This window comes from Theropithecus gelada, chromosome 19 (genome assembly GCF_003255815.1).
Source record: "Theropithecus gelada isolate Dixy chromosome 19, Tgel_1.0, whole genome shotgun sequence".
Classification (NCBI taxonomy): Eukaryota; Metazoa; Chordata; class Mammalia; order Primates; family Cercopithecidae; genus Theropithecus; species Theropithecus gelada.
Genome location: NC_037687.1, coordinates 35,886,690 through 36,017,223, shown reverse-complemented (window position 1 = coordinate 36,017,223; position 130,534 = coordinate 35,886,690). Strand labels below are relative to the sequence as shown.

Genomic DNA, 130,534 nt, shown 5'->3' with positions numbered 1-130,534 from the left:
ATTTTTTACCAGAACACTTCATAGATGGTGATGTGTACTTCATCTTGCAGTACATCAGAAGCAGATAGGATCCATTTCCCCCACTAGCACCAGTGCCAAGTTTGATCACTTCCGATAACTACTAGAGTTGTCCGTTGTAAAGATCTATTATATACCTAATAGGATTGGTCAACCTTGATCAATGATCTTTGGAAATGTGTGATCATATGGTATGTATTTTACTTTTTTTTTTTTTTTTTTTGAGACAGGATCTCTCTCTCTGTCACCAAGGCTGGAGTGCGGTGATGTGATTTTGGCTCACTGCAACCTCCACCTCTTGGGTTCAAGTGATTCTTGTGCCTCAGCCTCCCAAGTAACTGGGTCCACAGGTGTGCACCTGTGTGCTAATTATATTTTTAGTAGAGATGGGGTTTTGCCATGTTGGTCCAGGCTGATCTTGAACTCCTGGTCTTAAGCAATCCACCTGCCTCAGCCTCCCGAAGCGTTGGGATTACAGGTGTGAGACACTGCGCCTGGCTGTATTTTACTATTTGGAAATCACAGTGCATCTTAAAATTGATGGCTTCTTGTAACCACTTTCAACCAGGTGGCTGTCATGATTTAGTGTTAGCATCAAGGCAGGTTAGTTATGATGAAATAGAGTGTGTGTTTATATACTCACACAGTTAGAAATCGACCCTTTTAAAAATTACGTCTTTTAAAAAATGTTAGTTCCATCAGAACTAATGCATTGATAACTAAATGTCTGTGGTTCATTGTCATAAGTCTACACCTGACCTCTCTATTTTGTGCACATAGGGAATTCGTAATATCACTGTTCAATCAGTCATTCACCCTCTAGTGATCATCATTCTACATGATTGCACTTTTTCAAAGGCATAAAAAGCCAACAGTTGCACTTTTAATAATCAACTGTAACACAAAGCAGAGTACTTTGGGAGTTTTAACAGGATATATTATTGGTAATTGGCTACTATGCCACTCCCTCTGGGTGCCACATTTGCCTGTTAACTAAGAAATGTAGACACGGTGCCTTATCCCAACATTTCTGAAATTATATCTCAAGGAATCACCAGTGCTTACTAGTCTTGAAAATGAAGGAGGATTTTATAGTTAAAGAAGCTAAAGAAGCTTATAAAGTAGCATCTACTAAATCCCCTCTTAAGGAACAAGCAAAAGCACTTCACCAGCTTATCAAAAGACTAAAGAGAAGAGAAAAAAAGAGACTATTCCAGTGAAGAAAATGGTTGAACTTTGTTTAAACTGGTGTATGGCAAACTTCACTGTTGAAATACTGATTCCCATGACCTATTATCTTTGTAGGTGGGTGAAATTGCATTGGGAAATGCTGCTATAACCAAAAGATAATTTCACTCACCATGTCTGGTTGTTAGCTATGATGGAATAGCAGCATCATGCTCTCAGTTACAAGTGAACATCTTTGTTGTAGCTAAGTAGGGGTGACTCCTGAGTTTAATTAAATGCCATTTCACTATCTCTTTCTACAGTTGTATGGTATTTAATTTGTTAATGTGATGATTTATTCTGACAGATTCACTGACTTTTTCCCCTTTCCTGGATATTCCAGTTAGTCCCGGTATCCTTCTGATGCATTGCTTGATTTCATTTTGCCATTTTATTTAGTATTTTTGCATCTCATGAGTGACATTATATAGTAGTTTTCTTTGTTATTGTATTTTTGTTTGTTTTGGTATTGCAGTAGCCTGTTCTTTAATATTGTATGATCCTGTTAGGTTATTTTGTTTGATCCTTGACTACTTTTCTAGTTCCATCTGTTGCATTTTTTCTTGTCTTTTAATTCCTACTTCAGACATAACAGATTTATTGAGTGTTCAGCACAGTTCCTTTAAGGAGCCTTTATAGCCATGTAGTACTAGCCAAGATCCACATAAAAGAAGCATCCCAACATGGCCCCTTGTTGAAAATCCTTCATTATGTGTTCTTAAGAATAATGTGTTGGGAAGTCAGAACTTCCTTATAGGGCTGTTATGTTCATACTTGTACGTGTCTTTTGGAGCACACGTGTACACATTTCTTTCTGTATACACGGGGAGTGGAATTGCTGGGGTGTGGTCATGGATACATATCTGTTCAACTTTTTAGTAAGTTTAAGTTCTTCTAAACAGTTTTCCAAACAAATGAACCGACTTATACTCTCACTAGCAGTATATCAATGTTCTGCTTTCTCCACATCTTTGATTAATACTTGACATCATCAGTTTAAAGAATATTTTCATTACTCTCACAGGTAATAGAGTGGCATTTGATTGTTGATAATTGTGGTTTAATTTTCCATTTTCTGATTGTTGCCTATTTGTATATTCTTGCAACTTTGCTCCTTGCTCCGGGCATTGGATACATTTGATGTGTCTGTTTTTTACAGAGCCTCTGTTCAGTTTGGAGGACAACAGTTAATACCTAGGCCATGACATTCTCTCTCTCTCTGTGTGTGTGTGTGTGTGTGTGTGTGTGTGTGTGTGTGTGTGTATTCCCCACCAGACAGTGAGCTGGTTTTGATGGCTGTGATGGAATCAGCTTTATCTTTGCATCTCCAGTTCCCAGTATGAACCATGACCCTTAGATGTTTGATTCAGTTAGGATACACTCAGTAGAAATTAAAATACCACACTGGGGCCGGGCGTGGTGGCTCATGCCTATAATCACAGCACTTTGGGAGGCCGAGGCAGGCAGATCATGAGGTCAGGAGTTCAAGACCATCCTGGCTAACACGGTGAAACCCATCTCTATTACAAATACAAAAAAAAAAAAAAAAAAAATAGCTGGGCATGGTGATGTACACCTTTAGTTGCAGCTACTTGGGAGGCTGAGGCAGGAGAATGGCGTGAACCCGGGAGGCAGAGCTTGCAGTGAGCTGAGATAGTGCCCTGCACACCAGCCTGGTGACAGAGCGAGACTCTGTCTCAAAAAAAAAACCAAAAAAAACAAAAACCCACACTGGCTAGAACAATGAGGAAGTATATTGAATGATATAACATGCTTTCAGAGGGACAGTGGGCTCCAGATATTTTTGATTCATCAGCAAAATTAAATTTTCAGAGGCTCAGTTTCTCTTCCATTTTCCACTCTGCACTCCCCACTGTTGGCTGGCACCATGATGGCTGGCAGGCTTCCAGATATTACAAACAGACATGACAACATCCACAGAAAATAATAAGGGAGAGCATCTCCTGTGACAGGAACAAGGAAACATTTCCCATTAGCCAGCAGTGTACATCTGCTTTTAGTTGCTAAAATGGGTTATATGTAATTCCTGAAATAATCATTGGTATTACTTTAAATTAACCATAGACTCTGAAAGGTTTTATTTAAATAAAAAATCAGACTCTTAAGTTTCATTAGCTTTTTATATATATGTGAGACATAACAAGTGATCCTTTATTTTAAAAAGTAAAATTACAAATATGTATAAATTTCATAAGACAATTTAAATTAAATGTATATATTAAGACCACCAAATATAATTTCAGCTTTTTAGAGATTAATGTTAATTTTTTTTTTTTTTGAGACAGAGTTTCGCTCTTGTTGCCCAGGCTAGAGTGCAATGGCGCAATCTCAGCTCACTGCAACCTCCACCTCCCAGGTTCAAGCAATTCTCCTGCCTCAGCCTCCCTAGTAGCTGGGATTACAAACATGTGCCACCACGCCCGGCTAATTTTGTATTTTTAGTAGAGACGGGTTTCTCCATGTTGATCAGGCTGGTCTCGAACTCCCGACCTCAGGTGATCTGCCCGCCTCGGCCTCCCAAAGTACTGGGATTACAGGTATGAGCCACTGCGCCCCCCTTAATGTTAATTTTTAAAAGCAAAAATCCTGAAATATAAAGTCTATATTGTTAGAACATTTACTAGGAATTTTTTGTGATGTAGAATATTATCTGATTGTAGATGTAGGGGACAGGGAAAATATTTTTGGTCTAACCTTGTTAAGTATTTTTTCTTCCAGACTCAGAGGAGTCTATGCTTAATTTCTGGAATTCTGTTAGTTAACCTGACTGAGAAGGCCAAGATTTACAATGTGGAAATGAAACCAAGGTGTAATTGGAATTCGGGTGTGAAGGGGGCCAGCCCCTCCACAACCTGTGGGTGTTTCTCGTCAGGTGGGATGAGAGACTGAGAAAAGAAATAAGACACAGACAAAATACAGAGAAAGAACAGTGAGCTCAGGGGACCGGTGCTCAGCATACGGGAGGACCCGCGCGCCGGCTCTGGTCTCTGAGTTCCCTCAGTATTTATTGATTACTATCTCTACCATCTCGGAGAGGGGGATGTGGCAGGACAACAGGGTAATAGTGAGGAGAGGGTCAGCAGGAAAACATGTGAACAAAGGTCTCTGTGTCATAAATAAGTTTAAGGAAAGGTGCTGTGCCTTGATGTGCACACACACAAACATCTTGGTGCAATAAAGAGCAGTATTGCCGCCAGCATGTCTCACCTCCAGCCCTAAGGCGATTTTCTCCTATCTCAGTAAATAGAACATACTATCGGATTTTACACTGAGACATTCTATTCCCAGGGATGAGTAGGAGACAGATGCCTTCCTCTTAACTGCAGAGAGGCCTTCCTCTTTCACTAATCCTCCTCAGCACAGACCCTTTACGCGTGTCGGGCTGGGGGACAGTCAGGTCTTTCCCTTCCCATGAGGGCATATCTCAGGCTATCACATGGGGAGAAACCTTGGACAATACCTGGCTTTCCTAGGCAAAGGTCCCTGCGGACTTCCGCAGTGTATTGTGTCCCTGGGTACTTGAGATTAGAGAATGGTGATGACTTTTACCAAGCATACTGCCTTCAAGCACTTTTTTAACAAAGCACATCCTGCACAGCTCTAAATCCATTAAACCTTGAGTCAACACAGCACATGTCTCTGCAAGTACAGGGTTGGGGCTAGGGTTACAGATTAACAGCATCTCAAGGCAGAAGAATTTCTCTTAGTACAGAACAAAATGGAGTCTCTTAAGTCTACTTCTTTCTATATAGACGCAGTAACAGTCTGATCTCTCTTTCTTTTCCCCACAGGGTGAACATATTTACTCATTTTTTTTTTTTTTTTTTGAGACGGAGTCTCTCTCTGTCACCCAGGCTGGAGTGCAGTGGCATGATCTCACTGCAACCTCTGCCTCCCGGGTTCAAGCGATTCTCCTGCCTCAGCCTCCCGAGTAGCTGGGACTACAAGTGTGCACCACCGTGCCCAGCTAATTTTTGCATTTTTAGTAGAGACAGGGTTTCGCCATGTAGGCCAGGCTGGTCTTGAACTCCTGGCCTCAAGTGATCCACCTGCCTCCACCTCCCAAAGTGCTGGGATTACAGGTGTGAGCCACCACACCCAGCCTCAGTTCATTTTTACAGCACACATACATAGCACTAAATTCAAAAGAAACAAAAATCTTATCTCTCACCTTTTCTGAAGCTATAAAATCATCCATTTCAGAGACAACTACACTTTCCAGCCTCTTCTGTGTTCTTGAGCAGATAGTCCATGTAAATAGCAGAGTACATTGCCTTAGAGTAGACATTCAAGATTTGCAAGTATTCCTTTAATATCTCATAATTCAGTGTTAGTCATATACCAGTGTCATTATGGATTTCATCAATAAAAATTTTGGTTCAATTTATTTTCACTGTACCCAAGTGTTTACTGTGGAGGAAGGGTCTGCAGTGCCCTTGGCCACATTTTAAAAATACGGTTCATTCTGAACTGTTTGCCCAGATCTCTGCCTGGTGCACAAGAGATATTGTGGCCTCCACCACCATCACCACTGGGATTCTCTTCACCTCTCTCCTCTACTGAATTTCTTGTTTTCTACTCATTCATTTTGGTGGAAAACCCCTTCCACTTGCTTTCTTTGAAGAGGTGACTTGGAAATAATTCACGTGGTTGAAAGGATTTTATTCTACCTTTCAGTTTTTGGTATCTCCCTATTATTGGCCAGCAGGTTCCTAGGCATGTTCTTTTCATAGTAGATGGCAGAAACACAAGAGACTGAGCCAAAGCATGTTTAAAGTATCTATATCCATTGTAATCCACCCAAATTCTGTGGACTAGACACATGGCCAAGCCCAACACCAATGGGGCAGGGATGAGCTCTGCCAAGGGCGGAGAGTAAGGGAAGAATTGTGGGCAAATACTCTAAGCTACCAGATTCATACCAACATTACTGGCATCACTGTGAGTCAACACATTCCACTGTGGGGGGCAACTGAGAAATAGTTAATGGTTTCATTGAGAATAGTTTATTCCCATGACTTCAGTCAACTGGAAAATATAAACCTTTACTATAAAAATGTTCCCGGTTGGGCCGGGCGCGGTAGCTTACGCCTGTAATTCCAGCACATTGGGAGGCCGAGGAGGGCGGATCACAAAGGTCAGGAGATGGAGACCTTCCTGGCTAACATGGTGAAACCCCCTCTCTACTAAAAATACAAAACATTAGCCGGGCGTGGTGGTGGGAGCCTGTAGTCCCAGTTACTCGGGAGGCTGAGGCAGGAGAATGGTGTGAACCTGGGAGGCGGTGCTTGCAGTGAGCCGAGATCGCGCCACACTGCACTCCAGCCTGGGCGACAGAGCGAGACTCTATCTCAAAAAAAAAAAAAAAAAAAAAAAAGGTTCCTGGTTGTTACATGAATATATAAAATTTATATCTATTTTGTACACGTTTAACAATAGCAAAACAGTTGAGTAAATGATTCTATATTAATATTGCTTAAAATGAGTCTTATGGCTTGTAGCAGAATGATTAAAGTCACGAACTATGTCTGTTCATGAATAATTGTGGGGATAAAAACAGGAAGAAAGGAGAAAATCTGACCATTTTGGTTTGAGTGAGAAGGAGAAAGATTTTAGGAGAACATGTCTTGTCTGTGCGTGTTAGTTTTGGAATTATTTCTACAGCTGCAGACTTCTAGAGATAATTTACAGTGAATGTTGGGGTGGTCATTCAACAGTGGAAAATCTGTGCGTCACTGCCCCATCTCCATAGTACAGCTTATTAAACTAAAAGCAAAGCAGTGTGCTCAAAGCAAAGCTAATTTTCTGTCTGTGCAAACTTGGGCACGATGCCTATGTATTCTTTCTACATTTCCTCTTGGGATGTTACTAAAAGTTTCCAGTCTGCATCAGGGACTCATATTACAAAAACCACATCCTCAATTTCTGTAATTTGTAGGTTAATGTTTTGGGTGGGGACATTTATCCTGCACACAGTCCTGTGCCAGGACAGAAACAGTCAAAAGTCAAGAACTCTACTATGAGTGGAGATTCAGGATCAACTAGAGGCTTTTTCTAGGGGGAAAATGCCCCCCAGTCTCTGGGGGGCATAAATGGTAAAGGAATCAGACTCTTTTCTAAAAGAAGTGCAGTGATGTGTGTACCAGGGAATAGTGTGCTTTTAAACTGCAGTTGTGCTTAAAAATTACTTTGCAAAACTGCAAATTGGCATTTAGCAGGAATGGGAATCTATCTTCCTTATAGAGGCTCTCTGAGATGCCTTCTGTGTGTATACACTTGCATTCCGGTATCCAACTGAAAAACAGAATTTTAAAGGGATTTGAAATATCCTTCTTTCTGTCCTTGATCCCTTATTATCTTTACAGAGCAATGGGATGAGGATGAGAGTTGGGAGTAATGATGACTCTCTGCCCCTGGGATTCAGGAAACGAAGAATGGGGAGGTTTAGCGAGATAAGGATAAATAGGTATATAGAGGTGAAATTATTTTTCCACATAATTTCCCATAGCAACAGTGGCTCCAGGCCTTGTGTTCTAGAGAGAATGTCAGTGGGTTTTTTTTGGGGGGGGGGCACAAACTTGGGGGTTTCAAATTTCATGATGAGATGGAAGCAAGATTAACAAGCTAATTTTATATTGGTGCATTATTTCTTTTGTTAGTTATTTAAGTGTCTCTAGTGCTAAGCCCCTCCAAATTGGGCTTCCAATCACAGTTGGAATCAAATTTAAACTCATCATTAATTCCTACAGGTCATACATGGTCTTGAGTACAGGATTCTGGCATTATTTCTGACTCCCCTCCCCTCACTGCCTGCCATGGTCTACTATACTCCATCCAGGATGAAGCATTTCTGTTCCTTAAAAAATAGCAAGCTATCTATCACTTGCCGGCCACTCTGTTGGAATGCACCTCCTCGGTTCTTCACAGGCTTCTTGTAATTCAGGTCTCTGCCCAAATGCCACCTGATTGAACAGGTCTTTCTTGACCACCCACTTGACTAGCCCCACCCTTCTGTCAGTTACACTCTTTCGGATTATTTAAAAAATTTTCCTCATTGCACCAAACACTAAGTGACATTCTTTTATTTTATGTATTTATTTAATTTTTTGAGATGGAGTCTTGCTCTGTTGCCTGTGTTGGAGTGTAGTCGCACGATCTCAGCTCACTGCAACCTCTGTTTCCTGAGTTCAGCAGTTTTCCTGCCTTAGCCTCCCGAGTAGCTGAGATTACAAGCATGTGCCACCACGTCCCGCTAATTTTTGTATTTTTAGTAGAAACGGGGTTTCACCGTGTTGGTCAGGCTGGTCTTGAACTCCTGACCTCAAGTGATCACCTACCTTAGCCTCCCAAAGTGCTGGGATTACAGGCTTGAGCTACCGTGCCCGGCCAGGCATTCTTTGATTTTAAATAATGTGTCAGAGAAAGTGACATTATTTGTCCCCATGCTGATTGTCTACATTCTTGGTTATAAGTTCCACAGGATCAGGGAATATGCTTCTCTTGCTATCATTGTATCTCCAGTATCTAGAGAAATGTATGGCTCAAAGAAGATGCTCAAATATTTGTTAAAGGAATAAAAGAGAAAATGGATTGATTCATATTTAGACTCTAAATAGAGGTGGAGTACTGCTACCTCCTTTAGAGAATAAAACTCAAGGCTCTGAATAGTATGAGTTTCTCATATTTAGGGAAGGAAAATACGTGAGGACCAAAGTGGAGTTAAATGCACTGAGGAACCTAATATTTATAAGGATGCAATTTGGAATAATATTACTTCCTGGATTTAATTAACTTCTGGTAATTTGAATGTAGTGTGAAGGAATCAACCCTTATTCTTTGGTTCTGGAACTCACGCCACACAAAATAGTGCAGTGGTTGAGGGCATTGTCTTAGCGACTAAACCTCCACCACTTACTAGTAGTTTAATGTCTTAATCTCAAGTCACTTAATCTTTAGTATCTATAATAGAGATATAACAATAGTATAACTATGTCATAGCACTGTGGAGGGTATTATATGAGTGAAAACATGTAGCATGGTTAATGCACTGCCTGTAAGTTCTGTATAAAGGCTTCCCACAAACCTCTAGATCTGGCTTGCCAAGACTGTAAGTGGCATCCAAAAGGCATGGGCAAAAGCCCTGAATCCATACCTTTTCTGAAGTCTCATATTAGTTCTAATAATTTATCTGATGATTTTTTGGTGTGTTCTTAGTTTATTATATTATCTAAAATATTAATTTTATCGTGTTCTTTTTATGTATTTTCTTTCTCTGGCTTTATATATTTTTTTGAGACAGGGTCTTGCTCTGTTGCCCAGGCTGGAGTGCAGTGGTATGATCATAGCTCACTGCAGCCTCAAACTCTGGGCTCCATTGGTCTTTCCACCTCAGCCTCCCGAGTAGCTGGGACTACAGGCACAGGCCACCATGCCTGGCTGGTTTTTAAACTTTTTGTAGAGACAGGGTCTCCCTATGTTGCCTGGACTAGTCTCAAACTCCTAAGTTCAAGATATCCTCCTGCCTCAGCCTCCCAAAGTGTTGGGATTACACGCATGAGCTGCCATGTCTGGCCCTCTTTTTATTGCTTTAAAGCAGAGGTCCCCAAGACTGTTAGGAAGTGGGGCACACAGCAGGAGGTAAGCAGTAGGAGAGCAAGCAAAGTTCATCTGTAGTTATAGCCACTCCCCATCACTCACATGACTAAGGTCCCCCTTCTGTCAGATCAGTGGAGGCATTAAATTGTCATAGTAGCATGAACCCTATCATGAAATGTGCATGCAAAAGTTCTAGGTTGTGTGTTCTTTATGAAAATCTAATGCCTGATGATCTGTCAGTGTCTCCCATCACCCCCAGATGGGACTGTCTATTTGCAGGAAATCAAGCTCAGGGCTCCCACTGATTCTACATTATGGTGAGTTATATAATTATTTCATTATATATTATAACGCAACAGTAATAGAAACAAAGTGCACAATAAATGTAATGTGCTTGAGTCATCCCAAAACTATCCCTTCCCTGGCCCCAGAGCACAGAAAAATTGTCTTCCAGGAAATCGGTCCCTGGTGCCTTTAAAAAGGTTGGGAACCACTGCTTTAAAGTGTTGGACAGGAGCTCTACTACTAATTTAAAAGAAGCAGTAATGAAGGACATTCTTGCTTTTTTTCCTGGTATGAAGTGAAATGAAATAGATTTCCCCAGTATTAATTTTTGCTAAAGGTTTTCTGACTATAACCTTGAATAACTCTTGTGAATGACAGAATTTCATTCTTTTTATGGCTTAGTACTCCACTGTGTATATATATACCACATTTTCTTTATCCATTCATTTGTTGTTGGACACCCAGGTTGATTTCATGTCTTAGCTATTATAAATAGTGTTGCAATAAATATGGGGATGTAGATATCTCTTGGATATATGGATATCCTGTCCTTTGATAAATGTCTGGGTGTGATTGCTGGACCGTGTGGTTACTTCTCTTCATAGGTTTTTTTGAGGAGCCTTCATACTGTTCTCCATAGTGGCCATACAAGGTTACATTCCAATCTGTCAAAGAAAAATTTCTGTTAGGTATGAAAAAATATTTCTATCACAATAGATGATACACCAGCTGTATTAGGTTAAAAATCTGAATTCCTTGAAATTTTAATGCAAGAGACTGATGTCTCCCTAACTGCTTTGCTCTACTGTATAAAGAGTATACCTATGAAGTATATACATGTAAATATTATGAATCATTCATGGAACTGTTAAAAGACATAGAGGCCAGGCGTGGTGGCTGACGCCTGTAATCCCAGCATTTTGGAAGGCTGAGGTGGGTGATCATGAGGTCAGGAGATCGAGGCCATCCTGGCTAACACGGTGAAACCCTGTGTCTACTAAAAATACAAAATATTAGCCAGGTGTGGCGGTGGGCACCTGTAGTCCCAGCTACTTGGGAGGCTGAGGCAGGAGAATGGAATGAACCCGGGAGGTGGAGCTTGCAGTGAGCTGAGATCGCGCCACTGCACTCTAGCCTGGGTGATAGAGCAAGACTCTATCTCAAAAAACATAACAAAACAAAACAGAAATAGAGAACAATTTATCTTATGTTCTTTCCCAATGCTCACCTGTTTAATGGTGTAAGAGATTTACAAAGATTTCTTGTACTTTGAACTCCAGTTCAAGACTTCCTTTAAGGAAAGTTTCCCAAACATTTAATAATCAAGGAAAAAAAGACAGTGATTTTTTTCTCACCAGTATCACATTGCGTATGAATAAACAAAATCTGAAACTCCAAGGAAAGGAAAAGCTTTTTTTGTGACCTAGTCAAAATAATAGGAACATTCATTGAAATGAAAACTTTTCACAGTGTAAGTTCATAAAAATGATTTTATATATTTTTCTAGTATGAATCAATATATAGAGGATTTTAACAGGACTCAAAAGCCTTGTGAAAAGATGCATGCAATGAAGAAATAGGTAATCTTAGTAAAGAAATAGGAACTATAAAAGTACTAAAGGAAAATTCTAGAACTGAAAAATGCAATATCTGAAATTAAACAATTTGATAGATAGGCTTGGCAGCAGAACTGAAATGATAGAAAAAAAGAATAAGTGAACTTGAAAATAGAGTAACAGAAGTTGTCCAAGCTGAAGAACAGGAAAAAATTACTGAAGATAAATAACAAAGACAGTGACCTGTGGGACAGTACCAAAAGACTTAATGTATGAGTAGAGTAAATGCAGAAAAAATATTTGAAGATATAATGGCCAAGAATTTCTGGAATTTGGTGAAAGGCACATGTGTACAAGTTTCAGAGGCTCAGAGTATCCCAAGCAGAATTAACACAAAGAAAACCATACCTAGGCACATCATACTCAAACAGCTGAAAACCAAAGGTAATAAGAAAATCTGGAAAGCACCCAGAGAAAAAGGACACATTACATACAGAGAAAAAACAATTCAAATGACTTCTTCTTGCAATCTATGGAGACCTGAAGACCGGAAGTCAGTGATTTATATATATATGAAACAATATATATCTCTTTACCTTTATAAGTATATATATGTGTGTGTATTCTTTGTGTGTGTGCGTATACACACATATATATTCATGTATCTCCAAAAAACTGCCAACCTAGAATTCTATAGCTAGAAAAAATCCTTAAAAAATAAGGGCATTTAGGGCCGGGCGCGGTGGCTCAAGCCTGTAATCCCAGCACTTTGGGAGGCCGAGACGGGCGGATCACGAGGTCAGGAGATCGAGACCATCCTGGCTAACAGGGTGAAACCCCGTCTCTACTAAAAATACAAAAAACTAGCCGGGCGAGGTGACGGGCGCCTGTAGTCCCAGCTACTCGGGAGGCTGAGGCAGGAGAATGGTGGGAACCCGGGAGGCGGAGCTTGCAGTGAGCTGAGATCCGGCCACTGCACTCCAGCCTGGGTGACAGAGCCAGACTCTGTCTCAAAAAAAAAAAAAAAAAAAAAAAAGGGCATTTCAATAAAAGAAACTATGAAAATTCATCACCAGCAGATATTCACTCCAAGAAATGCTAAGTTAAGTTCCTCAAACTGTAGGGAAATGACACCAGAGAAAAAGTCAGATCTCTGGAAAGAAATAAAGAGCATGGGAAATAGTAAATATATGGGTAAATATAAAAGATGAGGATTTTCATCTTAATTTCTTTAAGCAACTGGATGTAGCACTGTGTGCCTATAGTCCCAGCTACTCCAGAGGTTGAGGCAGGAGGATTGCCTTAGCCCAGGAGTTCAAGGCTATAGTGTGCTATATCACATCTGTGAATAGCCACTGAATTCTAGCCTGGGCAACATAGCAATACCCCATCTCTAAAAATAGAATACAGAAGACTGTTTAAATTTCCAACATGACTTTCCATGGATTACTTATTTAATTGCAAAGAAAAAATTCACCCATACAATGGAAGGAGCTGGTGGTCAATACATGAATCAAGGGATAAAACATAGTTTCACTTGTAGGCCACCTGACATTTTACAATATTAAGTACACAATACTATCTATGAAGTAGTCTTTTAAAAATATTTAATCTGAAACCCAATCAAGCCTCTAATCATAACCTCCAGGTCACAGTAAATATAGAGGACAAAGAAACAAGTTAATCACACCTTCGGAAACAATAAGACAAACACAGGATGTGCAACACTATTTAGGTCAAATCTAAAGTCTTTAAAAAGTCTATGTCACAAAATGATGAAGGGTAGGCTCTTGACTAAAACAGACTTAATAAGTCATAATCATATAAAATATATGAGATTAGTTTAGTTCTTGGCTTGTAAAAAAGCCAGTCTAAAAGCCATTATTTTAAAAATTGAAGAAATTTGCAAATGGAGTAAATATTTTAAGACATTATAGGGTTACTTAATTTTTTTTTTTTTTTTTTGAGACGGAGTCTCGCTCTGTCGCCCAGGCTGGAGTGCAGTGGCCAGATCTCAGCTCACTACAAGCTCCGCCTCCCGGGTTCACGCCATTCTCCAGCCTCAGCCTCCCGAGTAGCTGGGACTACAGGCGCCCGCCACCTCGCCCGGCTAGTTTTTTGTATTTCTTAATAGAGACGGGGTTTCACCCTGTTAGCCAGGATGGTCTCGATCTCCTGACCTCGTGATCCGCCCGTCTCGGCCTCCCAAAGTGCTGGGATTACAGGCTTGAGCCACCGCGCCCGGCGGGTTACTTAATTTTTTATGACAATAGTTAAGTAGACATCTAGAAGATTAATTTTGATCCTAGCAGTTGTACGTTGCTTTTTAGAGGTGAATGATACCTAAAACATTCGCTCAAAAAACAGGAAAAATTATGTATGTAATATATATATTCATGTGTAATAAGTATGATATATATGTCTATGTATATACATAGATATGAGACATGTATGGGTATATATGTATTTGTGTGTATATATGTGTTAGTATATACATATAAAAAAGAGAGACATCAGATGTACTAAAACTAGATGAAGGGCAAACAAGCCTTCATTGCACCACTGTAAACTGTTACCTTTTCTCTAAGTATGTAAATCTTAACATTTTCATAAACTTGGGGAAACTTTTCCAAGTTAATATCCGTCTTTTGGCTACCTAACTGCTCATTTCTAATTTATTTTAATTGTAGAGGATGTCAAATGTATGTTATCTGTATTACAAAATTTGTGAAAAAATTTCTTTAAACCACTCTCTAATTTTCAACAGCTATACTTTCATTATTCAATAAATACACAGTATTTATTCCAGCATTAATCTTCAGGGGTATGAATTTTGAATTTAAAAATTTCTCATTTAATATATTCTACAGGATTTTGTCCAGAAAAAATTATATGAAGTGATGATAGAACATTTTCAAAATATCACGCTCATAGGTCTTCCTTCTATAAAATTTATTTTTAGTAATTCTAACAATTATCATAAAAATAATATATTTAGTAAGCAAATACTATGTGCCAGATGCCTTTCCAAGTGTTTATATCCTATATTAACTAGTTTAATCTTCTCTATAGGCTGGGCGTGGTGGCTTACACCTGTAATCCCAGCACTTTGGGAGGCCAAGGCAGGTGGATCATGAGGTCAGGAGATCAAGACCATCCTGGCTACATGGCAAAACCGCATCTCTACTAAAAAAAATACAAAAAATTAGCCAGGCATGGTGGCGGGTGCCTGTAGTCCTAGCTGCTCTGGAGGCTGAGGCAGGAGGATGGCGTGAACCTGGGGGGCGGAGCTTGCAGTGAGCCGAGATAGTGCCGCTGCACTCCAGCCTGGGCAACAGAGTGAGAATCCGTCTCAAAAAAAAAAAAAAATCTTCACTATAGCATCATAATAGTGACAACGGTAAAAGATGTGCCATGGCTAAAGGCTTTCCCTCTTATTACATTAAGAATCTCTCACCACGGTGAAATCTTTGATGTTGACTAAGTTGATAGCAATGACTAAAGGCCTTACCAGATTCTTTGCATTTGTGTGGTTTCACACCAGTATGAATTCTCTGATGTTGAGTAAGTCGATCACTACGATTAAATGCCTTACCACATTCTTTACATTCATAGGGTTTTTCACCAGTATGAATTCTTATGTTGAGAAAGATCTGAGATAGAACGAAAGGCCTTCTTACATTCTTTACATATATAGGGTTTCAAACCAGTATGAATTGTCTGATGATAAATTAGTTGAGAATTAAGTCTAAAGGTTTTTCCACATTCCTTACATTCATAGGGTTTCTCCCCAGCATGAATTGACTGATGTGTCTTAAGGTCTCTAACATGACTGAAGGCCTTCCCACATTGCTTACGTTCATATGGCTTCAAATCAGTATGAATTATCTGATATTGAATAAGATATGAATGAAGCTTAAAAGTCTTCCCACATTCTTTACATTCATATGGCTTCTCACCAGTATGAATTCTCTGATGCTGTGTAAGTTGAGAGCCTCTACAAAAGGCCTTTCCGCAATCCTTACAATCATAGAGTTTCTCACTACTATGAATTCTCTTATGTTTAAGAAGGCTTGAGCCCCTACTAAAAGCCTTTCCACATTCCATGCATTCATGAGGTTTCTCACCAGTATGATTTCTTTGATGTTCAACAAGTAGATAGCTGCGAACAAAGGCCTTTTCACATTGTTCACATTTATATGGTTTCTCACCAGAATGAATTTTCTTATGTTGGTAAAGACCTGAACGATGACCAAAAGCCCTTCCACATTCTTTACATTTATAGGGTTTCACACCACGATGAATTTTCTGATGCAGACACATATGTCGATATAATCTAAATGTTTCCCCACATTCCTTACATTCAAAGGGTTTCCAGCCAATATGAATTTTCTGATGTTCTGTAAGGTGAGAATAAAGTCTAAAAGACTTCCCACATTGCCTACATTCATAGGGTTTCATACCAGTATGAATTATCTGATGCTGAATAAGCTGTGAATAAAACCTAAAGGCCTTCTCACATCCATTGCATTCATAGGGTTTCAAATCAGTGTGGATTTTTCAATGTCTAATAAAATGCTGGGAAACTACAAATGCTTTTCCACATTCATTACATTCATAGGGTCTCACACCAGTATGGTCTCTCAGGTGTTCAGTAAGGTGTGACTATTTTCTAAAGCCCTTCTTATATTCCTTACACGCATATGATTTCTCTTTTGTGTTATTTCTCTGATGTAGGGGAAGGGATTTATGTTTTTTGAATATCACTTGACTAAAACATCCCACTTTAGGTCCCTATTGTCTCCCAAATTCAATTGTGTACTGTGGGTCATTTCTGAAAATAAACCTCATAAGGTTGAAGGTTTTCTTTCTTTTCAGTGTCTCCTGATGGTATGCATTTACCTCATAATTTCTTTTTTCTGAAGACAACTTGTCACTTTCAGTTGTGAAATCAAGGTCTGGAAGAAAATGAAAAAATAAATGCTATTTTCCAATAATAGGGGTAGGGAGAGGACATCTATATTAAAAATAGTGATAAACTAAAAGTATATCTGTTAGTAGTAAAAGAGTTTAGAAAATTCTAAAATACTGCCATGCAATTTTTAAAAGGCAAGAAGGGCTCAGAAAATTATGAAAGTGCACAGGAGGATGCAAGATTTATGAGTAGGCAAAGAAAAAGTCACTAGTTCACTGCTCTTGAGAGAAGACTGAACATACAGAAGATTGTGAAAATCAGTTCAAAAAAGGAGGGCAAATGAGGAGGAATGTGAAATAGGTTCCAAGAGACAGCTTTCTGAGATAGGAGGTTTCAGGATAAAAAAATGAAAATATTACATGAATTAAAAAATCACAATATGTCAGAAAAGCAAAAGAGACATCCACTCACCTGGGCCATGGTTTTAGAAATGCTAGATCTCTTCAGGTATCCTCTACCAGAGAAGCAGAGTTCAGAGAAGCCAAAGCTAGGTAATCAAGGCATCACCTGCCAAAAGATACGTAACTTTACTGAAGAGATGATGTTTATAAGCAATAAGATACTGTCATTTTGCAGGCATTTAGTTGTCAGATTTAAAAGGTTGATGATGTACCACATATTAGTGGGGTTGTAGGGCAAAGTGCATTCTTATGGTGTCCTGTAGACTTGTGAAAATCAAGGGCATTAATACATGTAAGCAAATCTCCGCATAAGAAGAACTTAACCATGTAAGGTCATTTCTGAGACTCTGTCCAAAGGAAATAATTATAAAATGTGCTTGAAGATGTATAAAGGAATGTGATGATACATATTAGTTGTAATGAAAAAAGCTGGAGAAAAATCTAAAGACACATAGATGGGTAGTTAATTAAATAAACGACTGTGTATTCACATAATGGAAAATAAGGTAGATATTAAAAACCATTGTGTAGATCACTGGTTCTGAACAGGCAGTGAATTTGTTCTTAAGAGAACATTTGGCAATGCCTGGAGACACATTTGGTTGTCATAATGTAGGCAGAGGTGTTAAGGTATCTAGTGGGAAGAGACCAGGGATGCTGCTAAACAATGTACAATGCATGGGAAAGTCCCTAAAACAAAGAATTAGGTAGCCAAATATGTCAGCAGTGTCAAGGGTGAAAAACCCTGACGTAGACTCATTAAAGGAAGATAACATAATCCAGAGTCTCTATAACATATAATAGATTATGCCAACACATGATAACTGCTAAACATGAAAAAAAACAGGAAAAAGTTACTAATGAGCAGGAGAAAACAAAATATCAACAGAAACAGACTCACAAAGAATCCAGATATGGGAGCTAGCAGACAAGGGCTTGAAAATGTGATTAACATGCTAAAGAAAAGAAAGGACAAGATAAGCAAAATGGAGTAAATCAATAGAGTATCAGATCTGAAAAGACAATCACATGAATATTTTAGAATTATAAAATTAATTAAGAGCTTATTGGGCTGGGTGCAGTGGCTCATGCCCGTAATCCCAGCACTTTGGGATGCCAAGGCGGGTGGATCATTTGATGTCAGGAGTTTGAGACCATCCTGGACAACATAGTGAGATCCTGTCACTACTGGAAATACAAAAATTAGCCAGGTGTGGTGGCACTCGCCTGTAATCCCAGCTACTTGGAAGGCTGAGGCAGAAGAATCACTTGAACTGGGGAAATGGGGGTTGCAGTGAGCTAAGATCGTGCCACTGCACTCCAGCCTGGGTGACATAGGGAGACTCCGTCTCAAAAAAAGAGCTTATTATGCAACATTAAGTCAAATTTATAATGATCTTTCTTTCAAAAAATCCTCTATGTTTATTATTATTATTTTAGAGATGGGGTCTTATTCTGTCACCCAGGCTGGAGTGCAGTGGTATGATCATAGCTCACTGCAGCCTCAAACTGCTGGGCCCAAGTGATCCTCACACCTCAGCTTCCCAAGTAGCTGGAATTACAAGTCTGAGGCAATGCACTGCGCCTCAAATTAACAACAATCTTATGCAGAGAGGGGAAAAAAACAGAACACAATTGAAAAGAAAAATTCAAGAAACAGTGAAAATGTGACACTGAACATCTAGAAGAAAATAAGAGAGAATGGGACAGAAAAATTATTTAAAGAAATAATGAACAAAAACATTCCAAAGCTCAGGAAATACCTTGATATATAAATAAAAAACTTGTCAAACCTAATCAAAATAAAATGAGGAAATTCACACCTAGAGATATCATAGTCAAACTGCTGAAAAACAACATTGAAAAACATAACTTAAAACCACATAGTTTTAAAAAAAAAAAAGCTGTCAGCTATAAGAAAACAGTAAGAAAAATGGTTGACTTCTCAACAGAAACTATCATAGCCTAAAGAATGGAACGTATATCTTTAAAGTGCTGAAAGAAAAAAACTGAGAACTCTGAATTTTATACCCAGAGAAAAATTTTTCAGAAATAAAGGTGAACTAAATACTTGTTGAAACACATGCTAAGAGAATTCTTTATCAATAGATCCACAATATAATACTAAAAGAAAGCATTAGGCTAAAGGAAAGTAATCCCAGATGGAAGCATGAATATGCAAACAAGCAATGAACAGCTGTAGATGGAGTAAAGACATGACTGATATGACTAAACAAATGAATTATTTAAAGCAATGAAAATAATAATGTTTCATGGGGCTTGTAATATAGGATCAAGGAATGACAATAAAAGCAAAAATGATGAGCAAGGAGGTTAATGGAGTTAACATATTAACCTCCATTAATGACTACTGAAAGGTCCTTGCACTATGGGGACCCTATTAAAGACACATATTATATTATAATATCTCAGCGGCCAGGAGTGGTGGCTCACATCCGTAATCCCAGTACTTTGGGAGGCTGAGGTGGGTGGATCACCTGAGGTCAGCCTGGCCAACATGGTGAAACCTCGTCTCTACTAAAAACACAAAAATTAGCTGGGCTTGGTGGCATGCCTGTAATCCCAGTTACTTGGGAGTCTGAGGCAGGAGAATTGCTTGAACCTGGGAGGCGCAGGTTGCAGTGAGCCGAGACTATGCCACTGCCCTCCAACCTGGGCAACAGAATAAGACCCTGTCTCAAAAAATAAATACATAAAACAAAAGAATATACAAACATGTACAATTGAAAAACCTGATAGACGAGGCCAGGCATGGTAGCTCATGCCTGTAATCCCAGCACTTTGGGAGGCCAAGGAGGGTAGACCACCTGAAGTCAGGAGCTCGAGACCAGCCTGGCCAAGATGAGAAAATCTCGTCTCTTCTAAAAATACAAGAATGAGCCAGGCATGGTGGCGGGTGCCTGTAATCCCAGCTACTTGGGAGGCTGAGGCAGGAGAATTGCTTGAACTTGGGAGGTGGAGGTTGCAATGAGCCGAGATCGAGTCATTGCACTCCAGCCTGGGCAAGAGCGAGACTCCATCTCCAAAAAAAAAAAAAAACCCAAAACAACAACAACAAAAAATTGACAGAGGAGATGAAATGGAATAAAAAAAAACCAAACTGAATTTATACAAAAAAGTCAGGAAAAGAGCAATTTAAAAAATAAAGAATGAGACAAACAGAAAACATATAGCAAGATGGCATTCTTAAACCAAAGTAATTATAGTAAATGTAAATGAACTAACCATTGCAATTCAAAACCAATATTAGCAGATTAGGTTAAAAAGAAAAATAGGATCAATTAGGCTGCTTACAAGAAACGTTCTCTAAATGTAAAGACACGTGTGTTTAAAAACATGGAAAAATCTATCAAACAGTATTCAGAAGAAAACAGACATAGCTATACTAATAACAGATAAAGTAGATTTTAATGCAAGAAGTATTGTAAGTAATAAAGAGGGTCATATTCTGCAATTCAGCAAGAATACAATGGTAGGCCTATATTTGTATGTACCTAATAACATAGTTTCAAAAAATATAAAATAAATGTCAACAGAATTAAAGGAGAGACAAATTTGAAATTAAAGTTAGAGATTTCAACACTCTCTATTGGTAACTATGATAGGAACACCAAAAATAAATCCACAAAGGCATAAAAGTTTGAACAAGATTAACCAAATTAAACCAAATGAACATTATACTCCCAAACTGCAGACTACACATTCTGTTCAAATGATGACATCATATTTATCAGAATAACATTCTGTGCTATAAAGCATCTATAAATTACAAAGGATTAATGTAAAACAATGTATATTTTCTGGGCCTTTACAATTAGCTTAGAACTCAAAAAGAAGAGGTTCTCAAATATTTCCAAATACAGACAGACCATGGAGATAGTGCTGGCTTGGCCCCAGACCACCACGATAAAGAGAATACTGGAGTAAAGTGAGCCACATGAATTTTTTGGTTTCCCAGTGCATAGAAAAGTTATGTTTATACTGTACTATTAAGTGTGTAATAGCATTATGCCTAAAAATTAAGGTACATACCTTAATTTAAATATACTTTATTGCTAAAAAATGCTAATGGTCATCTGAGCCTTCAGAGAGTCATAATCTTTTTGCTGGTGGAAGGTAATGCCTTGATGTTGATGGCTGCTGACTGATCAGTGTTGCTGAAGAGTGGGATGACTATGACAATTTCTAAAAATAAGACAGTAATGGGCCAGGTGCAGTGGCTTATGCCTGTAATCCTAGCATTTTGAGAGGCCGAGGTGGGTGGATCACGAGGTCAAGAGATTGAGACCATTCTAGTCAACATGGTGAAACTGTCTCTACTAAAAATACAAAAATTAGCCAGGCACGGTGGCTCATGCCTGTAATCCCAGCACTTTGGGAGGCCGAGGTGGGTGGATCACAAGGTCAGGAGTTCAAGATCAGCCTGGCCAACATGGTGAAACCCTGCCTCTACTAAAAATACAAAAATTAGCCAGGCGTGGTGGCGGGCACCTGTCATCCCAGCTACTTGGAGGCTGAGGCAGAGAATTGCTTGAATACGGGAGGTGGAGGCTGCAGTGAGCCGAGATCGTACCACTGCACTCTAGCCTGGGCGACAGAGAAAGACTCTGTCTCAAAAAAAAAAAAAAAAAAAAATTAGCTGGGTGTGGTGGTGCACAGTTGTAGTCCCAGTTACTTGGGACGCTGAGGCAGAAGAAGTGCTTGAACCTGGGAGGCAGAAGTTGCAGCGAGCTGAGATCACGCCACTGCACTCCAGTCTGGGTGACAGAGCAAGACTGTCTTAAAAAAAAAAGACAATAATGAAGTTTGCTACATCAATTGACTCTTCCTTTCCAAAAGATTTCTCTGTAGCATGCGATCCTGTTTGATAGCATTTTACTCAAAGGGAATCTTTTTTCAAAATTGGGGTCAATCTTTTCCAACCCTGTTGCTGCTTTATCAACTAAGCTTGTGTACTATTCAAAATTATTTGCTTTCATTTCAACAACATTCACAGCATTTTCACCAGGAGTAGATTCCATTTCAAGAAACCACTTTAGCTGCTCATCTGTAAGAAGCAACTCCTCATCCATTAAAGTTTTATCATGAGATTGCAGAAATTCAGCCACATCTTCAGGCTCCATGTCTAATTTAAGTTCTCTTGCTATTTTTGCCACATCTGCAGTTACTTCCTCCACTCAAGTCTTGAACCCCTCAAAGTCATCTGTGAGGGTTGGAATCAGCTTCTTCCAAACTCCTGTTAAACATTTTGACCTCTTTCTATGAATCAGGAATGTTCTTAATGGCATCCAGAATGTTAAATCCATTCCAGAAGCTTTTCAATTCACTTTGCCTAGATCCATTAGAGAAATCACAATCTATGGCAGCTAGAGTTTTATGAAATGTATTTCTTAAAAAAATAAAACTCGAAAGTTGAAATTAATCCTTGATCCATGGGCTGCAGGGTGGATGTTGTGGTAGTAGGCATGAAAGCAAAATTTATCCTTTCCATACATCCCCATGTATGGAGTTCCCGGGTGACCAGGTGCAATGTCAATCAGCAGTCATATTTTGAATCTTTTTTTTTTTCTTTCTGAGCAGTGGGTCTCAACAGTGGGTTTAAAATATTGAGTAAACCATGCCATAAACAGATGTGCTGTCATTCAGGCTTTGGCACAACAATCCCATTTCTAGAGCACAGGCAGAGCAGATTTAGCACAATTCTTAAGGGCACTAGGATTTTCAGAATGGTAAATGAGTATTGCCTTCAACTTACAGTCACCGGCTGCATTAGCCTCTAACAAGAGAGTCAGCCTGCCCTTTGAAGCCAGGCATTGACTTCTCTCTAGCTATGAAAGTCCTAGATGGCATCTTCTTCCAACAGAAGGCTGTTTTGTCTACATGGAAAATCTTTTGTTTAACGTAGCCACCTTCATCAATTATCTTAGCCAGATCTTCTGGACAACTGGCTGCAGCGTATACATCAGCACTTGCTGCTTCACCTTGCACTTTTATGTTATGGAGATGACTTTTTTCCTTAAATCTTATAAACCAAGCTCTGCTAGCATCCAACCATTCTTCTGTAGCTTCCTCACATCTCTCAGACTTCACAAAATTGAAGAGAGTTAGGTCTTTGCTCTGGCTTTGGCCTAAGGGAATTTTATGGCTGGCTTGATCTTTTATCTGGACCACTAATCTTTCTCCGTATCAGCAGTATCTCCGTATGACTCGAGTAGCACTTTTCATTTCCTTCAAGAACTTTTCCTTTGCATTCACAACTAGACTAACTGTTTGGCACAAGAGGTCTAGCTTTTGGCCCATCTTGGCTTTTGACATGCCTTCCTCACTAAGCTTAATCACTTCTAGCTTTTGATTAAAAGTGAAAAATGGAGGACTCTTCCTTTCATTTGAACACTTAGAGGCCATTGTAGGGCTACTAATTGGCCTGATTTCAATATTGTTGTGTTTTAGGAAATAGGGAGTCACAAAGAGAAGAAGAGAGACAGGAATAGCTGGTTGGTGGAGCAGTCAGAAGACACAGAACATATATTCATTCAGTTCACCATCTTATATGAGTGTGGCTCATGGTGTCCCAAAGCAATTACAACAGTAACATCAAGGACCCTGATCACAGTCACCGTAAAAATAATGGAAAAGTTTTAAATACTGCTAGAATTACAAAAATGTGACACAGAGACAGAGCGAGCACACGCTGTTGAAAAACAGAGACAATGTACTTGCTCAATGCAGGGTTACCACAAATCTCAATTTGTAAAAATTGCAATATTTGCAAAGTGCAATAAAGCAACATGCAATAAAATGAGATGTGCCTGTGTAAAAGGGATGCTTCTAAATAGTTACTGGTCAAATAATAAATCAACGGAAGCTAGAAAATATTTTGAGTGAAATGATAGTGAATGTAAGATATATCAAAGCTTGTGAGATGCAGGTAAACCAATGTTTATGAAAACATAAGCTTTAAATATATGTTTTATCAAAATAGAAAGGCTGAAAACCAGTGATATACATCAAGAAGCTTGAAAAGGAAAAGCAAATTAAACCTATAGAAAGTATAACATACCAAAAGTAACGAATAACAGAAAAAAACCAGATATACAATAAAGAAAAATCAATAAAGCCAAAGCTATTTCACTGAAGAGATTAATAAGAATAATAAACTTCTAGTGACACTGATCAAGAAAAAACTGCTAATATCAGGAATATAAAAGAAGATATCACTACATATTTTACAGGCATTAAAATCAGAATTGTATGAACTTTATAACTTTTTAATAAACTTGAAAATGTAGATGAAATTTTAAAATTCCTTGAAAACACAATTTGAACTGATATAAGAAATTGAAAATCTAAATATTGTTTTATTTATTAAAGAAATTAAATCTGTATTAAGGATCTTCTCACAAAAATAATGTCAGGCCAAGAGGATTCAGTGGCGAATTCTCCCAAACATCTAAGAAACGAAAAATGCCAATCATACTCAACTAGGTTCCCCAAGTTTCCCCTACTCTCTGTGTTTCATAGAGTGCCTTGACCTCCCTGTGACCTGTTCAGTTGCATGTTTTCCCCTGTAGGTTTGAACCCAAGGCAAGGACTTGAACATTCCTAGGCACTGGTGAAGTTGTGTAGGTTATGACCTGAAACAGTGAAAGATGAAAATGTGTTGCAAGCTAGCTGTGATCCTGAGCCAAATTTCTTAAGCCCTCATGTAAATTTCATAACCCAGCCCATTTATTGTGGACATACCTAAGCAGATAGGTCTTCGTTAAAATTAAGAACATCTATTTATAATAAGACATGATTAAGAAAGTGAATAAGAAGCCACAAGAACTCTTTCCTCTCTCCCTCTCTACCTCTCTCTCTCTCTCCCTTCCCCTTCCCCTCCCTCCATTTCTCTCCTCCTCCCCGCTCCTTTTTATGTCTGTATACACACACAAAAGACTTGTGTTCAAAATACATTTATAAATTCCTACAAATCAATAGGAAAATGACAAATCAAATTTAAAAATGGGGAAAATAGTTGATTGACCCAAGAGTATATAAAAATAGGTAATATCATATGAAAAGATGTTAACATCATTATCAGGAAAATGTAAATAAAAATAACAATGAGATACCACTACACATGCACCAGGTTGGCTAAAGTTAAAATGTCTGACAACACGAAGTATTGGCAAGTTTGAGGAGCAACTGGACCTTATACACATTGCAGTTGGAATGTAAACTAGGTAACACGCCCTCCCTTTGGTATGTACCCAAGAAAAACAAAAACATATGTCCACACAAAGACTTGTAAAGGATGTTCATAGAAGTTTTATTCATAGTAGTCAAATACCAGAAACAACCTTATTTTGTCCAGCTGAACATTCAGCTGGAGTCACCCCATCATTCTCATGATGATAGGTTTGTAAATATGATTACATTTATAAAATATACGTATTTATCAATATAGAGAGAAAAACTGACATCAATAAGTTGAAAAAAGTATGGAAAACATAAACCCGTATATTAACTTACTTAATATTTATTTTACAGTCCTGGGTTTCTGCCTTTTCCTAAAAGTATATTTCATAAAATTAAACCTTTTCTTAAAAAAGCAACTATCTTACTTATTCCTATTTTTATTTATTCTTCCTTACTGGATACCAAGTCATTTGAGGATAGCAACTATATCTTTTTGTCTTGAGACGTAGTTAGATAGATTTCTGAATTTTTAACAAAGCAATCTTCTCTCTGAACAGGTGGGAAAAAATCCTCCCCACCTTACCTTGTAAATATCTTTTGATCCGGAGGAAAAAGCTTAGAATACTCTAGAACAAAGGTCCTCTAAATATAGTCCCTGGGAACTTGTTACCAATGCAGATACTCGGCTGTAGCTCAGACCTACTGAATTAGAAACTCTGCCGCTGGGGCCCAGCAAACTCTGTTTGAACAAGCCCTGCAGGTGATTCTGATGCATCCTACATTTGAGAACCAACGCTGCTCTAAAAACTGCTGCTGTGTTTTATTGAAAGCTTTTACTTTATTTTCATCAGTTCCCATTACCTGAATCCACCCTATGATTCGTTTGCCTGTAGAAAAGTTATGTCAGTGTAAACCGGAGACTCTGATATTTTGTATGCATTACTGGTAGTCTCAAAGCTGCTTCCTATTATATATTCCTGATAGATGGGTTTATTTTACTTCTGTATCTATCCTCCTAATCACAGTGTCCTGCAAACAGTTGTTAAGACATCTTGTTCCATTTAATGTCACTTTGCATTTAACATCATTAGAATAAAAACTCTAAGGTGTAAGACCCATTTTCTTTCACTGAATTCTCACAGTTTGATCATATCCTGACAATGCTGCTATAGTCAGAATAATGTCTCTTCCCTGTGAACTCCCAAGACAGGTCATCTGAATTTCTCTAGTGGCCTTTCACATCAACTATCTTTCTTATCCCTATTCTGATTTCATTTTCCTTACTGGATACCAAGTCATTTGAGGATAGTAACTATATCTTTTTGTCATTGTATCCCAACAAGTACAAGCATATGGTAAATATCTGATACTTGACTCACATTTTGAAACTAGGGTTTATACTTAGGGAATGGCTATAAAAGGATGCAAAGATCTCTGCAAAATGGTGTTCATTATAGACTAGTTTTTAGTCAACAATTAGAAATATAATAGCTCGCAGTAGGCAAAACGTTAAATTATGAAGAGAAGGGCTTAAGGGCCCTGAAAGGAGGCTGTAATGGCATATTCACAGATATGTCACTGTTAGACAGGACATTTCCAAAGAGAAGAAAGGGTCTCCTGTCTTTAAAATTAAAGAGCATTTTACCAGTAATGAGGAAATATAAACTCACCTGGACTTTAGCTTTCAGATGTGTAACAAAAATTCTTTCCTCTTTCAGGATCTTTTTTTTTTTTTTTTTTTTTAACAGAAGGGCAGCACTGGAAAAGAGAAGGCAATCATGAGACATCTGGGGTTTCTTGGATAGCACAGTAACTTAGGAAATACCCTCAATGATCATACCTGCTCAGCTACTTCACTGAGCACAACCAGATGGGAAGAGGAGGGAAACTGGAACAGTGTTGACCTTCCCAATACGAGAGAGGCCAAGGTCATTGATGTCTAGGGTGGAACCTGTCTCTAATTCACAGCAGGTTCCTGGGCTGGAGCTTTAGAAAGGCTATAGTTACAAACATAGCTGGCTTCTCGGAGCTTCCAAGGGGGAAATATCCAGGAGGGATTCCCATTGCTGAGAACTCGTTATCGAGTCTTCTCAGAGCCTGCCTTGAGGCCGCAGCCAACTTCAAAATTCTCATCTCAAGATCAAGTCTGTGTTTTCTTGCTGGGATTCTTCCTGCCTCCATGGATTTGGCTTCTCTCTTTTATCTGCTGCAGATCCCAAGTGTCTGTGAGGCGACAGGGCTGAGGAATCTGCAGAGCCTAGAGCCTGGAGTCACAGTGACAATTCACACAGGTACACAACCCTGTTCATTCGTCTAACACATACACACACATACACAACACTATTCGTTCATCACACCCCCCCCCCCCCACACACACAACCACACAGTCTCTCACAGGCACACACAATCTCCTCCTCTGCTGCTCAAGAAGACAGGCCTGAAATTCCACTGAAACTCCAGGCATGACACCCCCGTCCACGCCCTGGGTCTTCCGGTCTTCAGCGCCTCTCACCCTCATCGCCGGTTCCATTCCAACCAGGGACTGTGGAAGCCTCCGCTGATTTCTTTTCTTTGGACACGATCTACTCACCACGTAGGGCCTACAACCGCTCGGACACCGGAAAAAGACCTAGAGCTCGAGGGCGATCCAAGCACGGTGACTTCTGGGAAATGTAGTCCATCTGGAATAACCATGTCCACGGCGCCCGCCATTCTGTAGACTATGCTCGAAGGGCGCATGCGCAAGAGCTTGGCCCTCTGGACCGTTGGTTGACTTGCACTGTTAAGGGCTATGATTTCAGGTCGTCCTGCTTGTTTAGAGGAGGCGACTGGAATCTTGAGTCTTGGCTGGAGAATGCAGAGCACGGGTATGCAGACCTCAAAGCCTCAAACCTGCGTGTGAGAGAAGGTGGCGAGCTCCAGAGTACGGTCCGCGGTTGGTACTCTAGGTGCGAGCTCTCTGAGAACAGGGGCTTTTGTTTTTCGCGCTCCCAGGTAGCGCCAGCGCCTATAGTAGCTCCAGGAGCACAGCAGGCGTTAAATGTGCGTTAGTTTTCCAGCAAGAATGCCTGTGTGTTTTGTATTTTCACTCTGTGACATTGTGGAATTCACTGCGTGAGACCATGAATGGGGTTGTATTCCTCATTATGGTTTATTTCTAAGTGTGTTACTTTGGACATAAAATGGTTTGTTTCAGACTTTGAGATTATGTAAATTTTTAAAGCCCTCTCCCTTCACTCCAACTCCCACTCTGAAATTTCCCATGCCCATTTGCCATCCTCTCACTTAAAATACGAATCTGGTTGATTTGTCTAAGGTGCATACTACTACGGCCTACTTATCCATTAGGCAGAATGGGCGAAGTACCAAGAGCCCACAGAAATGTTTTCTTTCAAAATAAGAAAATGAATTTTAAGGTCAAAGAAACTTAATATCGTAGTTTACTGGCGAGTGTATAAATTGATACAATCACTTTGGAAAACTATTTGGCAAGATCTGTTGAATTCGAATATATGCATTTGCTATAACCTAGGAGTTCCATTCTTTAACCCAAAAGTGTGTATACATATTCACCAAAATACGTGAATGGGGATGTTTGTGGCATTGTCATTTTTTTTTTTTTTTTTTTTGAGACGGAGTCTTGCTCTGTCGCCCAGGCTGGAGTACAGTGGCGCAATCTCGGCTCACTGCAAGCTCCGCCTCCCGGGTTCACGCCATTCTCCTGCCTCAGCCTCCGGAGTAGCTGGGACTACAGGCGCCCGCCACTGCGCCCGGCTAATTTTTTCTATTTTTAGTAGAGACGGGGTTTCACCATGGTCTCGATCTCCTGACCTTGTGATCCGCCCGCCTCGGCCTCCCAAAGTGCTGGGATTACAGGCGTGAGCCACCGCGCCCGGCCGGCATTGTCATTTTAATTGGAATTGCATTCAATATATGGGTACTTTTCAGGAAACTTGGTATTTTAAACGTTGTGAAAAGGCTGGGTGTGGTGGCTCATGCCTGTAATCCTAGCACTTTGGGAGGCCAAGGTGGGTGGATCACTTGAGACCAGGAGGTCGAGGCCAGCCTGGCCAACATGGCAAAACCCCATCTCTAGTAAAAATACAAAAATTAGCCAGGTGTGGGGGCACGTGCCTGTAGTCCCAGCTACTTGGGAGGCCGAGACAGGAGAATCACTTGAACCCAGGAGGTGGAGGTTGCAGTGAGCCAAGATCGTGCCACTGCACTCCAGCCTGGGAGAAAGTGTGAGATTTTGTCTCAAAAAAAAAAAAAAAAAAAAAGAAAGAAAGAAAGAAAAGAAAAAAAGAAAATTGAGAAGGGACTTCCAGGAAGATGGAATAGATTTACTTTTTTCTATTCATCCAATGAAGTACAATCAAAACCCTGGGCATTGGTTATTTAAAAAAAAAAAAAAAAGAGAGAGAGAGAGAGAAAGAAGACTGAGTGGTAGAGAAAAGGTAGACTGGTGCTGAGTTCCCTTGGTTTTCTTTGTGCCTCCTTTGTGCCAGACTTAAAGCCAAAGAAGCCAGCAGTCCCAGTACACCAATGGGCACAGACAAAAAAGTCCCAGCAAAAGCTTGCTCTCTTTAGCCAAAAGACAAGGAGGAGGGCAGCGTAGCAAGAAGGAAAACTTTTAGACAATTACTGCCGTGCTCTAGTCAAACACCACAGGAAAAACCTTCACCACTATCCCCAGCATGCAAGCAAAGACCCATGCTTCCACTGTTGCCTGGAGAGTTAGGACTTTTCCTCACCATACAGTGAGGAATGAGGCCACTCCCCACCCCTTAACCCAGTGCTAACAGTAGAAACCACATGGAGTGCAGTAATAAGGCACTCCGTTCCCTCCAAAGAAAGGTATCAGTGGAGGTCTAGTGGGAACTCCCATCCCTGCAACTAGTAATAAGCATCCCCGTGGGTATCAATGGAGGCTGAGTGGGAAATCTGGATTTCTGTCACCACCTCATAATAATGAGGCAGGACCCAATTCCCCTACCACAGTGATGTCAGAGGAGAGCAGGTGATATAAACTGAATTATGTACTCCACTCCCTGAGTTCATATGTTGAAGTCCTAACTCTCAGTACCTCAACATGTGGACTGTATTTGAAGATAAGGTCTTTAAAGAGGTAATTAAGGTTAAATGAGGTCTTTGGTATGGGCCCTAATCCAGTATGATTCGTATCCTTATAAGAAGAGGAGATCAGGACACAGATACTCAAAGGGTGTGTGAAGGTAGCACGCCTCCCAGAAGAATATGGCCATCTACAAGCCAAAGAGAGAGGCCTCACAAGAAACAATACTGCTGACACTTTGATATCAGACTTCTACCCTTCAGAACTGTAAGGAAATTAATTTGTGTTGTTTAAGCTGCCCAATCGGTGGTACTTTGTTAGGTATTATCCAAAGCCTCACATCATAAAACCAAAAATGTTCAGTTCTAACAGAAAATCACTTATCACACCAAGAACTAGGAAGATCTCAAACTGAATGAAAAAGACTCAATAGATGCCTACACTAGGATAGAAATATTAGAACTATTTGACAAGAATTTTAAAGCATCCACCTTAAAAATGCTTTAGACAGTAATTATGAACATGCTTGAAACAAATGAAAATATAGAATGGGTCTCAGCAAAGAAATCAAAGATATAAAGGAACAACAAGGAATTCTGAGACCTGAGAAATTTAGTAACCAATTAAAAACTCATTGGATGTATTCAGCAGAATGGAGAGAACAGAGGACAGAATCAGGAAACTGGAAGACAGAACAGTAGAAATGACCCAGGATGAACAACAGACTGGATAAAAGACCAAAAACACAAAAATGTGTAAAACTACACAGAAGTTGAAATAACAATTATAGTCAAACATAGCAACATTCTGCTGACACTAATTGATAGAATAGATGAAAAATCAATAAGGACAAAGAAAACTTGAAAAATATTATCAACCAATTAAATGTAATTGACATAACATTCTGCCAAACAACAGCAAATTGCCCAATTTTTCCAAGTACATATGTCAAGATAGGCTATAACCTGGACCATACAACAAATCTCAAACGCTTTATAAGGATTCAAGTTATATAGAATTTGTTCTCTATTCCACAATGGAATTAAATTAGGAATCAATAACAAAAAGACAGCAGGAACTAAATAACCTTTTTTTTTTTTTTTTTTTTTTGAGACAGAGTCTCGCTGTGTCACCCAGGCTAGAGTGCAGCGATTTTCCTGCCTCAGCCTCCTGAGTAGCTGGGACTACAGGTGTAAGCCACCACACCCGGCTAATTTTTGTATTTTTAGTAGAGACAGGGTTTCACCATGTTAGCCAGGCTAGTCTCCAACTCCCGACCTCAAGCGATCTGCCCTTCTGGGCCTCCCAGAGTGCTGGGATTACAGGTGTGAGTCACCAGACCCGGCCAGCATTTCACAGTCAATAGGTCAAATACAATGAAATTAAAAATAAAAACAACATATGAAAACATATAGGATGTAGATAAAATAAGACTTCAAGGAAAATTTGTAGCATTAAATGCCTGTATTAAAAGAGAAGAGTGTTTCAGTGACTAATACGGTTTGGGTTTCAGATGATATTCTTTTGCTCTTGTTTCTTTTTTTTTTTTTGAGACGGAGTCTCGCGCTGTGTCACCCAGGCTGGAGTGCAGTGGCGCGATCTCGGCTCACTGCAAGCTCCGCCTCCCAGGTTCAGGCCATTCTCCTGCCTCAGCCTCCGAGTAGCTGGGACTACAGGCGCCCGCCACCATGCCCGGCTAGTTTTTTGTATTTTTAGTAGAGACGGGGTTTCACCATGTTAGCCAGGATGGTCTCGATCTCCTGACCTCGTGATCCGCCCGCCTCGGCCTCCCAAAGTGCTGGGATTACAGGCTTGAGCCACCGCGCCCGGCCTCTTGCTCTTGTTTCTTAAGATAAACACTATTAGTCCATCAGTGACTGATAATGGTTTGCATCTGTGTCCCCACCAAATCTCATGTCGAATTGTAATCCCCAGTGTTGGTGGTAGGGCCTGGTGTTAGGTGAATAGATCATGGGTGTGGAGTTCTCATGAATGGTTTAGCACTATCCCCCTTTGGTACTGTATAGTGAGTGAATTATCAGGAGATCTGGTTGTTTAAAAGTGAATGGCACCTCCTCCCTCGCTCTCCTCCTCCTGCTCCAGCCATGTCACTTGTGCCGTAAGAGCTCCTTGAGACCTCCTGAGAAGCAGAAGCCACTGTGCTTCCTGTACAGCCTGCAGCACTGTGAGCCAACTAAAACTCTTTTCTTTATAAATTACTCAGTCTTAGGGATTTCTTTATAGCAGTGTGAGAAGAGACTAATATAGTGACCTAAGCTTTTACCTTAAGAAACAAGAAAAAAAAGAACATCTGAAACCCAAAGTAGGCAGAAGAAAGGAAACAAACAAACAAACAAAAAAGACAGCGAGAGAGAGAGAAATCCATGAAATATGCATACCTGTTCATGATAAACAACACATTCAACAAATTAGAAATGGAAGAGAACTTCTTGAACATGATAAAGGGCATCTATAAAAAACCCACAGCTAATATCATACTTAATGGTGAAAGACAGAGTACTAAGATCAGAGACAAGACAAAGATGTGCACTCTCACCACTTTTTTTTTTTTTTGAGATGGGAGTCTTGCTCTGTTGCCCAGGCTGGAGTACAGTGGCGCGATCTCAGCTCACTGCAACCTCCACCTTCCAGGTTCAAAGGATTCCCCTGCCTCAACCCTGCCTACCCCTCCTGAGTAGCTGGAATTACAGGCGCCTACCACCACGCCCGGCTAACTTTTGTTTTTTTAATAGAGATGGGGTTTTACCATGTTGCCCAGGCTGGTCTTGAACTCCTGACCTCAAGTGATCTCCCTGCCTCAGCCTCTCAAAGTGCTGGAATTACAGGCATGAGCCACCATGCCCGGCCAACTCTCACCACTTTCATTTGATACACACTGGGGGTTCTAGCCAGGGCAACTAGGCAAATAAATGAAATAAGAGATATCCATATGGAAATGAAGAAGTAAAATGAAGTAAGGCTATATTTGCAGAGATGATTTTATACACATAAAGTCCTAAAGAAATCACAAAAAACTAGTAAGACTAGTAAATGAGTTCAGCAAAGTTACAGGAAGATAATATGCAAAAAAAATTGTGTTCTTACACACTAGCAATGAATAATCAAAAAAATGAAAGGAAAACAATTCCATTTACAATAGAATTTACAGGAAGAAAATACTTAGGAATAAAGTTAACAAATGAAGAGGAAAGTTTGTACACTGAAAACTATAAAACATCATTGAAATAAATTAAAGATGACCTAAATAAAAGGAAAGACATCTGTGGTTCATGGATAAGAAAAGTTAATGTTAAGATCCAATCCCTCCCAAATTGATCTATGGATTCAATGCAATCCTTATCAATATCCTAGCTGGCTCCCCCCGACCACCACCACATCCAGAAATTGACCAGCTGATCCTAAATTCATATGGAGACACAAGGGACCCAAAATAACCAAAACAACTTTAGAAAGGAAGAACCAAGTTGGAGGACTCAATTTCCCAATTTCAAAAGTTACTAGAAAACTACAGTGTGGTACTGGCATAAGGGTAGACATACAGATGAGTGGAATAGATTTCAAAGTCCAGAAATAAGTCCTGACATTTATTGTCAATTCATTTTCAACAAGGGTGCTATGGCCATTTAGTAGGGGAAAGAATAGTCTTCTCAATAAATGATGGTAAGACAACTGGATATCTGTCTGCAAAGAAAGAATGAAGTTGGAATTCTACTTTATACCATACACAAAAATTAACTCAGATCACTGACATAAACATAGGAGCTAACACTATAAAACTCTTCAAAGACAACACAGGGGCAAATCTTCATGAGTTTGGAATAGGCAGTGATATTTTAGATACACCAAAAGCACAAGCAAAATAATAAATAGGAGTATATCAAAATTAAACCTTTTTACTACAAATGATACCATAAAGTGACAAGATACCCACTAAATTGGAGACAATATTTGCCCATCATACGTATGACAATGGACTAGTATCTAGAATACAAAAACTCTTAGAACGCAACAATAATAATTTAAAAAAAAAACAGATAATCCAATTTCTGGATGTCAGTCCGATTTCTGGGAGGATCACTCCCATCCTCACAACAACAAAAAACTAAAGAAATTAATTTTTTCTGGATCTGTCAGATAATAGAGGTCAAAAGGCAAACCACAAGCCCTAAATCTGGAGAGAAAAGCAAATAGAGATCAGCTTACTTGGAGCAGGATCAAGTAAGACCATTTAGGCAGGGAAAGAATATTGGTAACTAAGTGTTACCAATAACACTGCTAATTAAGTATTACCAGCTAATTGGTAATATTTATTAGCAGTTTAATTATTACCAGCTAATTGGTAACTAAGTGTTGGTAACTGTTACTAATTAGCTGGTAATAAGTAATTAGTCATGTTATTGGTAGGAATGCTTAATTGGTAATTTAGAGAATTCATTGGAGGCTAGCTTCAAAAATCTTCCAGGGACCCAGTCTTAGGGGGAGCTTCACATTTTCATGGAATTTACCTCCAGTAATGCTACTAGGTTCTCATGGTGAATATACAAGAAAAATCTCATGTTTTGGAGGAGGATAAAAGTAACTATTTTGAAATACACTGAGAGTGTTCCACGTAACAAAGGACTGCTCTACAAGGGAAATGACTTTATCAAATACTTACATAACTTGGGAGAAAGGCAATATGCCAACTCCTGCCCTCTTTAGCCTTCCTGTCTCACCTAAGGGGAAAACAGAAAGACTAAGAACTGCGTCTGAAGGTCACAGGCCAGGGACTCAGGCCTACTAAAAGACAGATTAAATCGTATGATTGTAGAACACTTTCCCTCTCCCCACACTTTACCACATATCAATGGGATTCTTGTGTAACAACAGGATAATAAAACTGAGAAGGCTGCAAGACACAGATTCTGTTTTTAAACTTCTTAGGGAAATTCAAAGACAACAGGGAGGGAAAAAGAAGGGACATGAGAGAAAAGTAAAACTGCAACCTTTGACACCTTCAGCTAAATCAAACATTAAACACAGCCCAACACCTAGCCAGATTAACATAAAACCTCACACTTAACTGAAGCTCCCACACTGCCTGCTATATAGCTGTCTACAGTCATGTATTTTCCTGTCCTGCACAATGTAATCACACTCTGCAAGAAGCTAAAGCTTACTGGCAGGCCCTTACTTATCTAGGTATATCCAAACCCTGATGAATGACAGCACACAGGGACCTACCATTGCCAATGACCTACTCTGCTGCATCAAGGAACTGCAGTAGATTTGTCCTTGTCCCATTCTATTGGCTCCTCATGTGATGCCCTTTTGGTGTAAGCCAATACCCTATAAACTAGCCAACTTACACCCATTGGTGCCCCACCACTTAATTTCATCCTTTGGGTGAAGTGACCCCCACACAAAAGCCTTTAAAACTATACCTCCCGGCCGGGCGCGGTGGCTCAAGCCTGTAATCCCAGCACTTTGGGAGGCCGAGACGGGCGGATCACGAGGTCAGGATATCAAGACCATCCGGGCTAACACGGTGAAACCCCGTCTCTACTAAAAATACAAAAAATTAGCCGGGCGTGGTGGCGGGCGCCTGTAGTCCCAGCTACTCGGGAGGCTGAGGCAGGAGAATGGCGTAAACCCGGGAGGCGGAGCTTGCAGTGAGCTGAGATCCGGCCACTGCACTCCAGCCCGGGCTACAGAGCGAGACTCCGTCTCAAAACAAACAAACAAACAAACAAAAAAACAAACAAACAAAAAACAAAACAAACAAACAAAAAAACCTATACCTCCCTTCATGCTTAACGCTTGGGACCTGGACATGATAACTACTCCCTATGGTCTCCACAGTGACCTCCACCACTGCATTAGCACCAGTCCCATTGTCCAGCAATCCATGCTTCACTCTACACTATTCCTTCGTCATGACACCACATCCTACTTTCTTCAACTTGCCAGATAATACATGTGAAACAGCAACAGAACATGTCATCCAAGAAATAAAACTCCAACAACGCTGGGCCTGCCAGCAGGCGTCCCAATCTGGGTAACCACTCATACAACTAATTTCCACACTCTTGGGAGGTATTTGATATCCATACTACTATCTAGTTGCCATCCTCTCTGGTCACCCTCCAGCTCCTTTACTTCCCTAGGCACTCCCTCAACCTCACCAAGGTTCTTCCTCATGAAATTTCCCTTCACAGTCCCACCTTTCCTGCCCTCTATCAACGATAGTATATAAAGCCATTGAAAGTACAAGGGTCTCACACGTATGCACTGGTGAATGCCCTTCCCATAAAAGGGGATACCAGGCCACCTTTTTATATATTATAAATTGGGCCTCGTCACAATCTCTGGTATAATAGGCATAAGTCTAGATCTTTTCAGTTCTGTAGCAGACTTCGTTCTTAGAGCTGCTAAACAATGTCACAATTCCTGGCAGACCATATATACCAAATAGCCCAAGATTTAGAAGCCCTTAATGAGATAAAGCTCTGTAGCTGTATGGTAGTTGATAAAATACTGCATTAGATGAACTAGTGGCATCTCAAGGTGGCCCTCTGAAGGGAACCTCTGGCTGCGTGTAGGTCAATAAAAACAGGAAAGCTCTCCAGAATCATTCAATAGATAAACCAAAACAGTCAACGATGTTACTCAGTTACTAAAATGTAGCAAGAGTTTCTGAATCCCCATTTCTTCTCCTGACTGCCTCCTTCTGCCTGGATTAACATCATCTGGTGCCACATTATCTTACAGGGAGCTATCATCGTTGTTGGCCTAATTTTATTGGGTCAACTTTGCATATTTGGCCTCTCTCAAATGCAAGTTTATTTACAGGAAACCTGGGAGTTTGCTGCTAACCCAAACATCAGGGGTGAATTGTTAAGATTGGAGGAAACTTGGAGTTTGACTTAGTGCAAGCCACCTCTAGGCATCTCTTGCCTATGTCCAGTCTCCCTCACAATCCTGATAACGTTCACTTACTGCTCCACAAGTGCATATGCCCTCCACCACCTCTTTTAAACTCTGTGCTGGCAGGACATCCCCCTTTATAAACTGACTGAACACTGACTATTCTTTCTCTCTGTTTTGGACCTTTTTCTGGGCAGCCCTCCCACCCCTGTAATCATCTTTCTTTGATCATTCCAAAGGACTACTGTCAGGAGTTTTGACATACAAACCTAATCTTGGAAGGACTTTTGACATTCAAACCTAACCTTGGAAGAAGTTTCCCCATATCATAGTAGAGGGGCTGTAATAGGCATATGAATTGGGAGGGAAAAGCACATTTTTTTTTCCTTCTTTTTTTTTTTGCAGATGACAGGATTGTCTACACAGAAAATCCCAAGCAATCAATAGAACAGCTACTTAAACCAATAACTAAGATTGGCAAGATCATAGGACACAAGGTCAACATAAAACAATCAACTGTATTTCTATATATTGAAAAAGAACAATTGAAAATTGAAATTTGAAAAACAGTACTAATTTAGAACCCCCAAAAAAGGAATGTGTAGGTATAAATCTAACAAAGTATGTGCAGGATCTGTAGGTTAAAACTACAAATTACTGAAGAAATAAGGGAGTCCTAAACAAATAGGCAGATACTGTGTATATAGTTTAGAACATTCTCAGTATTGCTAAAATGTCAATTGTCCCCAAACTCATCTATAATATTCATTGTAATCTCAATAAAAATCCCGGCAAATTATCTTTACAGATGACAAAGCTGATTCTGGAAATTATGGTAAGGCAAACAAATTTGATAGCCAAAATAAAATAATGAGTTGGAAGACTCACACTGTCTGGTTTGAAGACATTATATACAGATACAAAAGTCAAGATGTGCAATATTTGGCAAAATGATAGACACATAAATCAATGAAACTGCACTGAGGCCAGAAAAAGACCCATACACGTATGGTTAGTGGATTCATAAAGGTGCCATGGCAATACTGAAAGAATAGTTAATTGGATTCTCATATGCAAATAGTGGACCTCCGTTATATAAAGGTTCACATCTTACATAAATACTAACTCAAATATATCATAGACCTAAATATAAAACCTGAAAACATAAAAGTTGTGATAAAAAAAGTGGGAGAAAAATCTTTGTGACCTTGGATTAGGCTGAGTTCTTTTATTTGAAACCAAAAGCACAATCTACCAAAGACAAAAAAGGAACTTCATTAAAAAAAAAATTTCTAGTGTGAAAAATACTGTTAATGGAATAAAAACACAAGTCACATGATGGTATACAATATTTGCAAAACACATAACTGACAAAGATATCTATCCAGAACATATAAAGAACTCTCAAAAATCAATAACAAACAACTCAGGTTTTAAAAAAATGGACAAAAGATTTGAACATATTTCACAAAAGAAAATAGGCATATGGGTAGCAAACAAGCAGTAAAGATGCTCAATGGCCATTAAGGAAATGTAAATTAAAACCAAAATGAAATCCCAGTATAAAACCTTTGAAATCCTAATAACAAAATAAAAACAAAATAAAACCCTGACATACCAATTGTTGGTGAAGTTAAGGTACTGGGACTTTCATACACTGGTAGTAGGAATGTAAAATGGTACAGTTATTTTAGAAAAGTCTGTCAGTTTTTCATAAATATACTGTTACCATACAACCCAGCAATTCCACTCCTAGATATTTACTAAGACAAAAGAAAATGTGGATACACAAAACTGTTTGCAAATGTTGACAGCAGCTCTCTTCATAATCACTACAAACTGAAAACCCAAATATCCCACCAGTGATAAATGGATAAACAAACTGGCACATCCATATGACTATTCAGCAATAAAAAGAAAGGACTTCTGTACTGATACATGCAACAAGACAGATGAGTCTCAGAAGCATTAAGTGAAAGGTGCCAGACTCCAAAGGAAACATACTCTAGGATTCCATTTATATGACATTCTGGTAATGATATAAACTATACAGATGGAAAATAAGTCAGTGGTTGACAAGGGCTGGTGATGGGGAGAGGGACTGACTAAACAGAACAAGCAAGTTTCAGGGCAGGGGGTGCTAGAACTGTTGAATGTCTTGATTGTGATGGTGGTGTTCATATGACAGCACTTGCCAAAATGCATAATGATACACTAGTCAGTTTCACTGTATATAAATTATTCCCTAATAATGTAAAAAAAGTCAGTTTCACTGTATATAAATTATTCCCTCATCTGTAAAAAAATAAGGTTAGCTTGTATGATTTTCATGGATGCCTTTTATGAAAAATTTTTTCATCATGAGTGGATGCTGAATTTTGTCAAATGTTTTCTCTGAATCTACTGAGATCATCATACATTTGATCATAAGAATCTAGATATAAGAGTACATACTAAATCCATAGGAAGCTCAGGAACAGACCTAAGTAATTTATGGTATAGAAATCATAATACTTGGCACTAGAGGTGGGATTGACTGGAAATGGGCACAAGAAAACTTTTTGGTTTAATAGACATTGTATACATGGATCTTGGTGATTATTACATTTGTCAAAATTCAGGAAGCCATAAACTTGAGACTTGTGCATGTTACTGCATGCAGATTACACTTCAATAAAGTACTGTTAACATACAAAATTTCTAGTTGCTAGCCAGAAACTGATCTCTGGACCCACTAACAAGCTGCAACCTTCAGTTTGATAAACACTCATCCACGAGACCTGCAAAAATGGGAAAATCAGGCCATATGACTAACTTATATATCTTCCAAACATTGCAGAATTCTTCTTCTGAGTACAATTTTAGAGAAACTTTTAGAGATAAATGTCAAATATTACTGAATTTCAAGTATGACAGTAATTTCAAATATTACTGAAAAATTACAATGTGTTAGGCACTGAAAAGGCAGAGTAGATTTGGCAGTCAACAAAGTCCCTACCCTCTTGGACCTTATATTCTAGTGGAATAGCGTTCAGCATTCCCATCTTAGTACTTCTGGTTTACTCCAGATCAGACTCATCCTTCCTGATCCTCTTGTCTGCATGTATCAGCTAATGGTCAGTGTTCTGAATGCAGTCTATATGTCTCCACTCTTGTGAGGTTTCTCTGCTGTGTGGTCTCCCAATCACTCGGCCGAACTACTGACTTTATAAAACAAATGTTTTGTCTATGATAGCTCTGATAATTAAAATATTTCAGCACCCATCTGAGATAGTAAAACATAATTTATCGAGTTTTCCTGTGTGAATCCTCTGATGAAGGAAAGTCCTTGTCACCCTCATCATCAGCATGGACTCGCTGATGAATGATAAGACTTGAGCTCCAACTGAAGCCTTTCCCACACTCCTCACATTTGTATGGTTTTTCTCCAGTGTGAACTCTTTGATGGGCTTGAAGGTATGAGCTCCAGCTGAAGACTTTCCCACATTCCTCACATTTGTATGGTCTCTCTCCTGTGTGGACCCTCTGGTGGGCCTGAAGGTAGGATCTTTGCCTGAAGCGCTTACCACACACATCACATCGGTATGGTTTTTCTCCTGTGTGGACTCCACGATGTGCCAGAAAATTTGAGGCCCGACAGAAGCCCTTCCCACACTCCTCACATTGATAAGGTTTCTCTCCAGTGTGGCACCTCTGATGGGCTTGAAGCTGTGAACCTACACTGAAGCCTTTCCCACACTCTGCACACTGATATGGTTTCTCTCCAGTGTGGACTCTCTGATGCACCTGAAGGCTGGAGAACTGACTGAAGGCCTTACCACACTTCTCGCATTTATAGGGTTTCTCTCCTGTGTGGATTCTACAGTGTACATTAAGATCTGAGCTCCGACTGAAGCCCTTCCCACATGTACCACATTTGTAGGGTTTCTCTCCAGTGTGGCCTCTTTGATGGGCCAGAAGATTTGAGGCCTGGCTGAAGCCTTTGCCACACTCCTCACATTTATAGGGTTTTTCCCCTGTATGGACTCTAAAATGAATGTTAAAATCTGAGCTACGACTGAAGCCCTTACCACATGCATCACACTGATATGGTTTCTCTCCAGTATGGCCTCTTTGATGGTCCAAAAGATTTGAGGCCCGGCAGAAGCCTTTCCCACACTCCTCACATTTGTATGGTTTCTCTCCAGTGTGGCTTATCTGATGGGCCTGAAGGTGTGAACCCACACTGAAACCTTTCCCACACTCCTCACATTTATAGGGTTTCTCTCCTGTGTGGATTCTACAATGAATGTTAAGGTGTGAGCTGTAACTAAAGCTCTTGCCACAAGCATTGCATTTGTATGGTTTCTCGCCAGTGTGGATTCGCTGATGAGCCTGTAGTCGTGAACGCCAACTGAAGCTCTTCCCACACTCTTCACACTTATATGGTTTCTTTCCAGCGTGAACTTTCAGATGAACCTGAAGATACGATCTCTGACTGAAGCCTACCCCGCACTCCTCACATTTATAGGGTTTCTCTCCCGTGTGAACTATCAGACGAGCTTGACAATGTGAGCTTTTCCCAGTGTTCCTCCCACACTCTTCATATTTGTATGGATTCTCTCCAGTGGGAACTCTCTGATGATGGTGAAGATGTGACCTCTGACTAAAACTCCTATAAGTTGCATCATCTGTGTATGATTTTGCTCTACTGTGGACTCTCTGATGGGCTTGAAGACTTGAAAACCGACGGAAGGCATTATCACATTTTTCACATTTGTAGGGCTTCTCTCCTGCATTAGCCCTTCGGTTAATTTGAAGATGAGGGCTCCAGCTGAAACTTTTCACACAATGTTCTCCTTTGTAGGGTTTTTCATCAGTGTGGACTCTGTGGTGAACTTGAAGATGGGAACTTTGATTACTGAATCCCTCGTCTTTATAGTGCAAATCATCTCGTTTTTCCAACTGACAGCCTGTTCTTTGAATGTTTACCACAGAATCTTGATACTTGGTTAACTCTCTTGTAATCTGTTGCCAGATCTGGGAGCAGAAAAATTCTTCATGAGACAGGTACCTTAATCCTACTTCTTGAAGAGTCTCCATCTCTTTTAGATTCTTGCCTCCTAAAAGGATAAAGAAAATTTGGAGATGGGAGCATGTGAATAATGTTTTGTTCCAAGATGTCAAGTTTATAAACTCAGGCCCACAGCCTAAGGCTTCATTGAACCAGGAGAAGGTTCCGTTTCTCATTTTCATCATGTACATGTACCAAGACACCAAGAGGGAGTCATCAGGTTCTCATTCACTACACATTGATGAGACCTGCTTAGAATCACACTAAATTTCTGTGTGAGCTACCAGGTAAAAATGTGGTGGTTGCAGAACAGGAAACATGTTTCCTAAGAAATCTTTACCAAGAAACTGCACCTTACTAAAAGCCTAATTTTTTGCTATAGCAGATGTCTAATGAATAGCTTCCACAAAATTTGCCTACTGCATAGACATCTGAACAAAGTGGCCCTGTTCAAAATGTCTAGCAAAACTCCTACCATAAATTATCAAAAACCTTTGCCTGGGATTATTTCATTGGAAGTTTATTCCAAGATTGGGAGATTTTGAGGCACTGTGCTAGTTAGAAAGACATACATTTTTCAGAAAATACCTTATCACCTAAGTTAGGGTCCCCAACCCCTGGGCCGTGCACCAATACCAGTCCGTGGCCTGTTAGGAAATGGGCCACACAGCAGGAGGTGAGCAGGAGGCAAATGGCCATTACTGCCTGAGCTCCACCTCCCATCACATCAGTGGCGGCATTAGATTCTTATGGGACTGTGAATCCTATTGTGAACTGTGTGCGTGAGGGATCTAGGTTGCGTGCTCCTTTTGGAATCCAACTGAGGTCTGATGATCTGAGGTAGAACAGTTTCATTTCAAAACCATCCCCCCGACCCCAGTCTGTGCAAAAACCATCTTCCAACAAACCAGTCCTTGATGCCAAGATTGGGGATTGCTGACCTACATACCTAAAGTTCAAGTGTAAACAGATAGTGGTCCTTTACCTCTTGCTAGGAAATATCCTCCATGAGAACACCTGGGAGAAGAGGTTTATGGTAATAACATACATTATTCTAAAACCTAATAGCAATTAAAGTTTCCATAACCACCAGGGGAGTTTCACCATGTTGGTCAGGCTGGTCTTGAACTCCTGATGTCGTGATCCACCCGCCTCAGCCTCCTAAAGTGCTGGGATTACAAGTGTGAGCTACCGTGCCTGGCCCTTTTTGTTTTTTTGAGACAGGGTCTCACTCTGTCACCCAGGCTGGAGTGCAGTGGCGTGAACCTGGCTCGCTGCAGCCTCAACCTCCTGGCTCAAGTGATTCTCCTGCCTTATCCCCCCAAGCTGCTGGGACTACAGAGGCACACCACCACACCTGGCTAATTTTTGTATTTTTTGTAGAGGTGGGGTTTCACCATCTTGCCTAGGCTGGTCTCAAGCCCCTGAGCTCAAGCTATCCACCTGCCTCCGTCTTTCACAGTGTTAGGATTACAGTTGTGAGTCCCCATGCCCGGCCCAGTGAGGCCTCTTTCCCACTCAATATCAAATAGTAAATTCTCCCCATCTACCTTACTCCCCTGGCAAGTTCCATTCACGTGTTTTGTTTTGACAAAGCACGTATTACCCTCTGACAAACTAAATATGTCCCTTATTATTTTTTATGTCTCTGTTGAACGGATGTTGCCATCCATGAGCACAAGCATTTTATATCATTCACCACTTTATCATCACCCAAGAGCTCCGCCTGACACACAGTGTTCAATAGATGTATTGAATAAAAGAATTCCCACTTGTCTTCTCTAGGAGACTTTGAGCCAAATTACAAAAGTGAAAGAACTTTTTCAAGTAAACTATGCCTAATGGGAAAAGGACTGGAAAGAGCGATTCTTCTGGGAGGTTTTAAGGTTTTACTGGATGCAGGGCTAAGCTAAGTGGATAGTGCTGATGAGAAAATCATGCTGATCACAGAATCATGGTAACAATTACCTAGGAAAAAAAAATCGTAAGGCAGAAAAGTGGCCAGGGTATCTAGGGATTGATTGCTTCTAAAATTTTTGTTCTCTCATTGTTTTTGAAATTTTTCCTTTTTCAAGTAGGAGTCAATATTTAGAGCCTCGGGAATAATGTTGTCTCTGAAAGCAGACTATGAAAATGGATGGATGTAAATACATTTTTCTGTATGGATCACGCCATTGTTTTTCAAACTGAAGGCTAGGACTATTAGTTTGAAATAAATTCAGTAACTTGTGACAAGCATTAACAGAATAGAAAAATATTAGATGTGTTTTGTAAGCAGTAATGTATTTCTCTGCATAAATTATTGTTTAAGGCCACACACACACACATCTACCCATATGTGAATGTTTATATTATTTATGATATAAAATATATTTCTTATTGTAACTCATACTCAAAAGTTTGACACCTCCTAGCCTAAATGATTAAGAAAGGTATTAATTTCTTATATAAATTGTTCAAATAGAAAGTTATATTGTAATAATGGAAATTTGGAAAACAGATAAATGTGTTTCCTTTAAGTTGAAGCCTACTTAGTTTGTCATGTCTGTATATATTTTGCAAGTTTTGACTTTTATGTTTATTTATTTTTTTTGAGATGGAGTTTCACTCTTGTTGCCCAGGCTACAGTGAAATGGTACGCTCTAGGCTCACTGCAACCTCCACCTCCCAGATTCAAGTGATTCTCCTACCTCAGCCCCCCGAGTAGTTGGGATTACAGGCGCCCGCCACCATGCCCAACTGAGTTTTGTATTTTTAGTAGAGACGGGGTTTCACCATGTTGGCCAGGCTGGTCTGGAACTCCTGGTCTCAGGTGATCCACCCACCTCAGCCTCCCAAAGTGCTGGGATTACAGGCATGAGCCACCATGCCTAGCCGCAAGTTTTCACTTTTAAATGTGACTTTTTTTTTGTTTTCCTGAGAGTGTGTCAATTTGAGTAGGGCAATTTCCCTATTTTGCCCAGGTTATAATGTTTCTAATTGAAAATGATATGTTAGCCCCTTATTACAATGAAGAGAAAACTAAAATCTACCTTCTTTAGAATGTGTTTATTTAATGGCTATCTTCTATAACATTTATTTGCTTAGTGGCTAATTTTGTAGATAATAAAGGCATTGCCATACATACCATATTTGAATAGGGATGTCTAAAATGAGAAGTAACATTCTTTTCTGTAACTCTCTTTGGAAGAGGGGGATGGTTGCCACAAAGAAAACTTTTAAAGGGAAAGACTTAAAAGCTATTCTCTAAACATTATTTTTTCCTTGTGTAAAGTGATTTTCTTTTATAGAGACTTGCCTCAAAAGTGGCTATGAGAATCTTTATTCTACAAAGTAGTTCTTCACCAAGTGAGCAAGATTCACTATTAATGGCTACAGGAAAGCCACAAGGGGGAAATGATACTCAATTTGATTACAACTAAAGCTAAGCTTTCATTAGATGTGGGTGCTATGGTCTCAATGTGTGTGCCCTTGCCATTTGTATGCTGAAATCCTAACTCCTAAGGCATTAGGAAGGTGATTATGTCATAAGGGCAGATCTTTCATAAATAGGATTAGTGCCCTTATAAAAGAGGCCTGAGAGAGATTTCTTGCCCCTTCCATTTAAGGACGTAGCAAGAAGGTGCTGTCATTGGATAAGGAAGTGGGCCCTCAGCAGACATTGAATCTGCTGATGCCTTGAACTTGGACTTCCCAGCCCCCAGAAATGTCAGAAATAAATTTCTGTTGTTTATAAATTCCCCAGTCCGTACTATTTTGTTTTAGCATCCTGAACAAACTAAGTGGGTTAATGAATACAGATCTTCATATATCCAAAAGCACCCAATAAATTAGAATTAGATTAGATATTCATCAGGGGGAAAAAACTGTTCTAGACTATGCCTTCATCACATATTTTTGTTTACCAACCTTGGAATATCTCCAAGACTAATAGAAAAAAGTCCAGCAGCCCCAGCCCCTCCTCACCTGAGGAGTTATCTCTCTGGGTTGCCATGTTCATCATCCACAGCTTTTCTTCTCTCTCTAACTGAGTTAGACCATCTGGTGTGGACTGATGCCCTGTGAAAAGGCAAGGACATAGGTTTATAATTAATACATTAGAGGCCAAAATTACTAAAAATTCTTGTCCTCATTTCATCGTCTTCAGGACATCAAAATTAGTGTTTTCCACACTTCTAATCATGACCCATTGGAGGAAGTATATTTCATGCAAAGACCCAAGATATGCAGATATAAGTATAAATTACTAGAAAAAAAATATGTTTTCATCATACCCTCTCCATTGTCTCTCACATTCTTCTTGGCAACAGGACATAGTCTTTGCTGCAATGTGCAGTTATTGCCAAGTGCTCTGACATTTTCTACCCCATTTTATTTCATTAAAAAAACCAATGGTACAATTCATCAAATGTATATCATGAGCCATTAATTGGAGATGACCACAATTTGAGAAAGTATAAAAGTGTATAGTTGTCATGCTGTCAAGTTATAGTTCATTAACAAAATACACACTTTTGCCAGGGGGAAAGACTAAAAATTCCATATCTGTCTTATGATGGATGATTAGAAAACTGAAAACCAGTTCAAGAGCTCCAAAGCCCTGTATACCCAAGGACAGAGAGACACCGGAGGGAGACAATGTTCAGTCAGAGAATGCCTGTCCTCACCCACTGAGACCACATTCCTGAAATTCTCCAGCATCACATCTTGGTACAACTTCCTCTGGGCAAGGTTCAGCAGTCGTAGCTCCTCCTCAGAGAAGACCACAGCCACGTCCTTGAATGTCACTGGCTCCTACAACATCAAACACACTCCACCTAAATCTTGCAATATAGGTCCACTGGAAGACAGATAGCACTGAGAAATGTGAAAAAGATGTGTGGGGAAAGGTGCCAGATTCTTAAGAGACCATACTCAACTTTACTGTCATATAGTTAACCATTCCATATAAAGTGTATTATATTTTAGAGATTTTTCCTTTTTATAATAAATGCTGTAAAGAACAACTTTTTACATAGATATTACCCACCTATTTTCTTAGGTAAGTTCCAAGAAGTGAAAAATCACAATGTCAGAGAATATGCAACTTCCAAATTACGATATATGACAGCTCTTCTTTTCAATTTTTCCCTATCTTATCCTATCCCCAAGAGAAAGTAAATATCATTGATTCTCCATACCATATATAACATTGACTATAACTGACTTTTCCAAAATCCTAGGCAATCTGTTCAGTAAGAAACAACTTGGTTTTTTGGTGTGTACTTAATTAGTAAGATCATATTTTCACATATTTACTGGACATTTTTATTTTTCTTTGGTATCTTGCCTGTTACTGTCCTTTTATTGATATTCCATTTAGAGTTTTATCTTACAACTCTGTAAAATTTCTAGTGATGATTTTAAGTCTGTTTTTTTAGCATATACGTTGTTGTTCACCTACATTTTGCTGGTGTTGTATAGCTTTGTGTAGAGGAGGGTTTCTCAAACTCAGCACTATTGCTTTTTCAGGCGGGATAGCTGTCTGCTGTGTGGGGGTGTCTAGGGCACTGTAGGGTGTTTTGCAGCATCCTTAGCTTCTACCTACTAGATGCTGGTAGCACCCCTGACCTGTGGTACCAAAAATGTTTCCAGATACTGCCAGGGGGTGGGGGGCAGGGTGGTAAAATCACCCATGATAAAGAATCACTAGCATATCGTATAGTTTGTTTGTTTGAGACAGAGCCTTGTCTGTTCCCCAGGCTGGAGTGCAGTGGTATGATCTTAGCTCACTGCAATCTCTGCCTCCTGGGTTCAAGTGATTCTCGTGCCTCAGCCTCCCAAGAAGCTAGGATTACAGGCATGCACCACCATGCCAGACTAATTTTTGTATTTTTAGTACAGATAGGATTTCGCCATGTTCAGCCAGGCTGGTCTCGAACGCCAGACCTCAAGTGATCCACCTGCCTCGGCCTCACAAATTGCTGGAATTACAGGTATGAGCCACGGCGCCCAGCCAGCATATCATATTGTTTTAATCATATAAACACTGTTCATCCCTGGAGCCCTGCACATTCAGATGCCCTAAATGAATGACAGTGATCATAGAGAAGAAGAGGCCACTGGAGAGAGAATCAAGTAGAGGCAGTATTATCTGAGGCATCTTCCACTAACCAGGACAAGCTAGGCACCCACACAAAAAGGGCCAGGTCTGCTGAGTGAAGAGTTCTTTTCCTTTGCCTCTCTCTCTTCAATTAAGTAAAAATCCTGGAGTCTTTTGAAATCAGTTGGATCTCTGGTATCCTAAGTGAAACTAAGCAACTTTCCACAATTCTACAATCTTGTTTCTTTGTAATTAAAATGCGCATGAGACCAAGTACTGCCTCATAAAGTTGGTGTGAGGAATAAATACAGTAAGAAAAGTATCTGGTAAGTCCTCTTGTACTACTGGACTTCTAAAATTAAGTACATTATTACTTGAATAAAATAAGTTAACATAAGAGTAAAACAATACAGATCAGTAAATAAACATACATAGGGTACAACTCAGGCCTGGGTAAGAAAAATCTAGCTTTCTTACATGGAAATACCTAATAATGTTTTCTCTGATCAGAGATATCATGTTGCACGATGTCATATTTGAATCATTGATATACGAAATACCCAAAGTACCACATATCAAAAGTACTTTTTCAATATAGTGTTTCTATAACATTAAAAGTAAATAATAGCAAAACTCCTTCAAAGTGCTTTTTGGAAAAAAATGGTTATTTGTGGGAAAACTGGAGTAACCGTTTTCAGTAAAAATTCTAAACTACCTAAATGTTGATGAATGAGGAGAAAAGTTATTTCACACACACACCACAGAGTAACATCAATTCAAGGGACTATAAAAATATGCGGAAAATAATATTAATTAGAAAAGGTGTAACTTGAACATTTTATCTATACAATGCTTACAAATACACAGAATACATCTGAGGAAAAGAACATGGAAAATCAAAACAGTTGTTTTGTAAGGGAAATAGTAGGAAAATGAGAGATTTTTATTCTGTTACTGACTTTTCTATGCTGATTTATCAAATCATAAAGTCATAAAGTGAAGCAAGAAAAATCAACACAAAAGTAAAAAGCAGCAAGCATCTGGCACACAAGAGGTTCTTAAATGTCTACTGTTCTCCTTCATCTTCCTAACAAAAAGAATAAGGTGTGTGTAATCTTTCAGAAATGAGATGACAATTTTTATGGAGAAAGGGAGGTCCAACTCACCTTAGACTTCGTCATTTTGTCCTCCTCCTTCTGGAGAAGTGCCAAGTCTTAAGAGGGAAGGAGAAAACAAGGGGGAAGGAGAAAAAAGCTATGAGAGTTTGGCCAAGGATGTCACTAACCCACATAGCTGTTTTTTAAACATGAAATAGCAACAGTGTTCCTTCCTCAGGCTGGCTTGATGAACAGAGACTAGGCTGGATTCCAGATACTACTTGTTCCTCTGACTGTAAGACTCTGGCAAGCGAGTGACCTGCCTGACCACACACAGTGTGCCCCTAACATAGTATCTCCTTGTGGCTCTCAGGGTATGACTGATTCTAGGGAGAGTAGAAATTGAGAGTAAAATGCTCAGATTAAGAGTAACCTCTGGGGCCAAGTGCCTAGATTTATGGCATTGTTATTTGCTATGAAATCCTGGACAAATTATTAATATCTCTGTGCCTCAGTTCTTTCATGCATAAAATGAAGAGATTAACAATGAGAGAATTAACCTCATAGGATTGTTTACGAATTAAATGAGGGGAAAAAGCTCAAAGAACATTTTCAGAGTACCTTACTTCTTAGCTGCAGAAAAGCATATAACATTCAGTAACATAAAAACCTATCCTCATTAATGGTTTCTACCAATATATATATATTTTTTTGGAGACAGGGTCTTGCTCTGCTGCGCAGGTTGGAGTGCAGCGGCACAATCATGAACTCATACCTGGGCTCAAGCGATCCTCCCACCTCAGCCTGCCAAGTAGCTGGGACCACAGGTGTGCACCACCATGTCCAGCTAATTTTTTGACTTTTTGTAGAGACGAGGTCTTGCTATGTTGCCCGAGCCGGTCTCCAACTCCTGAGCTCAAGTGATCCTCCTGCCTCAGCCTCCCAAAGTGCTGGGATTACAGGTGTGAGCCACCACACTCAGCCAATGAATTTTTTAGTAGAGGTTTGTGCTTTAACCTTGCCTTTAACCTCTGAAATACCTGTTATTCTCTCTTGGTTTCCCACACTTAATTTGAGGCTTTTGCAATAATACTTAAGATTACAGAGGTCCTTCCTATCCATAGTTTTGCTTTCTGTGGTTTCAGTTACCTGAAGTCAACTATGGTCCAAAAATAGGTGAGTAGAGTGCAGTAAGATATTTTGAGAGACAGAGAGACCATGTTGATAGAACTTTTGTTATGGTATTTTATCATTATTCTATTTTGAGTTATTGTTAGTCTCTTACTGTGCCTAATTTATAAATTAAGCTTTATCATAAGTATGTAGGTAAAGGAAAAACATAGCATATTGAGGCTTCGGTAATATCCGAGGTTTAAGTCATTCACTGGGGCTCTTGGAAGGTATTTGCTGTGGATAAGGGGGAACTACTGTACATAGATGACTGCTTTTTTGATAGTAAAATACGTAGCATAAAATTTACCATTTTAACCATTTAAGTAGTTACGTTCGGTAAGTACATTTACATTGTTGTGCAACCATCACCACCATCCATCATCAGAATTTTTTCTGTACCCATTAAGTAATAATTCCCCATTCCCCCTCCCAGCCCCTGATAACCACGTTGTCTCTATGAATTTGACTATATGGACTGGTTTCTAAAAGGTATAAGACCCTGAAAAATTTGGCTGTGCATGGTGGCTTATGCCTGTAATCCTAGCACTCTGTGTCCAAGGTGGGAGAATTGCTTGAGGCCAAGAGTTCAAGACCAACCTGGCCAACAGAGCGAGACTCTATCTCTAAAGAGAAAGACAAAATCTAAAAAAAAAAGACCTTGCAAAATTTACTTTAACAGTACGGCCTTAAAAAGATTATCACAGAGACAGAGGAAATTGAATAAAAAATCGTGACTCTGCAAGATTTATGCAGCTATAAATTAGATAATCAATGTCACTGAAATTAACAAGCTACAGTAAGTACAGTAATAACAAAAATGGTGATGTTTAACATATGAAGAAGCTGGTCCATGATGTTTCATTAAGGTACTTCACACATACCTGTGAAGAACCTACTGTTGCATCAGTTGTGTGACCTTGGTCCAACCACCCAAACCTCTGTGCCTATGCTCAGCTAAAAGAAAGGAAATGAAAACAGGATGTTAATCATAGGATTACTGTGAGGAATCAATGAGTGAATTTATGCAATGCCCTTGGCATAATACCTGGCATTTTAGGGAGTTCTCAACAAATATGATGATGGCAATTGTATCCATTTAACAGGCGAGGAAGCTGAGGCTCGGTGAGGTCAAGAGGCAGGAACAGTACCTGAATCTGGCTTTCATATAAGAGCCACTATTCCAAATCTTGTCTCTCTGTTGCTTCTAAAGACAAAAATAAGCAGATGGGAATCTAAGGTTTCATGGAAGGAGAAATGAGGGCTCCAGAGTTAGGGGTAAAAGGCAGAGAAATGGAGATTGGACTCTGAAGCCAAGGGAGCTGCTTGAGGGAGTAGAGAACAGAGTTGTGAACAGTCTAGACTCCAGAACCAGCCCACCAGTACTGGAATACGGGCATCTCCAACTTGCTAGTACTTTGTGCTCTAATGTCTAATCTATAAATTGGATATAATAATAATAACTACCTCATAGGAAGATCAGTGAAAGTGACTAAGTATACATAAAACATGTGGAACAGTTTCTGGCAGCTTAAACAATCAATAGAAGTTATGCATAAACCCATGCAGCTGCTTTACATGAAACAGTCAAGGAGCCCCTCCCTTGCTGCTGTGGACCAACGTCTGTGTCCCCTCAAAATTCTTATGTTGAAGCTCTAATGTGATGTTATTGGGAGGTGGGGCCTTTAGGAGGTAATTAGGTCATGAGGGTGAAGCCTCCATAATGGGATTGCTGTCCTTGTAAGAAAAGCAAGTAACCTAGCTCCTTCTCTCTTCCCCGCAGGAAGATACAAGACAATAGCTTCTGCAAACCAGTAAGAGTGGCCTCATTAGACACTGGATTTGCCAGTGACTTGATCATGGACTTCCCCGTCTCCAAGACTGTGAGTTATAAAGGTTTGCTGTTTAAGCCACCCAGTCTATGGTATATTTTGTTATAGCAGCACAAACAGACTAAGACACTCAGGGAGTCTGCAGCTTCACATGGCTTGATGATGGGGAAACATGGGCTGGATTCCAGATTCCACTTGACCCTTCAGGAGAGAGCCCCTGCACAGTGAAAAATGGAGTTCTCCTTGTAGCTCTCAGGGTATGATTCTGATTCTGTGGAGGGTGGAAACAGAGTAAAATACCCAGATTAAAAGTTTAGTATTAGTTAATTACTGCTTCATTTATTAGTAAATTATTCTTAGTTCTCTCAGTTCAGATAGAAGAACCCTTACTACGGAAACAGGAAACATAAAACCTTCCAATCTTAGAAGAAATATTTATTTATTTTTCTGAAATGGAGTCTCACATTGTGGCCCAGTCTGGAGTTCAGTGGAATGATCTTGGCTCACTGCAACCTCAGCCTTCTGGTTCAAAAGATTATCCTGCCTCAGCCTCCCCAGTAGCTGGGATTACAGGCACCCACCACCATTCTTGGCTAATTTTTTTTGTTTCTTTTGTTTCTTTAGTAGAGATGAGGTTTCCCCATTTTGGCTAGGCTGGTCTTGACCTCCTGACCTCAAGTGATCTACCCACCTTGGCCCCCCAAAGTACTGGGATTATAGGTGTGAGCCACCACACCCAGCCTGAAATACTTTTAGAATTTGTAATTCACTTTGTTCTAACTCTATTATTTGCCCAGCAACCTCTTCTCAATAAGAATGTTTTGCAGGGGGTATATTTCCATTGCCTTGGGGAAAAAAGTGATAATAGCACATCAACCATCTGTCTTGTGATGAATGCTTATTCAGCTTTATATCCCAAGTACCTAAAACAGTTCCTGTACAAAGTAATTGCCCAGCAGAAATGACTGAAAGAATGAATGAACCCACCATCAGACATGGAGATGCACATAGGAAGACTAGACTAGTTGGTCTAAGGTCTCTCTGAGTTGTATAATTCTGAGACTGACTCCAGTTGGGAGGATTTGGAGAGCAGGGATTTTATTTCCAAGTTTTTCCTCTAGGTCTTTCACAATATTTGCTGTCCTTGGGCAAGATCAAAGTCATTTTTGGAAGGAAAAGCATCTCTGGATTTTGTTAAATACATCTTAGGACAGTACTCTCTGCTCTTCAAAGTCAATGCAGCATGAGTCACTGTTACGGAACCTACAGAATGTGTCCCTTAAAATACTGAGAACGAACACTGTTTTACTGCCTGCATAATTAGCACTAGGCAGGTGAATTTATTACTACTTCATTAAATAGATGAGTTTATTAACTCAATGAAGACTTGTGGGAACCTTACTAAAAGAGATGCAATTCTCCAGCCTCAAGATGCTCACAGTCTAGTGATGAGGAAACTGGCAATTCCACTACACATGGCTAAATGCCAGAGTAGTGCACAGCATCCTCTGGCAGCATGAGGAATGGGCTCCTAAGCCCACACTGGAATGCAGGGGGTTCTACGCAAACGTGGCTCAATCTGAGCCCTGGAGGATGACTGAGCTGTATTAGCCAGAGAATCCAAATCACTATAAAACTCCCAGAGAACAAATGTCATGATGTGAAGACAAATAATAGGCAGAAAGAGATGGGACAGGAAGGCAGAATTCAAACCATGATGATGTTCAAGTCACAATATTATCTGCAAGTCAGCAGGAGAGCACTGAAGGACTTCCAGAAACGAGAGTAAAAAGATTCCTTTTGGGTTAGAAACAGATTACTCTCTCAGACAGGAGGAGGCTTGATGGGGAGGAGGCTAGGGCCAAAGAGACTATTAGAAGAGCCACACTAAGAACCTCTTCCTTCTTTATTCAAATGTCACCACCTCAGAGTCTCTCTCTAGCCATCCCGTAGATAATTTCGGTCTCCTAACTGCACCCCAACACTTCCTATCCCTCATCTCTGCTTAATTCTTTTCTCTAAGCCCTTATTCCGCTCTAACATCCTTCTAGATATTTACTTACTTATATGCATTACACCTGTCTAATGGGGAGTTTTGTTTCCTGCTCCATCCCCAACACCTACTATATTGCTACAAGCATTTGGAAGGAACTCAAAGATCTGTACAATGACTACTTTAATGATGTAGTGAATAGTTGATAGATACACCATGTGATCAAGGCCTCATTATTTATCACCTGAACCATTCATTCCACATATAATCGTTGAAGGGTCTACTCTGTGCCAGCCAAGGGTCCTAGATGTGAAATATACAGCAGTGAACAAAGACCTTGATCTCACAAAGCTGATATTATAATGGGCCACGAGGGCATAACAAACCCCCAATATATAGTGAGAGACACTTTTAAGAACAAGAAGGCAGCGTAAAGAAATAAAAAGAGATGAAAGGAGGGGCTGTCACAGAACAAGTTTTTGTCATGAAAGATTTCTCTTATATTTGAGCAGAGACCTCAAATATAGGAAGAGAAAGCCATGTAGATATCTGATAACTGAAGGCATGTAATTCAGCCCTGAAGAACATAGGAATTTTTTTTTTTTGTTAAAAAGCCATAGGTCTGGTATTTAGCAAAGACATGGAATCAACCTAAATGCCCGTCAACAGCAGTCTAGATAAAGGAAATGTGGTGCATATATACCATGGAATACTATGCAGCCATAAAAAAGATATCCTGGCTGGGTGCAGTGGCTCACACCTGTAATCCCAGCACTTTGGGAGACTGAGGCAGGTAGATCACCTGAGGTTAGGAGTATGAGACCAGCCTGACCAACATGGAGAAACCCTGTCTCTACTGAAAAAAAAAATACAAAATTAACCAGGCAAGGTGGTGAATGCCTGTAATCCCAGCTACTCAGGAGGATGAGGCAGGAGAATCGCTTGAACCTGGGAGGTCGAGGTTGTGGTGAGCTGAGATGGCACCATTGCACTCCAGCCTGGGCAACAAGAGCAAAACTGTCTCAAAAAAAAAAAAAAATGTCCTTTGCAGGAAGATGGATGGAGCTGGAGGGCATTATTCTTAGTAAACTAACACAGTAACAGAAAACCAAATACCACATGTTCTCACTCATAAGTGGGAGCTAAATGATGAGAACACATGGACACATAGAGGGGAACAACAGATGCTGGGGTCTCCATCAGAGCGTGGAGGATCAGAAAAAATAACTAATGGGCACTAGTGACAAAATAATCTGTACAACAAACCCTCATGTCACAAGTTTACCTATATAACAAACCTGCACATGTACTCCTAAACTTAAAAGTTCTGAAGGATGGGAAGTCTAAGATCAAGGCTCCAGCAGGTTGTGGGTCCAGTGAGGGCCTTTTTGCTGTGTTCTCACGTGGCAAAAGGGTAGGGGAAAAGGGGGACGGGGGAATGCTGTGTCTTCACATAGCAGAAGAACAAGGGAGGTGAACTCTCTCTCTGAAGCCTCTTTTATAAGGGCATTAACTCCTTCATGCCCTCATGACTTAATCATTTCCCAAAGGCCTCACCTCTTAATAACACCACAATGGGTATTAAGTTTCAATGTCTGGGGGACTCTTAGACAGTAGCAGGTGGGGAATCCCTCCTTTACCAATGGGGTGAATAGGTGACCAGAACACCTGAATTACTAATAAAGAATACAGAGGTTCAAGCTCACAGAAGCAGTCTAGGGCCTGGGTCTTGTGATTCTGATGTGACCACAGTTCAAGAACCACTGCCATTATTCTACATTGCCTCTTAAAGAGTTGACGGAACTGTCCACGGGCACCCGGGAAGCTGGGGGCATGGCTCTGCCTGGCACTCAGGCCTACTGATTATCAGCTCCCTGCTTCTCTCCAGTATAAGATGCCCCTCGAGCTCTCTCTAAGAGGAAAGAGCTGCAGAATGACTGGTAATGCTTCTGGAGGCAAATTCTCAGAGTGAAACGGGAGGCTTCCCTTTCTCTTGGACCAGTGCTGTCCAAGAGAAATATAATGCAGGCAAGCTATTTGTGTAATTTAAATTTTTCTCATAGCTACATTTAAAAAGGTAAAATGAAGCAAGTGAGCTTAATTTCAACAATATATTTTCTTTAACCCAACATATCCAAAATATTATCCCCTCAACTTGTAATCAGTATAAGAATTACTGAGGGATTTTACATTCTTTTTTTCATAGTAGGTCTTTGAAATCTGTTGTGCCTTACGATTATAACATATCTCAATTCAGACTGGTCATGTTTCAGGTGCCAATAATAATATGTAGCTAATGGCTACACTATTGGATAGTGCAGGCGTAGACCTTTTTATTAAGGCAATATAGACCATAGAATCATCCCACAGGGACTCGCTAAGTTCAAAAGACAGCAAATTAGACTTAGTTATAGGTTTCAGCAATCACTATCATAGAAACTATACACATTTGTTTAAATATATAACAGAATTAAAGCATCCATAGAAAAAGCAGAAAGTGGGGAAGAAAAGAATACTTAAAAATATACCTTTGAGGCCGGGTGTGGTGGCTCACGCGTGTAATCCCAGCACTTTGGGAGGCCCAGGCAGGTGGATCACGAGGTCAGGAGTTCAAGACCAGCCTGGCCAAGATGGTGAAACCCCATCTCTACTAAAAATACAAAAAAATTAGCCAGGCATGGTGGCGGACGCCTGTAATCCCAGGTACTCGGGAGGCTGAGGCAGAGAACTGGTTGAACCCTGGAGGCGGAGGTTGCAGTGAGCCGAGATTGTGCCACTGCGCTCCAGCCTGGATGACAGAGCGAGACTCTGTCTCAAAACAAAACAAAACAAAAATATATATACACACACACACACACACCCCTTTGCTCCTTCAATAACCTGTTGCATTTTTCAATTTATCTGTAGAAGATGAAGGCCAGCTTTAGTCTATAATACACAGAGGACTTACTACATGCGAGGCGCTACTTCAAACATTGTTACATATCTGTTCACAGAAACTTTACGAGGTAGTTATTAATATCATCCCTACTTAACGGGTAAGAAAACTGAGACACAGAAAGTTCAAGTAACTTGCCCAAGGTTATTCAGTTACTGAGTGTTCCGACTTGCTACTGAAGTTTGATTCTGGCTCTGCCCCGCTGACTATGCCACCGGGTCATCTGTATAGTTAACTTGTCTGTGTTTGCTCTTCATCTTTAAAATCAGAATAAAATAGAACTGCCATAAAAAACAAATAAGCTAGTGCATGGAAACCACTAGAAATTCTCCAAGTCATAAGAAACACCCAACAAATGTCAGCAGTCCTTACCATAATCTCCATGTGATAAATATTAAACCTGGCCAGGCATGGTGGTTCATTCCTATAATCCCAGCACTTTGAGAGGAAGAGGCGGGCAGATCACTTGAGGTCAGGAGTTCAAGACTAACCTGACCAACATGCCAAAACCCCGTCTCTACTAAAAATACAAAAATTAGTTGGGCATGGTGGTGCACACCTATAATCCCAGCTACTGGGGAGGCTGAGACAGGAGAATTGCTCAAACCTGGGAGGTGGAGGTTGCAGTGAGCCAAGATCACACCACTGCACTCCAGCCTCGGCGACAGAGCAAGACTTTGTCTCAAAAACAAACAAACAAAAAAGACTGTACCTTAACAGTGGTTTGATTTGTCTTTAAGGCAGTTTGTTTTAGATATTATCCACAATTGTACAATATTATCCACAATTGTACTCAACTTTTGAATACTCTGAAAAAGCTGATGGATTCTACAGCCCATCAAACGTGAGATAATGGACAAGGACTATGGGTAATCTTTCTATTTTGTTCTCTAATTGCAAGCTGTAGAACCCAAAATCCAGATGCCTGTTGGAGAGCTACATGAATCACAGTTACTCACTGAATAACTCCTCTTTGCAAACCTCTTGCTGGGTACTCTGAGAATATGATAATGTCCATGAAACAGAGGTCCCTGAAGTCTAATGGGAGAGAGATAAGAAACCAAGAGTTATATGCCAGTGGCAAGTGCAACTCCAAAAAAGCAAAGAAAATCAATCTTCTTCCTTTTCCTAAATTGCAACTCTTTCTAGCTTTCTCACATAAGTAGCATTCTCCTAGCTGCCAGGAGTCAAAAACCTTAGAGTTGCTGCTAATATCTATTATGGGCTGAATTGTGTGTGCCTCTCTCAAAATGTTAAAGTCCTAATGATCAGTATCTCAGAAAATAACTGTCTTTGGAAATAGGGTCTTTAAAGAGGTGATGAAGTTGACATACAGCAATGGAGCTCAAGCACACAGAGGGGAGAGGCCTTATAAGATACCAAAACTGGCGACACCTTGATCTTGGACTTCTAGCCTCCAGAACTGTAACAAATACATTTCTGTATAATCCAACCAATTTTTAGTATTTTCTTATGGCAGCCCTGGCAAATGAATAGAATCTCCCCTCCCTTGGCCTTCATATATAAACAATTAATGAGGCCCGGCATGGTGGCTCACACCTGGAATCCCAACACTTTGGGAGGCTGAGGTGGGTGGATCACTTGAGGTCAAGTTTGAGACCAGCCTGGCCAACATGGAGAAACCCAGTCTCTACTAAAATACAAAAATTAGCCGGGCGTGGTGGCGGGCATCTGTAATCCCAGAGGCAGGAGAATTGCTTGAACCCAGGAGGCAGCGGTTGCAGTGAGCCGAGATCGCGCCATTGCACTCCAGCCTGGGCAATGGAGCAAGACTCCATCTCAAAAAAAGCAAAACACACAAAACACAATGAATGATAATTATTAGTTTTTAAGCCTTACTGACTGAACATCTGGGTTTGTTTTGAAATACTCAAGGGAAAAAAAAAGTTGGTGGGAGAGGCAATAAGATTAGCAAGGATGGAAGCAGGGTGACTGTATGTAAGAGTTCATTATATTTGGGTATGTTTGGATATTTCCATAGTCAAAAATAAGGGAGTAACAACCCACTATGAATAGTGTGATAACAATTTCATAAAACAGACAAAAACACATTAAAAACTGCTAAACAGAAATGCATTAAAATGTTAATAATAATCTATATCCTAGTATTAAGAAAATTGGTAATATTTTATATTTCTGTATTTTCTGCATCCTGTACAGAGAACATGCATCTCTATGATTATAATATGAACTACTAATATTGCTTAAAATTAAATTAAATGAGAATTCTTTCAAAATTTTATAAAGAAGTCCAAACTCAACCTTTCTTTCAAAATCTTCTACAGTAAAATTCCAACCTCCGTCCCCAACTTGATCTCAAATGGCTCCTCTGTAGCCAGTTTCCTATGCTTATTTATATGGATTATTTTATTTCCTAATTCTAAATTGGGATTTCAAACTGTGGGACCAAAGGTATTCAGATGTAAGGAACCCAATTCTAGGACACAAATCCCACTGTTCTTACTAGCACTGTGACATAGGAAAGTAAATTAGGCTCTCTCCATTTCCTCGTCTGCAAAATTGGTGTAACAACAGTACCCACATCACCTTTGTAAGGTGAACAGAACCCACAACACAAAGCCTTTGTGAAGGTTCACTGTGTTAGTTTTTATAAAGCCCTCAGAGTGATAGCACCCAATGTTTAGTGTGACTAATATTCATGTCACATTTTCCCCAATTACTCAATAACGGGACACTTCTGTAGCAGAAACATTTGCAATGAATGAAATACCTTCTTCCACTCGGAACAGAAGAGAAAGGTGAATGCTAGGTCCTGTCACAGTGGGGCTCTGCTGCTAGGAGCCAGGATGCTCTCTTTCCTCCTCTCCGCAGCATTCTTTCAGAAGCCAGAGCAGGGGAAGGAAAGGAGGCTGGGAGATTGCACGATCTTGTCTGAGATCCTGGAAAATCCACAGAGGATAACTCCAGATGCCACCTGTTGAGTGATGCACTCTTTCTTAAAAAACAGGTCAGAAATAGTCCAGGAACAGCCTCCTCTCCTGCAGGAATCAGAAAGGAGAGCCAGGCGCTTGCTGAAAAATGAATATTTTTAAGGTTATTACCATAGTTTTAATATTCATAGCCAACATGTTGCCACATTCCTGTACTATTCTATACACATTTTACTTGTACTATATTACTAATTGTCAAAACAGATACATAAGGTTAATATTCCGTTTTGCAGAAGAGGAAACTAAGACCAGAAACTAAGCACCAAAAGATTAAGTTCCCACCCAACGTTATACCGCTAGGAAGCGACAGAGCCGTGGGAGGTGAGGGCAGGCGGGTCGGGCCGCTGAGAGCCCAGGAGACCCTCAGACGCCGCCCCATCCAGGTCCACTCCCAATCTGGGGACTCTCGAACCGCCCCGAACGCAGCGGCTCCGGATAGAGGAAGGCAATCAGCTGCCCTGCCATTCAACTCCGCCCTCCGCTGCTCGCCGCAGCGTCTTTTCCTGCTGACCGAAGAGCGAGCCCCGCTGATCCTACGACCAAGCCATAAAAGTTAAAACAGGTCGCGGGATCCCAAGGCTCACTCACCTCCCGGAGAGGAATGAAGGCCGCGCTCTCAACCTCTTGCAGCGGAAGTGCCTGGGACGACAGGGAGCTCTGGAACTACACTTCCCAGCATCCCCGGGAGGAACGGCAGCCGCTGCCCCGCCCCTCTAGGCGGAAGTGCCGGCTTCAACTCCCACGGCCGAATCGTATTTCCCAGAATCCCCGAGGGGAGCAGGCTTCGTGTTCTCGTCCTCAAGTAGCCGAAGTACCACCGAACCCACTGAGCACTGGGTTCCTATTTCCCCAGTAGAGCAAATAACAAAGCCACGCTTTCCCAGAGCGGAAGTGCCCCCAAAAGTCTGGACTACACATCCCAGAATCCTCTGTAGGGCTGAGCTTCCCGCCAGCCTGCAATTTTCCTTTTGCATTAGCAGGTGGAATCTAAGTCACTGCTTGTAGAGCTCAGCTTGCGTTTTCCTTTTGCCATTGTTCTCTTTTATACGTGACAGAAGTTGCAAATATGAAAAAAAGGAAATTGCAAAGGAATGGTATGTGTGAGCTAAAAACAGAGCTAATAAAAGAGGTGGCCAGAGCCGCCCTGAGCAACAAGCCTTTTTATTATATGGGTCTGGATTCATCTGTTATTAAAAATGCTCAAAAAAGGAGATGCAATCGTCCAGCAGGACATGAAACAAAAGCAGCAAAATTTTCCACTTTTCTTGCACTTAGTTGTCTTTCATTCTCAGGATACTGAAGAAAGTATATAGTATTGAATAGGGTCTACCCTATATAAAATCTTGAAAAAAGATTAAGGAATCACATCACTTCTTGCTCTCAAAATCAGGATCTGTAAAGATGTCCTATGATTTGCCAAAGTGTCTATGTATATTCACTAAGGAGAGGGAGGTCAAGTGAGGGATTAAGACATGAAATGCAAAAAATACAGAAAGCTATACTATTCACTTTTCTCCTAGGTAGAAACTAAATATTTTTCTAACTTTATTATGGAAGGGTAAAAAACAAAAAATAGAAGTTGACTACATAGGAGTAGATGTAAACATTTGAACAATGTTCCATTTGGGCTGAGACAGGGGACCAGCAGGGTGTGATTCCAAGACCAGATAAGAAACCTGCTGAAACTGGCAAGTGACAGAAAGCAACCTGTAAGTTCTCTTTGCTAGCTATCCGTATAAGACACTCCCACCAGCGCCATGACAGTTTATAAATGCTAGCTGTGGCCTGACCACTTTGGGCATATGTTCTCAGGGTCCTCTGAGGGCTATGTCCTGGGCCATGGACGCTTGCGTTTGGCTCAAAATAATCTCTTCAGATATTTTACAAAGTTTCAGTCTTTCCATTGACAGAAGCTTTACTGTTACTGAAGTCAGCCTCCCTAAAAATTTGGAGGGTGGGGTTTTTAAAAGATAGTTTGGTGGTCAGGGGGCTAGGGAATGGGTGCTGCTGATTGGTTGGGGATGCAATTGGTTGGGGATGCAATCACAGGGATGTGGACCTCTTCTGGGTGGATGCCACATGACTGGTAGAGTCAAGAATTGTGGGTCTGGGTGGGGTCATCTGGTCATCAAAAATGCAAAAGCCTGAAAAGACATAGCAAAAGGCCAGTCTTAGGTTCTGCAATAGCGATGTTATTTATAAGGATAACTGGGGAAGTTGCAAATTTGTGACCTCCAGAATAATGATTGGTAATCATTTATCCCTACATCTTAGCAGAATTCAGGCCTCTCTCATAATCCTAAACTTGTGGCCTTTTATTAGTGCACGTGTGAGCAAAGGCTGCTCCTTTCCCAAATAATGCAAATCTAAAGAAAACTACCCTGAACATGTTTCTCCTATAAGTGTGTTTATATGAGATTTAAATATGTTACTTAAATTCAGATTCGAGAAAATAACCTTACTTAATCTTTGGATGTCATTGGACATTTGACAAACTCAATTTCCTCTAACATTATTACTACTAGAGGTAGTGGTACTGCTAATATCTTAAAATCCACTTTATTAAGTATAGTTTATCTTAAAACATACCCATTTTAAATAATAAAGTTCAATACATTCAATGAACGTGTACATTCGTGTAAAGCCACCACACTCAAGATATAGATATTTGCATCACACACCAAAAAGTTCTCGTTTGCCCTGCTATGATTGTTCTATCATGTCCCCAGCCCCAAGCATTAATCTGCTTTCTGTTATGAAAAATTGTTTTCCTGCCAAAGAATCTCATGCAAATGAAATCACACAACATGTACTCTGATGTGTCAAGCTTTTTTGACACAGCAATTTTTTTTTTTTTTTTTTTTTTTTGAGTTGGCCTCTCACTCTGTCACCCAGGCTAGAGTGCAATGGCACGATCTCGGCTCACTGCAACCTCTGCCTCCCAGGTTCACGCCATTCTCCTGCCTCAGCTTCCCAAGTAATTGGGACTACAGGCGCCCTCTATCACATCTGGCTTTTTTTTTTTTTTTTTGTATTGTTAGTAGAGACGGGGTTTCACAGTGTTAGCTAGGATGGTCTCAATCTCCTGACCTTGTGATCTGCCCTCCTGAGCTTCCCAAAGTGCTGGGATTACAGGCGTGAGCCACTGCACCCAGCCGCCACAGCATGTTTTTGAAATTCATTCGGGTTGTACTACTTGTTCTTACTGTTGAGTACTCTTCAATGATATGGATATGTCACAACTTATTAATCCATTTATTTCTTGATAAACATTTGGAATGCTTTCAATTTTTTGCTATTATGAGCAAAGCTGACGTGGACATTTCACAACAAGGAAATTCCCCTTTCATTCCTCCAAGATTTTCTTTCTCGGCTCAAGGTTTACTCTTTCAACAATACTGTAATAATTGGACACGTTTAGTCTTCCAGGACTTTTGCCTGTGGACTATTTTGTCTGTGGACTATTTTACCTACAGAACGTAGCAGAGGGTAATTCAGGATCTCAGGGTAGGAATTCACATTACCACTCCCGAAGTCGGGAACGTGAACTTTGCTATTCACGGGGATGTTGGAGACGGTAGTCCAAGAGCGTGGAGGGGTCTTAAACATCTCCAACCCAAGACGGCGAGACAGTGGGAGGGGCTCTCCCTTGGCTTTCCAGGAAGTTTCCATAAGTTCCCCGGCGCCCGGGGCACTTCCGCTCAGGTGGCTAGGGCAGGGGAGTTCTGGGAAGTGTAGTGCGCACGCTACTTGGAGTCTTAGGAACTTCCGCTCCTGGAGGGGAGGTTGCAGCCAATTTTTCCCTTATTGTGGTGTGTTGGTACAGCTTTTTCTACTCTTCCGAGGTTTTCCGGTAGGGCACAGCCATCAATTTAGGGGAAAAGAGTCAGGGGCCTTGGGAGGCGTTCCTCTTAACTGAACCTCTGAGCGTTTGGGTCGAGGCAAGGTCGTCCATTCCCTGGTGTTAGGGCCTCCCGCGTGTGTTGCTTAAACTCTGTTCCTCTGACTTTTTTTTTCAATTCTCCTACCATCTACTCAGAGTGTTTTCACTTCTCCGTGGCCCTAGGAACTGTCTCCTTGTTATATTTGAGCTCTGGGATATTGCTGGTGATAATCTCAGTACTGTATATTTGTTTTTGGTTTTCTGTGAGGAGGAGTGAAACCGCATAGTGGGATGATAGTAGTGCCTTCCTAATAAGGTGGTTTGAGAATTAAAAGAGAAAGTACAAAAATTTTTTTTTTTTCCTAAAGCAGTCCTTGGGATGTGGTAAGTGGTTGTCTCTTTAATTTTCTGGGAACTGCTTAGTTTCCTGAACTCTGTGAACGTGACATTGCGTGAGAGGTCCATGTGTATTTGACTTGGCCTTTCTCTTTGATTCCTGTAGAGAGCGGAACAGTGTCTGACCCTTTTTTTTTTTTTTTTTTTTTTTAATGAAGAGAGTTGCTCCCCGCATTGTTTGGGGGAGTAAGACGAAATGGGGGAGTAGAGATGGGAGAATATTTCTGTGTTTTCTCAAGAACAGAAGTCACTGTATTTCCCTGCTTTTTTTTTCTTTTCCTGACCTAGCTTCCCACAAGGGCTGCATTTCTTTTTCTACCATTGTCACTGAATGGTTCTGTTTGATAATTGTTAATGTTCTAGAAATTATGATGAGATGAAAACACCAAGGACTAGCCACCGCTAGCTATCAGATGTTGTGGGCTTTTTTTCCCCTCCACACTTTTATCATATCTATATCTTTATTTTTCCCCAAAGCATTGGAAATTAAGCCATAGAGATGGCATTTCCTTAGCCCTTAAAATTTAAGTATATTTTCTAAGAACAAGAACATTCTCTTTCATAATCAGTTTCATGATCAAAATCAGAAAATGGGTTATATTGATAACATATGTTATTTAGCCTAAACTCCATGTTTAAATTTATTGTTTTTAATTTAATTTCCTTGTAATTGATTTTCCTCCAGTTTAGCCCACTTTTATGAATCGTTTTTAACTGTCACGTTTCTCCTGTCACCATTAATCTGGCATGACTCTTCAGCTTTCTCTTTTTGCTCATAGTGTTTTTGATACTATTTTAATGTATAGATATACTGCATTTTCTATATCAATAGTTATCAAAAGTAATACTATTTTTAATAGCCACACATAAAATCAAATACCTAGGAATCAACCAAAAAAGTTAAAGTTATCTATAATAAAAACTATAAAACACAGATTTAAAAAATTGAAGGGGACACCAAAAAATGGAAAACTGTCCCATGTTTATGGATTTGAAGAATCAGTAATGTTAAAATGTCTATACTACCCAAGCAATCTACAGATTCAGTGCAATCTCTATTAAAATACCAATGACATTCTTCATAGAAATTAAAAAGCCTCAAATTGATATGGAACCACAAAAAAATCCCAGAATAATCAAGGCTATCCTGACCAAAAAGAACAAAACCAACTTCAAATTATACTACAGAGCTATAATAACCGAAACAGCTTAGTACTGGCATAAAAACAGACACAGAGACCAATGGAACAGAACAGAGAACACAGAAACAAATCCACACACCTATGGATAACTAATTTTTGACAAATGTGCCAAGAACACATATGAGGAAAAGACAATCTCTTCAAGAAATGATGCTGGAAAAACTGGATATCCATATGCAGAAGAATGAAACTAGACCTCTATCTCTTACCACATAAAAAGCAAATCGGAATGGATTAAAAACTTAAATCTAAGATCTCAATCTATGAAACTAATAAAAGAAAACTTTGGGCTGGGCGCAGTGGCTCACGCCTGTAATCCTAGCACTTTGTGAAGCTCAGACGGGTGGATCACGGGGTCAGGAGGTCAAGACCATCCTGGCTAACTTGGTGAAACCCCATCTCTACTAAAAATACAAAAAATTAGCCGGGTGTGGTGGCGGGCACCTGTAGTCCCAGCTACTTGGGAGGAGGCAGGAGAATGGTGTCTGAGGCAGGAGAATGGTGTGAACCCAGGAGGCGGAGCTTGCAGTGAGCCAAGATCACGCCATTACACTCCAGCCTGGGCGACAGAGCCAGACTCCAACTCAAAAAAAAAAAAAAAAAAAAAAAAAAGAAAAGAAACTGGGGAAAATCTGCAGAATATTGATCTGAGCAAACATTTCTTGATCTGTACAGTGCAAGCATAGGCAACCAAAGCAAAAATAAACTGATGGCATCACATCAAGTTAAAAAGTTTCTGGAAGGCCGGGCGCGGTGGCTCAAGCCTGTAATCCCAGCACTTTGGGAGGCCGAGACGGGCGGATCACGAGGTCAGGAGATCGAGACCATCCTGGCTAACACGGTGAAACCCCGTCTCTATTAAGAAATACAAAAAACTAGCCGGGCGAGGTGGCGGGCGCCTGTAGTCCCAGCTACTCGGGAGGCTGAGGCCGGAGAATGGCGTGAACCCGGGAGGCGGAGCTTGCAGTGAGCTGAGATCCGGCCACTGCACTCCAGCCTGGGCGACAGAGCGAGACTCCGTCTCAAAAAAAAAAAAAAAAAAAAAAAAAAAAGTTTCTGGAAAACAAAGGATACAATCAACAAAGTGAAGAGGTAATGCACAAATGGGAGAAAATGCAAACTACCCATCTGACAAGGGATTAATAACCAGCATATATAAAGAGCTCAACTCTACAGAAAAAAATCTAATGATCTGATCAAAAATGGGCAAAAGATCTGAATAAACATTGCTCAAAAGAAAACACACAAATGGCAAGCAGGCATATGAAAAGATGGTCAGCATTATTGATCATCAGAGAAATGCAAATCAAAACTACCATGAGATATCATCTCACCCCAGTTAAAATGGCTTTTACACAAAAGACAGGCAATATAAAATGCTGGTGAGGATGTGGAGAACAAAAGAGCAAAAGGTATAAAACTCTTAGAAGAACCCATAAGAGTTGCCGAGACCAGCTTGGTTGGGGAGACCCTAACCCAGCGGTGCTGAAGGAATTAAAGACACACACACAGAAATATGGAGCTATGGAGTGGGAAATCAGGGGTCTCACAGCCTTCAGAGCTGAGAGCCTCGAACAGAGATTTACCCACGTATTTATTGACAGCAAACCAGTGATAAGCATTATTTCTATAGATTATAGATTAACTAAAAGTATTCTTTACGGGAAACAAAGGGATGGGCCGAAATAAAGGAATGGTCTCTGGCTAGTTATCTGCAGCAGGAGCATGTGCTTAAGGCACAGATATCTTATGCTATTGTTTGTGGTTTAAGACCACCTTTAAGTGGTTTTCTGCCCTGGGTGGGCCAGGTATTCCTTGCCCTCATTCCGGTAAACCCACAACCTTCCAGCGTGGGCATCATGGCCATCATGAACATGTCACAGTGCTGCAGAAATTTTGTTTATGGCCCGTTTTGGGGCCAGTTTATGGCCAGATTTTAGGGGCCTGTTCCCAACAGAGTAAATCTTGATTTTTTTGGCAATAAAATTTTAGATAGAACTATAAGCACAAGCAATAAAAGAAATACATAAATTTGACTTCAGTAAAATTAAAAACTGTACCCATAAAAGAACATTGTTAAGTGAAAAGACCATACAGTATGATGTTTAGTATTCAGGATATATTAAAGAAAACTTTTATGCTCAACAACAAAAATATAAACCAGCCAATTAAAAAATGCAGAAAACACGTGAATAAACATTCAGATATACAAACAACCAACAAGCATATGAAAAGACGCTCAACATTGGCCGGGCACGGTGGCTCATGCCTGTAATCCTAGCACTTTGGGAGGCTGAGGCGGGTGGATCACGAGGTCAGGAGATGGAGACCATCCTGGCTAACACGGTGAAACCCCGTCTCTACTAAAAATACAAAAAATTAGCTGGGTGTGGTGGTGGGCTCCTATAGTCCCAGTTACTTGGGAGGCTGAGGCAGGAAAACAGCGGGAACCCAGAGGCAGAGCTTGCAGTGGCGGAGCTTGTGCCATTGCACTCCAGCTTGGGTGACAGACCGAGACTCCATCTTAAAAAAAAAAAAAAAGATGCTCAACATCATTAATCACTAGAGAATGCAAATCAAAATAACACTGTGTTATCACTTCACAAGTACTATGATGTCTATCATTTGAAAATGGAAAATAAATATGGGCGAGAATGTGAAGAAATTCTCACATATTGATGGTTGGAACATATGGTGTGGCAATTGCAGTGGCAAACGGTTTTGTGGTTGCTCAAAAAGTTTAACATAGAATTATCATATCACTTCACTAATTCCACATCTAGGAATATATACAAAAGAAGTGAAGGCAGGTAGCGTAATAAATATTTGTACATCAATGTTCATAGTAACATTATACACAACCCAAATGTACATCAATGAACAATAAACAAAACGTGGTATAAAACATAACAGTATTATTTATCTTTAAAAATAAATTACCGATACATGCTATGATGTAGATGAACCTTTAAAATATGCTACTAAAGCAAAGTCAGACACAAAAGGTTACATATTGTGTGATTCTATTTATATGAAATATCCAAAATAGGTAATTCAGTAAGATGGAAAGATTGGTGGTAGCCAGTTGAGGCTTAGGGGCAATGGCAATGACCTGCTTACTGGGTATGGGGTTTTCTTTGGGGAGATGAAGATGTTTTAAACCTTAAGAGGTGTTGTTTTCACAGTGTTGTGAATGTACCAAATGTTACAGCCATTGAACTGTCCATTTTTAAATGATTTGTTTTATGAATTACATCTCAATCAATAAAAATATTTAAAAAATTATAGATTACATTAAACTATTTTTTTGTGGCAAAAAAGCCATAAAACCAAAAGAAAAAATAGAGGGGCCGGGCACGGTGGCTCACGCCTGTAATCCCAGCACTTTGGGAGGCTGAGGCGGGCGGATCACGAGATCAGGAGATCGAGACCATCCTGGCTAACACCGTGAAACACCGTCTCTACTAAAAATACAAAAAATTAGCCTAGTATGGTGGTGGGCGCCTGTAGTCCCAGCTACTCGGGAGGCAGAGGCAGGAGAATGGCGTGAACCCGGGAGGCGGAGCTTGCAGTGAGCCAACATCTGCGCCACTGCATTCCAGCCTGGGCGACAGAGTCAGACTCCACCTCAAAAAATAAATAAATAAATAAATAAATAAATAAATAGAAAAGATTTGCAAGAAAAATAATTATTTTACAAATGTATAAACAATATTTAAATAGCGAGGGAAAAGGCCAAAAAGCCATTAGTACAGTAGGCAAAAGGTTTGAACAATTTACCAAATAATAATAATGGCCTTTGGAAATATGAAAAGATGTTCTATTTGATTTACAATACAGGAAATGTAAATTAAAATTACATTGGCATACTATCAGTTTTAATCTCACATCATCAGGTTATACTAAATATTTTCCTCCTTTCAGTTCTCTACGATCCTCAAGCAGTAATTTCTTGTTAGTTCCTTGAAGATTTATCTCCACATTTGTTCACTCTCCAGTAATACTTCTGCAATAATTGGGGATATTTCGATCAGGAAATCATTGTTTATGTAATATTTTTGCTCGAAGACTCAAGAGAAGCGTAAGGACGACACTCAGTGCAGGAGTCCATATTACCACACAGGCGTTCGGGATGAGGGATTCCCTTCTCTGGGGACTTGGAAGAAGTGTGGTCAAGAAGCTCTGTATAGTTGCAACACTTCCCCCTGGAGGGTAAAACTGTGAACGTTTACTCCTTGGGCATTCTGGGAAGTGTCCAAACGGTCGGTGGAGTTGCGGGCACTTCCGGTCAGGCAGGCGGATCCGGGGAATTCTGGGAAATGTAGTCCAGACGCTCTGTGGAGTCGCGGGAGCTAAGGCTGCGAGAGTTACCCTTTATTCTGTGATAGTTTGAGCTGTTCTGCGTCTCGCGGGCCCTACTGAATTTCCTGGACCTACTCGCGGAACCCTCAACGAGCTAGCGATAGATTTAGAGGAAAGGAAGCGCCGTCGGAAAGCAAAGGTTTGGAAGGGTGAGGGCGGCGGTTTGCGGTCCCCGCGGCAGAGGCTTCTTGCGTTTAGGGCTGTCCTAGCGTCCTGGGGGAGTTTGGGACTCGGTCCTGTCACGTTTCGCCTTATTTGGGGGTTTCTTGGGCTCTCAGCTCGCCCCATCCGCCTCCCTCCACTACTGGTGCGGGGCCGATTCTCCCGGTACAACGTTGGGGTGTTACTTAATCTCCCTGGGCCTCTTTGCTTTTCTTTAAATGGGGGATATTAAGACCTTCCTAATAGAATTGTCTTGGAAATTGAAAGAGGTAATATAAAAGCCTTAAAACAGTTTCTGTTACAGTGAATGGCGATCTCTTGTTAATTTCCTGAGAAATGGTCAGGTCCCTGGGGTGGTGTCAGAGCTCCAGCTGGCTCTTCTCTCTGATCCCTGCAGAACGCTGGAAAATTCTGGATATTCTCTGACCTCTTATTTAGGAAAAGAATGGGTATCTCCAATTTCCACAGAAGGATGGGAGGGTCTTGACTGTTTTGTCAAGAATGGTGACACAACCATGATATTTCGCAGCATTGTTTCCTCTTCCTGACTTCTCTAAAACGATTGCTTGGAGGTAGATGGAGTAATTCCTTGACTACTGACAACAAAGTTCCACGCGAGTGTGACTTATCATTTTTCTTTTACAGTGACGTTCACATCTATTGTAGGATACTGTCATCGGGCATGGGCATTGATAAGAAAGTCTTAATTGCTATCTTCAATTCTAAGGGCTTTATACAAAGAAATTCATGTACACCACATGGTAGCTCTGTGGAGAGGTACTGCCATTTCGTCTATTAAAGATAAGAGTGAGACAAAGGGAGCAGGACTTATTTGCCCATAGTTGCCCAAGTAATAAGAAGTGGAGCTGGGGTTGGAACCTTTGCAGTCCAGGTCAGGGCCCAAGCTGATAATTTCTTGGATACATTCTCACTGAGGCAGAGGAACTAGCTGGAATCAGGTGGGGAAAGCAAGTTAGGACTTGATTGAAGGGACTTTGAGAGCAAGGCTCATGGACTTGGACTTCTCTAGGAGTCTTTTAAAACTTTATCAACTATTTTGTTTCACTTATTACACATATTTTGTATTTTTCTAGAACCATATTATGGAGCATTTAGAAATTACAGAAATATGACAAGAAAAAATGTTTAATTACCTTTGAATGCAGGCTATAAAGATAATAACCATTAAGCTTATTTTTATTTATTTATGTAATTCATTTTTAAATTTTTTGAGACAGAGTCTTACTCTCGTCGCCCAGGATGGAGTGCAGTGGCACGACCTTGGCTCACTACAACCTCTGCCTCCCAAGTTCAAGTGATTTTCCTCCCTTAGTCTCCCAAGTAGCTGGAACTATAGGCGCACACCACCCCGTCTGTTAGTAAAGACGAGTTTTAAAATTTCTCCAAACTGGAGTAAATACAGCAAACTTATTTGAAACCCTTTAATATTGGGGGATCAGCAGAGGATCCCTTTGGTCCACCAAACCTTCAATATTACTGTGTTCAGACCTTTGTTTTAGCCTTATCAATTTCCATTTTATTTATTCCATTTCTTAATAAAACTGTTAAAAGTAAAAAATCTTAGATAAATCAAAGAGTTTAATTGAGCAAAAAACAATTTGCAAATCAGGCAGCCCCTGAACCAGAATAGATTCAGAGAAGCTTCAGTGCTACGGTGTGGTTGAAGAAGATTTGTAAACAGAAAAAGGAAAGTGACATTCAAAAAGTGGAAGTGAGAAACAGAAACAGCCAGTTTGGTTGCAGCTCAGCTTTTGCCTTATTTGATCCCTGTTTGAACAGTTGCCTCCATTTGATTGGTCAAAACTCAGTGATTGGCACAAGAGTAGGTTACAGTCTGTTTACTCTTCCAGTTAGGTTACAGTTCACTATATATGGATAAATCTTTTTTAATTTTAATTTTTGTTTTTTATTTTTTTGAGATGGAGCCCTGCTCTGTCGCCCAGGCTGCAGTGCAGTGGAGCGATTTTGGCTCACTGCAACCTCTACCTCCTGGGTTTAAGTGTTTCTCCTGCTTCGGCCTTCCAAGTAGCTGGGATTACAGGCACACACTACCACATCTGGCTAATTTTTAGTAGAGACGGGGTTTCACCATGTTGGCCAGGCTGGTCTCGAACTCCTGACCTCAGGTGATCCACCCACCTCGGCCTCCCAAAGTGCTGGCATTACAGGCATGAGCCACCACACCCCGCCTGGAGAAACCTTTATACCTAATTTAAAGTATGTAAGAAAGCAGCTTTAGGCTAAACTTATTTAACATAATGATTTGAAGATTTTCAGCCTGTTGGAAGGAGTCCCATGACACTCTCTCTTTCTTCTTAGTTTCACCTTTATCATTGTTTCTAAATGACCTTTAAAAAATCTCTAGCTTTCTGGGATGAGTGCTTTGACTCTGCCCTCTGTCTTTTTCCTCTAGCTAATTAATGTAATCTTTTTGTTAACATCTTTAATATCCTTAAAGGGAAACTGAGACAGCAAAACTGATAAGGCTTCTAGGACTGTTGTTCAATTTTGCAAGAGTTAAGGTGTCAACCAATAAATAAAATCAACACTGAGCCACAAACAAAAGAAAAGATATTTTAAGTGGGGTCTTGTGAATTGCAATCAAGAAGTACAAATCTAGCAGTCAGCTAAATCATTTCCTGTTCTATCCAGGCAAGGTTGGGCAGGGGCTTATAAATGTTTACCGTAAGTTTATATATCTGGAAGGTCTTAGTACAGTCCATGATTCATGTCAGTTGGTTAGCAACTTAGGATGTCTTTCGTTGATGATCAATCTAGTTCAGCATAGCTGTTTCCCCAAGAGGTTCATGATCAGGCCATGTATAAACAATTCCAATCACATGCAGCTGGTTTTACAATTTGACCCAGTTACGTTAAAATCCATCTGGGTGTGTACATAACTGGGGTCCAACTCCACATGCCTCTTTTTATAAACTTCTGACGTAACCGTCTCCAATTTGGATTTTCTTTTTACAAAAGTCACATGGGGTACCCATGCAAAAGGGGCCCCCTTAGCCACAGCATTTACCATGACCTGGGTAAGAAGCATATTCAGAAGATGAATATCCCAGTCATCATATATTCAGTCCCACATGGCTTGCATGCAGTGTATCGGCTGCATCATCTGGGGTATCCCACCCAGCATTTATAGGGTGAGTTGAGCAGTCCCCCTTTTCAGGGCAAGCAGACCTTACCATGCCTTTTATCCAGTTGATCAGGCTGGCTCTTCCCTTGGGAACAACCTGTTAACATTGGTAATGAGATTCAGGCAATGTGGTTAAATATTGAGTTTTTTCAAACACAAAATTTGAAGATGTCCACCTGGGAGGACACGGACTTCAAAAGATTGGATAAATGCTCTGAAGTGGAAGGGTTTGAGAGTCATTATGTAGGCAGGGTCTAGGAAGCTTAACAGGATGTCAGCATTTTCTATACAAGATTAATGCATAGTTAACAACAATTCGATAACAGTGTTTCCTTTTATTGGGAAGAACGGATTTAACATTCTGCATTAGGGATGTAATAGTCAAAGGGGTCTTTTATCTCAGACAAAGAATCTTTTATCTTAGATGCTATCTGGTCTGAGCCAGGAACAAGAAAATAAAAAAGGAAGTTAAGAGGTCAAGCTCAGTGACTCAGTTTCCTTGGGGCCTACCAACTTTTAGAAGCCCCAAATAGATAAGACTATTGGTTTTCTTTTTTTTTTTTCCACATCTCCTGTGTGTTTGCATCAGATTTCACCATTTGTAATTGTTGCATCATGTATCACCATCTGTAATTGTTTCATAGTGAACTGTGGGTCCTACATAAACCCAAACATGCTCTTCGACTCTGCAACATTTAAAACCAAAGATGCTACTACTTAGTTTCTCTCACAATCTAGTTGAATAAAGGTTCCTTAGGAAACTACAAAATAAACAATTCTTTCACACTGTACACTGTAGTTTCAGTTTCTTGGTTTTACCCTTCCCACACATTGATTGACTTTTGGTAACCACAGGTCTTAGAGGTACTTACTGTTGTCCTGGCATAATTTTTCCCTTAGGGACAGCTTTGAGGCAAGTGGCTAAAGCTTAGATTCACTAAAATTCGAGCTTGGTCAAGCATCAGAATCCAACCCAGTTCTCTCTTTTAATTACATTTGATATAGTTTGGATGTTTGGTCCCTCCATATCTCCAGTGTTGGAGGTGGGGTCTAGGGGGAGGTGTTGAATCATGGTGGCAGGTCCGTCATAAATGGTTTGGTGCTATCCCCTTGGCGATGAGTGAGTTCCTTCTCAGTTAGTTCATGTGAGATCTGGGTCCTCCAATTTCTCTCTCTTGTTCCTGCTCTCACTTTGTGACATGCCTGCTCCTGCTTCACCTTCTCCCATGAGTAAAAGCTCGCCGAGGCCTCACCAGAAGCTGAGCACATGCCAGCACCACACTTCTTTTCCAGCCTGAAGAAATGTGAGCCAATTAAACCTCTTTTCTTTATAAATTACCCAGCCTCAGGTATTTTGTTACAGTGACACAGAAATGAACTCATACAGAAAATTGGTACTGAGGTGCAGTGCATTGCTATAAAGATACCTGAAAATGGGAAAGTGGCTCTGGAACTGGCTAATGGGCAGAGGTTGGAAAAAGTTTGGAGGGCTCAGAAGAAGATGAGAAGATGAGGGAAAGCTTGGAACTTTTATTTTTTTATTTTTTTAACTTTTTCACTGAGCCATGGGAACTTCTTTCAGACTGATCAAGTGGTTGTGATCAAAATGCTGGTAGGGATATGGACAATGAAGTCCAGGCTGATGAGATCTCAGATGGAAATGAGGAAGTGATTGGGAACTGGGGTAGAGGTCACCCATGTTATGCCCTAGCAAAGAACTTTGCTGCTTTGTGTTCATGCCCTACAGATTTCTGGAAGCTTGAACTTAAGAGTGATAACTTAGGGTACCTGGCAAAAGAAATTTCTGAGCAGCAAAGCATTCAAGAAATGGCCTGGCTGCTTCACTGCTTCAAACAGCCTACAGTTATATATAGAAGCAAAGAAATGACTTAAAGTTAGAATTTATATTTAAAAGGTAAGCAGAGTATAAAAGTTTGGAAAATTTACAACCTGGCCATTTGGTAGAGAAAGAAAAAGCATTTTTAGAAGAGTGATACATGTGGGCTGTGGAGCAACCACTTGCAAAAGAGATTTGCGTGACTAACAGAAAGCCAAGTGGTAATATGTGAGATAATGGGGGAAATGCCTGGAAGACATTTCAGAAGTCTTCAGGAAAGTCCCTCCCATTACAGGTCCAGAGGCCTAGGAGAAAAGAATGGTTCCAAGGGTCAGGCCCAGGGCCCCACTGCCCTGAGCAGCCTGAAGACACTGTGCCCTGAATCCGGCCACTCTGTCTCCAGCCTCAGCTCAGAGTGCCCCAGGCACAGCTTGGGTTGCAGCTCCAGAAGATTTAAGCCTTGATGGTTGTGGTGGTTTCCACATTGTGTTAAGGAAATGCAATGCATGATGCTCAGAATGCAAGCATGAAGGAGGCTTGGCAGCTTCTACCTAGATTTCAGAGGATGTATGAGAAAGCCTGAGATCCTAGTCAGAAGCCTGCCACAGGGGTGGAGCCCCCACAGAGAACCTCTACCAGGGTAGTGCCAAGGAGAAATGTGAGCTCCCCACAGAGTCCCCACTAGGGCACTGCCTAATGGATCTGTGGGAAGGGAACCACTGCCCTCTGAGAAGTGGTCCTGAAACCACTGCTCAGTCATGTCACTTGGCTACCCAAGGCTTTGGGAGTCTATCCCTTCTACCGGGATGTGGGACATGGAGTCAACGATTATGTTGGAGCTTTAAGAGCCTTGGCTGGAGTACAGTAGCACAATCCTAACTCACTGCAGCCTTTAACTCCTTGACTCAAGCTATCCTCCTGCCTCAGCCTCCCAAGTAGCTGGGATTACAGGCTCAAGCCACAGCACCTGACTCTTCATATGCTCTTTACCCAAATTTTCCAATTACTTACTTTTTGTATTTTGCTTTGTTAACACCCGTCAGCCAAATACCACTGGGAACAAACTTATAATGAGAAACAACTTATTGTAGCTTTCTGCAGCAAGGAAGCCCATATGCCAAGGTGATCATGGGGTATCTTGGTAAGAGGCATTTAGGAAGGGCAGGCTATAGAGTTTCATATAACATGCTAGGTAATATTAGCTATAATATTAAATAATATCACTATTAAATACTAGATATCAATTAAAAGACCACCAATATTAGTTAATTCTGTTACCTATTAGGTATGGCTACACACCATCATCTTTTCTATCCAAAGTCCCATATTTAAATTTGTTGTGCTTTTTAAAGTTCTTATAACTGTTTTCCCCCATCCCCCAATCCAAAGTCCAATTTTATGTACTGCTTTTAGGTGTCACATTTCTGTAATCTTCTTTAATCTAGAAAGATTCAACAACCTTTGTCTTTTTATTCTTGACATCCTTGAAGTATATAGGCAAAGTATTTTATAGAAAGATACTCATTTGGGATTTATGTATTTCATGTTTGGGTTCAGATTATGCATTGTTGGTGTGGATACCACAGAAGTGTTGAGGTGTCATAACAGGGGCCACATGATATCTGTTTTCCCTTCATTGGAGGTCTCAACTTTGTTCACTTGGCCAAGACGATGTCTTTCAGATTTTTCCACTGAAAGGTTGCTTTTTAATTAAATTTTGAAAGTAGAAATGTTTCTTATGGGAGATACATTATTAGTGGGCATTCTCCTGTAAAGATTAGCTTCCACTTCTCCCCAATTTATTCATCAGTTTTTTCAACTATAAATATTCTATCAATATGGACTCAGAATCCAGTTAAATAACATGTAGATTAACCATTATTATTTCCGACTTTATCGAGGTGTATTTTACATATCATAGAATTTACCCATTTCAGGCTTACAATTTAATAATCTTCAGGAACTTTGAAGAGTGGTATAACTATCATCACAATTCAGTTTAGATCATTTTTGCCCCCCAGTTGGACTCCTTATGCTTAAGTACAGTTAAACCTCATTCTCACCTCAAATCCGGAGCAACCACTAACCTTTCTCTATATATACATTTGCCTATTCTGTATATTTTATAAAATTGAATTTTATAATCCATGGGGTTTTGTGACTGGCTTCTTTAACTTAGCATAGTGTTTCCAAGGTTCGTGCATGTTGTAGCATGAGCCAGTTCTTCACTCCTTTGAATTTCCAAATAAAATTCTGTTTGTATTGATATGCCATGATTTGTCTATTCATTTACCTATAGGAGGGCATTTTGCTTATTTGCAGTTTGGAGATATGAGTAATGCTGCTGCGAACATTCATGCACTAATTGAAAATACTTGTCTGTGTTGGTGGGCAGCATTCCTAGTCACCCTTTCATGTCTGTTTTTCTGCCTTTCCTGGCACTTTCTAGGCACGATTTCACCTTCATTTGAACTGCTTCATTCAGGACTCTGCAAATTCCCTGAAGTAGAAGGAAAAATGACCACATTCAAAGTGAGTAGGGCTTGCCTCTCTTGCTGTTAAAATTCCATCTTACTACTCATATTGTCACATTTTTATCTGTCTTGGGAAGACTCAAGGAGAACAACAAGGATTTGAGGGCATTTTGTTTGCCAGATGCTTCCTTTGTTGCTTTTGAGTTGACTTTCCATTTGGTTTTAGTTCTTGTTTTCTTATATAATTTCTTTTCCGCAGTAGAGAAAATAGTAGGAATGGATAATTCTTTCACTTCACTTCTTCTCTGATCACAAATTAGTTGTTATCTTATATTCTTCATCATGTACATTCTTAACTGTATTTGTGTTGATGACATACTTCTAATTTTAAATTGTGCTCATTTTACATAATATTATATAATGTTCCATTTTTACATTGGCATCATAGCCCCACTGAATTAATGTATCTTCTTGTTTTTAACTACCTCACACTCATAGACATTTAGGTGGTTTCGGAATTTTACTGTTTTAAGCAATACTGCTGTGACAGCTTTCCTATATATAACCCCTTCCCCCCAAAATTAATTCTGAAAACAAGATAGGATACTTTTGACATGTATCACACTGGCTGTTTTATAGATGATAGATTATTTCAACAGGGCACAGCACATCAGGCTCTGACTGCCACTTCCCACAAATATTGTTATTGGAGCTTTCATACAGGAAGGGCTAGATTCTGTGTTTGCCATACCTCAATCATACCTTGTATGCATGTTATTTATTGGTCTCTTCTTATTCCTTTATGGAGTAAGCAGTTTTATCAAAGTAGTAGGTACCTTCATTTCAAATGTCCAATGATACTGGAAGATTGGCCAGTCACTGTGTTCTGTTACTATATTTATTCAGAGAAGCAGAATGCAGGTTTTGGTCTCTTGTTCCTCTTAAACTCATCAAATATGAGAAATCTGCTCAGATTCACACAGGCAACCAAGGTCAGGAATGTTAGCCATTCTGCTCATTTATAATCAAATAAGTGAGAATGATATTAATACAATGAATTCTTCTTCCTAATCAGATTACCAAAACCATGGGAATATTTACAACCTGCTCTGAACCATTATAAGGAGATTAAGGTACTTGTGTTCACTGGAAAGAGTGGGAAGTAGGTAAAAAAATTTGGAAGAAAGTATGAAATTATGTGATCAAATTTTAAATGTATTTATTGACATTCTAATTTTCATTTGACATTTTAAATCAGGAGAATAAAGAGTATATAAAATTATTTTCTTTACAGGATTGATAATGAAAAATGTTTAATATGAAGTATTCATTATTTAAATAAAAAGAGATAATTTTTGCCCTGGAATACTATGCAGATATGAAACAAGATGAAATAAATAACAATAATGACAGTTATAATTAAAAATAATAAAAATAGATAATATTTATTAAATACTTAGTCTTTGCCACACACTTTTCCCAATGCTATATATATTTCCTTCTTTAATCCTTGAGAAAACTATACCAGGTGAAAATCATTATACAGACAGGAAACTAATGCATGTAGGTGAGCTTGTCCAAAGCCACACGTCTAGGAAGGGACAGAGCTTTGGGATGTGCTCTGGGCATGATGGTTCCATATCATGACATTGAATGCTGCAACTAATGTATGTAGTTTGTGCCTTGAGAGTATAAAGGATGCACTGCATAGCTGTCCCACACAGGTCACCATAAACTTGTTAGTTTGACAGATATTAAAGAAAAGTTACAGCATCTACAGTTTGAGGATGAAAGGAAGACAACACAAGAGAGGAAGACAATGGACGTTATCAAAGTTGGGACTAAATTGCTAAATGTTACTGGGGCAATTGGCAACTTACTAAAACCTAAATACCTGAAGCCCAGGAGGCAGCATTTAGAGTCCTAGAGGGCTGGTTACAAGTAGACTCAATGAGTGCACAAAGTAAAAGTACAGGACTTCTTTTATATCATTGCACTTCTGATGGATCTCATGAAAATCAGTGTGTGTCATTGTCAGGATATAGGCAGAATGAGTGGGAAATCTGTATGTTGACCTACATCCCTCAAGATCTAGGACAACTTACCACACCTGTCCCCTTTGCCTACTTAGTGCCACCCTTCTTTGAATAATCGTTGGTCATAAGATTTAGGTTTTGTATGTTGGATATTTTAGGAGGCAGTGACCTTCAAAGATGTGGCCGTGGTCTTCACTGAGGATGAGCTGGGGCTCCTGGACCCTGCCCAGAGGAAGCTGTACCAAGACGTGATGCTAGAGAACTTTAGGAACCTGCTCTCAGTAGGTGAGGACAGACACCCTCTGTAACAGAATGTTAGGCCCCAGGAGTGACTTTGTATTCCAAGTTTGAGTATGCATTGGGAATCTAAGTTTCCAGTAAATTTTCCCTAGATATTACCTACAATGGGTTGGAATTAAGCATGTCACTGCATGTTCACAGGGAATCAACCATTCCACCAAGATACTTTCCACTTCTTAAGGAAGGAAAAGTTGCGGATTATGAAGACAACAAGCCAAAGAGGAGGGAATTCAGGTCAGAACCAAGCAACTGTGCATCCTTGTACATGATTCTTCCATCTGTTTTACTTCTGTCCATGCCTATTTCTATCACCCTGGTCTAAATTCCCAAACTGCTTTCCTGAATTATTGCAACTGTCTTTCTTCTTTAAAGTTCCTTTGGGTTCATTATTCATGTTCATATTTTATTAGTTCCATAATTTATTATGCAAGATTTTAGACTGGGAAATTTACCAGAATTAGTAACAGGTTAAATATGTGTATGTTATTAATTATTTAATTCAGTATTTTATTTCTACCAAGGATTTTATGTATGAGATGTGATGTGGTTCTAAATTCGTCTCTTGAAAACCAAAGACCATAGTGCACTCGGAAAACATGAACTTAATGTTTCCTGTATTCATTAAAGTTTAATGCCGTGTCCTAAGTGTGAAATCTTGAAAACATTGAACAGGGCTTCACTTGCCCACATATATTAATTCTGTGTCTTTTTAGGAGGGAAGATCCAAATTGAGATGGAGACTGTTCCAGAAGCAGGACCACATGAAGAGTGGTCCTGTCAGCAAATATGGGAACAAATTGCAAGTGACCTAACCAGGTCTCAAGACTCCATAAGGAACAGCTCTGAGTTACTCATAGAAGGTGACGTCCTCTGCCAGATTGAGGCAGGACTATCTATAAGTCATGTGCAACAGAAATCTTACCAGTGTAATGAATGTAAACAGTCCTTTGGTGATGTTTCTGTCTTTGATCTTCATCAACAATTACACTCGGGAGAGAAGTCTCATACATGTGATGAGTGTAGAAAAAGCTTCTGTTACATCTCAGCCCTTCGTACTCATCAGAGAGTCCATATGGGAGAAAAACACTATAAGTGTGATGTGTGTGGTAAGGAATTTAATCAGAGCTCACATCTTCAAACTCATCAGAGGGTCCATACTGAAGAGAAACCATTCAAATGTGAGCAGTGTGGGAAAGGCTTCCATAGTAGATCAGCACTTAATGTTCATTGCAAGTTACACACAGGAGAGAAGCCTTATAATTGTGAGGAATGTGGGAAAGCCTTCATTCACGATTCACAGCTTCAGGAACATCAGAGAATCCATACTGGGGAGAAGCCATTCAAATGTGATATATGTGGTAAGAGCTTCCGTGTTAGATCAAGACTTAATAGGCATTCCATGGTTCACACAGGAGAAAAACCATTCAGATGTGATATATGTGGCAAGAACTTTCGTCAGAGATCAGCACTTAATAGTCATTCCATGGTCCACGTAGGAGAGAAGCCATACAAATGTGAGCAGTGTGGAAAAGGCTTCATTTGTAGGCGAGATTTTTGTAAGCATCAGATGGTCCACACAGGAGAGAAACCATATAATTGTAAAGAATGTGGGAAGACCTTCAGATGGTCCTCATGTCTTTTGAACCATCAGCGAGTCCACAGTGGACAAAAACCCTTCAAATGTGAAGAATGTGGGAAGGGATTTTATACAAATTCACAACGATCTTCCCATCAGAGATCCCACAATGGAGAAAAGCCATATAAGTGTGAGGAGTGTGGTAAGGGCTATAAAAGGAGGTTGGATCTTGAGTTTCACCAGAGGGTCCACACGGGTGAGAGACCCTACAATTGTAAGGAATGTGGGAAGAGCTTTGGCTGGGCCTCCTGTCTTTTGAAACATCGGAGACTCCACAGTGGAGAAAAACCTTTCAAATGTGAAGAGTGTGGAAAGAGATTTACTCAGAGTTCACAACTTCATTCCCATCAGACATGCCATACTGGAGAAAAGCTATACAAATGTGAGCAGTGTGAGAAGGGGTACAACAGTAAATTTAATCTTGACATGCACCAGAGGGTCCACAGGGGAGAGCGACCCTATAATTGTAAGGAATGTGGAAAGAGCTTTGGCTGGGCTTCATGTCTTTTGAAACATCAGAGACTCCACAGTGGAGAAAAGCCATTGAAATGTGGAGTGTGGGAAGAGATCTCAGAATTCACAGCACCATTTACATCAGAAAGTCTATGTGGAAAAAAAGCCATACAGATGTGAGAAGTGTGGGAAGGGCTTTGGCTGGGCCTCAACTCATCTGACCCATCGATTTTCCACAGCAGAGAATAACCATTCAAACGTGAGAACTATGGAAAGAGCTTTGAACATAGATCCTATCTTAAAGACCAAGAAAAAAGTCCACGGTAGAGATAATCCATACAAATGTGAGGAGTATGGGATGTACTACCACAGGCACTTGACTTGATATGCATCAGAGGGTCCATATTGTAGAGAAGGCATGGAAGTTTGGGGAGATTGCCATGTGCTTCAGTTATGCCTCAAAGTCTTCAGCTTCATGAGTGTTCACTTTCAAGAGAAACCTTAGTAATGCAATGTCTGTGATAGTCTTCTCAACTACAAGCTCACCTGAGAGTTAACAATGGGAGAAACATTAAAAATTTGATACACTTGGTAAGCACTTCAGTTTGAGTTTGTATCTCATAGCTTATTACAGAATCCATGCTGATGATACATTTCATACAGTCTCAGGAGGGAAAATAGTTAAAGTCAGTGTTTCAGCCATAGTTCAGCATACCCATGTGGTTTTAGAACCACTGTAGCACAGAACTTTTGTAAGTTGGGGCTTCATTCAGAAGTTTGGCAATTGTAGTTATTCAAGAGACAGGCCTTAGAAAGAATAGGAGTTTGTTCTGGCATTTACAAATCTCTAATGATGGACATGTCAAAATTGATGTCAGCTAGAATGTAAACTGTATGTATCTTTGCTGCAGAATCTTCACAACCTTAACACTGATTGGAACTTTGTATGTGTGTTTGGTACATGTAAGAGATGTAGAAAGAGCTTTAGCTGGGCTTCATATCTTAGAAATGTCAGAGGCATGATATTAAAGGATCAAAAGGAGAAAACATATTTCAAAATTGTATCTAAAAGAGGAAACCTGAGATGGACCAAGATGGCCAATTAGAGGCAGCTGTGGTTCATGGTACTCATAGAGAGGAATGAAAATAACAAGTGAATTCAGTACCTTCAACTGAAATATCTAGATTACCTCACTGGGACTGACTAGGCAATCAATTCAGCCCACAGAGAATGAAGAAAAGCAAGGTGAAGTGATGGCCCACCTGGTGTGGCATGGAGCCAAAGGAACCCTCACCCCACCCAAGGGAAGCGGTGAGTGATTGTGTGACCCTGCCCAGGAAACCATGTTATTCAAAGATCCTTGCAACCCACGGGTCAGGATATGTCCTTGTGAGCCCATGCCACCAGGGCCTTGGGTTCAATACACAGAGCTGTGTGGAGTTTTGGCAGAGCAGCCTCTCAGCCATACACAGAGACCCAGGAGGTTTACATGCTCCAGCCCCAGAATTCCTGGCAAGATGGCAGATTCATCTTTATACTCCTGTAGGAAGGGGGCTGAATCCAGGGAGTCAGGCAGCAACATTCTGTGGGCCCCACTTCCATGGCACCTCACAAAACCCACTGACTTGGAATTCCAACCAACCAACAGCAACAAGCTTCGGCCTGAAATAGGAGGGAGCTCCTGAGGGGAAGACTGGCCACCATTTCTGTGGTTCAGTCGACTCAGTGTTCCAGCCTGCCAGCTCTGGAGAGACCAGGTTGTCTGGACAAGGAGAGGATCCCCCTGCCAACACAGCACACATGCTTTGCCAGATCATGCCGAGACTGCTGCTTTTTTTTTTTTTTTTTTTAGCTAGAATATCACTCCGTTGCTCAGACTGGAGTGCAGTGGCATGCTCTTGGCTCTTGGCAACCTCCACCTGTTGGGTTCAAGCAATTCTCCTGCCTCAGCCTCCCAAGTAGCTGGGATTACAGTCAGGTACCACCACACCTCGCTAATTTTTGCGTTTTTCATAGAGACAGGGTTTCACCGTGTTGACCAGGCTGGTCTTGAACTTCTGACCTCAGGTGATCCGCCTGCCTCGGCCTCCCAAAGTGCTAGGATTACAGGCATAAGCCACTGCACCTGGCCCAGACTGGTTCTTTAAGTAGGACCCTGACCCATTCCTCCCCACTATATGGTGCCTCCCTTTGGGGGGGCTTTCAGTCACTTCAGCCAGGCTTATACTGACAGAAATCTAAACTCTGTCTGGGATGGAGCTCCCAGGGGAGAGGCGACCACTGTCTCTATGGTTCAGTTGACAAAGCTGTTCCAGCCTGCTCACTTTGGAGAGTTCGGGCAATCTGGATGAGGAAGGGTCCTCCCCCAGCACAGCACACCTGCTGTACCAAAAGCAGCCAGACTGCTTCTGTAAGTAGGTCCCTGATCCTGTTCCTCCTGACTGGGTGAGACCTCCCAACAGGAGTCTCTAGACACCTCTTACAGGAATCTTCAGGCCAGCAACAGGTCAGTACCGCCCTGGGACAGAGCTTCCAAAGGAAGGAGAAGGCTGCCATCTTTGCTGTTTTGCAGCTTTCACTGGTGATACCTCAACGCACAGGAAAAACCGAGGCAACTAGGGTCTTGAGCAGACCCCAGCAAACTGTGGCAGCCCTACAGTTGCTAACAGTCAGTGGCTTGACTGTTAAAAGAAAACAGGCAGAAAACAACAACAAGAACATCAACAAAAAGACCGCACAAAAACCCCATTCAAAGGTCACCAACCTCAAAGATTGAAGGTAGATAAGCCCACAAAGATGATGAAATCAACACAAAAAAATGCTGAAAACTCAAAAAGCCAGAATGCCTCTTCTCCAAATGACCGCAGCACCTCTCTAGCAAAGGCACAGAACTGGGTGAGGCTGAGATGACTGAATTGACAGAAGTAGGCTTCAGAACGTGGGTAATAATGAACTTTGCTGAGCTAAAGGAGCATGTCATAACCCAATGCAAAGAAGCCAAGAATCAATGATAAAACAATACAAGAGCTGATGACCAGAATAGCCAGTTTAGAGAGGAACATAACTGACCTGATGGAGCCAAAAACAACACAAGAACTTAACAATGCAATCACAAGTATCACTAGTAGAATAGACCAAGAAGAGGAAAGAGACTCAGAGCTTAAAGACTATCTTTCTGACTTAGACAGGCAGAGAAGAATAGAGAAAGAATGGAGAGTAATGAACAAAACCTCCAAAAAAATAATATGGAGTTATGTAAAAAGACCAAACCCCTGACTGACTGGGGAACCTGAAAGAGATGGGGATAATGGAAACAAGTTGGAAACATACTTTAGGATGTTATCCAGGAGAACTTTCCAAACCTAGCATGACAGGCCAACATTCAAATTCAGGAAATGCAGAGAACCCCAGTAAGATACTCCATGAGAAGATGAACCCCAAGACACATAATCATCAGATTCTCCAAGGTCAAAATTAAAGAAAAAATGTAAAGGGCAGTCAGAGAGAATGAAAGATCAGGTCACCTAAAAAGGGAAGTCCATCAGACTAACAGCAGACCTCTCAGTGGAAACCCTACAAGCCAGAAGATATTGGGGGTCAATATTCAGCATTCTTAAAGAATTCTTAGCCAGAATTTAATATCTGGCCAAAGTAAGCTTTATGTGCAAAGAAATAAGATCCTTTTCAGACAAGCAAATGCTGAGAGAATTCATCACCACCAGGCCTGCCTTGCAAGAGTTCCTGAAGGAAGCACTAAATATGGAAAGAAAAAAAAAATTACCAGCCACTACGAAAACACACTGAAGTACACAGAACCAATGACACTATAAAGCAACCACATAAACAAGTCTGCAAAATAACCAGCTAGCATCATGATGGCAGGATCACATTCCCATGTAATGATACTAATATCAAATGTAAATAGGCTAAATGCCCCAATTGAAAGACACAGAAGTGCAAGCTGGATAAAGAGCCAAGACCGATCGATATGCTGTCTTCAAGAGACCCATCACATGTGCAAAGACACACATAGGCTCAAAATAAAGGGATGGAGGAAAATTTATGAAGAAAATGGAAATCAGAAAAAAGCAGGAGTCACAATCCTAATTTTTGACAAAACAAACTTTAAACCAACAAAGGTAAAAAATAAATAAATAAAGCAAGGCATTACATAATGGCAAAGGGTTCAACAAGAAGAGCTAACTATTCTAAATATATATACCCACCCAATAGCAGAGGACCCAGATTCATAAAGTAAGTTCTTAGAGACCTACAAAGAGACTTAGACTCCCACGGGGTAATAGTGGGAGACTTTAATACTCCACTGACAATATTAGATCATTGAGATAGACAATTAACAAAGATATTGAGAACCTTAACTCAGCTCTGGATTGAGCAGACCTGATAGATATCTGCAGAACTCTCCACTCCAAAACAACAGAATATACATTTTTCTCATTGCCACATGGCACTTAAAAATTGATCACATAATCGGAAGTAAACACTTCTCAGCAAGTGCAAAAGAACTGAAATCATAACAGTCTCTCAGACCATAGCACGATCACATTGAACTCAAGATTAAAAGTTCACCCCCAAAAATTAAAATAAAAATTAAATTAACTCAGAACCACACAACTATGTGGAAATTGAATAACCTGCTTCTCAATGACTCCTGGGTAAATACTGAAATTAAGGCATAAATCAAGAAATTATTTGCAACTAATGAGAATAAAGACACAATGTATCAGAATCTTTGGGATGCAGCTAAAGAAGTGTTAAGACGGAAATTAATAGCACTAAATACCAACATCAAAATGCTAAAAAGATCTCAAGTTAACAACCTAACATCACAACTAAAATACAGAACCAAAAAGAAACCCCAAAGTTAGCAGAATACAGGAAATAAGATCAGAGCAGAACTGAAGGAGATAGAGACACAAAAAATCTTTCAAAAATTAACAAATCCGGGAGGTGGTTTTTTGAAAAAAAAATTTAATAGACTGCTAGCTAAACTAATAAAGAAGAAAAGAGAGAAGAATCCAACACAATCAGAAATGATAAGGGGGATATCACCACTGACCTCACAGAAATACAAGCAACCATCAGAGAATACTATAATACCTCTCTGCACATAAACTAGAAAATCTAGAAAAAAAATGAATAAATTTCTGGACACATACACCCTCCCAAGGCTGAACCTGGAAGAAATTAAATCCCTGAATAGACCAATAATGACTTCTGAAGTTGAGGGCAGTAATAATCTACCAAAAAAAAAAAAAAAAAAAAAGCCCAAGATCAGACAAATTTACACCTGAATTCTACCAGAGGTACAAAAAAGAGCTGGTACCATTTCTACTGAAACTATTCCAAACAATTGAAAAGGAGGGATTCCTCCTTAACTCATTTTTATGAGGTCAGCATCATCCTGATACCAAAACCTGGCAGAGATAAAAAAAAGAAATACATCAGGCTAGTATCCCCGATGACTATCAATCCAAAAATCCTCAAAATACTGGCAAAGTGAATCCAACAGCACATCAAAAAGCTTATCCACCACAATCAAGTTGGCTTCCTCCCCAGGATGCAAGGTTGGTTCAACATACGCAAATCAATAAATGTGATTCATCACATAAACAGAACCAAAGACAAAAATCACATGATTATCTCCATAGATGCACAAAAGGCCATTGATAAAATTCAGCATCCCTTCATGCTAAAAACTGTGTATACTAGGTACTGAAGGAACATACCTCAAAATAATAGGAGCCATAGATTACAAACCCACAGCCAATATCATACTGAATGGGCAAAAGCCGTAATCATTCCCCTTGAAAACTGGCACAAGACAAGGACCCCCCCACCCTTTCCACACTTCTATTTAACACAGTATTGGAAGTTCTGGCCAGTCCAGACAGACAAGTGAAAGAAATAAAGGTATTCAAATAGAGAGGAAGTCAAAATATCTTTGTTTGCAGATGACATGATGCTATATCTAGAAAACCGGATCATCTCAGCCCAAAAGCTTAAGCTGATAAGCAACTTCAGTAAAGTCTCAGGATACAAAATCAATGTGCATAATCACTAGCATTCCTATACACCAACAACAGGCAAGCAGAGAGCCGAATCATCAATGAACTCCCATTCACAATTGCTACAAAAAGAATAAGATACCTTGGAATACACCTAACAAGGGAAGTGAAGGACCCCTTCAAGGAGAACTACAAGCCACTGCTTAAAGAAATCAGAGAGGACACAAATGGAAAAACATTTCATGCTCCTGGATAGGAAGAATCAACATTGTGAAATGGCCATACTGCCCAAAGTAATTTATAGATTCAATGCTATTCCCATTAAACTACCATTGACATTCTTCACAGATTTAGGAAAAAAACCTATTTTAAAATTCATATGGAACCAAAGAATAGCCCAAATAGCCAAGACAGTTCTAAGCAAAAAAGAACAAAGCTGGAGGCGTCATGCAACCCAACTTCAAACCATACTCCAAGGCCACAGTAACCAAAACAGCGTGGTACTGGAACAAAAGCAGACACATAGACAAATGGAACAGAACAGAGAACTCAGAAGTAAGACTACACACCTACAACCAACTGATCTTTGACAAACCTGACAAAAACAAGCAATAGGGAAATGGTTCCCTGTTTAATAAATGGTGCTGAGAGAACTGACTAGCCATGTGCAGAAAATTTAAACTGAACCTCTTCCTTACACATTATACAAAAATTAAGATGGATTGAAAACTTATAAAGCCCAAAACTAAAAAAACTCCAGAAGAAAATCTAGGCAATACCATCCAGGACATAGAGACAGGCAAAGTTTTCATGATGAAAACACCAAAGGCAATTGCAACAAAAGCAAAATTTTACAAATGGGATCTAATTAAACTAAAGAGCTTCTGCACACCAAAAGAAACTATTATAAGGGTGAACAGACAACCTACAGAATGGGAGAAAATATTTGCAATCTGTCCATCTGACAAAGGTCTAATATCCAGAGTCTACAAGGAACTTAAACAAATTTATGAGAAAAAAAATTAAAAAGTGTGCAAAGGACATCAACAGACACTTCTCAAAAGAAGACATACATGCAGCTGACAAACATGAAAAAAAGCTCAACATCACTATCATTAAAGAAATGCAAATCAAAACCACAATGAGATACCATCTCACGTCAGTCAAAATGGCAAGTATAAAGTCAAAAAGAAGCCAGGTGCAGCGGCCCAAAGTGCTGTAATCTCACACTTTTGGGAGGCTGAGGTGGATGGATCACTTGAGGTCAGAAGTTGGAGACCAGCCTGGGCAACATGGTGAAATGAACCCGTCTCTACTAAAAATACAAAAATTAGCTGGATGTGATGGTGCAGGCCTATAATCCCAGCTACTTGGGAGGCCGAGGCATGAGAATTGCTTGAACCCAGGAGGCAGAGTTTGCAGTGAGTCAAGGCCATGCCACTGCACTTCAGCCTGGGCAACACAGTGAAACTGTGTCTCAAAAAAAAAAAGTATAAAAGCAACAGTTGTTGGTAAAGTTGGGGAGAAAAAGGAATGCTTTTACATTGTTAGTGGGAGTATAAATTAGTTGAACCATTGTGGAAGACAGTGGGGCAATTCCTCAAAGATTTAGAGGCAGAAATACCATTTCACCCAGCAATACCATTACTGTAATATATACCCTCAAATTATAAATCATTCTGTTAGAAAGATACATGCACTTGTATGTTCATTACAGGACTATTCAAAATAAAGACATGGAGTCAACCCAAATGCCCATCAATGATAATCTGGTTAAAGAAAATGTCATACATATAGACCATGGAATACTATACAAACATAAAAAGAAATTAGATCATCCAGGACATGGATGAAGCTAGAAGCCGTTATCCTCAGCAAACTAGCACAGGAACAGAAAACCAAACACTGCATGTTCTCACTTATAAGTGGGAGCTGAATGATGAGAACATGTGGACACATGGTGGGAAACAACACACACTGGGGCTTCCGGAGGGGTGGAGGGAGGGCGAACATCAGGAAGAATAGCTAATGGATGCTCAGCTTAATACCTAGGTGATAGATTGATCTGTGCAGCAAACCACCATGGCACACACCTGTGTAACAAACCTGCACATCCTGCACATGTACCCCTAAACTTAAAAGTTGAAGAAAAAAAAATAGTATTAAAAAGGAGAAACCTTGCAAGACATAATTTATGGAAACATGAGTTGAAATGCAGGGTACACTCAGCACTGCCATCTATAACTTTATTTTGATTATTATCTTATTCCACTTGGCTCCTGGCTTCCCCTCATCCTCTGTTCTCAAGTCGGATTCTTATTATTTGGGACTCTGTCTAGTGTTCCATTGATTGTATACAGTATAAATGTAACAATCATTTGTCATTTTTTCTCACAATACAAGGTGAAAAGATTTTGTAATAACAGACCACTGCATATTGTACAATTAAATTTTTTCAACAGTTTTAAGGCAGGATTCAGAGTAAACTTTTTTTCTTTTTATTTTTAAGGAATAGAGACAGTCTCACCATGTTGCGTGGCTGGTCTTGAACTTCTAGGCTCAGGCAATCCTCCTACCTCAGCCTCCCAAAGTGCTGGAATTATAGGTATGAGCCACCACACCCAGCTCACAGTAACACTTCTAATGTGGCAGATGTAGTTACATTGACAAAAATTTTTCTAGTAAAGGCCAGGTATGGTGGCTCACTCCTGTAATCCCAGCACTTTGGGAAGCTGAGGTGAGTGGATCACTTGAGGCCAAGGGTTCAAGATCAGCCTGGTCAATATGGTGAAACCCTGTCTCTACTAAATATACAAAAATTAGCTGGTGTGGTGGTGTGTGCCTGTAATCCCAGCTACCTGGGAGGCTCAGGCATGAGAATCGCCTGGGCCTGGGAGGCAAAGGTTGCAGCGAGCCAAGATTGTGCCACTGTACTCCAGGCTGGCCAACAGAGCGAGACTTCATCTCAAAAAAAAAAAAAAAAATTCCTAATAAGTTTTGAATTGATCATGATTTGTGGTTCCGTGTTTCTATGCAGGCTTTAATATGACTGCCTTCTAATTGCTGTAGTATTTCTTTTATCAGACTTCTCAGGTAGAAGCTTTACCAAATTTGAAGGAAAATTTTTGGCAACCTTATTACTCAGTCTTCCCATCTCTATGAACTACCAAGAAAATTTGTTGGAGGTTGGTAATTTCATCATATGTATTCATTATTTGAGCAGGAGTAACATTTACATACTCTTCTTCATTGTTGGCCAGAAGAATACGTCTTTTGGAAAGTGGTATATGGCAGTAAGTATAAGGTACAACTGTTCGACCTGGAAATCATAGGATAGAAAATTACAACATTAAAACTCTGAAAATTAGTAGACTACACGGATGATGTCACTTCATTTTAAAATGGAAAGAACAAGTGTTCAACCACAGGAATTTGTGTGAAGTGCATTTATGCGTATAATAACACAAAGCCAGTAAAGTGATGAAATAGATGTACAATAAAAAAAGAAGAACATAATGTATGCCTTAGGAAATCCAATTGTAGTCTTCTAAGTGTCTTTGTGTTTCTGGGTTTGTTTATTTGGTTATTTTTAGTGTGTACGTACATCGTTTGTGAATGAATATTCTGACATTTTCCCTGGCAATGAGTATTTGCTGGAATTTTTCATTTTATAATTTTACACATTTTAAAATTTCTCATTGAACACCAATTTTACCAAAGCAGTTATGTGAACAAAAATTTGAAAAATTATTAATATTAATCACTTACCTATAAGGACTCTGAATAAGATTGCTCTACATTGTCATATGACAGTTCAAAATTAAGGAATAGGGATGTGGAAGTCATATTTCAAAATTAAAAAAAATGTATCTGGTCATTTGGATATACAGATTGATGAGTGTGGTCAGCTGCCTTCATAACTAATGTGTGTGATTCTGCTTTAGGCATAAGTCAGGAAGCAAGCAAATCCTAGTGATAGAAATAATGCGGGTATATATGGTTGTGGAGGTTAAAAAAACAGATTCTTTGAAGAACAGGTGTACATGATCAGGGAACTTAACACAACAGCAGCAGTCTCTTAGTGTGTGGAACCAGCTAGGACAAAGAGCTGATTTGGGTGCCAATTCATAGTTATACACCATGGTATAACTTAACTGTATTAGGTTAAAAGTCATTCTTCAAAGTGTCTAGTTGAGATTCATAAGCTTTTCATAATTAGTTTTCTAAATAATATCTTTTCATGATGCTGTATTCATGCTGTGCCAGTTTGGATAATAGATTGGAGGTCCCTAAGACTACTTCTGGGTTCTGTGATTTGCTAAAATAACTGAGAGTATAGTTGTACTTATAACAATATTACAGTGACAAGATACAAAACAGAATCTGTAAAGGGAAATGGCTCATCAGCAGTTGTCTAGAGGAAACCAGAAGCAAACTTACCAGAGTCCTCTCTGCATGGTGTTACATAAGACTTAACTCCTCCAGCATTGAATTGTGATACTACTTGTGAAATGTCTACAGTGGAAGCTCATTAGCAACCAGCAGCAAAGGTTCTTATTGAGATTGATTATATAGGTATCTGTCTAGTGCATACCAAGATTCCCAACTCTAAGAAGAAGAGCAAGTGTTCCCAATAAGTTGCACTGTAGAGTTTAGGCATGGTGAACCACTCTTACCCATTATTGAAAGGTGCTAACTCTCAAACCCCATGTTCCTTGACGCCAGCCAAAGGCCAGTGTTGTGAACAGCTCTTTTTAAAGTTAGCAGTCTGACTTGTGCCTGCTCTGTTAACTTTTTGTGCACATGGTATCAGAACAGTAGGGCCTGCAGTCTTGTGGGGTTTCCTTAAACTATCACCAGATAACATAATAGTTCATCTCTAAGGTATTTGTGAAAGAAAACTCATCAGATTACATTTTTAAATATTTGTTATAACAAAAAATATCATAGGTAGGCCTTCCATCTACCCTCTTGTGTGCCTGGGTCCTCAAATTGGTCACAAGATGACATTAACACCTGGGAGCAGTTGATTTTTTTTAATTGTTCATATTTCTGTCTCACAGAGTGCATGAGTATTTGACTCCCAATAAAACTGAATATTGAATACCTAGCTTCATATGTAGTACCTGAGCTTTTGTGTGGCCAGTATTTCTTGCCACTTCTCAGCATGGACTGGATCCCTTTTATGTGTGTGACCCTGGCGAGTTGACCATGTTAACTTTGAAATTGGGTACACTGTTATAATTGGGAATTATTGCAGAGTCTCAATCTCTGTGTTTGAAAAATGAGGGAAGCTTCCCAAGTTATTAATCTCTGACCATATCAGTAGGATATGCATTTAAAGGTTTGAGTTAAATGCCACAACATTTGTGGATTTTTTTTGATACACTATGACAATAACTTCCTGGATAGATTTGTTGTTGTTTTAAATTTTATAGTAAAAATACACTGATTTTACTTGCAAGAATAATGCCTAGACATTGGAAACAATCACGTTGGTACAGAAAAGTCTAAAAAGGAAAGTGGAAGATAGGAAGTATGAATATTTTGGTAAGGATAATTCAGCATATATATGCACATAGGTAACAATTGTATAGAATTTTACAAAACTAGGAACACACTAAGCATACTTGCTCCTAACAGGATTGTCCTAATTTGACACTAATGTTAAAGGCTGTATAAATAAGTTGACCTCCAACCTCATTTCTACTCATTTCTACTGCCTGCTGTATCCTGGTGTACTGAATATTAATTTTTCCTTAAACAGTTTTCTGCTGATGAGGATCTGTGTGGTATCAATTTTAATTACAACATGCCTAGACTTCAGTCCCTAGTTATTTAATCAAGCACTAATATATATATATGGAAGGCATTTTGTAGATACTTAGCCCATAATCAGTTGGCTTTGAGTAGGGATATTATGTGAGATAATGTCGGTGGGCCTGATGAATCGCTTGAAATTATTTAAAAGTAGAGCTGAAGCTTCTTTGAAAAAGAAAATTGCACCTCTTAGTAGCATCTTCCTCCCATGAGTTAGTGTTCCATCTGAGCCATCCTGGGGTACAGCCATTCGGTTTTTGCAATTGCTTAGCCAGTCCCACAGTGGCATAAGAAAGTTCCTTGCAATAAATCACTTGTATATGTTATATTGATTTTATTACTCTCTTTCAAAGCTGACCAAAAGATACTTTGTTCCAGAAATGGTTCTAGAGGAAGAGAATCTTAAGAATGAGTTTTCTAAATTAATTGTGTGTTTTCTCAAATTGGATTTCTCATCTGTTTTAGTTTAAAGGCACTATTGACTTTATTTCCAGTGGAAAATAGGGCATTGGTTGTTAAAACCACGACATGGTGATAAATATATGCCAAACATATTGGATAATCCCAAGCATATACCTATAGAAGGCATGATTCTGGATGACTATGAATTTGTTAGTTTAGGACATAATAGTCAAACAAAGGACTATAGTGGTATTTACTAGTTGCTTCTATTTGTGTTTCAGAAAGTGGGACAGAAAAAGATGAGGTCAAGGCATCAAATTCCAGCTCAACCAGAATAACCTGAAAGCTTCAGCCATTGTGCATGGCTTCTTAACTTTGTGTTGTTGATCTTGGCATTCATAGTAAATAACTTGATGGGAATTCTATTACACTGTTACTTGATTCGTACAGGCAGGAAGATTCTATTGCAAGTAAACAGAAATCCAACTGGAATTACCTAACAGAATCACATCTCCCAGATCAATTCTAAGACATGTCCAGTTTACAAATCCACAATTGTTTCAATAAATGGGAGGTCAGTTCTGAATTAGGATGGACACTGGTACATTGCAGAGTAATTCACAAGGCCCTACAACCATTAACCCGTGTGACTATGTAGTCAAAAGGAGAAATATTCAAACATCTTGGCAATGACTAACTCCTTATTGTGAAATGGCACATTTATATTTCGATGATTGGGCCTGGTGAGAAGGAAGCAGGAAGGAATCTAGGCGTATTTGTAAGATACATACGTATCAGAGGGAAGAAATAAATCTTATAATAATTCATGGGTCTTTTGCCTTGGTGAAAATTTCCACAAGTTCTCTGATGTAGGCCTATTGAGATATCCCTTCTGGGTGTAGGTCAAGTAGCATATAGCCCTTCCTACAACCAAAAAACAGCATCACAACGCCTAGTGGGCCACTAGAGCTATTGTATGCTACTTAATCCTCATTGAGGTGTGCTATTTTGCCTATTTTGTGTGACCTGAAAACATTTTGACTCACCCAAGATAAGTCTGTGTAGTGTGTCCCAGCTGCCATGTAAGTTTCTCTGCCATCAGGACCCTATGACCTAGAAGAGTCAAAAGTGATTAAAATGTTAATGAAAGATAGTGATGCTTGAGCCTTTGGCTGGCCCCACTTAGTAAATCAAAACACAGATACATAGGATTTGGGGGCAAAGCTCTGCCATTCTTAACATATACTTACAATTATTTTGAGATGCAGCTTTTGGTTTTGCTAGTGGCTTTAGTGGAGACAGAGCAATTAATCATGGACTACCAAATTAGCAGGTGAGCAGAGATTTCCATCATGAATTGGGTGTTGTTGGCCCCTCCATGTCTTTTTTTTAATTTTTACTATTACTTTTTTTTTTTTTTTTTTTTTTTGAGACAGAGTCTCACTCTGTTGCCCAGGCTGGAGTGCAGTGACACGATCTCGGCTCACTGCAAGCTCTGCCTCCCAGGTTCACGCCATTCTCTGCCTCAGCCTCCTGAGTAGCTGGGACTACAGGCACCAACCACCACGCCCGGCTAATTTTTTGGTTTTTTTTTTTTAGTAGAGATGGGGTTTCACCATGTTAGCCAGGATGGTCTCGATCTCCTGACCTCGTGATCCACCTGCTTCAGCCTCCCAAAGTGCTGGGATTACAGACGTGAGCCACCACGCCCGGACTGTCCCCTCCATGTCTTTAAATGCACATCAGCATTCCATTTGGAACCGGTATACATGAGATTGAGTTTGAGCAGTCCCCGTAGCCTCAGGTAAGTGATTCTAAGCCCATGGTCCCTAATCCTTTTACATTAACTTCAGAATGAGTGAACATGATAAGTTATATGAAATTATTGTTTTAGCAGCAAAATTAAAATGGAATTAATAAAAGTGAACAAAACCTAAGGGACATCGTGGACACCATCAGTTGGACTAATGTATGCATGATAGAAGTTCCAGATGGAGAGAGAGAGTCAGAAAGCTAATTCAAAAATAAATATATAAATAAAAAAAGGCTAAAACCTTCTCAAATTTGAGCAATATGAATCTGCAAATCCGAGAAGCCTAACGGACTTCAAAATGGATTACCCCAGATACACACACTGAAACACCTATAATAAAACTGTTGGAAGCCAAAGACAAAGGAGAACCTTGAAAGTAGCAAAACAGAACTAATTTGTCATGTACAAGGAATCTTCTACAAGATAATGAGTGGATTGTTCAGCAAACCTTTGAGGAGATGATATGTTCTAATATGCAGAAGAAAAAAAGTCTTCTGAGGATTCTAAATTCAATGAAACTGTCCTTCAAAAATAGGAGATAAATTAATAATCTGCCAAGAGATATGGTTTGGAACTGTGTCCTCACCCAAATCTCATGTTGAATTGGAGGAGGGACCTGGTGAGAAGTGATTGGATCATGGGCGCACTTTCTAATGGTTTAGCACCATCCCCCTAGTACTGTCTCATGATAGAGTTCTCACAAGATCTGGTTGTTTAAAAGTATGTAGCACTTCCCCCTTCATGTGCTCTCCCTTTCTCTCTCCTCTTCTGCCAAGATAAAGACATGCTTGCTTCCCCTTCATCGTCTGCCATGATTGTAAGTTTCCTGAGGCCTCCCAGTCTTGCTTTCTGTTAAATCTGTGGAACTGTGAGTCAATTAAACTTCTTTTCTTCATAAATTACCCAATCTCAGGTAGTTCTTTATAGGAGTCTGAGAATGGACTAATGCTACGCTATAGGACAACTGTAGTTAACAGTATATTATATCGTTTCAAATATCTAGAAGGAGGACATTGAATGTTCCCAATACAAAGGAATAATAAATGAGATAATGGATATGCAGATTACCCTGATCTGATCATTGTACATTATATGTATCAAAACATCATTATATGTCTCATGAGTAGTTATAAGTATTATTTGTCAATAAAATATACTACAATAAAAACTTTAAAGGTGTTAACATCTTAAATAAATAATAATTAAAAATTGAGAAGAGGCCAGGTACAGTGACTCATACCTGTAATCTCAGCACTTTAGAAGACTGAGGCAGGAGAATCGCTTGAGCCCAGGACTCCAAGACCAGCCTTGGCAACATAGCAAGACCTCGTTCTAAAAAAAAAATTGAGGAGAACAGACCAAAAAAACTCAACATAAAAATGGGTAATAGATTTGAACGATTTACAAGAAGAAAAATAATACTGACACAGGAAATATGCAAAAATGTTCCATGTTATTTAAAAAACAAGAAATGTAAATTAAAACTAAATTTAAATACACTTCTTACCATTTAATTGGCAAAACTTAAAAGATGCCATAATAACACATTTTGTTAGCTAGTTTCAAGGCAAGAGTATATTTATACATTACTTCTGGAAATGGAAATGGTATGAAAAAATTAAGGCAACTTGACAATATGCAACAAATTATATTTCTATTAACATCTTCTCTTTTCAGTCCTGCTTTTTGGGATGTACTCTTCTGATATATCTTCAACAGGGATAATATATACATGTACAAGTGTATTTACTACAGCATTATTTGTAATAATAAAATATTGGAAGTCACGGAAATGCCCATAAATTGGAGCCCTGTTAAACAAACCACTCAATGGAATGTATTCAGTTTTAAAAATAAATTACTCTATATGACGTGATTTCCAAGATGTTATTATGTGAACATAGAAGAGTTAGAAGTGTACTATCTTAACATTTAAGTAAAAAGGGAAAATAAGAAACACATCTATTCTGTTAAAAAAAAGCGATAATGAAAATAATAAAATTAGTTACATAAAAGTGTTAGGTGGCAACACCATGGAAGTGGTTTAGGGGTAGGAGAGAGGGGAGTGGCAGTTCTCTGAGAGTAATATGTGGTAGAGCATTGATTTATGGGAACATGTTAATGACTGACATACCCAATAATATAAAATCAAGAATGAGATTTCTTTGTAGATAAACGAGGAAAGTTAAAATCATAGAATAACAAATTAACCTAAATGTATTTCAAGTCAATGACATAAACAGTCTAAAGGTGAGGGCAAGAAGTAATTTAAGAAACTTATTAAACAGTACAGTATTTGACTATATATCCTCAGTCTAAACACAAAAAGAACTATAAAAAATGTTGAACTCTACTTTTGAGTTATTTTTTACAATGATATGAATTAGTAATTCTGACACTACATGATACATATGCAATGGTCTTAATGTTTGTGCCCTACCAAAATTCATATGTTGAAATTGTTACTCTCAATGTGATGGTAATAGGAGGTGGGGCCTTTGGAGGGTGATTAGGTCATGAGGGAAGAACATTCATGAATGGGATGAATACCCTTATAAAAAATGCCACAAGGAGCTTGTTTGTCACTTCAACCAAATGAACACAGCAATATGGTGCTACGTATGAACAAGAAAGTGGCCTTCTACCTGCCACAAAATCTGCCAGTGCCTGGATCTTGAATCGCAGTTTCCAGATCTGTGAAGAATAGATTTCTGTTGTTTAAAAGCCAGGCAAGCTATGGTGTTTTGTGACTAAAAATATTGGTACTGTAACAAATACCTAAAAATGTAGCAGTCTCTTTGGAACTATGTAATGGATAGAGGCTAGAAGAGTTTTTACATGCATGCTAGGAAAAGCCTACAGTGCTGAGAATGGACTGATGAGGACAATTCTGGTTAGGGCTCAGAAATAGAGAATGAAAATGAAAACTGTAGAGAAAGCATCGATCTTGTTAGAGCATACCTAGGTGGTCACGATCAGAATGTTGGTAGAAATATGGACAGTAAAGGCCATTCTGAAGACCTCAGTCAGAAATGTTGAACATGTTACTGGAAGAGAAGAGAGCTTCTTGTTATAAAGGGAGGAAGAATTTGACTGAATTATATTCAGGTGCTAGTGTTTCATGGCAGGTAAAATTTGTGAATGATATAATTGAAGATTTATTCGAATTAATTTCTAATCAAAGTGAAGTTGCTGCTTGAATAATCTTGACTACCCATAGTAAAAGGCAAGAAGTGAGAAATGACTGAAATAAGTATGAATTAAAAGGGAAATATAACTAAAATTTATAAAAGTTTACAGCCTATCTACTTTGGGGAAAAAAAAAAAAAAAGAAAGGAAACCTGAAGGAAACAAGGGTATGGTTAAGCAACTAATTCATGAAACTAGTATGGATTGGCCATGTCAACTGAAGCCAGGACCTATTGTCCAACACAATGGAAGAATGACCCCAAAGGCATTTCACAGATTATGGCAGCTTCTTTTCCCATCACAGGCCCAGAGTGCAAGGACCTGGGGGACAGAAAGGGCCTTTGATGCCAGATATACCCTAATATATTAGGCACAGTTTCCTGCCTACTACGATTGAGCGTGTCAATAAATTTTTGTCTCTTGTGGGGGCAGAATAGAGCAAGGATACAGCTGTATGTAACTGGTATAGAAATAGCATTCACTCAATTTTCAGAGAAGTGTTCCTCATACTGCGGTAGTCACTTTATCTAAAGAAAACCATGAAAAGTCTTCTTTTTTAGTTCAGAAAAATAGATATAGAACATGAGACTCCATTATTTTAAAATAAAAATATAGGTTGAAAGGCCAGAATTCACAGGTCCACCTGCTCGAGCCAAAATTCCCACGCCTCCACAGAGCAAATGGACTCCATTTCCCAAGATACACGCGAAACGCCTGCGAGAGTCCAGTTGCCCCGTGAATGCGCAGGAAATTTGACCCCCGCAGGCCTTTCGCGAATATATTGGGGGGCGTGGGAATTGTGGCTCAGGCAGGAGGACCTATGAATTCTGGGAAGTGGAGTCCATTTGCTCTGTGGAGTCATGAGAACTTTGGCTCAGGCAGGAGGATTCGAGGGATTCTGGGAAGTGTAGTCCAGACGCTCTATGGCATAGCGGACACTTCCGGTCTCCGAGCAGGACTTTACTACTTTACTTAACAAGGTGGTTCGAGCCAACTCTGTGTCTTGCGGGTCTTTGTGAAAGTGAACCAGTTATTGGGGGGCGCCTAACGACCTGGGGGTCAACTAAGGGGGCAAGAAGCCCTGGCGAAGACCTGAGGTTTGGAGATGCGGGGGACGAAGGGGGGTTTCGTTGCGGTCGATGGAGCCTTCTGGCGTTGGGGGCTGTACGCATGTCCACCGGAGGAGTTGTCGGGGGTTCGGTGGGCGGGGGAGAACCCTGTCTAGTCTTGTGTGCCTGTTTAGAGGGTTTTCCAGGTCTTTGACCTCGCTCAGTCCGCCTCCACCTTAAGTGTGCAACCTCTTTCTCGCAATATAACGTGGGGTGTTAATCTCCCTGCACCTCCTATTGCCGTTTTTTAAATGAGGATTTTAGGACCGTCCTGATAGAATTGTTTTAGGAGTTGAAAGTTGTGGTATAAAACAAAGCCTTAACAGTCCCTGTGACTTGGTGTCCTGTTAATTTCCCGCGAAGTGGTCAGGGCCCCGGGTGGGGTCAGAGCTCCAGCTGCCCTGGCCCTTCTCTCTGATCCCTGTAGGACGCTGGATGGTCCCTGACGCCTCTGACCTCTTTTTAGGAAGGCGAGGGTTGCATCCACCTTTCACGAAGGGAGGGGAGCATTTAACTTGTATCCGGGACGGCGACGCAGTCAGGGTGTTTCACAGCTTTCTCCTTCCCCAGCCTGACCTTTCTAAAAGAACTGCAGGGAGGGATTTGGCTACTGAGGGCAAAGCTCTCTACACAAGTGATCCTTGGCTTTTTTTCTTTTTAAAACAGTGTTATTTATTTTGTTAGTCTGCTATTGTTACTATTATTATTATTATTATTATTATTATTATTATTATTTGAGAACGAGGTTTGCTCTGTCGCCCAGGCTGGAGTGCAGCAGTGGCGCGATCTCGGCTCACTGCAACCTCCGCCTCCCGGGTTCAAGCGATTCTCCTGCCTCAGTCTCCTGAGTAGCTGGGATTACAGGCATGCGCCACCATGCCCAGCTAATTTTTGTATTTTTAGTAGAGACGGGGTTTCACCATATTGGCCAGGCTGGTCTCAAACCCTTGGTCCCAAATGATCCGTCCGCCTCGGCCTCCCAAAGTGCTGGAATTACAGGTGTGAGCCACCACGCCGAGCCGGTGTTTTTCTTTCACAGAGATGTTCACCTCAACCAAGAGTGTATAGGATGTATCCTTGGGCATGGGTGTTGATAATAATTAAGCCTTAATTGGTAACTTCATTGTAAGGGCTTTATGCCAATAAATACATTTACACCACACCGTGGCTCTGCAAAAAGTTATTGCTCTTTCCCCCCCCCCTTTTTTTTTTTTTTTTTTTTTTTGGAGACGGAGTCTCACTCCGTCGCCCAGGCTAGAATGCAGTGACGGGATCTGGGTTCAATGCAATCGCCGCCTCCCAGGTTCAAGCGATTCTCCTGCCTCAGCCTCCTGAGTCGCTGGGATTACAGGTGTGCACCGCCATGCCCGGCTAATTGTTGTATTGTTAGTAGAGACGGGGTTTCACCATGTTGGTCAGGCTGGTCTCGAACTCCTGACCTCGTGATCCGCCTGCCTTGGCCTCCCATAATGCTGGGATTACAGGTGTGAGCCACCAAGCCGGGTCATTCTTTTCCATTTTAAATATGGGAGTGAGACACTGGGTGCATAGTTACCCAAGTAGTAAGAGGTGCAGCTGGAGTTGGAACCTAGGCAGTTTGGGTCAGAGAGCCTGAGTTGATCATCCCTTGGATACATTTTCATTGAGGTAGAGGAACTAGCTGGAATCAGATTGGGAAAAAAAGCTAGGACTTGACTGAAGGGACCTTGAGAGCAAGGCTCATGGACGTGGACTTCTGTAGGAGCCTTTTAAAATTTGGTCAACATTTTGTTTCACTTTTTATAAGGATTTTGTATTGTGGAACCATATCATTGTGGAACAGTTTAAAGTTAGATAAATATGTGGAGAAAACATGTTTTAAATTACCCATGAATCCAAGATATAAAGGTGGTAACTGTCTGATACAAGTTATAGAACTTTCAGTTCTCCCCCATTTCCTTTTAGTCTGTCTTTATGTCTATTTGTATATTTATTTATAAGCATTTGAAAAATTGTTATAATATCTTATTGTGTTTTCCCATGTTTCTTTAACCATGGAAATTTTTAAACACTGCTAATGGAGAATGAACTAGCAAACTACCATATTATGTCATGCTTATCCTTATTATTCCCATTGTTACCGTTCTTATGACTATTTCCTGATAGTTTAAAACCTTTCATTTTTGTATCATTTCAAAGCTATAGAAAAGTTGCAAAAATAGTTTAAGGAATTCTCATATACTCTTTACCCAAATTTGCCAATTGTTTACATTTTTTCCTGTTTTGCCATCATCACGATTCAGTTTAGACCATTTTCATCTCCCAACTGGGCTCTTTGTGCCCACTTAGAGTTAAAACTCATTTTCAGGCCGGACATGGTGGCTCATGCCTGTAATCTCAGCACTTTGGGAGGCCGAGGTGGGAGGTATAGCTTGAGCTCAGGAGTTTGAGACCAGCTCAGGCAACATAGCAAGACCCCATCTCTTAAAAAGTAAAAACTCATTCTCACCTCAAATCTGGAGCAACCACTAACTTATTTTCTCTCTATATAACTGTTATCTGTTCTAAATATTTCATATAAATGGGATCATATAATCCATGGGTTTTGTGATTTTTATTTGGCATGATGTTTCCAAGCTTTGTGCATGTTGTAGCTTGAGTCAGCACTTCATTCCTTTAAATTTCCAAATAAGATTCCATTGTATGGCTATGCCACCATTTGCCTATCCATTTACCCAGAGGAAGGCATCTTGGTTGTGTGCAGTTTGGGGTTATTATGAATAATGCTGCTGTGATCGTTCATGTGCTAATTCACAACACACATCTGTATTGTTGGGTGTCATCTGTGGCAACCCTTTCATGTCTCTTTTTCTGCAGACCGTGGCATGTTTCAGGCAGGATTCCTCCTTCCTTCAAACTGCATCACTCAGGAGTCTGCAAATTCCCCAAAGTAGGAGGAAAAATGACCACATTCAAGGTGAGCGGGGCATGCCTCTCTTGCTGTTAAAATTCCATGTCACTACTCATATTGTCATGTGTTTTTCTCTGTCATGAGAAGACTCAAGGGGAAAACAGGCATTTGGGGACCTGTTGTGTGCCAGGTGCTTCCTTATCTCTTTTGTGTTGACTGCAGTTGTTTTTTTGTTTTGTTTTGTTTTGTTTTTTACCATTATTTATTTTATGAAGTATGAAAATTAGTAGAAATGAACAGTGCTCCCACTTCCTTACCTCCCCTCTCTCAAATTATCGATTTTTATCTTCTCTTGCTGTTTGTCACGTACATTCATAACTGTATTTGTATTGATGATACACATCTAACTGTAAACTGTGCTCTTTTTATATGTTATATAATCTTTGATTTTTATGGTTACATCATATTCCTATTACATTGATGTATCTTTATAACTACCTCACGCTCATAGAATTATTTTAAGCAACAGTGCAGTGACAGCTTTCCTATCTATAACCTTTTCCCACAAAATTAATTTTGACAACCATATGCCATTTTAGCTCAATTTTGAAAGGGTATTTTTGATATGTACCACATTGGCTGTTGTGCAGATAGAATATTTTAACTGGGTACAGAACAACAGGATATAACTGCTGCTCCACACAAATATTGTTGGAGTTTTCAGACTGGAAGAGCTCGATTCTGTGTTTTCCTTGTCTCAGTCATACTTTCCGTGTGCTTCATTTACTGGTCTCTTCTAATTCACTTATGTAGTAAGCAGTTTAACCAAAGTAGCGGAAAACCTTCATTTAAAATGTCCAGTGATACTAAGATTTGCCAGTCACTTGTGTTCTGTTACTACGTTTACTCCTCAGAGCAGCAGAATGAGGAGGTTCCCGGTCTCTTCTTCTTCTTAAACAGGTGAAATATGAGAAACCTGCTCAGGGGTACACAGGCAACCAAAGGTCAGGAGTGTTAGCCATTTGGCTCAAGTGAAAAAGAGAGACAAGGAGAGAGACAGAATTCTCCATTGAGCAACCTGTGCCCTGTGGTGTGGGTGTCAGGAGTGCCCTGTTGAGTGATGGTGTCCCTAGTGGTGCTGCTCCTCCCTGTCCCTACTTGGTGTGACTTCTTGTCACATGTCACTCTGACATGGCATCTACTCCAAGCACTGAAGTACACTGATTACCATAGTTGTTATAGAGAATCTTTAAATCCCTTATGGCAAAAGATGCCTCACACAATGTTACCAGAAGAAATAATGACCTGGGGCAGAAATGTTTGCCACATGGATACCTAAAGAAAATAAAATTCAAAATCAAAACCTTGAGCACAGAATAAAGGAAAAACTCCAAACAGATAGGAACAAAGGACACTAAAAGGCCAGTGTAAAAGGAAAACTAGCGATGTCCAATAACGTTCAAAAGTGATGGTTTTCATTTATAATAAAATAAGTGAGAACAATAGAACGAATTGTTCCCCCAATCAGATTACCAAGACTGTGGGAATATTTATAACCTGCTCTTGGCCATGATAAAGAGAAGCAAAGTACTTGTATTCTGTTCAAAGATTATGGAGGTAGGTAAAAAACTAGGAAGAAAGCATGCAGTTATATGATCACTGTTCTAAATGTGCTTATTTTTTGATGTTTTATTTTTTTATTTTTATTTTTTTTTATTATGTTGTACTTTAATGACATATTATGTGTAATTAAAATAGAAAAAAAAAGTCCGTTCCTTCTAGGCATAAATGTGTATTTAAAATTTCATAGTAAACAAATACTTGTAAGTAATAATTTCCCCATATTTCCAAATAAGATAATGTTGCATAGACCTTATGAATTTTATATTTGATCTTTTTGGTAAATACGGTTGTGAAAATTAAGTTTATATTCTTCTTTTTAAATATTCTCCGCTTAACAAGCACTTGTTTTTGATATTGGTCAAGACGTTTGGCATAATAAGTTAGGAAGCAATGCCGGAGAAGATACCTGAGAAGACAAGTGTGCCCTCCCCTATCTCCCTCACTTTTTTTTCTTTGAGGTTTTAACATCAAGATATAAATTATTGTAAGGTCTCAAAATAATCCTTTCACAAAAATAAGACAGTTTTATGTTGTAAAAACATTAATTATTTGTCAAAGGTTATGTTCTTCCATCTTCATCTGTCACCAGCTGTCAGCATCTCCTTTAAAGATCGGTTTTTTCTTCATAATGACACCTGCATGCAGCTCGTTGGCTGTCCAGATATGGTTTACAACCCAAATGTATAACACTGTCAAACAAGAGTTCCACTGTTGTTTCACATGCCTGAACATGCTGAGTGAGTCCTAGTGTTTTCTGTACATCTCGGCAGATCTTGGAGAGGCAATATTGGAATTCCTCATCACAGTCATTCTTGCTTTTGCCACAGGTCTCATAGCACCTGTCGTGTTGATTGCAACACTTTGTCAGGGAAGGGATACCAATGTTAAGATGAACACCAAACAGTGGAGAGCCACATCCATTCGGTGGGGAGGGTTTATAACCATAACGTGGGAAAGGCTTAGATCCGTCACTGCATTTATACTGGCAGAGACCGTCCTCGCCTCCCAGGAGGTCCAAGGCAGCGTTCAGGTACGTGTCTATCTTATGAACGCCGTTCCGGATGGTCTTCAGGGTGGCCCTCCAGTCGGTGGTCTGGGCCTCCTCCTGGCACCTGACAACAGCGGCCATGAGGAGGAACAGGAGGGTGAGCGCGGGGCGCGGAAGCAGGGCCATCCGCGCAGCGCGGGGCTCTACGGGTCCGCGAGCTGCGGCGGGGGGCGCGTCCCCACAGAGCCCCCGGGAGGCGCTAGGCAGCGGCGCGGGCCCCGGGCTTGGCAGCCGCCAGCTCCATATCCACGCCTCCTTCCCGGCTGGCCGGCAGGGCCTCGTTGGCTTTACGTGAACCGCCTCGGGGAGGCAGCGCCGTCGCGGGGACGCGCCCGCTCACCTGGACCACCACGCCCGCTCACCTGGGCCAGCCATTTTTTGATGTTTTAATTTTCATTTGAAATTATTATTTTAAACAATGAGAGAGGAGAGTAAGATGTTCTTACATCTTACTACATCATTACTTAATGATCTCTTCACAGGATTGATAATGGAAAATATGTAAAATTAAATATTCTTTACTGTAGCTAAAAGTAGGTCATCAGTTCTCTGGAATAATATGCAGCCATGAAATAGATAATGCTAGTAACAACAGTAAAAATGATTCTAGCTAATGTTCATTAAACACTTAGTCAGTGGCACAGATGTTTCCAAATGCTATGTGTTTCCTTGTTTAATCCTTTAAAATACTGTGCCAAATAAGGACTATTATTTAGAGAGGAAACTAGTTCTTGTAGGCAAACATGTCTAAGGCCACACAGCTAGGAAGGGGCAGACCCTTAGGATGTGCAATGATGCATTCTGGCTTCTGATCAGGACACTGAGGGCTGCAATTAACATTTGTGGTTTGTACCTTGAGAGTAGAGGACACACTACATAACTGCCGCACACAGCTGTCCACACAAGTACTGTGGAGTAGGTTCACTGTGCACTGATTATCAACTTGTGTGAGTCCTGTGAGACAGAACACGATCTCATTCAACAGATTACGTGAAGCAGATTTGTTACCACAGATTGGCAGCAAGGGAGCACAGAAGTATAGGACATACTGTGAGGTGGCCATCCAAGGCTGAAGAAAACTTCCTGGGGTGGGTAGAATCTTGACCCCATTTCCACCAGAGCAGAGGTACCCCAGAAGGCAGCCCACCCCAGGTTATATACCTCAGGGGCAACACGACTTACTGGGCACTTTCTCTCTAACTCAAGACGTTATCTTCCATAGGAAGGACAGGAACATTACATTACTAGCATGTTCTATGTTTATTCTTCAGAACTATAAGCAAGAAAGAATGATTCAAGGCCACCCTGAAAATTACCCACAGTTACCTAAAACTTGTTAGTTTAGCAAATACTAAAGAAAAGCGATAGCAACCAGGGTTTGAATATAAGAGAGGACAATAGGCCTTACCCAACAAGGTTGGAACTGAATTGTTTAATGTTGCTGGGGCAGTTGGCAAGATTTGTTGAACCTATATATGGGAAGCCCAGAATGCAGTATGTAGAGTCCTACAGGGTTACATACAAGTAGACTCGATGAGTGCACCGAGTAAATGTACAGGACTTCATCATTGCACTTCTGGTGGAGTTCAGGTAAATCAGTGTATGTCATTGTCAGGATATAGGCAGAATGAGTGGGAAATCTCTAAGTTCACCTACTTCTGTCAGTATTGAGAACAGCTTTCCACTCATCCCCTTCCCTTGCTCAATGCCGCTTCTCCCGCAGTAGTCCTTGGTCATAAGATTGAAGTTATGTCTTCTTGATGTTGTAGGAGGCAGTGACCTTCAAGGATGTGGCTGTGTTCTTCACTGAGGAGGAGCTGGGGCTACTGGACCCTGCCCAGAGGAAGCTGTACCGAGATGTGATGCTGGAGAACTTTAGGAACCTGCTCTCAGCGGGTGAGCACGGGCATCTTTTGTAACAGAACATCAGGCCTCAGGAGTGGCTTTGTACCTTAGAGTGTTCAAGTTTGAGTGTGCATTGGGAATCTAAATTTCCAGTAAATTTTGCCTAAATATTACCCCAGAATGTGTTGGGATTCAGCACGTGACCTTACCTATTCACAGGACATCAACCATTCCACCAAGATACTTTCCACTTCCTAAGGGAAGAAAAGTTTTGGATGATGGAGACAGTAACCCAAAGAGAAGGGAATTCAGGTAAGAACTAAGCATCTGTGTGTCCTTGTACGTGACTCTCCTACCTGTCGTGCTTCTGTCCGTGCCCATTTGCATTGCTCTAATGTAAATGACCACATCTCCTTCAGGATTATTACAACTGCCTTCCAGTTGGTGGCCCTGTTCCCACCCTTCCCACCCTAATATCTATTCTCATGGCAGCCAAAGCGATCCTTAGGAAATGGAAGTCAGATTGTCATTCCTTTCCTCAAAAGCTTTTATAACTTCTTATTTTTATTAATGTTACAACCTCTTTAAGTGCATCTTAGAGACCTATGTGGTCTGCTCTTCATCCCATTCTGCCTCTCTGACTACATATGTCCTTTCCCTCTTTCTCCATCATTTCCAGCCACATTTCTTCCCTGCTGTTTCTGTCCTGCCAAGGACACTGTATTGCCTGTTGTGGTAACCAATGGCCACAAACTTAGTGGGCTAAACAAAAATATTTATTATCTCTCTGTTCGTTAGGCCTGAAGTCTGATACATTTCACTGGGCAAACATCAAAGCATCCCTAGGGCTTTGTTCCTGCCTGGATGTTCTTGCAGGGAAAGCTTCTCTTTGGTTTACCAGCGTCTAGGCACTGTCCACACTCCCTAGCTCTTGTTTCACGTCTCCATCTTCAAAGGCAGCTACTTTGCATCTCTGACCATTCTTCCATAATCCCATTCCCTCTGCCACTCTTCCTAAGCCTCTGCCCTCTACCTTTCAGGTCCCTTGTGATTGTATTAGTCACTCCTGCATAATCCAGGATGATCTTCCTGCCTTCTGCTTAGGTGACTGATGACCTTTATGGCCTCTGCCATTTTAATCCCCCTTGCTGTGTAACATAATAGGAAGGCTGACTGTATGTTGCTCAACAGATTTTTTGGCCTGCTGATTGCTGCTTATCCAATTCTGACTTTCTTAGGTTCCCTTGACATGATTGGTTTTAGGTGTGTACAACTGACCCACGTCCCATGGAAACTTCTAAGCATTGTTTTTATGACCACATTGAGTAAGATGCCTTCCTTGAGACTTACACTGGAACTTTCCATAGGGAGCATATTTATATCTGGGAAGAAATTCTTTTTGAATGAGGGTTTCCAGCTACATTTCGTTCGAAAGATTTACCCATCTGCAGTCCATTTGCCTTTTCCAAAGTCTATATGCACTTCACTGGCCCCAGATTTCTCCTTCTTACTAGAAGGGGGAAGAATGAGGATGAGGGGACACAAGTCACGTAGCTGAACATTTACTTTATTTCTGGCCCTCTTTCTTCATAAATATGTATATTTCTGCATCTTTGTGTCATACAAATTTTGTCAAAAACATTAAAGGATAGATTTTACACAATTTTTTCTTGATTTTTATAGATTTAGTGCTGTATTTTGAACTGGTGAACTTTATGACCTGGTAGGAATTGGGAAACTGCCTTCTCAAACTAGAAACATCCTGAAGATTCTCCTTTCTCCCTAAAGACCTCTTATTTATTTAATTTATTTTTGAGATGGAGTTTCGCTCTTGTCGCCCAGCCTGGAGTACAATGGCGCGATCTTGGCTCACAGCGACCTCCGCCTCCTGGGTTCAAGTGATTCTCCTGCCTCAGCCTCCCAAGTAGCTGGGATTATAGGTGCCCACCACCACACCTGGCTAATTTTTGTATTTTTAGTAGAGGTGGGGTTTTACCACATTGGCCAGGCTGGTCTCAAACTCCTGACCTCAGGTGATCCGCCCGCCTCGGCCTCCCAAAGTGCTGGGATTACAGGCGTGAGCCACCATGCCCAGCCAAGACCTCTTATTTATAAGTGACAGTGTATTAAATATATCCGTGTACTACTATATGCCAATAGGTACACGCTTACCTATTAATCCTTTCCAAGATTCAACCTTTGCAACTTGACTTTCCCTTGGAAGAATTTACTTAATTCAGGACTTGGTATTAGCCTGACAAATTTTTGAATGTTTTTGTGAGTATGAGCCATAGTAAGAAGCACATGTTTCCATATAACCTGGACAAACATTTTTCATGCCTGTAGATGTGTACAAGTGACTCTAGGAGGCATTTCATGGAATGATCACTTTCCTGCTTGTCATGATGCTGTGATAATTTACATTCCAGTTCTTTTTTGTAAATGTTTATTGCAGAGTTTAACTGTATTTCATAGCTCACTAATGTGTAGTCTTCAATATAAAAAGTTATAAAGTCTTATTTATCTGCATCATAGGCTTTCTTTTCATTCCATGTGATTCTTCACATTTTTGATTGTCTGATCAGGAACATCTCCTTTGTGGACCCCTGGAGGGACAGCCCTTCAGATTCCCCTCAGAACTGCAGTTGTCTGTCCCTGTACTCTTTGAGATAACCAAGTTACTGTCCATATCAATACAGAAAAGTAAGATTAAGCATTTTACATATGCTGTGCAAAATTCTTGTGCAGGGATACTATTTTGAATGTGTACATAGAAACTACAAGGTGTTTGATGTTTAACATTGTGAAGAGTTCAACCAACTACAAAATTTACTGAGACGTTTTACAGAGAACTGCTCTAACTTCACACCAACTGCAAATTTGGGAGGTTTTCAAAACTACCTTCACATTCAATAATTTTCTAAACTCTCAGAACTCACTGAATACTTTTATTCTCACTGACTGATTTTTACAGGGAAAAGATGTATATTATACTTAGAGAAAAACCAAATAAGACAGGATCCAGATGAGAAGAACCAAATGTGGACCTTCTATTGTATTCTCTTGGCAGAGTAGGATGTGTTACATTCCCAGTATTAAGGTATGACTTAGACTCAAAGTACTGTCAGTCACAGAAACTCACCTGAGTGCTGGGATCCAGAGTAATTATTGGGTCTCCATTACGGAGCCATTATTGGTTGATTGATTCCTAGGTGGTTAATCAGTCTCCTGGTCTGCTAACTCTCTGTGACCTAAAGCTCCACCTTAAATCACATTGCTGTTATTTCTGACATGGAGAGGAGCATCTCCCACCCCCAAGCCCCCAAAGGATTTGCCAGCTATAACCGTAAATTATATTGTTTCACTCTGCAGAGTGATCCATTGTTTGCCCTCAAGCCAACCAAGACACTCTCCTGAGGTATGACACTTCAGGATCCTAGAGATTACCTCTCAGATGCTGAAGACGAAGTCCCAACTTCTTTTTGGTTAGGTTAACTTTTTTTTTTTTTTTTGGGCAGAGTCTCACTCTGTCTCCCAGGTTGGAGTGCAGTGGTACGATCTCAATCTCAGCTCACTGCAACCTCTGCCTTCCAGGTTTAAGCAATTCTCCTGCCTCAGCCTCCTGAGTAGCTGGGACTACAATCATGTGCCACCACGCCTGGCTAATTTTTGTATTTTTAGCAGAGACAGGGTTTCAAGGCCAGGCTGGTCTTGAACTCCTGACCTCAAGTGATCTGCCCACTTCAGCCTCCCAAAGTGCTGGGATTACAGGTGTGAGCCACTGCACCCAGCATTTTTTTTTTTTTTTGAGACAGGGTCTTGTTCTGTCACCCAGGGCTCACTGCAACTTCCACCTCCCAGGCTCAAGCAATCTTTCCACCTCAGCCTCCCAAGTAGCTGGGACTACAGAGTATGCCACCACTCCTGGCTCATTTTTGTAGTTTTAGTAGAGACAGGGTTTCACTATATTGCCCAGGCTGGTCTCAAACTCCTGGACTCAAATGATCAATCCCAAAGTGCTGGGATGACAGGTTTGAGCCACCGCACCTGACCTAGGTTAACTTCTTTATAAGGATATACAGCATAAACACAAATATACAAAGTATTGATTATGTTATTGCTTTTCCTTAAAGTTCCTTTTGATTCATATTTCATTATGTACATAAATTTTTATTTTCATAATTTATCACGCAAGACTTTAGACTAGGAAATTCATTAGAAATAGTAACAAGTTAAATGTATATCATATTTTAAAATTAAGTCTCTTGTTTCTATCAAGGATTTTACATGTGAGACATGATGTGGTTCTGAATGGGCCTCACGCAAACCAGAAATCAGGGTGTACTTGGAAAACACAAACTGAACGTTCTCTGTATTCATTGAAGTTTAATGTCATGTCCTCAGTGTGAAACCTTGAGAGCACTGAATAAAGGCTTTACGTGCACACATCTCTTAAATCTGTGTCCTTATAGGAGGCAAGATCCAAACTGAGTTGGAGTCTGTTCCAGAAGCAGGAACACAGGAAGAGTGGTCCTGCCAGCAAATCTGGGAACAAATTGCAAAAGATTTAACCAGGTCTCAGGACTCTATCATAAATAATTCTCAGTTCTTTGAAAATGGTGATGTCCCCTCCCAGGTTGAAGCGGGACTGCCCACAATTCACATAGGACAGAAACCTTCCCAGGGTGGGAAGTGTAAACAGTCCTTCAGTGATGTTTCCATCTTTGATCTTCCTCAGCAGTTATACTCAGGAGAGAAGTCTCATACATGTGATGAGTGTGGAAAAAGCATCTGTTACATCTCAGCTCTTCATGTTCATCAGAGGGTCCACACGGGAGAGAAACTCTTTATGTGCGACGTGTGTGGCAAGGAATTTAGTCAAAGCTCACATCTGCAGACTCATCAGAGAGTCCACACTGGAGAGAAACCATTCAAATGTGAGCAGTGTGGGAAAGGTTTCAGTCGTAGATCAGCACTGAATGTTCATCATAAATTACACACAGGAGAGAAACCTTACATTTGTGAGGCATGTGGGAAGGCCTTCATTCATGATTCCCAGCTTAAGGAACATAAGAGAATCCATACTGGGGAGAAGCCATTCAAATGTGACATATGTGGTAAGAGCTTCCATTTTAGGTCAAGACTTAAGAGCCATTTCATGGTTCACACAGGAGAAAAACCATTTAGGTGTGATACATGTGATAAGAGCTTTCATCAGAGATCAGCACTTAATAGGCATTGCATGGTCCACACAGGAGAGAAACCGTACAGATGTGAGGAGTGTGGAAAAGGCTTCATTGGTAGGCTAGATTTTTATAAGCATCAGGTGGTCCACACAGGAGAGAAACCATATAATTGTAAAGAATGTGGGAAGAGCTTCAGATGGTCCTCATGCCTTTTGAACCATCAGCGAGTCCACAGTGGAGAAAAAAGCTTCAAATGTGAAGAATGTGGGAAGGGATTTTATACAAATTCACAACTGTCTTCCCATCAGAGATCCCACAATGGTGAAAAGCCATATAAATGTGAGGAATGTGGGAAGGGCTACGTTACTAAGTTTAATCTTGACTTGCACCAGAGGGTCCACACGGGAGAGAGACCTTATAATTGTAAGGAATGTGGGAAGAGCTTTAGCCGGGCCTCAAGTATTTTGAATCATAAGAGACTCCACTGCCAGAAAAAACCATTCAAATGTGAGGACTGTGGAAAGAGGCTTGTACACAGGACATACCGTAAAGACCAACTGAGAGACTACAGTGGGGAAAACCCATCCAAATGTGAGGATTGTGGGAAACGCTACAAGAGGCGCTTGAATCTAGATATACTTTTATCGTTATTTCTAAATGACACATAATTATTCATATTTATGGGGTACAATGTGGTTTTAATGTGTGCATATAATTTATAGTGATCAAATCAGTGTAATTGGTGTATCTATCACCTCAAATATTTACCATTTCTTTGTGTTGGAAAATTCAAAATCCATTTAAGAGGAGTTAGTAGACAGCAAGGGAAGGGTCCCTGGAGAGCCCCCACCGCACGGGTCAGTGCCTCATCCCCACATAACATAAAAAGCAGCCTGGGGAAGAAAATCAAGCTACAGGCACGGATAAGGGAACTAGCACAGGGGATTGTGCCTGGAGAAATGCCCATGGCTGCACAGATAGAAGAACCTCCAGCTCACTCCGGTAAAAACTCGCACAAACCTCCGGCTCACTCAGTTAAGGGAACAAGACCTGACACAGAAATGCCTTTGTCCTTTGTATAATCAGCAGGCTCCCAGGAAAAAGTTTCTTCTTTTATGGGCATGAACATAGTGGGTTTCAGTAGGTTCAGATTGGCACTTTCCTTTGTGGAAAAGGAAAAGCCCAGCCTCTATAAATCATCGCTTCAGCTCCTGATTGGTCCCAGGCCAAGCTGAATAGCCCTTATGAATCATCACTTCAGCTCCTGATTGGTCCCCGGTCAAGCTGAATAGCCCTTATGAATCATCACTTCAGTTCCTGATTGGTCCCGGGCCAAGGTCCCAGACCAAGCTGAATCACACTTTCTCCAGGACAGCCCACAGGCTAAGCGCATTCCTTCCCCTTCCCAGTCCATAAAAACCCCAGATCCCAGCCTCATAGTGGGCAACTTATTTGGGTCCCCATCTCCACTGTGGAGAGCTTTTTTTCTTTCACTTTTTAAACTTTCACTCCAATTTCACCCTTGTGTCCGTGCTTCTTAATCATCTTGGACATGAGATTAAGAGCTCCGAGTGATACATCACAAGACAGACTGCTACAGTGTGGTGCATTTGTGAGACTACAACACATTATTAGCAATTTGTAAATAATTGTTGATGATAGTCACCTTTAGTGCTGCAGAACAGTATAAATTCTTCCTCTCTACCTCTTTTGTATCTGTTAGCCAGCCTTTGGCCATCTCACCTACCTCCTACACTTCCTTGCCTCTACACCCACTGTTCTACTCTCTACTACGAACTCAGCTTTTTTTAACTTCCATATGAGTGAGGTCAGTATTTCTCTTTCTTTGCTTGGCTTATATGACTTAACGAGTCCTTGAAAACTCATCCATGTTGCCACAAATGATAAAATTTTGTTTCCTTGTTATGTCTAAAGAGGATTCCATTGTGTATATATGCCACCTTTTCTTCATTCATGTATTGATAGACACTTAGGTGGATTCCATATCCTGGCTTTTGTGAGTAGTGCTACAATGAACCTGGGAGTGCAGATATCTCCTCGACACACTGATTTCCTTTCATTTGGATATACCAATAGTGGAATTGCTAGATCACTTGAATTTATTAGGCTTCAGAAGCTCCACATGGGAGAGAAACTATAGAAGTATGGGGAGGGTGGTATGTGCTTCATTCAGGCCTCAAGTCTTCAACTTTAGAGTGTCCACATTGGCGAGAAGCCTCAGTAATGTATGTAATAAAGTTTTTACTCAGTTTTCATGACTACAATCTCACCTAAGCATTCACAAAGGGGAGAAACATTAAAATCTAAGGCACATAGAAAGCAGTTCCCTTTGAGTTCATATCTTGTAATTTATCACAGAATCCATGCTGATGATACATTTCATCCAGTCCTGTAGGAGAAAAAACATTTAAGTTAAAACCTTTTTCAGCCATAGCTCAGCATACCCCAGTGGTCCTGGGACTGTCATAGTGGAGAACCCTTGTTAAGTTGTGCAGTAGGGCTTCAAACAAAAGTTTGACAGTTACAGTTATTCAGGAGGCCGGCCTTAGAATAAGAGTTCATTCATGCATTTACAAAACTCTAATCATGAACATATCAAAGTTGATTACCACTAGAATGTCAGCGACATGTGTTTTCTGCTGTATCTTCACAACTTTTAACACTGATTATCATTTTGTGTTCACTGTGTGTTAAATGAATCAAAAGGAGCAAACATGATGTTTTAAAATTGTATCTAAGAGAGGAAATATACAAATAATTCAGGGACACCTGAGTTGAAATGCAGAGTACACTAAATACTGCAGTTCACAGCATTATTTTGATAATATCTGTTCCCACTTGGTTCCTGTCTTCCCCTCCTCCTCTATTCAGAAGTTGCATTCTTAGTATTTGTGGCTTTGTGTAGTGTTCCATTGGTTGAATACAATATAAATTCAACAATAATTTGTATTTTTTCTTACAGGCTGAAAACATTGTAATAAATTCAATAAAACATCTTAATAATTTCAAAAGTCTAATACCATAAAAGTCTTTTCCAATTATAATCTAGATTGCAAAAACTGAAATTCAATCACATCATGAAAAGTGGAAAATTCACAAGTATGTGGAAACTAAACAACACACTTTTTTTTTTTCATACTTTAAGTTCTAGGGTACGTGTGAACAACGTGCAGATTTGTTGCATACGTATACATGTGCCATGTTGGTGTGCTGTACCCATTAACTCGTCATTTACATTACATATATCTCCTAATGCTATCCCTCCCCTCTCCCCACACCCTACAACAGGCTCCGGTGTGTGATGTTCCCCATCCTGTGTCCAAGTGTTCTCATTGTTCACTTCCCACCTATGAGTGAGAACATGCGGTGTTTGGTTTTCTGTCCTTGCAATAGTTTGCTCAGAATGATGGTTTCCAACTTCATCCATGTCCCTACAAAGGACATGAACTCATTCTTTTTTATGGCTACATAGTATTCCATGGTGTATATGTGCCACATTTTCTTAATGTAGTCTATCATCGATGAACATTTGGGTTGGTTCCAAGTCTTCACTATTGTGAATAGTGCCTCAATAAACATACGTGTGCATGCAACACACTCTTAAATAATATGTCAGAGTAAATCAGGAGTGAAATTAGGAAATACCTGGAGACAACTGAAAATGAAAACAATGGCCCAAACTTTTGGAATGAGGCAAAAGCAGTAGAAGGAGGGAAATTTATACCTACAAATGCTTATATTAAAAAAGGAGAACTGACATCCATAGCCTAATTTTATTGTCATGAACGAGAAAGAGAATCTTACAGAAAGTGATTAGGAGGGAAATAATAAAGATTAAAGTATTAATAAATAAAATAGAGAAGAAGAATACAAAGAAAATCAACCAAACCAAGAGCTGGTTATTCTGAAAGACTAACAAAATTGTGAAAACTTTAGCAGGACTGACTAAAAAATAAAGACTCAAGTAACTAAAATCAGAAACAAAAGTGGGGACATTATTACCAATTTTTACAGAGGTGAGCCACAGCGCCCAGCTGGATGTTTGTATATGGTGTAAGGAAGGGGACCAGTTTCAATCTTCTGCATATGGCTAGCCAGTTATCCCAGCAGCACTTATTGAATAGGGAGTCCTTTCCCTGTTGTTTTTGTTAGTGTCATCAGTGACATGGTTTGGATGTGTCCCCACCCAAATCTCAGCTTGAATTGCATCTCCCAGAATTCCTATGTGTTGTGGGAGGAACCCCACAGAAAGTCAGAATTATTAATTAAAAGGGAAACAGAACTAAGAATTTTAAAAATTCACAGCCTATCTACTTTGGAAAAAAATTAGAAAGCCTGTTCTGGATAAAACAAGGATAGAGATAAGCAATCGATTTATGAGATTAGTTTGGATTGGTCATGTCAACTGAAGGCAGGACCTGCTGTCCAAAACACTAGAAGAATGACCCCAAAGGCATCTCAGAGATCATAGAGGCTGCTTCTCCCATCACAGACCCAGAGTGCAAGGACCTGGGGAGCAGAAGGGACCTTTGATACCAAGTGCCCCTAGGCTCAGTTCCCGCATGCTAAGATTGAGTGTGTCAATACATTTTATCTTTCGGGAAGGCAGAGTACATCGAGGATACAGCTATAACTGGCTTATGAATAGTGATCACTCAATTTTCAGAGACTGGATGTTTGGCATCATAAGGTTGGCACAGTCACCTTGTTTTTGTGTCTAAACAAAATTATGAAAAGTTTTTAGTTTAGAAAAATAGATAAAAAACAGTAGACTCCATTTTTTTAAAAGAAGAATACTGATTTATAGGCCAATGTATGTTTATAGGGAGAAAAAATCAGGTTACCTTCCAAAGAACAGGTTTTTAGATGAATTGTTTCCTAATTTAGCTTTATACTATTATTTTTTAAACCAATGCCAGTTTTTAAATTGCTAACTATAATAAAGAAATTATGTTTCACCAAGAAATAGGAAGAAACTTAAGAAAAAATTTTTTTAATTATTGAGGTATCTGTTGCCTAGGCTGGAGTGCAGTGGTGGCCTCATAGCTCACTGCAGCCTCACTCAAACTCCTGGGCTTCAGCAATCCTCCCACCTCAGCCTCCTGAGTACTTGGGACTTGTAGTCCCAAGATCAGGCCACCACGCCTGGCCACTTAAAAAAAAAATTATAGAGATGAAGTCTCCCTGTATTGCCCTGGGGGGTCTCCAGTTCCTGGGCTCAAGGGAACATCCTGCCCAGGCCTCCCAAAGGGTTGGCGTTACAGGTTTGAGTCACTGCACTCGGCCAGGAAGAAACTCTTAATAAAACATGCTCCCTCACCTATAGAATCTTCCCGTTTTACTGCATTTACAATCTCAATGTAAGACTGATATCAATGCCTAGCACTTCATCAGTCACTATTGCTCTGAGGTACTGAGCAATTCACTACATTCGCTGAAATTTGATGTTTCTACATCTAAGGAGAAATATGAATACCATGAAAAGTTTATGGGAAGATAGCTATTCCATGACGACACCGCTTCTCCACTGGTAGTTGTGATCTCAAATGGGGGTGGCTTTTCCTGCCAAACCAGTGGTCCCACAGCTTCTGGAGTAGCGGCTGGTGTTTTCATGCTCCTCATTGCCCCTGCCAAACCATTCCACCTGGCTCATCCTTTAAACCCTTAGTTTTAACCTCCCATCGTCAGGTTATCCTAATCCTTGAAGACTTGATCTCCTCGTTTGTTCTCTTCCCAATAACACTCCTGTCATCGTGGGAGGCGTTTAGACTTCAGGAATTCCTGTCTATACAATATTTTGGTTCAAAGACTCCGGGAGAGAGAAGGACGACTCACAGGGTCACAGTCCACATTCCCCTCCAGGCGCTCAGAGATATGGGATACGTTTCCGGTGGGCATTGCGGTGTGTGTAGTCAACGACCACCGCGGAGTCCAACACTTCCTGCTGAAGAGTGAGCTTATAGACATTTTCCATTCGCATTGGAGGAAGTGGAGTCCAGACACATTCTGAGCCGCGGGCAGGTTGGCGCAGGCGGGTGGACGAGTGAATTCTGGGAACTGTAGTCCATCAACTTCATGGAGTGGAGGTTTGACGCCGGCGGTTGAACCGGGGAATTCTGGGAAGTGGAGTCCAGACGCTCTGTGGAGGCGCGAGCGGTTCCGGTCTGTGGGCCTGCGGTTGCTGCTTAACCGCGTAGTTTGAGCCATTTCTGCGTCTGGCTGGCCCTTCTGAACTTGTCACCTTTGCTTGGGGTCGCAACGACCGGATGATCGATGATCCAAGCAAGGGAAAAGAAGCCTTGGCGGAGAGCGGAGGTTTGGTGGGGCGGGGAATGGGGTTTTGTTCCCGTCCACGAAGCTTTCTGGGATGGGAGTGCTGTGCTCGCATCCCGGGGGGTGGAATTGGCGGGATCCTCTGTGCCCTGCTCTGAGCGTTTCCAGAACTTTGACCTCGCTCAGCCTGCCTCCCTCCACCCTACCTGTGCGACCTCTTTCTCGCAGTATGACGTGGAGTGTTACTCAATGTCCTTATACTTTCCATTGCTATTTTTTGTAATGGGGACATTAGAACCATCCTAGTAGAATCGTTTTTGGGAACTGAAAGAGGTAACGCAAATGAGAACCTTAAAGCAGCCCCTGTCACTTGGTGACTGGTGGTCTCTTTTTAACTTCCCGAAGAGGTCAGGTCCCCGGGTGGGGTCATAGCTCCAGCTGCAGGGGCCCTGGTCCTTATCCCTAATCCCTGCAGGACGCTGGATGATCCCAGGAGGCCTTCTGACCTCTTTTTAGGAAAGCCAGAATTGCGTCCGCCTTCTGCGAAGGGCGGGGAGCATTTAACTTTTATGGGGGACCGCGATGCAGTCAGGATATTTCACAACTTTCGCCTTCCCCAGCCTGACCTTTCTAAAAGAGCCGCAGGGAGGGGACTTCTTGGCTACTGAGGGCAAATCTCTATGTGATTGGTCCTTGACTTTTTTCTTTTACAGAGATGTTCACCTCAATGGAGAGTGTGTCCTTGGGCATGGGTGTTGATAATTATTAAGCCGTAACTGGTAGCTTCATTCTAAGTGCTTTATGCAAATAAATTTAGGCCACACTGGGGCTCTGTGAAGTATTGCTTTTCCCAATTTTAAAGATGAGAGTGAGACACAGGGTGCATAGCACCCAACTAGTGAGAGGTGGAGCTGGGGTTGGAACCTAGGCAGTCCAGGTCAGAGCCTGAGTTGATCATCTCTTGGATACATTCTCATTGAGTCAGAGGAACTAGCTGGACTCGTGGGGAAAGCAAGTTAGGACTTCATTGAAAGAACGTTGAGAGCAAGGCTCATGGGCTTGGACTTCTAGGAATTTTAAAAATTTTTTCTCAACTATTTTGTTTCACGTTTTCCAAGTATTTCGTATTGTTGTGGAACTGTATCATTGTGGACCAGTCTGAAATGCGAGAAATAGGAGTAGAAAAAGTTTTTAAATTACCCATGAATCCAAGATGTAAAGATAGTAATTGTTAAGCTTCTAATTGATTTCTTTTTAGTCTTTCTTTGCATCTATTTCTCTATTTGTTTATAAACATTTTTAAAAATTGTTATATTTTAATGTATGTCTTTATAGAAAATTTTAAATACTGCTAATAGAAATAAACTAGTGAGGCTGGTTGCGGTGGCTCATGCCTATAATCCCAGCATTTTGGGAGGCCAAGGCAGGTGGATCATTTGAGGTCAGGAGTTTGAGGCTAGCCTGGCCAACATAGTGAAACCCCATCTCTACTAAAAATACAAATATTAGCCGGGTGTGGTGGCACATGCCTGTAGTCCCAGCTACTCCAGAGGCTGAGGCAGGAGAATTGCTTAAACCCGGGAGGTAGAGGTTGCAGTGAGCCAAGATCATGCCATTGCACTCCAGCCTGGGCAACAGAGTGAGACTCAAAAAAAAAAAAAAGAATAAACTAGTGAACTGCCATATTATATCATGCTCAATTTTATTATTTCCATTATCCTTATAACTACTTCCTGATATTTAAAATATTTTCATTTTTATATCATTTAAAAGCTATAGAAAAGTTGCAAAAATTGCATAAGGAGTTCTCATATACTCTATATCCAAATTTGCCAATTGTTTACATTTTTCCTGGTTGCTTTGTTGATGACCATCAGCCAAATACCACCAGTAACATAACTAACCAGAGACAGCTGACTATAGCTTTCTGCAGCAAGGAAGCCCACATACCATGGTAAATGTGGGGTGTTTTGGTAAGAGGTATTTAGGAAGGGATGGTATAGGGTTTCACATAACATGCTAGATAATATTAGATATTAAATAATATTGTTATCTATTACATATCAGATCTGTTAAAAGACTACTAGTAGTTGTAGTGTTACTCATTAGATAGTGGTTGGATAGCATATTACCTGACATCCTGTTATCTAATTTGTAGTTACATATTTAAATTTGTTCAATTTTTCATTTAAAGTCCTATGCCAGGCACGGTGGCTCATGCCCATAATCCCAGCATTTTGGGAGGCTAAGGGGGTGGATCACCTGACGTCAGGAGTTCGAGACCAGCCTGGCCAACATGGTGACACCCTGTCTCTACTAAAAATATAAAAATCAGCCGGGTGTGGTGGCACACGCCTGTAATCCCTGCTACTCGGGAGGCTGAGGCAAGAGAATCACCTGAACCCAGCAGGCGGAGGTTGCAGTGAGCTGTGATCACACCACTGCACTCTAGCCTGGGTGACAGAGCGAGACTCCATCTCAAAAAATAAAAAAATTAAGTCCTTATGACTGTCCCCTGCTCCACCCTTCACCTGCAATGCCATTCAAAGTCAAGTTTATGCATTGTCTTTAGTAGTCACATTCCATAGTTTCTTTAGTCTGGAAAGATTCCACAGTCTTTGTCTTTTATAAACATGTTTTTTTTTTTTTTTAATAGGAAAGTTATTTTGGAGAAAGATGTTCATTTGGAGTTTGATATATTTCATGTTTAGTTTCAGATTGTGTATTGTTGGTAAGGATATCGCACAAGTGATGAAGTTTCCTCTTTATTGCAACATAACATGATGTTGGTTTGTCCCTTCACTGGTGATCTCAACTATGTGCACTTGGCCAAGATGATGTCTTTCAGATTTGTCTGCTATAAAGTTACCTTTTTTAAAAAAACTAAAGTTTCTTATTGGAAGATACATTATTAGTGAGCATTCTACTAAAGATGAGCTTCTGGTTCTCTTCATTTATTCATTTGTTTGTTTAACTATAAATCTGCCAACAATATGGACTCAGAATTCAGTCTTATGAAGGTAAATGACATGTGGATTAGCAATTTTTTTTCAACTCTGTTGAGGTATATTTTACATAAAGCATTCACTCATTTCAGGAGTACAGTGATCTTTAGGAACTTCGTAAAGTGGTGTAACCATCATCATAATTCAGAGTCCCCCAGTTGGACTCTGTGCCCATTTACAATTAAACCTCATTCTCACCCCAAATCTGGAGCAACCACTAGCTTACTTTTCCTCTATGTATACATTTGCCTATTCAGACATTTCATATAAATGGAATCATATAATCTATGGATTTTTGTGACTGGCTTCTTTCTCTTAGCATGTTTCCAAGGTTCATGCATGTTGTAGCATGAGTTGGTCCTTCATTCCTTTTAATTTCCAAATTAGATTCCATTATATGGATATGCCATGATTTTTCTATCCATTTACCCAGAGGAAGGCATTCTGGTTGTGCACAGTTTTTGGGTTAGTATGAATAATGCTGCTGTGATCATTCATAATACATGTCCATGTTGCTACACAGCATCCCCAGCCACCTTTTCATGTCTCTCTTTTTACTGTTTCTGGCATTTTCCAGGCACGATTCCACCTTCCTTCATGCTCCATTACTCAGGACTCTGAAGATTTCAAACAGTAGGAGGAAAAATGACCATGTTCAAGGTGAGTAGAGCTCACCTCTCTTGCTATTAAAATTCCATCTTATTGCTCATATTGTCATACATTTTTCTCTGTCTTGGGAAGACAAGACAGAGAAGGAGGAAAAGGGCATTTGGGACCTGTTATGTGCCAGTTGCTTCCTTTGTCTCTTTTTTGTTGGCTTCGCATTTGGTTTTTGGTTTTTGTTTTGTTTTTTACCATTACATTATGGAGTAGAAAAATTAGTAGGAAAGAACAGTGCTCCCACTTCTTTATCTCCTTGCTCTCAAATTAGCCTGTTTTTTCTTCTTGTGCTGTTCCTTGTAAATTTGTAACTCTATTTGTATTGATGATGGAGTTCCTTGTGTCAAGAGTACGCTATACACCAAGATAACATGTCCTTCTGGTTTTATTCATACTTGTCCATCAGATAGTTAGTCCCCCTTTCTGTGGAGGCCTGTATCACACATGTTGGCTCCATCCCTCTTAGATGCCCCAGGGACCCTCTGACCCACTTCACCCACTTCCTGAGTCCTCTGGCCCTAGGAATGAGCTATTACTTAAGGTGTCTCAATCAGCGGATCATGCAGCAAGCTCCTGTGTTTCCATATTCTGTCCTCTCTGTCTCAGTCCATGCAGCCAGCTCACATCTGTGGAGGGGTGGCCTGTGTCCCGCTTATCATTCTGTCTTCTTTATAAATCATCAAGCTGCTGTCCAGCCAGCGTGTACCCCCAGGCTGCCATCACTGCACTGGGCCAATTGCCCAGGATATAAGTGCTCCCCCTTTGCCGGTCCAGAGTTCTGTCAAATTGGACCCTGCTGGCTGCACCAATTCCATGGAACAGGTTCACTAGTTACAGACTGGGCAAGCCCATCATGAGAGAGCACACTCATATATGACAAATTACATAAAGCAGATTTATTACATATAGGTAGCAAGGGGCAACAGAAGCCTATGATCCACTGTGAGCCAGTCCCCCAAGGCTCAAGAAAGCTGCCTAGAGCGGGTGGAGTCAAAACTGCACATGCCCCATTTGCACCATTGCTGAGCCACCCCAAGAGGCAGCCTGTCCCAGGTTATATGCCTCAGGGGCAACATTACTTACTAAGCAGTTCCTCCCTAACTCAAGATACTATCTTTTATGGATTGGACTAGGACCAAAGAAGGTATAAAAATAAAAAATAAAAATAAAAAGATGTTATCTTCCCTAGGAAGGACATTGCATAACTAGCATATTTATGGTTATTCTTGAGACCTGTAAACAAGAAAGTGGGGAGAATGGATCCAAGGCCACTTTGAAAATAGTTACTTAAAACCTGTTAATTTGGCAAATACTAAAGAAAAGTGATAGCATTCAGGGTTTGGGTCTGAGAGAGGAGGACAATAAGCCTCAACAAACAAGGCTGAGACTGAATTGCTCATTGTTGCTGGGGCAACTGGGGCAATTGGCAAGATTCATTGAAACCTATATAGGTGTAGCCCAGGATGCACCATTTGAAATCCTAAGGGCTTACTTACAAGGAGACTCAGTAAGTGCACAAAGTAAAAATACAGGCGGTCTTTTTCATGATTGCACTTCTGGTGGAGCTCAGGAAAATCATTGTCAGGATACAGACAGAATGAGTGGGCAATCTATAAGTTGACCTGCACTTCTCTTCTCCGCCTGCTTGATGCTGCTCCTCCCCCAGTAGTCCATGGTCATAGGATTGAGGTTATGTATCTTGATGTTGTAGGAGGCAGTGACCTTCAAGGATGTGGCTGTGTTCTTCACTGAGGAGGAGCTGGGGCTGCTGGACCCTGCCCAGAGGAAGCTGTACCAAGATGTGATGCTTGAGAACTTCACAAACCTGCTGTCAGTGGGTGAGCATAGGCACCTTCTGTAATGGAACATCAGGCCCCAGGAGTGGCTTTGTATCCTAGAGTATTCAAGTTTGTGTATGCAGTGGGAACCTAAATTTCCAATAAATTTTACCTTGATATTACCTAGAATGAATTGGGATTAAGCACATGACTTTGCACATTCACAGGGCATCAACCGTTCCACCCTTTCCACTTCCTAAGGGAAGAAAAGTTTTGGATGATGGAGACAGCAACCCAAAGAGAGGGAAGTTCAGGTAAGAAGCAAGCAACTGTGCATCCCTGTACATGACTTGCCCATTTGTTTTACTTCTGACTGTGCCCACTTACATCACCCTGATCTAAATTGCCCAATCTCTTTCCTGGTTTATTATAACCCCTTTCTGGCTGTTTTTCCTGTTCCCTCCCACCCTGACATCTATTTTCCTCAGAGCAGCCAAAATGATCCTTGGGAAATGCAAGTCAGTTTTCCACTCCTTGGTCCAAAAGCCTGTATGGTTTCTTAATGTTATTAAAGTTACAACCTCTTTATTGGCTTTTAAAGACCCTGTGGTCTGTTCTTCATCCCCTGCTGCCTCTTGACTACATCTGTCCTCTCCCTCTTGCACCATCTTTTCCAGCCATGTTGTCCTCCCTGCTGTTTTTCTGTCCTGTCATGGCCACTATATTCCCTGTTGCTGGTAACAACAGACTTCACAGATTAAACAACAAACATTGTTGTTCTTTCTGACATGGGGAGGATGGTCTCCCACCCCTCACCCTGGAAATGAGTGGCCAGCCACAACCCTAAATCATATTGTTTCACTATCCAGAATGATCCAGAATTGGCACCCTAACAAAAAAAGTCACTCTCCTCCAGCATGATATGTCAGGATCCTAGAGATTACCCCTCAGATGCTGAGGACAGAGTCCTGACTTCTTTTTACTTAGGGTAACTTCTATATAAGGATATATAACATAAACACAGACATACAAACTATTGATTTTGTTATTGCTTTTCCTTAAATTTCCCTTTGATTTATATTTCACTATGAACATTTAGTAATGTATCATGCAATTTATCATGCAAGATTTTTGACCAGAAAATTCCTTAGAAATTGTAACTAATTAAATGTATATATTATATCAATTTTTTAATTGAGTCTATTACTTCCATCAAGGATTTTACCTATGAGATATGGTGGGGTTATAAATTGGTCACATACAAACTAGAAAACAAGATGCATGGGGAAAACATAAACTGAACATTCATTAAAGTTGAATGCCATATCCTAAGTGTGAAATCTTAAAAACAGTGAACAAAGGCTTCATTTGTCCACATCTCTTCATTCTGTGTCCTTATAGGAGGCAAGACTGTTGTGGAAGCAGGACCACATGAAGACTGCCCTTGCCAGCAAATCTGGGAACAAACTGCAAGTGACTTAACCCAGTCTCAAGACTCCATCGTAAATAATTCTCACTTCTTTGAACAAGGTGATGTCCCCTCCCAGGTTGAGGCAGGACTATCTATAATTCACACAGGACAGAAACCTTCACAGAATGGGAAGTGTAAACAATCCTTCAGTGATGTTGCCATCTTTGATCTTCCTCAGCAGTTACACTCAGGAGAGAAGTCTCATACATGCAAGGAGTGTGGAAAAAGCTTCTGTTACATCTCGGCTCTTCGTATTCACCAGAGAGTTCACTTGAGAGAGAAACTCACTAAGTGTGACATGCGTGATAAGGAATTCAGTGAGAGCTCATGTCTGCAAACTCATGAGAGAGTCTACACTGGAGAGAAACCATTCAAATGTGAGCAGTGTGGGAAAGGCTTCAGATGTAGAGCAATACTTCAAGTTCATTGCAAATTACACACAGGAGAGAAACCTTATATTTGTGAGAAATGTGGGAGGGCCTTTATTCACGATTTCCAGCTTCAGAAACATCAGAGAATTCATACTGGGGAGAAGCCATTCAAATGTGAAATATGTGGTAAGAGCTTCTGTCTTAGGTCAAGTCTTAATAGGCATTGCATGGTCCACACAGCAGAGAAACTGTACAAATCTGAGGAGTGTGGAAAAGCCTTCATTGATAGGCTAGATTTGCATAAGCATCAGATGATTCACACAGGACAGAAACCATACAATTGTAAAGAATGTGGGAAGAGTTTCAGATGGTCCTCATATCTTTTGATTCATCAGCGAATCCACAGTGGAGAAAAACCATACAGATGTGAGGAGTGTGGGAAGGGCTACATTAGTAAGTCAGGTCTTAACTTGCACCAGAGGGTCCACACTGGAGAGAGACCTTATAATTGTAAGGAATGTGGGAAGAGCTTTAGCCGGGCTTCAAGTATTTTGAATCATAAGAAACTCCACTGCCGGAAAAAACCCTTCAAATGTGAGGATTGTGGAAAGAGGCTTGTACACCGGTCATACTGTAAAGACCAACAAGGAGACCACAATGGAGAAAACCCATCCAAATGTGAGGACTGTGGGAAGCGCTACAAGAGGCGCTTGAATCTGGATATAATTTTATCATTATTTTTAAACGACATGTAAGTTGTACACATTTATGAGATATGGTATGAAATTTTAATATGTGTATATAATGTGTAATGATCAAATTGATGTAATTACTGTATTACCTTAAACATTTACCATTTCTTTGTTTTGGGAAAATTCAAAATCCGTTGTTCTAGCGATTTGAAAAGAAACAATAAATTACTGTTGATTATAGTCACCTTTGGTGCTTTAGAACACTAGAATGTATTTCTCCTATCTAGCTGTACTTATGTATCGTGTTACCCAATCTTTGGCTATCTCACCTAACCCCTACACTTCCCTGCTTCTAGAACTACTGTTTTACTCACTACTTCTATGAAATCAACTTTTTTAGCTTCCATATGTGTGTGAGGACAGTTGGTATTTATCTTACTTTGCTTAGCTTATATTGTTTAACATAATGTCCTCCAAAGCTCATCTGTGTTGCCATAAATGACACAATTTTGTTTTTTTTTAATGCCCAAAGTGTATTCTATTGTATATGCCACCTTTTCTTCATTTATCTATTGATGGATACACAGGTGGGTTCCATATCTTAACTGTTGTGAAGAATAGTGCTCCAATGAACATGGGAGTGTACATATCTGTTCCACATACTGATTTCCTTTGCTTTGGATATACTCAATAGTGGGATTGCTAGATCACTCAAATCTTATGCTTCAGGGGCTTGACATAAGAGCAAAACTATGGAAGTGTGACTAGGGTGGTATGGCCTCATACCACCTCAGGCCTCAAGTCCTCAACTGCACCAGAATGTCCACGTTGGACAGAATCCTTAGTAATAAGGTGTGTGATAAAGTCTCTGCTCAGTTGTCTATAATCTCATCTGAGAGTTCACAAAGGAGCAAAACATTAAAAAGCGGCATATGGTAAGCACTTCAGTGTATGTTTATATCATAATTTATCACAGGCCATAATGGTGATATATTTCATCCAGTCTTGCAGGAGAGAAAACATTTAAGTTAAATTCAGTGTTTCACCATAGCTCAGCATACTCCCATCATCCTGGGACCATCGTAGTAGAGAACTCTTGTAAATTGTGCAGTAGGGTTGCAAACAGAACTTTGACATTTACACTTGTCATTCAGGAGAAAGGCCTTAGAATAAGTGTTTGTTCACACATTTACAAAACCCTAATGATGAACATGTCAAAATCGATGACCACTAGAATGTCAACTACAGGTACCTTGTTTTCTGCATCTTCAGGACCTTAACACTGATTAGCACTTACGTGTTTAGTATGTGTTAAATGACTCACAAGGAGAAAATACAATATTTTAAAATTATATCTAGGAGAGGAAATCTACAAAAAATAATTCAGAGACACCTGAGTTAAAATGCAGAATATACTCAGTACTGCAATCCAAAGCATTATTTTGGGTAATATTACCCTATCACGCTTGGCTGCTGGCTTCCCCTCATCCTCTGTTCTGAAGTTGGATTTTTACTACTCGTGGCTTTGTCTAATGTTCCATTGGTTGCATACAATATAAATTCAATAATCATTTGTAATTCTTCTCACACTACAGGCTGAAAATGGTTTGTTAACTTGGCAATAACAGTCCACTGCATATTTCACAATTACATTTTTTCAACAGTGTTAAGGCAAAATTTATAGTAATTTTACATGGCAGATGTAGTTACATTGGAAAAAACTTCCTCAGTTCTGAATTCACATGATTTCTTGTGTATTTTCATGCAGGCTTTGATATGATGGCCTTCTAATTGTGGTAGCATTTATTTTATCAAACAACTCAGGTAGAAGCTATGCCAATTTGACAATTTTTGGAAACCTAACCTAATATTCTCTTCCTATCTCTATGAAATACTAAGAGAAACCTATGAGAGTTCGGTAATTTCATCAAATGTATCCATGATTGGGGTAGGAGTGACATTTACATGCTCTTCTTTATTGTTGGCAGTAAAAATAAGTCTTTTGTAAGCAGGGTATATCAGAATGTATAAGGTACAAGTGTTTTACCTGGAAATGATGGGATAGGAAATTATCATTATGATGTTAAAACTGTGAAAAGTAGAAAACCACATGGATGATATCACCCCATTTTAAAATGGAATAAGTATTCTACAAGAATTTATGTGAAAAGCATTTATTCCTATAACATGAGACCAATAAAATGATAGCACCAGACATACAGTAAAAGGATAAAAACATAATGTGAGCTTTGTGAAATCAGACTGTAACCTTCATAACATAATCAAATATCTTTGTGTGTTTCTGAGACTTTTTAATGTGTATATACGTAATTTGTGAACAAATATTCTTTCCTCTGGCAATGAATATTTGCTGCTGGTATTTTTCCATTTTATAATTTCATGCATTTTTAGATATCTCAGTGAACATCAGTTTTATCAAAGCAGTAAATTTTGTTCAATAAATTTGCAAACTTATTAATGTTAATCACTTAACCTATCAGGACTCAGAATCTCAGAATAAAATTGCTCTATATTGTCATATGATGTAGTTCACAATGACTACGGTCCCAGAAGTAATTTCAAAATGAAATATTCTCTAGTTGAGCCAGGCGCGGTGGCTCACGCCTGTAATTCCAGCACTTTGAGAGGCTGAGGCTGGCGGATCATGAGGTCAGGAGATCGAGACCATTCTGGCTAACACAGTGAAATCCCATCTCTACTAAAAATACAAAAAATTAGCCAGGTGTGGTGGTGGGAGCCTGTAGTCCCAGCTACTCGGGAGGCTGAGGCAGAAGAATGGTGTGAACCCAGGAGGTGGAGCTTGCAGTGAGCTGAGATCATGCCACCACACTTCAGCCTGGGCAACAGAGCTAGACTCCATCTCAAAAAGAAAAAAAGAAAGAAAAGAAATATTCTCTGGTTCTTCGAATATGCAGATAAATTGATGAAGTCTGGTTAACTGTCTTGGTAATTAATCTTTAGG

General features: G+C 40.3%; 4 protein-coding genes, 1 long non-coding RNA gene and 2 pseudogenes across 10 annotated transcripts; 3 read left to right on the top strand and 4 right to left on the bottom strand.

The window, feature by feature from the left end:
* The first annotated feature begins 13,688 nt into the window (after positions 1-13,688).
* Positions 13,689-31,632, top strand: LOC112613396 (annotated as a pseudogene).
* On the bottom strand, positions 14,752-16,630 carry LOC112613394 (zinc finger protein 404). The gene is made up of 2 exons (XM_025368866.1): positions 15,084-16,630; positions 14,752-14,774 (listed from the first exon to the last, which is right to left on the bottom strand). The coding sequence occupies exon 1, from the start codon at positions 16,161-16,163 to the stop codon at positions 15,324-15,326; it is 840 nt and encodes a 279-aa protein (XP_025224651.1). The 5' UTR covers positions 16,164-16,630; the 3' UTR covers positions 14,752-14,774; positions 15,084-15,323.
* Positions 31,633-39,813: 8,181 nt separating the features above from the next.
* On the bottom strand, positions 39,814-49,688 carry ZNF45 (zinc finger protein 45). The gene is made up of 4 exons (XM_025365763.1): positions 49,583-49,688; positions 47,002-47,128; positions 46,301-46,393; positions 39,814-42,383 (listed from the first exon to the last, which is right to left on the bottom strand). The coding sequence occupies exons 1-4, from the start codon at positions 49,595-49,597 to the stop codon at positions 40,567-40,569; spliced, it is 2,052 nt and encodes a 683-aa protein (XP_025221548.1). The 5' UTR covers positions 49,598-49,688; the 3' UTR covers positions 39,814-40,566.
* A 20,534-nt stretch (positions 49,689-70,222) lies between these two features.
* ZNF221 (zinc finger protein 221) lies at positions 70,223-82,626 on the top strand. Its single transcript, XM_025366340.1, has 5 exons — positions 70,223-70,400; positions 77,876-77,958; positions 80,095-80,221; positions 80,378-80,470; positions 80,950-82,626. The coding sequence occupies exons 2-5, from the start codon at positions 77,944-77,946 to the stop codon at positions 82,503-82,505; spliced, it is 1,791 nt and encodes a 596-aa protein (XP_025222125.1). The 5' UTR covers positions 70,223-70,400; positions 77,876-77,943; the 3' UTR covers positions 82,506-82,626.
* Positions 82,627-100,554: 17,928 nt separating this feature from the next.
* Positions 100,555-130,090, top strand: LOC112612169 (zinc finger protein 230). 4 transcript variants are annotated; one of them, XM_025366336.1, is made up of 6 exons: positions 100,555-100,676; positions 103,545-103,644; positions 108,019-108,145; positions 108,314-108,406; positions 112,567-113,810; positions 126,955-130,090. In XM_025366336.1, exons 2-6 carry the CDS (start codon positions 103,630-103,632, stop codon positions 127,612-127,614), a joined length of 2,139 nt encoding a protein of 712 aa, XP_025222121.1. In that variant the 5' UTR covers positions 100,555-100,676; positions 103,545-103,629; the 3' UTR covers positions 127,615-130,090. The 4 variants fall into 4 exon arrangements, with proteins under 4 accessions (XP_025222121.1, XP_025222122.1, XP_025222124.1 ...); XM_025366337.1 differs by lacking the exons at positions 100,555-100,676; positions 126,955-130,090 and adding an exon at positions 105,107-105,195 and having other exon boundaries at positions 103,601-103,644; positions 112,567-114,082; XM_025366339.1 differs by lacking the exons at positions 100,555-100,676; positions 103,545-103,644; positions 108,019-108,145; positions 108,314-108,406; positions 112,567-113,810 and adding exons at positions 119,434-119,616; positions 123,157-123,239; positions 124,951-125,077; positions 125,245-125,331 and having other exon boundaries at positions 126,419-130,086.
* LOC112612175 lies at positions 105,351-106,591 on the bottom strand (annotated as a pseudogene). Its single transcript, XR_003116823.1, has one exon. The product of XR_003116823.1 is annotated as a group XIIA secretory phospholipase A2 pseudogene (transcript).
* LOC112612177 lies at positions 113,371-119,381 on the bottom strand. 2 transcript variants are annotated; one of them, XR_003116826.1, is made up of 3 exons: positions 118,778-119,381; positions 114,986-115,690; positions 113,371-114,267 (listed from the first exon to the last, which is right to left on the bottom strand). It is a non-coding gene; the product is annotated as an uncharacterized LOC112612177 (long non-coding RNA). The 2 variants fall into 2 exon arrangements; XR_003116825.1 differs by lacking the exon at positions 113,371-114,267 and having other exon boundaries at positions 115,386-115,690; positions 119,137-119,381.
* Positions 130,091-130,534: the final 444 nt, after the last annotated feature.

What these genes read in the sequence shown, in the direction of transcription:
- ZNF45 (XM_025365763.1), bottom strand. An exon ending in CAGGAATGTGGTCTCAGTGG is followed by an intron (nt 46,394 to 47,001) that starts GTGAGGACAGGC and finishes GCCTTTTCACAG; the next exon opens with GGCATCAGTCCACACCAGAT. An exon ending in CCAGAGAGATAACTCCTCAG is followed by an intron (nt 42,384 to 46,300) that starts GTGAGGAGGGGC and finishes TTATCCTTTTAG; the next exon opens with GAGGCAAGAATCTAAAAGAG.
- LOC112612169 (XM_025366336.1), top strand. An exon ending in TAGGAACCTGCTCTCAGCGG is followed by an intron (nt 108,146 to 108,313) that starts GTGAGCACGGGC and finishes ACCTATTCACAG; the next exon opens with GACATCAACCATTCCACCAA. An exon ending in CCAAAGAGAAGGGAATTCAG is followed by an intron (nt 108,407 to 112,566) that starts GTAAGAACTAAG and finishes GTGTCCTTATAG; the next exon opens with GAGGCAAGATCCAAACTGAG.
- LOC112613394 (XM_025368866.1), bottom strand. Translation starts at nt 16,163, where the DNA reads ATGAAACCCTATGAATGTAGGCAATGTGGGAAGTCTTTTAGACTTTAT.
- ZNF221 (XM_025366340.1), top strand. An exon ending in TAGGAACCTGCTCTCAGTAG is followed by an intron (nt 80,222 to 80,377) that starts GTGAGGACAGAC and finishes GCATGTTCACAG; the next exon opens with GGAATCAACCATTCCACCAA. An exon ending in CCAAAGAGGAGGGAATTCAG is followed by an intron (nt 80,471 to 80,949) that starts GTCAGAACCAAG and finishes GTGTCTTTTTAG; the next exon opens with GAGGGAAGATCCAAATTGAG.